Source organism: Pelecanus crispus, chromosome 10 (assembly GCF_030463565.1).
Source record: "Pelecanus crispus isolate bPelCri1 chromosome 10, bPelCri1.pri, whole genome shotgun sequence".
NCBI classification, from domain to species: Eukaryota; Metazoa; Chordata; class Aves; order Pelecaniformes; family Pelecanidae; genus Pelecanus; species Pelecanus crispus.
This window is the reverse complement of record NC_134652.1, coordinates 10,222,060-10,333,548: the sequence shown is the minus strand read 5'-3', so window position 1 is coordinate 10,333,548 and position 111,489 is coordinate 10,222,060. Positions and strand designations below refer to the sequence as shown.

General features: G+C 42.1%; 3 protein-coding genes across 7 annotated transcripts; 2 read left to right on the top strand and 1 right to left on the bottom strand.

Annotated features, from left to right (window-relative positions):
• Nucleotides 1-476: 476 nt before the first annotated feature.
• Nucleotides 477-41,018, bottom strand: CCDC186 (coiled-coil domain containing 186). 4 transcript variants are annotated; one of them, XM_075717597.1, is made up of 16 exons: nt 40,989-41,018; nt 24,573-25,263; nt 22,011-22,137; nt 19,453-19,581; nt 18,297-18,509; nt 16,706-16,825; nt 16,053-16,157; nt 15,603-15,701; nt 14,511-14,597; nt 13,567-13,709; nt 9,747-10,002; nt 8,910-9,099; nt 7,720-7,800; nt 6,461-6,671; nt 5,189-5,408; nt 477-4,475 (listed from the first exon to the last, which is right to left on the bottom strand). In XM_075717597.1, exons 2-16 carry the CDS (start codon nt 25,247-25,249, stop codon nt 4,392-4,394), a joined length of 2,742 nt encoding a protein of 913 aa, XP_075573712.1. In that variant the 5' UTR covers nt 25,250-25,263; nt 40,989-41,018; the 3' UTR covers nt 477-4,391. The 4 variants fall into 4 exon arrangements, with proteins under 4 accessions (XP_075573712.1, XP_075573711.1, XP_075573713.1 ...); XM_075717596.1 differs by lacking the exon at nt 40,989-41,018 and adding an exon at nt 29,066-29,108; XM_075717598.1 differs by lacking the exon at nt 40,989-41,018 and adding an exon at nt 27,740-27,771.
• A 4,380-nt stretch (nt 41,019-45,398) lies between these two features.
• TDRD1 (tudor domain containing 1) lies at nt 45,399-73,870 on the top strand. The gene is made up of 25 exons (XM_075717904.1): nt 45,399-45,448; nt 48,178-48,260; nt 49,678-49,748; nt 49,945-50,092; nt 50,492-50,597; nt 51,774-51,834; nt 54,199-54,303; nt 54,667-54,849; nt 55,496-55,642; nt 56,524-56,695; nt 57,983-58,066; nt 58,563-58,739; nt 59,939-60,046; nt 61,496-61,666; nt 63,102-63,350; nt 66,053-66,175; nt 67,322-67,432; nt 67,629-67,799; nt 68,869-69,114; nt 69,620-69,736; nt 69,957-70,067; nt 71,235-71,402; nt 71,752-71,973; nt 72,155-72,201; nt 73,778-73,870. Exons 1-25 carry the CDS (start codon nt 45,399-45,401, stop codon nt 73,868-73,870), a joined length of 3,324 nt encoding a protein of 1,107 aa, XP_075574019.1.
• A 10,391-nt stretch (nt 73,871-84,261) lies between these two features.
• On the top strand, nt 84,262-106,477 carry VWA2 (von Willebrand factor A domain containing 2). 2 transcript variants are annotated; one of them, XM_075717875.1, is made up of 13 exons: nt 84,262-84,310; nt 84,958-85,032; nt 87,041-87,174; nt 90,595-90,704; nt 95,477-95,671; nt 96,044-96,174; nt 96,879-97,011; nt 98,760-98,815; nt 99,866-99,973; nt 100,819-101,400; nt 101,724-102,290; nt 105,507-105,629; nt 106,344-106,477. In XM_075717875.1, the coding sequence occupies exons 1-13, from the start codon at nt 84,262-84,264 to the stop codon at nt 106,475-106,477; spliced, it is 2,397 nt and encodes a 798-aa protein (XP_075573990.1). The 2 variants fall into 2 exon arrangements, with proteins under 2 accessions (XP_075573990.1, XP_075573989.1); XM_075717874.1 differs by having other exon boundaries at nt 105,507-105,633; nt 106,342-106,477.
• Nucleotides 106,478-111,489: the final 5,012 nt, after the last annotated feature.

Below are 111,489 nucleotides of genomic sequence, written 5' to 3'. Positions count from 1 at the left end.
AAAGGTGCGCAGCCCTATTTTCCCTGGCTTTGCTGTTAAAACTGACCCGCAGTACCAGAGGTACGCGGCAAAGATGCGCTGCCACCTCTTGTTTAGACGGTGCAATAGAAAAGCACAGGCTGGCGGCAAGCATCGCCTCTGGCCGCAGACCCTGTCACACAGTTATATATAGCTATAGCCACTTGAGGGGAAACAAGAAGGGGCCTTTATGGTGCCCTGCCGGCATCCATGCTGGCAAAACCAGTTTGCTGGCAATGAAGCTGCTTTTAGCCCAGAGTACTTGCTCACAAGCACCACGAGGACATTCCTGCGCTGCGAGAAGGGGAGGCTCCCGCTCGCTGAAGACGAGCGCCCAAGATGGAGCTCCCTGCCGCCGCCACCGCAGGCCTTCACCGAGAACGGCCAGCGCAGGCCCCAGTGAGAAGCAGGAAATCAGCAACGGTACAAACCACAGACGCAAACCAGACTTTCACACATTTGTATCTTTATCATTTCAAAGTACAATATATACATAATGTTTATCTTCAAAAACTTTATACAGAAACAGGTATCTACAAAATTAAATCAATAGACATTCTGTGTATATTCAGACAACACATATATTGGAAGATTCAACGTAGTTTCAGTTAGAACACAAAAATGGGAAGGAAACCCCCATCCATCTTGGAAAAGGTCTAAGTACCACCCAGCTCCCTCTGCAACGCAGCCGTCTGCCCTTCGACAGGTTTCAGGGCGTTGTGGAGACACAGCAAATCTGATTTCTAGTGCCACCTACTGCTGATATTTACCATCACAGTCGTTCCCATTGACAGCGGGAGGGGTGAAGGCCCATTTGGACAGGCCCTGTTCTCTGAACCCCTTCCTAAATTCGGGTCTCTGCAGCATGCGGGCACTCAGCCTTACACTCGATTCAGTGGAAGCCAGAGATCTGATTTTTTTTTTTTTTAAAGTTATGAACCAAAATACTGTAATGAAAATTATTTCGAGTGTAGCTTCAGGTTTAGTAGCTAGAGATAGTGCAGGTGTTGCCAGCAACAAGCAAAGATGATAAGAACATATCTGAGGAACAAATCAATCTCCACTGTTTTCTGGAGACTAAAACTAAAAATATTGCACAAGTCTATGTGGCAGAAAGCCAGTGATTTCTATAGCATAAAATGGTATTCTTCAGTTCAGAGGGTCTGGCTTTAGACAATGACAGTGCTGGATTTTACAGAGGGTGGAAAAGCATAGGCAGCTTTCCTGTAGGGCCTCTAACAACATCTGGATGTGCAATGTTTGAATTAAAAGACCACCCTGAGTATTTAAGAAACAGAAGTTTAAGCCTATAGGACACAACTAACTACAAGCTTGGAATCTTCAAAAGCAGCCTGTGGCAATTACATGTCTAAATGGACAGTGAATTTCAATGATAGGTACGTAGCTAACTGCTCCAGGCTGCCGTCAAAATTAGTTTATCAGTTTCTCTCTAAAATTCAGTTTATCTGAGGACAGTTTTCAAACTCAGGTTCATAGCATAAGAAGTTTCCAAAACAAGGGTAAGTGAAATGCGATTGCTACACAAGCCTTGCACCCCCTCTGCACCAGCTGGTGCTCACCTGTGCGAACACCCCACAGAAACACACCTTTTCACAGAAGTGTTCTTACGTGCACCAACAGTACTACACTCCTGACAATCTACCCCATGGAAACAACAGGCAGGTGGCTTGCCAGCAACATTTTTATGGCTACTACACCACTGCCTCTCAGGAATGAGCAACATCATCAAGAAAAGTTGCTGGCTGACCCTGTCATGTATTCATCACATTCTGGGCGTACTGGATAGAGAGTCGCTTGCCAATGTGTGAGCTAGAATGAAATTTCCATCTCTACCAGGTATGTTTAAATTAACATGTGTAGAAGATTACTTTGGTCCATGAAAATACCATGCACAATAAACAATGTGATATTTTGGCTGCTTTGTCTCCATCACCAAGGGAAAAAAAAAGTCTGAAAAGTTACTAGTGCTACAGAGAGGAAGCAGGATTTCCAGCAGGGCAGGAGAACAGCTAACTAGGTTTCTCAAATAACTTAAAAGGAGAAACAACCATGCAAAAAAGAAGTAAGAATTTCCACAATGTCATTGCACTTATTCCATCTGCACCACGCCTCTCCTTCATTCACATTGTACACCTGGAGAACATACATTAAATGATTACAATATTAACATGGTATCTAAAATACTGGAGTCATTCAGCTGAATGCCTGAAAATATCCAGAAATCTGGTACATTAAAGCATGAAAACACAAACATACAAGAGCTAAGCTATGTTTTGACATGCAGATTGTTCCAAATACTTTCTTTCAGCAGACGGTCTAGTTCAGTCATGAACAACTGCCTGTTCACTTCCTGGAAGCTGGTGACAAATCTGTTTCAGCAGAGCCAGGTATTTTCCTCTTCACATCACTTAACAGTAAAGCAGAGGTAGTCCCATGACTGGACTGGTCCAAATTCCCTAACACTTCAGATAACCATTGCTCTCAGGAATTAGAAAAATATATGTATAAAAACCCACCCAGATTAAAGGCTCACAGTTTCTACAATGCTTGGTCAGGTTTTAAATAATTTGTTTCCACCCCCCCGCCTTTCTAAAGAAATACTTAATCCTTTGACACTGAAAGGACCTGCCATCCAAGACTCCTGAAGCTCTCTGAACCACAGATCAGGTCTTGATCCCACAAGGACTTTCAGAGATGCCTATCTTTAAAGTAAAGAGGAAGTCTCACTGTCTTGAATCAAACTACTCAAACCAAATCAGGCCCTTTTGCTCAATTTGGTTCATTGCAAAGCTCAAGTGACTCAGTGGCACCTGAAAATGGAGTACACATCCCTAAGTCACCTAGAGGCTTTGATAAATTATCCCCCTGTGTGCTGCCAGATTCAGGCCTCTTGTTTTGTGTATGATGCAAACAGCGCCTGCGGTAAGATAGACTCCTCCCCTCCCCCCCAAATATCCTTTCTGATTAAAATAGCTAAAGCATTGCTATTGTAAATGTACATTGAATCTTTTTCATGATAATAGGAAGTTCAAGTATTTAATAAAAACCTGAAGTATATATTTACACTGTGATCTGGTCAATTCATTTTGGTCAAAAGGCAATAATAAATACAGAAATCTATGCATTTACTGCTGGAATAGATATTTCAGATCCTGTAAATTACTTATCCTGAAATTAGAATGTGAACATGACATTGTGACTAACCAGAATCTTGTCACCTTGATACTCTCCTCCATCACCCTCTCAGCCACTGAAGGACTAAGTAACAGTTCTCAGTTCATGCCATTTTGACCAACTAATTCTTCACAACAGTAAAATTAAGGAGTCGCACAGATTTCTGTGCCACTTTCACAGTCCAACCAACAGATTAAAATCCCATTTAGATATGTTCCCCTTTTCTTACCATTGCTTTCACTGGCTGGTCTAGCCACAGTTAATGAAAAAACTTAGTTTGCTTCCATTTGTTTCTGAAAACAGATTTTCTGATCATCTGAAAATAGATGCAATCACAATGACTACCTGTACATAGGTAACAATGGGCAGCTAGAACTCCTACTTTTTAAATGCTGTTATTTATGAGAAGGCTGGAGAACTTTTTTAACCAACTATCTGATACTAGACTTCTTTAGATCTGTATGTCTAAAGATCAAGGGTTTACAGGATTTGTTGAATTGACATTTGTTTCAATTACACATACTCAATAACTGAATCAGAAAGCTTCTTAATCCCTTAGTTTTACTGTTGTTTCACTTCTTTTGAACAATGACAATGACCAGTTGGATGTTAACCTAAAGCAGAAAATATGCAATATCATGGCCACCACTTAAAAACCAAGATTTTGTGACAAAGCATTTTTCCATACCTATGTCAAAAATGCTTAATCAACCTAAGTATCAGAAATAATATGCAAGAAAGGAAATAACGTCTGAAAGCCCTTAAAGCTCAGTAACACTGGATATGTTCAACAGCAACTAAGACATAATTGGTTTTATTTTTTCAAGCTCCATCATTAAGAGACTGATTAATCATACAGTGCAGTAATTCAAGTCTCACTGCAACTCACTCAAAACATAGTATGCACTGCAAAGCATCTGTATGTCATTTCAAATATAAGTTTTAGATAAATGTAGTGTGTAGTAAAATTCAGCAACACCTCAGGCTGGTATTGTGTAGACAGAACCACGCTGATGCCAAACCCTGTAGATCTCTCACACGAGTAAGCCTCTATATGCAAAATACCAGATGCTTGTGCTGGCAGGCAATCTGATTTCAGGAAAAAAATGTAAAAAACAGTGGTCTGTAGCACCTGCCTTTTTTGCATCTTCATGTTGGTTATTCCATAAAAGTTTTAGTTACGTCTGCTTTATTCTCTGTTCCAGTTCATGCTTGTGTTTAATAAGCCGTTCTATTTCTGTTCCTAGAGTTTGAAGGTTTTCCTTTGGAGGGGAAAAAAAAAGATAGGGTAAGTTATACAGGGAAAATGAGTCAATCAGCACAAAATGCACTAATAAGTTAAAATTACTGTTTATGTCAGCAGGTTGATACTACCAAGTATCCACAACAAGTGCAAATTATTAGACAGAGTTGTAGAAACGAAACTCATTTCAATAAAGGATGCAAAAAACTTTTTTTGCAGTTACTAATATTCTACAGGCTGTCTAGAAAGTGTAGCATTCATGGGGAATGATAGTTACAGGAAGAGATCTCCGACTTGTGCAGGACACTGCAGTCTAGCTGGCAGCCTACACAGTGTTTTCCAGTCTGCCATCTTTCCCTTGCAGCAGACATGCGGCCCCAGTATCTCAACAGGGTACCCAGCTACTGGTACAGGGCCAGGCATGTGGAGCCCATGCCCCTGGCTCCACGTGACTGGGGGAGAGCATGGGAACACCATTCCCCACTGAATGCACATGCAGCCCAGAATTTATTTCAAGCAGCAGCCCACTAGTGCAGCATACAATGAGGGTCCCAGAACAGAGGTTCAGTGTGGATCATGTTACAGAACTCTGATTAACCCAATGCTATCAGCGTCACCGATTCGCAACAAGCGGACTTCTGAAAAGCCTCCTCCTTTTAACAGCATGCATCTCTTTGAAGGCAGTATCTCAGAACCACAAGAACGAGCTGAAGAACTGGCATAGTTACTCACTTTCAATGTAATATTTTTCAGTAATGTATCTTCTAACACAGCCTGCAGCTTCCTGTTTATCTCTAAGGAGAGTTCCAATGTGAGACCACTATCTGCAGGATGAGATGTATACAGAGATGCCATAATCCCGCCCCGTCTACTCAAGTGTACTTTGTTGAAGTCGGAGGCCTCTGATGATAGTGTTCCAGCTTCTTCCCGCAAAATGTAACTCTGAATAATTCTGGCGGGGGGGGAATTTTAAAAACATTATAGCATTACAACACAGTGAAAAGTCAGACATTGAAGTAACTTCAGATTCCTGACATAAGAGTAATTTTATTTTCAAGCAGTACTGTATTACTGAAAAGGCAGTAAAAATCAACTCCTGCAATTTTCTAGGTCAGAGGAAAACCTGGGATACCACAAGTGCTGAAGGAGATACTGGTAAGCTGAGTCACTACGATGTGCAAGGTTTACCTATTTAGAAGTATTTTAGGAAAGTAATATGGCTACTGAAGCAAAAAAGGCACTTAAAAAATGCCTCTCTACTTTTCTTTGCTGAAAGACTCCAGACTAGGAACCTTAAGCTTTCTACAGATGAGACAAAAATTACAAAGCCTCTGCTCAAGAGTCTTCACAATCTGTGATCATGTTTTATGAAATGGTACCAGATGGGCATAAATGTATAGGCTCGTTAAGCGAGGGCTATACTTAACAGATGACTGTACTTTCCAGAGGAAAGTATATGCCACAATTTCTTCCCCTCCTAACTGAAGTTCCAGACATCACCCTGTAAGATGAGACTTCCACGTAAGTGGAATCTTGTCTCACACGTTAAATACCAACCACCTTTGGCTCAGATACGTTGTTTGATACGCATGCCAGACTACCATCTGGAATTATGCAGATTCTCCTTCCAAAACAAACAATTACAATCAGCACTCTTTTAAGCACATGAAGAGAAGGGACTGTTCTGTTAGCCAGTGGCAGCAGTCCACCTCAAATCAGCCACCTGGTCACCATTTTGCTACCAAAAACCACTTGCACCACGCTATTCCTCCTGAAAAATTTTAGTAGTAAAAAACTCAGCAATTACTGTAACTGCTGGGGAAAGATAAGGAGGGAAAAAACCCCAACAATAATCCTACCTTTGAGATCTACTGTCACTGCAATGTTTTTATTGTTTTAAACATTTTCATTTAGACAAGCAATTGTTTTACATAAAATCCACAATACTTGTGTAGTGCATCAGCTCAACACTGAAAAACTGCATGAACAGAACTCAGAACATACTTTGTTTTTTTCCTGATTTCCTCCACCAGTTGTTTAATGTGATCCTCCATAAACTCCATCTTTTCATTTTTTCGAGCATGTGCCTTCTGTAGCCTTAGTATTCTTTCAACCAAGACAGACTTGTCCACCTCTGGGAAGCTATCCACAGCTACTGAAGATCCAGTATTCTCAGGCGACCGATCCTCATTGCTGCTGCGTGCATTAAGGGACCCTGCCAATACATCCGTATTTGTAAAAACTCTTTTTGCTTTTATACCAGGTAAAACATCTCCACTAGTGCAGTGCATGCATTTATTACATTTCAGGGTAAAATACTTAGGGTATTTTCTTCAGAATGTCAGTTTCCCTTATATGCTAGTGGGCTTTTACAGAAACAATCGTTATACCATTTAAATGACACATGCTGAAACAGCAGCGTAGTCCCCTAGCATGGGCATAGTTCCCTTAGCATAAGTATGCTTGCTTCAGTAATGCTTATTCCTGCATAAGTACCTTCATATTCATTAATATTACCTTGTATAAGAATGAGCCGATTTTAAACATATGTGTTTTGGAGTCCACCAAAATTACAACACTATGAAAACTGTGTACAGACTGACCAAAGCCCTTTGTATAAACGCTCCGCAGCACTGATCACTTAGAGCTTGAAATATTTTCTTTTCTTTCTGTTCTTCTAAGTATTTATCTCTCTCACACAGTGAAATTACAGGACACTGACAGAACTAACCAAACTTAAAACCCAAATATATTGAGGAAAAAAACAGATGTTGTTTTCAGTGCTAAAGATAACTGCTTTACCTCTAACCAGACAGAAAGTAATGAATTTTACACAAATACACTGATGCCTCTGAACATACCAATTGATTTATCATTTACACAGTTGCAACTGTCAATAGTACAATTAAACAACACTGGAAGCCACTGCTCATTTTTGTTTTGCCTCTGGCAGCATTTAAGAGGGTCCTCTATAAACTGGAGTCCTCTGAGCTTCCTCCAAACATAAAAGCAAAAGGTAGGCGTTTAAAAAGAACCAAAATATATAAACATTAAACTTCAATCTCGTAATAAGAATAAGCACCTACAACTGCATTCAGCCAAGTGCATTTTGGTGCTTAAAGGCTATTTTGTCAGCTTTAATGGGAGGCTGCCCACACACTGCATATGCACAAACAACAAGAGCAAGGCTCACGGCAGCACACCATGGCAACCTTATTAAGATCGAAGGATTGTTTTGGCAGCCCTGCTATGTGCTATGTTACCTGATGAGCTGGAACGGCTCCCCATGCTGCTGACTTCTTTGTCATAATTACCATTTTCCATCTGATCCAATTTCCTCCGTGCTAAAAGTATAATAAAATTATGGTTACCAACAGGAGATTAAGACCCCAAAAAATCATAGTGTTACACAACATACAAAAACTCTAATCCTCTCTGACCTGCACTAATTTAACATGGCTTGACAACTGAAAGATAATGGTAGCAAATAAAAAATCTTAGGGGAAAGAACCCCAAAACCCCCTCCTCTCCCTGCCGCCAACCCTGAAGCACTTGGATGCACATCCACCAAGATCCCTACACCCTGCAGCAGTTGCCAGCTGAAGGGGGTAATGCCATACATAGGATTAACTGGGAACAATAAGACTTAAATTTGATTTTACTTTTGATTAGGACTGCCATGTAAATAACTACTGAATGACAGAATGGCAACTCTATTCCAGGATCTCATAACTGTATCACTACTGGGAGCTGAGTGTAGTACTTGTGCCAGAAGCACCATTCAGTAGGGATCAAGAGGGAAAGTGCACAGCTGTTCATATATATACAAAGACAGACGTGGAACTTGTCTTGCACAATGCCAACAGGATGTCTTCTTTCAAGTACATTTCAAACAGATTTGAATATAATCAAATCTGTTTGCATTCAGAGCATATGCATTCTTGACTATTTAATGATTTCTATTTGTTGACAAAATTAGTCATCAGTCTCTCTATATCCATCTTTAAAAACTGAAGCACTCTGTTTAGTATACTAAAAAAAGTAACTATCACCAGCAATTCCTGATACAGTCAGAAACTAGGAAACTTCTAGCAACCTTTGAATATACTCCTACGCAGACGAGGATCCATATTTACCCACAGTGACATTTCAGTAGTCACATACATGATAACAAAGACCAAGCTCTTTTGACATAAAACTTTCATTTTATATCTAAGCCTAATTCAAAAGTTATATTTAAGACTGAAAATTGACATTAAAGCCTGTTTCCTGTAACCGCAGCTTCCCCAAGATCTAACTTGCTCGCTCACTCTCATTGTCATTAGGGACAGGGAGAGCTTGAAGGGCTACACTCAAACAGTGGGCATATGCAGACAGGACCCTAGTCTCTACCAGACACTGTGAAGGGGCTCGCAGGTGGGGCTGACTCGTTGTATCTGAAAATAATTTCAACCTAGCTGAAGTTGTTTCGTGAGATCTTTCAGGTTTGCCGCATGCTTGCGCTTCTGGGTAGCCAGTTCGTCTTTCAGTTCATCCACACGGGTCTTCAGCGCTGTTAGTTCTTTCTGCTCTGAAGCAAGCTGAGCCTGTAGTGTCTCAACCTCTAGCTTTCGCTGATCCTCCTCCTTCTGCAACCTGGTGGCCTGAAATTGTAGTTTTATTTTCAGTCATATACAAAAAAATTCCAGCCTAACCATACCATATGCTCAACACCCCTAACTCTGCACTTTACTTTTCACCTGTGAATCATTCACATTTTACAATTATTACTTAGGCTAAACACTACCACTGCAAAATGAACATGCAGCACAGTGCAACACTGCAGTAAGACTCCTGAACTATCTCCAAAACATCTACATGATACAGTAGAGAGCCATGCAGAGGTGTACAGTGCAGTCACATTACCTTCCATGACACATTAAGTTTACTAAAAATTACATTTATCTCATAGTACAAACAGGACCTAAGAAACAGTTTACAGTAATAAATTTCACAGACAAATTGCAACCTTTTGATTGTTTCAATGACAGCTGCACAGAGAACAAGTCTGTACTTCCAGAAAGAGCAATACAATAACACCCCCTCATTCCACTGCAGTGTGCCTCAGGATTTCTTTCCCCTTAGAAACATGAGGTGTTCATATCCTGCTGCTGTTATTCTATCAAACTGGCAAACTCAATGAGAAATCACAGTCAGGTAAGTAAAGACACAAGGTGGAATTCATGTGCCACATCTTTACCAGCATCAGACACCTTACCAGTGCAAAAACCAAGCTGCACACTGTACTCACCAGATCATCTTTAGTCTGTTGAACACATTCCAGCTGATTCTGCAGCTCTCTTTCACTGTAAGAAAGCTTATCCAACTGGCTCTGTAAGGAATTGTTTTCAGACTGAAGCTGTGCATTCTTACTGGTTAATTTTTCAGTGAATATCAATAGCTCCGATTCTCTTTTCCGACTACCTTCAATGTCCTTCTGGAGATCAGCAATCAGAGAATTGAAACCATCTACTTCTTCCTTTAAAGCACTGATTTCTTGTTCATCTCTGTCAAAACAATTGTTATCTTATCAGGGATAAGCTGAACTTAAAGATACGAAACCTTATTGAAATAAAAGCATTCAAGTCAAATAAGGCAGAGGAACATATTAATGACCCCGGGGCATCTGTTAGTCACTAGATGGTTTTAAATGCCAAGGGAATTTGCAGATTCTATTTCATGACATGTTGCAGTGCTGAAGTGACAGGTATCTGTATCACTGTCCTGGTTTTGGCTGGGATAGAGTTAATTTTCTTCCTCGTAGCTGGCATAGTGCTGTGTTCCGGATTTAGTAGGAGAAGAATGTTGATAACACACTGATGGTTTAGTTGTTGCTAAGTACTGCTTACACCAGTCAAGGACTTTTTCAGCTTCCCATGCTCTGCCAGGTGCACAAGAAACTGGGAGGGGGCACAGCCAAGATAGTTGATCCAAACTCGCCAAAGGGCTATTCCATACTATATGATGTTGTGCTCAGTATAGAAACTGGGGGGAGTTGGCTGGGGGACAGCGATTGCTGCTCAGGGACTGGCTGGGCATCAGTCAGGTGGTGAGCAGTTACATCACTTGTTTTTTCCCCCCAGGTTTTGTTCCTCTACTTGCTGTTTTCCTTTTCACCATTTATTATTATTATTTAATTTATTAAACTGTTCTTATCTCAACCCACGAGTTTTCTTACTTTTACCCTTCCGATTCTCTCCCCCATCCCACCGGGGGGGAGGGTGAGCGAGCAGCTGTGTGGCGCTTAGTTGCCAGCTGGGGTTAAACCATGAGTCCCACAGAAGGACATGCAGTCATTAGCTTCCTCAAGGAAGACCATCTCTCTGTATTCAACTTCATAAGCTTCAGTATAGGTTATAAACAAACCCCTCAAAAACGGATCCTGTACATAAGAGGAAGGTCTGCAAATCCAATGAAGGCGGTCATTCTGTATGAGGACTTGTCTTTAAGACATGGGGAAATACTCCAGTTTTGAGCTTCTCCAGGACAGCAGTACAGTGACTTCTGAAACATCCTTACCAAGTGGTGCAGCTCTGATTCAAAGGACCTGTCTTACTCCACTATCCCTCCCCCCAGTCCTCTATAAAACAAGTTCTTGTTTCTACTGAAGCACTCCCATTAGGAGACTTTTAGTCTATCACTTGCAAACCATTTGAGTGAGAAAGGCCGTATCTTCAGTTACGATCAACATTTTAAAGAAAGGGATTGACATTAATTCCAAAATTAAACAGCTGTTAGACAAGCTACAGACTAAAAATGTCCTCCTCTCATCTACTCTTACAATATTATTTCGTTAGTTCTTCAATCATAGGATTTTCTACACCTTTCTAAAACCTTACATTCCAACATCAGCAGAAAAACCCTCACCTCCTTCTCACAGAGAGTACATATCTTCAAATTTAAAAATAAAATTAAAGTTATACAAAGCAAGGGCACACATCTCATTTAATTCCCTGTCAGACGGTGTAATTACCAGGAGCCTCAATTCACTTTAAACCAACAACCCCATATCAACATGTTTCTTCAAGTAGAGGTGAGGTGCAGACAATCCAAATCGTTAAGCATTCTGAAAATGAACTATAATTTTGTAAAACTAAGTAACTGAATTCTACTAGAACTCCATTACTATAAATTATATGCTTCCAGTTACCAAAATGAGGAGTTCATGTGGTTAATGACAAAAGAAGTTAGCTAACGTTGCACTACCAAAGGATAACATCAAATGTATTGCACCCTGCCTTTACAGTCTTTTTTAGGCTAATTCCACCTTTCAGAAGACTTAAGACTGAACAACTACAGCATTGATCTTTTTCAGCCATTTATGCCGCAAAATATCTCACCTATAGCTCCCATTTAAAAACCTATGCCAGAAGGCTATGCTCATATTTTACATTTCCAAGTATCTTGTTTCATTATGACAGGAGAAATCTCTAGTTAACAGTCAGGGTTGAACCAGCCAAAATTAAATACTTAGACCATCCTAAAAGAGATCTCTAGCTTATCCTTAAAGTTCTCCAATGAAGGACACCAGGCAACACTGGAGGTAGTCAGTATCCAGCTCAGCCATAAAATTCTTCCCAGCATTCAACCAAAAATCATCTTTTCCTGCAAAACTGTTTATTTTTATCCTTCCTCCAGTGACCAAGGATAGCTGAACATTCCCTTTGTAATAGCCTTTATACATTTAAGAACATGTCCCTTCCATCTTCTCTTCCCTAGGCTAAAGAAACCTGCCTCCTCTATTCTTTTCTCATCAAGAAAGCAGGTAAGATTTTGTGTGAATTAAGATGAAATTCCTTCCATTTGCTTCAAAGAAAATGAAAAGCAGTAAGTTTATTTGTTCTACACAACAATAGGAAAAACAGAGGTCAAGATTCCAGGATTTCTCTTTCACAGGAGATAATGGGGATTTACTGGTCCAAGTTTTAAATCTCTGGTTGAGATTCCACAACATTATCAAAGATTCTAAGGAGTACTGGAAACATGTTAAAGTCAGAGAAGTAAAAGACAATATGAATCTTGATGTAGGGATAGTAAGTGTTGTATGGGAAGGATACTTAAAAAAAAAATTTGATCCAAATTGAATAGGAATGCGAGACATTTAAGCATGTCTCAATTACTGAGAGGAAAAACTGGAGAAAATATATGAATAACTGGAAAAACACATTTGTAGTTTCACACTGTGATCACACTCATTTTAATTAATGTGGCAAGATGGCAAGTGAAAAGTAACTGTTATTAAGCGTAAGCTTCGGTTGTCTCTAACAGATTGCAGTTTCCCTAGAAAGGCTGACGACACTACCAATACAGCCAACCAGCACACAGCAAATGGAAAATGCTTAATTCTCTAAACCTTGAGGAAGGCATATAATCACTGAAATATTTTTCAATGATAAATAAGAACTGCTTAAAAGTACAGGAGGGGCACACGGGTGGTTCTGCTTATCTGCCATTTGTCTATCTCCATTTATGCAACACCATTAGAATTGGTGAAGAGGACAGCATTTGCATATTCTAGTCCTTATGTACCATACAGAAACATGACCATGCTCAGACACTTCAGAAGTGCTGATAAACCCAACTCTTCTCTGGGATTATTTCCCTCACGTTCTTCAGTGAACTAACTTTCACACAGCAGAATGAATTCCAGTCCATTAGAAATACAAGTGCTCCCTACTGTCTAAATATAGCATCTGTCAAATATATTAAATTGTTTTTGTTAAATACTTTCATTCATCCATCACAATTTTGAAGCAATCTATCTTTCCCCAATCTTTCAATACAACGAGAACTGGGCAGACACCTAGAAGACATAACTTCCTACAGAGTATGCCAGAAAGCAAGCACTTCTTATTCCAATAATGAAAAACGTAAGAATTAGACTTAGAGGCCACCAAGGTTGTCTCCAGTACTGGCAATATTGATTTAGATTAGAAAAACACTTAAATTAGGACAAGGATTCTTCAAATTACAATACATTTTAAAGCATCAATAATTTCAGCTAAAAAAAACCCCAACTTTCCACATCCCAGACAATCTTTTAAATCATTCCTCAAAGTGCATAGCTGTACCTCTGATGTTGATCCTGCAGATGATCTACAGTTTTGACTCTGTCCAGCAAATTCTGAATTTCAGTTTTCTGTCTATTAATTATTTCTTTATACTTTGATAACTCATCTTCTGTTCTTAAACGCTCATCCTCCAGACACTTTACCTAAATAGAAAAGGAAAAAAAAAGAAACTATTTATTCTCCCAAACTTCAGAGCTGAATTATTCTGATCAAATGTCTAGATTGTTGTGCAAAGCTCCTGTGTCATCTGTGTCATTTTTTGGTGATTCCAAGCAGCTTAGAACAATATTCCAAATATTTCAGATCAGATACAGTCAGAAAAATAAACAGACAAAAAATGCAAAAAAAATAAAATTAAACAGGTGTGATTAACATTAGTTTTGTCCAAATACTCAAACTTATCAGTCTAATGGACCAGGATCCAAAGACGTAATCTTTCCCCAGTTACCAAGCCAATCCCTTTTTATGTCTTCCTCCCTTTTTCTAAGGTCCTATTGAGCTAAAACCCTGCTCTGGACAGAGGGACTGGCACGCTAATCTAGACTGCTCAGAAGTTATGGATAGCATATACTCCTTACCAGAGGTTACATGTATGACCTCTACTAAACTAGCTTCACAGGTAGGAAAAGTTTACAAGTATTTTTCATTTTCCAAAGTTACTAAATTTACAAGATGTTTAGTAAAATGTTTCTCACAACTTTTCAGTCAAAGGACATGCATACCATGAAAGAAAACATTGTTGTGCTATGGATCAACTGATACTCCCCAAGAAAGGCTACCCAGAGTCCCAGTTACGTATCCCTTCTAGTCTCATGCCAGCCAGTCTCTAATCACACTGTTTATTCCGAAAGAAGTAAAAATACAATTAGCAGATTGAATATAGTCTTGTTCCAAAACCCAACACTGCCTTTAGCCCCACTGCAATCCAACACAGCACACCTTACCTTTGTTCTCAGTGTTCGAAGCTCATCCATGCCTTCTTTAAACGTTCTCTTCAAGTCTTCCAGTTCTTTTATTTTTGCATGATGTACCTTTTTAAAGAGTGAGAAACTCCTTGAGAAATCTAAGTGGACAGTGGCATCTCCCAGGATGTCAAAAAAATCTAGGCCAACGCAGGCCACCACAACAGCTGAGAGGGCTTAAGGCAGAACAGGTACCCTAAAGGTTTGTTTTACTTATTCAAAAAGCAAAGCCTAAAAGCTTCTTTATTCTCAGAACTGAGAACAAAAATGAGATTCCACACTCTGGGTTTAGGTGTACAAATCCAAGCCACAACAGCCCGTGAGAACACAGGGTAAGTTCTAGGCAAACTGAGGATGGCATATGCACATACGAGCTGTGAGCAGGTACTAAATCATTAGAGCATTTAGCTTTTGGCCTAGCAAATCTCTATACAGAACAGAGGCTGTTCCCTGTCTCTCCTTGCCATATAGCTTGGCAAAATACCCGTCAGAGAAAGGCCTGCCTATCATCTGAATTTGTGCTCTAAATTACAGCAACATTCATAGAATCATAGAATGCTTTGGGTTGGAAGGGCCCTTTAGAGCTCATCCAGCCCAACCCCCTGCTGTGAGCAGGGACAGCTTTAACCAGATCAGGCTGCTCAGAGCCCCGTCCAGCCTGGCCTGGGATGTTTCCAGGGATGGGGCATCTACCACCTCTCTGGGCAACCTGTTCCAGTACTTGACCACCCTCATTGTAAAAAATTTCTTCCTTATGTCTAGTCTAAATCTATTCTTCTTTAGTTTAAATCCATTACTCCATTCATGTTTATAATGAAAGAGCACTTATTTCATCGTCATTGTATTCTTTTCACATAACTTTGATTTTAAAAAGTGCATCTAAGGTAATAGCTAAAAATATCCTCCAAAAAGCAGGGCTGGACACAGACACCTGGGCTGTAGTATTAGGCCAAAAAGAAAAATGTTTGGCAAAAATTGTAGGCAGCTTAAAGTAAGATTCTCAAAATTAGAAACTCATGGCATTCTTAACTACTAAGTTGCCAACTGTGTTGTCTCCACACACCACATATTTACCTCCAGGTGATCAGACTTCTCCTGAATTTGTTTCTCTAGTTCTCCTTTAGTTACTCGGAGTTTTGCATCCAATTCATTTGATTTAATTTCTTCTGACTCCTAAAAGGATTGAAGACATGTAAGTACAGTTTTAGAGTTTTATATTCCCCCGTTCCCCTTTCTGGTTTTATGAGCATACAAACAGCTTTTCACATCACCGAGTCTCTTTTCTGTAGGTACATATCTAATAATTCTGAGCATGCCAAGAAAGACCCACACACTGCATGCCTATCAAGACAAACATTGTCCCTTTTATTTAAAAGCTTTCCAAGTAAAGAAATTAGCGACTAGTGATCTCAGCTTTGTAGCTCGCAGGATAATTCTTTCCTGCTGCAGCTTAAGATAGAAAGGGAGGACAAAGATGACTCCGATGCTAAACACTAATTTCACCTCCTGAGAAAATGTGCCTACTTGATAGGTTTTTATCATTTCTTGACAGTTTTTCCTTATCTGGTCTGCTTCTTCTTTTGCTTCAGTTAATTTTGTTGTTGCATCTTTGAGGCGTTCTTTGGTTTCCTACAAAACCAGTAATAAAGAAAGGGTTAAACCTATTTATCTAACTTAATCTGGGAAAAGCATTTCTCATAATAAAAGTTTCTTATTTCAGTCTGGAAAGAATTAGCAACAACAACAAAAAAATATGTCCAGCATTATTTTTCCTCTTACTTCCATTCAACTATTACTTTATACAATTTTGTTTGTTCCAACACTGAAAGCACAACAAAAGGACCTCTTGGTTATATGCCATGCACATTTTCAGATGATAGACTTAACTCTATCACATAAAAACTAAACTGAGATGACAGTTAGTTCATACAAAACACAAATTAAAAGTTGATCACCAGATTAAACAGAGTCCCCCCCATACATCCTCCCCTCACATCCTTTCAACATTTCTGTATCAGTATCTTTAGGAGCACTATTCTGACTTTTGCTGCAGGTATTCAAATTAAACAAAAACCACTTCAGAAACAGATTTTAGTACTATATAAAAGTAAACAGTGTAGCAACTAGATCCCTCTGACTGTATTTTCATGTCAAGGTACCCGTACCAATTCACTAACCTTGTGTGAATCCATTTCTGTTTTCAATTTGTTCTGAGCCCATTTTACTTTGATAACATGAGAATTGATTTCTTCTTTCAATTTTTCTATTTCTCTGTTGAGTCGAGTGGCTTCACCATCCTAAGAAGATTTCATAGATTTTATTTTATGGATTCAAATCATCCAGTGTTTCTACAACAAGACTCAAGTGTCAAGTCCTGCTCAACTGCCAAATATCTTTTTTTTTGGTTTTCCTTAGTGTCAGGATTTTGCAAAAGCATGCACAGACTTGAGAGTGCTCAATAATGCTTTAGCCCATAATCCAGTGAAAAAAACATCAGTGTTCTGGTTTGAATAGCAAGGTAAGACTGCATTACTGTTAATATACATTAACGTTACATACCTGTTAAAAGGCAAAGCACAGACTAGAGTTCTGATCTAAAATAACTATCTCCTGGGTAAAGCTGCATGGTCCTCTCTGTTCTTTCTCGGCAAAAGGACGAGGAAACACAGGTTCAAGTGGTAAGGTCACATAGTATACAAGGCTACAGACAAAAATTGTGACACCAATGGAATGGTATTACCAACTGTACAGGTGCAGACTAGTGTGAGCACTGACAGCAGAATGTATGCAAGTCAAATCACTAACCTGTAAGTCAGTGCCAAGAAAGGATGTTAACAGAAGTAACAGAGTAACCTTCTATATCACTATCCACAAACCACTGCATTAAGCCAAATTTCCAAACTGTGTTTCTGAAGTGATAGGTTCATCTTACCAAAAAAAGTTTAAAGCAGCACCATACGAGGGCTGTACAATTTCTGTAAGGCTGTAGTGTAATCCTCAGGAGTTACGTAGATAGATAGGTTTCCTAAACAAAACTTAACATACAAAGTCATGCTTCCACTTCCTGTTCATGTGAAAGAGGACACCAAGGTGACTGTTTCAGAAGCATAATTTTTAGGACTTCTATTAAGACGTACTTTTCTGATTGTTTTGTGTATAGTACAATTGCTCAGAAGAGGCCCAAATCAAAGTCTGAACCCCATTAATTTATCAGTTTTGGGGTCTTTCACATGAAATAGAATTGTGAAGCACAATACAAAAAGACCTGCATAATTTTAAGAAGCTGGTGGGAATCTCTTCCTGGCTTCTAAAAAATGGCAAATTTTTGGAATTGGGCCTGAAAATTCCTATTGCTTTATTACCAATTTTTAGTAGTACAAAAGAGAAAATGCAGAGTGAAAACACAGAAAAGTAGCAAAAAAGACTGCAATAATTTAATGCCATTACAGCCTTTTAAAAAAGAATCCAAACAAGCTAGAAATTCCCTCAAAATCCAGGCATCTGTAACAAGCAGTCTTTTCAATTTTGTCAAAAAAACCCTAACTTTTCACAAACATTCAGGGAAATATTAAAAGGAACTTTAAATAGATGACAATGAGAACCCAGTAACTTCTTCCCCCTCCCTTGGAGGAAAGGTTTTCACAGCTATACAGCAAAACCAAATGAAAACAGGTTTGTTTCACCAAGTACAGTAGCAAACAAGTGATAAGGTTGTTCTGTTACTACTTTTAATCATTCACTCAAGTAATACAGCAATACTTAGAGCACCTTAGTTTCATAGAGCTGGTGCAATCTTCCTTTTTCTTGAGAAAGTTGTTTGATTTTATTAGTATGCTTTTCAATTTCTTTGTTTGCATCTCTCACTCTTCTCTCAAGTATTTCCTTTTCCTTTCGGAGGTCAAGTGACTCCTTCTCCCCTCGGACATATTTCATAACCATTGTTTCCTTTTCATGGCGTGCTTCTTCACATTTCTTGTTTGCCTTGAAAAATATCAAAATAGAATGAATCAACTTTTTATTTCATAATCAGCTTTTATAACACACTACTGGATATTTTCAGCATTGCACTGTAGTAGCATAACCAAGTAGAACTCAAAAGCTCCAGTTTTGCAAAGACTAACATTAGATCCCACTTAAGTACTGGAATTATACATCTAAGCAGCTGCAGCTTCACAGCTAGACATCTCAAATGAGTTATCAATACATTAGTAATTTGGAATGTAATTTGTCATTTCAGAAGGACAGAAGTGTATTTGGTAAGTCTGAGTAACAAAATAATTTTGCAAATACCCAGTACCAGTTCTTTGTCTTCTCTTGTCCACATGCCAACTGCTCAATCATCATTCAGTGGCTTATTTTTCACATGGCTTATTTTCGGTGGCTTATTTTTACAGATTCCCCCCACCCCAGCACTAACAAATTCTGCTTCAAATAAAAAAAGAATCAAACACTGAGCTTTAGAATTCATACACTAGAGAAAATACTTGGCAAAATATGATATTAAGGGGAAAAAAAAAGTCATCTCAGCTCTCAGTAATACATAAGACAAAATAAGAGCTTTGTGTCGGAGTTGAGAAAAATACTAATTTTGTGATAGCCTGTCTGAAGAAAGCCACTGCCAGCTTTTACCTCCTTTTGAACCAAGATCAGATCACAGGCAATGAAAATGAGATTTCGTCGAGGGCTGAATTCCATACATATAAATATACACATTAAAAAGAGTTATCAGGCACTCTAGAATATTAACAGCTATTTAGAAATTCACTGATGCCAGTTATCAAAAATGATATATAACAGCATGCTAGTAGTTCCCGTTTTGGAAAATTTTGCCTTACCTAGTGATCTAACAACCTAGGCTCCATGTTTCCTACAAGAACCAAGTTTGTTCATAAGATGTTCAATAATTAAAGGTTTTCCATATTACCTGTTCCATTCGAAAGGCCATCTCTTTATGCAACTGCTGAATAGCATTTTTGGCTGCTGCATCTTGAGTTAGAAGTCTGTCTTTACTGGCTTTCACTTCTTTATTAAGCTCTTCCATTCTTGCTTCCAGCTAAAAGACAACATTATGATATAATTATAGGGAAAACAAGACTTTGATCATGTTTTGTACAGGCAGGAACATTTCACACAAAATTAGATGCTTCAACAGATATATACCTGTGTCTTACACTTGTCAAGCTGCAACTATCCACATCAACATCTAGCTTTGCATTACAGTACGAGCATGAAAGATGTCAATTCTCATCTTCAGTGAAACTGAAGATACATCAAATCAAGTAAAACACAAGGCATAGTAATTTACTACACAAAAAAATTAGATTGACAGCAAATGCTAAGATGCCAGAGCAGAGCTGGCTGCTCTCTGAAGTTGTTTCGCCTTCCACCCTTTTGTTGCTATCCCTGTGCCGCATCCTCCACCATGCCAGCAAAGCAGTTACGTATTTATACTGAACTGGACCGGGAATTAATTAATTGAAAAATAACTCAGCAAATAAAGAGGTGCTTAGTCATTGTGCTGGCACTTTTTTAGCCACCTAGTGAACCAAGTCAGAGACCTGATCCAGCTGAAGAATAATTACCAATATTCAACTGAAACACTTCCCAGAGAGTATTCACTGCAGAGTCATGCAAGTTCAGTAGAAGCAGCAGCAGCAGCACTAGCACAAGAGCAAGTGGTGGCTACATAAGCTGTAATGCTGCCCAAAGGTTGTTCAAATTGTGCCATAATGACCAGCCTCTTGTTCCAGGAGAAAGCCAGTTCACCAATGTTAGTTTGGTTTGGTTTGGGGGGGGTGGGGGTGGTGGTAGGTGTAAAAAAGTACAAGATCCCAGGGTCAGTGTCTTATATTTTTGTGCAATTCCAAACTGCTACACAAAAGGCAAGAACAACCTAAAATATTTCTGTTACCACATAATGAATCAATGACACCCTCTTCAGCTTTGCAAATGAATCATTGTCCATACAAAATAAAAGTTTTACACATACAAGCATGCATGTACAGTTTGCTTGCAGCTGTGAGTGCAGCCAAGCTTTCACTGACTTGAAAGCTACCAGAAAACACTAATTTAGAAATTGTAACATTAAAACACATCACAAACAAAAAAAAACCTCAGGCGTTTCACTGCAATGTATCTTTCTTACAACTCCAGGTGCTATCCAACTACAATATAAAAGTATTACACTACAAACCAGTACTTTCTGATATCACCTGTAAGCATGTAATATCACAGATCCTTCCTATCTGACCAGAAAGCAAAAGAAACTCCCTCACAAATATTTCTTTTTTTCAGAATGGGATAAAGCAACTGCTGCATAATATAGCTTCATGAAATCATACAGTGCTATCATGGAAATACAGACAAGAGAGAACGAGTAAGCTGCTCATACTGATTTATTCAGGCATATACAACTCCAATTTGTAGCTTAAAAAGTAAGACTTTTCAATTCCATTTTTAATCACATCAAGGACAAAGTTTCTACCTACATCAATACATTCCTCTGGAACACCCCAAGCCTGACACACTGCTTTGAGAACAGATTTCTGCATGATGCAGACATTAACAGAGAAACCTGACAACTAGGGTAGTATCACCAGTACTTTGACAAACAGAAATTAGTAATTTAAATGCTACCTCTTGCCAGATTTCTAAGCTGTAATCAGTTTATAAAGCTAGGCCAACCAACTGTAGGAACATTAGCAGATAACTTTGTTACAGACAAGCAATGACACCTGATGTGATACTTTTTCTTCCCACACTAAAACCACCCTGCACCAACGCATGCTCTGTGTTCCTCTCTGGCCTGTCACTGTTCTAACAGTTCACTGGGGAAATGCCAGTATATTGTAACCGCTAATACCAAAATAATGTGCAAGACCACAGTTGATATGCTCTACTCTTTATACACATTCCACACACTGTTAACGTTTACAACTAACCACACACCCACCCACTTCTATTAGCAGATGTAGTAGTTAACAACAGAAGATAAAGATGACAAATTAAGAAGAAATTGGGCTTGATAAAATACTCGCATAAGATCTCCTTTATGTCTACATACAAGAAATAAATCGTCCTATCAAGATGAAAGACTAACTTCTCGTTTTTTCTAAAAAGGCCTAACAGGCCTTCAACATACACCGTTTCCCGCAGGAAGCCAAGGTACACATAACCTACCCACCAAGGCAACCCACAAAACGGGAACTCTCTTGACTTTAAGAGAGACTTCCAGATATGGAACACTTAAGCAATCTGAATCTAGGAAGTCAGTTTATCCAAAGACACTAAATGCTTTTAGCCAATGAATAGTATTTCTTAGAATGGAAAAGCAGATCTATCCTCTTAAAAAGCTTAGGATAACAAGCACAGGTATTCCTTCCTTCTCCTCTATGTTACCAAGGACATCTTGTTAAACAGTGGCAATAGTGACATCGTATACAGCTGAGACACTAAGCAGCACTTCTGTTTTGTTATCTGTACCTGTTTAATAATGTTGAGGTGCTGCTTTTCTGTTTCTGTTCGTTTTTTCAATTCATCTTTTAAGTTGTCCTTTTCAGAGCAAATTTCCAAAATCAGTTCCTGATGTTTTCTATTTTCTTTAATCAATCTGTAAAGAAAAAAAAATGAAATTAAGCACAAGATACTTCAGTACTGGGTTTTTTTGTTTGTTTGTTTTTAATTTTGAGATATATGGTTTTTCCTCTTTGATCTGCAAATTTTACTGGGAGTTACAGCCAGAAACACTAATGAAATCCACAAAAGCCTTACAAAAACAAAACATGTTAGGCATGTGAAACTTAACTCCAAACTCTTCCTTGTGAGCAAACTGCCTGCTTCCAGCATTTTGGGGTTGTTATTGTCCATAATGAAATGAGACATTTGGTACCTCTATGCAACTACAGAACTGTAAGTGTTAACAATTTTAAGGTACTTGTAAGACGAGTAACTTCCAGTCAGATTGCTCCACCAGTCAAATGTCCAAAAACACAAGTACTATACTCATTTCATGTATTGCTCAGAGCAGCCCTTGAAGTTTACAACCTGGTAAGAAATGGAACCCTCATTTTCTAAGTCCTAAGCAGGTATGTTAACTACAACAGCGTCCATGCTCATACTCCTTACAAAGTTCAAATTTTAGCAACGGTTTGTTCCTTTGCAGCTCAGCTGTTTGAAGCCTGAGTTGAAGCTGACATACTTAGTTTGACCTTCTAGCACTGCAACAGAAGATAGTTATACATAAAACTCAGAAGTTACATTGTTAGAACTGCTGAATAAACAGTCTAATGTATTTAATGTTTAAGTGTATTTAAATGTTTAAAGATACAGTTAGATGGGGGATATTTTATGCCACAAATTGCATGAATTTATGGGAGGCATGCACTTACCTGAACAAGATACTTAAATAACCCTTTACACATATTCTTTCATCTTTAGCTCCCCCCCCCTTGAAAATAAATAAATAAATCTCTAAACAAACTAGGCTTCTAAATTACAAGAAATTCAAAACCATCAGCGAAAGAGAGTTTAGCACTTCTGAACTGTTTTTTAACCTATTAATGAATATTCTGGGATTACAAATTCTTAATTCACACAACTGCTGTTCACTGATACATCTGAGCACAGGGGACTCCTGTGCTATTGCCAGAGCAATGTTACAAGGCATTCTGCTGGTCATAAACTAAGGAACAAAATCAACCCAACCCAGAATGCCCTTTGGACCAAACACAGAATGTTCCACAGCAGTTTTACACTCTTGAGGTCAGTCCCCAAGAGTCAACGGGGTGAAACTGGGATAGCAGCTAGCAAAAAAGAGGCTGAAGAAAAAACTTTTATTTATAGAAAAAACTTTCTGTGTGTATACATAATATATACACATATTTATAGAAACATTTGTCTCCGAGAAAGTAATTGGCCCATGGCTGAACACACTGACCTGCTTTTGAGTTTACCATAAACAAGTAAAACCCAAATAACTTGCTCACTGAGGATGTCCTGGAATTACAACTATCTACACACCCACTACTTCAGATTCCCACTCCTCCGTAATTACTGAATGTCTAACTATGCATTCCCAAGCCTTCCTGCCATCAACTGACTTTCCTCACATTTATGACTTCTGTCAGAGGTTAACTGGTGAGGTGCAAGAGAATACTTTCCCTACTCTGCTTTTTGGGCATCCCTTCTCCCTCTGTTTTCCCCTCCCTTTGACATCGTCCCATACCATGGTATCAGAGAGCCTTATATGAAGGGTGGGACACTCATTTCCAGCTCTGCAAGTGGGAATAAATCTGAAGCTAGAGGCTACATTTTGTCAGCAATAAAATATTTCTGAAATGGTAACAGAATATGAAACACGAAGTGGGGAATCAAGAAATCAAGCAATGAACTGGCTTTTCATGAATATAATATTCTTCATGTAGGGTACTGCCTGGTAGAACAATTAAGCCCAGTTTATTACAGCAAAGTTTATAAGCCATGCATTTCAAAAGACCCCCTATAAAATGTGGTAAGACAGTAGTTTATCTATATATGACATTTCCAACTCGAAGGATAGCTCTTGACTAATTAGCAACTTTGCTAGATTATAACAGGAGACTGAATAGTACTCGAAATAAGCAATTTCAAACTCATAAATGAAACGCACATAGTGGGAGTTAGTAATTACAAAGGTTCATTTCTCTAAAGACATACATGAACTGAATGAATCCTGGACTATTTTTATCTCACCATTACTTTTACAGTATTTAATTCTAGACATTGGCAGGCTATTCAAGTGAGCTGTTGGTAATTTAGTTCTTGCCAAAATTCCACAGGAATTCAGAGATCTAAGCATACATTTTTATTTATAATTACATACCACAAGTAAAAAAAATAATTCCTCACTTAAAGAACATAATTTAAAAAGCTCGTTAACTGTCCTTACAACAACTCACAAGACACTACTTGTTTCATACCAAAATGTTGTATGCAGCTGCATACAACATGCAAGCAAAGTTGTTCAGTACACACCTCTAGTTGTGATGAGCATACTCAAATACTCACTTTTTTATAGTTTGTTCTTGCTCCAGGTACTTATCTTGCACACATTTTTCAAATATGGCCAAGGCACGTTCACCCTTCCGCACACCATTTGGGAATTTTCGTTCCTTTGAAAAATCAGTAGATAAGAGCTCAGACTCTATTTCCTTTAGCAAATCCTCCTGTGAGGAAGTCTGATGTATTGTGGAAATAAGCTTCTTTGTGCAGTCTGTGTCGTAAGGGCTTTCTGAGTAGATTTTATCGCTAGATTTTTTCACAAAGTCAGTCTCCTCCCTTAGCTCCTGCAATATTTCCATTAATGATTGTTCTGCCTGGTTAGTTTTTGGATCTTGTGGTTCAAATTCTTCACTAGATATATGTTCTCTTTTTGTGGAGCCTTCTACCTTTCTTTCAGAGCAGGTATTGGCACAGCAGTCTGCCCCTCCACACTGCTGCTCCTGTCTTTCTGCCAGGGCCCTATTGTCGCTCATGCCAATAACTGAATCCTGGTCCGAGGGCAACAACCTCGACTCTCTTTCCAAGACACCAGCATCATCTCCAGTATAACTGATGCTTGAGCAGTCCTTCATTTCAGACGTTTTATCAGACTTCTCGTTATCCAGGGATCTGGAAGAGTCATCATCTGACAGATTGACTGGCTCCAGCGTGCTTTGCATTTCTGGTAAATATTCCTCCATCATTTCCCTTTGGAAATCTAGAAGCAGAATTCACATTACGCAACATATTATATTCAAAATCAAAATTAAAAGAGATTGAGAGAGGGGAAAGAAAGGCTACTGGAAAGTAAAACACAAAGGGCAAAAATATAGGTATCTAAGTGTTATGCAGAGTTTGTTGATTTTCCAGCTTAACTTTTAAGTAAATGCTCCAGTACAAGTTTTTCTAAAAGAAGGTGAGAAATCAAGGATAGCAAACACGAAGCAGTGGGATAAATGCCAAGACAATATAAAAAAGCAGAGCTTTTTAGAACTAATAATTTTATTATTTAAATCCACAAAAAGTCCAAGTCATCATCTCTGAAAACCACTCAGACATAAAAGAACAATTAAAAAAAAAATCTAGACCCTTACAGCCTTCATTTTCCTATACACTCTTTGCAAGCAGTAATATGCCTTGACCTACTCATGTTTACAACATAGGGTGACTCCCTCACACAGCCAGAACATACAACTTCCTTACTGTCACGTCCTCACCACCCATACAGCAAAATATATCTGCACCCAGCAACCTAAAGGAAGGAAGGGGCTGGGGGAGGATGGGGGTGAGATTCTCGTTTCCCATCTGCTTTCAAGCAGCCAAAATCCCTTGCTGGAAGAGCACAGATGGCCTGTGGCAGATTCGCTCTCTCAAAAAGTAGCTTGCAGAGCAAACATTTGAGGAGTTGAAAAGCTATGTAGAAAGTGTTCTTCCAGAAGACACTATATTGAGATTCAAATAGCCAGAATACTTATGGAAGAACCTGGGTATAATGCTGTTATCTCCTTTTTCAGGAATCCCAGATGGTCAGGTGTCTGGAAAGACTGCTGGCATTTTTAGCAAGCACAAGAAGCCCTTAGGATATCATTTCCATTAGGAGAAATTCATTACAGCAGTTACAACTTTTAGCTGCAACCTTATCCCCTGATGCTGGATAAATTAGACTATTTAATAACAAGGCAAATTTTTCATTTATAAATTCAACTCTGCTATTCCAACTATTATCTCAATGGAAGCAGTAACCTTGCCATCTTGCAACACCAACCTTGTTTTCATGCTTGCTGTCTCATTTGTTTAGCTTTCTCTTACACAGTCAGACAGTCCGAGTCATTCAGCTATATGCTCCAGGCCCTGCACTTTGACTCAGTCTGAAAGGAAACCCTTTGTGCTGCTGGGCTCCACTCCTCCAGAGTCCTGCCTTATTAACCTAGCACTTAGTACTGAGGCTTACATTTTTAGAACAGAGGGATACATGAATCCCATTAGGTCTGTGACTAATTGCTACTATCACCTTTCACTCTTAGGTATAAAAATCAGATAAGGAAAAAAAGCAGCCGCCTCAGCCCAGCTGCTTCTACCAGGAAATACCATCCAACAAAAAACCTACCACTAGAATCTGGAACCAAGAGGTGGGCTACAACTACCAGTTAATCAACAAGAGGAAAGCAGAAGGAAAACTGAGCATAAGACTCAAAGTACACAAGGGAACACATCACGACTGGACAACAGTCACAAATCATCAAATGACAATTATAAGTAACAAGCAAACCACTACTTTTTGGTTTCAAAGCAAAAAGACTCAATGCTACAGCCCCCCCTAAACCAGTACAAATCAATAGGAACAAGAAAGCTACAAATAAGAATAGAGAAGGTGAATATGAGAACTTATACACAACATGAAACTTTTACAATGACTCCCCATTTTACAAACAGATCTCCTCTGAGATTAATAAAATCTCCGATTCCCCTTTGCATCAAAGGATTTATGCTTAGGTAAACACTGGAGCCAACAAATCCATCCACTTGGTTTGTGCAGCCAAAACAATTGCTCTTTTGGTACCTATCTACTTTTTGATAACTTCTGCTAGTAAGGATAGTTCACAATGTACTATTGTTATTCTCAAATAAAACAAACAAAAGAAACAACCCCCACTGATGATCTCAATCTGCAAGCAAAGAGAATGAACATAACTGCAAGAAAAAGCATTCAGTTTGATAGTAGCAGAACACACTAGTTCCTACTTAAATAAACAGCTGCTAAAAACCCAGTGTTTTGAGACCAGTGCATTTAACACAGTCAATAACCATAAGGTAATTTGCAAATGATACACTTAAGAGGGAAGAGAAATTCACCTTCTAGTATCTGTTCCCTCTTCTCACAGGTAGCTTATAACCCAAACAGCTGTAGAAAAAGACACTATTAGTATAAATCTGAAGTACAATTTTTTTCTATAGCAGTTACTCTAAGTTCTTGCTGACACTTCCTCTGCAACAATCAGAGGGGGTTTTTTGACTCATTTTAAGCCTTTTCTAAAGTACTTTCTAAAGTGTTATAAAACCTGAAAATGTGCAGTTGTTTGATGTATTACTGCCTCAAAGCTGCTCATCACTGCCCAGCTGCCTGCGGTTCACCACTCCCACAAGAAATGAAGCAGTAAAATCAGATATGCAAACTTTCATGTTGGTTACCATACCTAAAATGTCCAGTCCAGTCAGCAAACTGGATGGTATTTATCTTCATATGAAAGCAGCAGTTGAAAAATACAGCCCTGTTAAGACAGTACAGTGGGAAGGATAGTAAGTTTTCATCTTACTGTGTTACTCCCTTTTGTAAATAATACTGTGAATTAGTATTAGAAAGATTAATCTATGGGGAAGCAGAAATACAATTATTTGCATATCTCAGTTGCAGAGCAATAAAATGCCACCAACTCCATATCCATAATATCTTACACTTAATATCAATCATAAATAAAGCATCGGTTTTGTATCAAATGCATGGGGAATTTGAATAGTGACTACACAAATCGGTTAAAGCATGAAAAGTAAATTATGATGATTCAGTGTTTCCTGCAGACCTACTCTAATTTTCCATGGTACCCAGAATATAATTTACCACATTAAGAATGTTCACAGCCTTTCCAATTCCAATACATTGGATTTTAGCTCTATCTGCCAAAATCTATCTGAATCTGTTCACAACCTGAGCAGATTTTTTCTTCCCTACTGCCACTGGATAGTACTAGTTTTCACGTTCTAAGTGCTAACTCTTAAACAGATAAAACTTAACAATTCATCATAGGATCACCATTTATCTTCACATCAGAAATATCCAGACAAAGAAATCATCTGAAGCAGCTGTCAACGCAATTTCATCTTGACATTCAAATGTCTCTTGAATACCCAAAGGTTGTGCCTACCCCAGGCAACTGAATACAGCAGATGCCTCCTTTATAAGGCCAGAGACAAAAAGCTAAAGAAAATGCTCCTGCTTTGTAAGCAAAAGGTTTTGTGTGAAAGTAGCTTAAAATTATCAACACTGCCAGCCTAGCAGTAGCTAGTTGAAAGAAAATATGCTAGTATTTGACTGTTTCACATCAAACTTACAAATACAGCAAGTCCCAGATAATATTTGGACACTGGATACATATTTTATAGCAGCTCCATGTCTTTCCAGGTTTTATATCCTTCTCCTATTATCCTACCCATCCTTATAAGTGACTCTCCCCAAATCAGGGAACTAATAAGGTTATGGTAGCACTCTCTTATAAAATCCTGCACTAAGAAAACAAAATAGCTTAGTGTCTTTTATGACGTCTTCTGAAAGCATCAAAAGCAACCATAAAAGGCAAATCCTGACTCAAGCAGAGCAACTGTTTTATGTAATGATATCTTGTTAATGCATCAGACAAGCAAATCATGGTAGGTCAGCATACAGTACCTTGAGTGGTAGCAAAGTGGTAGCAAAGTGCCAGGTGAGCACTGGCCAACCTTCTTGCACTGTTTTGCTAAGCTTCTACCTTCAACCATTTGCTCTGCTCCTTCCTCAGGGCCGATCGTCATCTGAACAGTGTGGCAAAAGTGTCTTGCTCCTCAGTCCCCTCCATGTGATGTTTGTCTCACCCTCACAGTGTACGTCCTTTCTGCTGCCTATGCCACAGGAGAATGTAATCACTACCCAGTCAACTTAAAACGCCCTGGGTAGGAACTTCTCAAAGTACCACTCTGAGATCAGCCCAGCCCAAGCCTGCCTGCATACCTTGAATAACAAGCCATCTCGTGAAACTGCCACACATCTAGTGTGGCATACGGAAAGCTTTCTGTCCCTGGCTTACAACACTTTCTGCTGCTGTGACAGGACTCTTGGCACTCTCACAACTGGTTTGACCAGCTCTCCTCCTTCTCTGTTTCACAGCTCACAATTATTTTGACACTCTAACACACCTTCCCCGCATTCCTGCCCCTGTTCTAAAGCTAAGGAGACAGCCGTCTGTGCTTCCCCACAATGCAGTAAGACAAAGCAAAGCAAGTGGAAATGCATCAACTCAAAATCTGGTGGTGTGAGTAGCAGAGAACGAGGAACAGGAACACAGCTCAGCCACGCTTCCTTTACTGCAATAAGGGGCCCACAGGCCCAGTTCACACAAGCAAATGAAACACCTCTCTGCATATATACACCAGAATATGGACAAGTTGTACCCTTCAAAAACAAAACTTTGCTTTTTTTTTTTTAAAAAACAGACACTTTTTCTCATCATAGATGTGCTCTTCAAAGAAGCAAGGAGCATGCATCCTTTTCCTCATTATCTCATGGCATTCAGCGCATATTATGTCCATTTTAAATATTACATTAGTACTTGGAGAAGTAGTTAAACTGCAGCCACAGGACACACAACATTAAAGGCTAGTACTGGCAAGGGTTGCAACCATTTCTCATCCTACTGCAACTGAGATGTGCTTATTTGCTAAACTGCTGATAGCTCAACTGACTGGAATCAAAAGCAGGGAGCAGAAAGCCTGCTGATACAATGAGTGGACAGCATACCAACTTTTTAAGGCAGAAATGTCTCACAGGTATTGAAGGGAAAGCAAAGACTCAGAAATAGCATCTTTTTCATTCACTTCGTTACACAATGGAAACATCCTCTATTAACTGCTAATTGAATGACAAAAATAAGAACAAATGTGACAATCATTCCTTTAAACTCTTCAGTTAAGTATCTGATACAACATACGTATTGATTATCTAGGGAGAACATCAAAAACCTTGATACGTGGTCCTGTAACATGCCAAGAAAAAAAGAAAACACTATTTCTTCTAGCTACCTTCAGTAGCAGTCATCCTAAGCGTTTGTTTAGCCCTGGCCTGGGGGCTGTTCATAGATAGGAAGTTACAAACATATAAAAAAAATCTCACAGAATCATTGCATATAAAAAGGTAAAACCTGCAGATGAATAAAATGTACAAGCTACTGGAACTTAGCTGGGTATTTGCATTTACATTCTATTGTCTGCAAGTACTGTATCTCAAGGTTTAAAATTACTTAAAAATTAAGTCAAATAATGTTTAATACTTTGCTATTTTAACAGCATAGACCTGCTCTGCAAACTACCAGTATGTAAGACAAAGGTCTTAACTTGTTCTATTAAATCAATCTGCTAAGTGGACAAGGTAAGTAACTTTTTCTTACGTAAGATTTGGTCTCACTCTTGCAAGCTGAGTATGTACTATGCTACATCGTGTTAGTTGGATTTCTGGAATAAAAAAACCCCTAATAATGGTACTACATTTTTTCTATGATAATTGTGGTAATTAGGTACTTGTTTATAATTTAATTTTTACAGTGAAATGAAAATAGAATTTCCAGAAGAGCTATTGATATAATGTTTGAACACTAATTTGACTGTTTATTAATCAAGGATTTATTAAACTCATGAAATAACTGTATAAGAAAGTATGTGATCAGACATTAATATTTAGTTCCTGGACTAAAACCATAGCGATTACCTGCAGAAATAAGAAGCCAATTAACAGCTAGAAGATACATGCCACTAATTTTAAAAGCTCCTCCAATTTAAATTCTGATTACAACTATATATTCTGATAAATTACGTTATGAGAATTAATTTTCACATGCACTAACAAAGTAAGTTTAATTATTCTTGTTTTAGCATCCTCTTCCAAGTATACCGTCAGACATGACATCAAACACACAGACGCCAGAACACAAGCCAGCAATGGATAGCTTCTACAGGTACAACTCTAGAAACAAGATTACAAATAAAAAATATTTCAAGCAATACCTACAACTGAACCACCATACTAACTCCTCTATTCAACTTCACTGGAAGAACACTTTGTCTGAAAATTTAAGAACTCTGTATTTTTCTGTATTAGCAAACAGCTAAGACCTATCATTTTAACACCAAAATTTAAGCCCTCTCTCTCTCCCTCTCTCTTCTTGTCTTCCCTGTCTTTCTGCCCATTACCCACTATGAAGTGAAAGAAAATGCTGCAATAAAGACGGAAGATGGGGGGGGAAGGAGCAGTCATTCCTTTTCATACGTGCTTTAACAGTAAACTCTCAGTTCAGAGTCCACTCACTGGCATGCAGAAAAGCATTTTCTCTAACAGTCAATCCTCCTCTTTCCTCTGCTGAGAAGTACATACACTCTTACTTTTTAAAGAAGCTGTTGACACCCTCATCCCTCGGCTGTCCATCGGGTTATCCACTATACCAGTTGAAATTCTTCCCCCCTATTCCAGTACTGCTAATTCCCAGCCACTAGAAGGTAATTCATGATGAAAGCAATTCCCTATATGCTTCCTACTGTCTGCACAGATCTAATTAGGAACAGAACCCTTCCCAGCTATAGCCTGCTGCTCTGTTATTACAGGCATGCACTGAGAATCTGGTACATTTTAATTCAATATTATGCCATTTTGAACTGCTTGTCTTTTCAATCTTCTTATGGAGCACAAATGTGATTCTTTTAAATCCCCGACTACAAAGGGCTTTCCTAAGCAGATGCACTATTAATGCTAGCATTTAATTTCATAAAATAGATAGCCTGACCCAAGCTATCAACACTTAGGTTGTAAATAGTCAAGAAGGAGGAAATGACTTTGTTTCAGCGAACTTCAAAATACATGTGAGGTGACATCTAAAGAAACATATCACATGACAACTATAGAAAGCATTTTCTGAGGTGTGGCTGCATAGAAAAATTCACTAACAAGGGAAAAAAAGAAAGCGTGCACCTTGTCACCTAGTAACTATCACAATGGGGCTCTTTTACAACAAACAGATTAAAGAATGACAGAAGTGTGTGCCCGGGGTGATTCTATAAGCAAACAGATTGACGGTCAAGGTCCCAAGAAATAAAAATCACTGCTGTAAGAGGAAAAAATATATTTAAGCTACAAAGCTTAAACATACTGTAGAGAAAGGGGCAAAAAAGGGAAGGCAGGACTAATGCTTCAGAGGTGCGTGCATATACAAAAACTTGTTCAAACCAGGGTGGATTTTGAAAGAAAGTGAAGAGCACTGAGATAAGTGACTCTGAGGCACAAAACCTTCTGAAAGGGGAGCAATAACAAGAAGTTAATAGAGTAAATGCAGTTCACTGGACACCAGGCATATTCAACCATGCATTACATAATATAATGGCCAGTAGCAGTCAGTTATGTCGGTTCCTTTCAACAAGAAAGGGTTTTACATGGTCTTTGGGAAGATGATTTTCACTCATAGCTGTGCTCCTAAGAGAGACCTTGTAGCAGAGTCACTGATGAAGAGGGAATCATCTACTCTCCCAACAAGTATACATGCAATCCATAAAAGAGTGAAAACACAGTTCTCACATCATCAGCTAAGACCATGTATGCTCTTCACCTCTGGATATGTAAAAAGCATCCAGGCAGGTTTTATAGGATATGAAACAAGCTCATTTTTAAATAGAAGGAAGTACAATGTAAATTGACAAAGCCATCCTTTTTCCCCTTCTATTTCATATCTGTCACAGCAGAGTACTCAAGCTTCCTTTAAGTAATAGACTAAAGTCTCAAAATGACCCAAAGCTGCAATACAGATACAATGCTTTTCAGAGTAGGTGGGGGACAAGGAAAGGAGCGAGGAAGTGCTCCATGGCTCATGGGCAGATGACCCCAACAGTCAGCAAAGTCCCAAGTACCATGACCAGGCCAGGCAAGCAGCTAAGTGACAGAAAAATCTGGTGACACCAACACAAGCAGCCTGAGGTCCCAAAAGTCCCTACGACTCATACATGGATGCCACCTCGGCGCTCATATAGTTGCATTGCCATTGTAGTCTGTGCTGTAAACTTGCTAGGGAAACACTGCATACCTCGAAACAAAGTCCACATGTTTACAGGAAAAAACCCCTACCTAGAAAACAAAAGCCGCTTGAAATTGCTTCAGAGTAACTCTCTTTACATTGTAATTTGAGATCCTTATTTCCTGGTTCTTTCTCAAACTGCACTGGATCAATAACTCATAAAATTGCTGCTGTTACTCTTTATTTTGCTTTTCAAGATGGCACCTTCTCAAGATAAGCTCCACTGGAAACTCATCATAAAAATCTAAGCAAACACCTTCAAGCAGCAGTCTCTCCAAATGCTCTGTAATACTCACTAACCTTCCTTATTGGTTCTGGTTTCTGAACTCATAGTAAACTAGAGTAAATTAAACCTCATTTGTCTCCTTCACTACGCAATTCATGTTTAGCATGCAGCTTGCCCTGTCAGTTACTGGGATAATGGATAATGCATGTCCTTTAGCCAGCTGCTTATGAAGATAGCTAGAAAAGGGGTTTACTCTTAACATCCTCAACCTGCCCAGAGAAAGCAAATCACTACTTCTTTTCCCTAGTACTAGGCCAGGAGACTTGGGCAGCACTACATAACTCAAATAACCAGCTGTCTATCCCAGGTGCTGCGTTACTATTCTCTGTACCAGGTTGCAACTTATTTCACAAACATCTCTGCCCCTCTGTATCCTCCTCTCCAACCAAAAGATGCTCATTTGATCTATGGGTTTACACAGATTTTTTTTTTTTTTTCCCCCTAGCAGATCCTAATGTTGCAGAAGCAAGTGAGGAAAGAATAGCTTTATTTTGATACTGGAGGTGCCAGATGCAGACACTTATGAATCATTCCAGTTCTGGCAAAGTTGAATTTAGGAAAGCTGACATACAGCTTGCCTACACATTTAGAAAGTTGTGAGTTTTCTCTCTGTATAACCCAGGTGCTAGATGAACAGGAAATTCTATACCCCAGTTAAACCAGTTAGAAATGTAATACTTTCATGATAACTGCCCTGTTTGTTCACCTGCAATTCTCCACACAGCCAAGTGAGCACTGAAACACCTGAAACTGTACCTGATCTAAACAGATACCAGAAACTGTTTCCTCTGTTTTCATTACTCTAGCTGTCTAATAGCTCTCCAAACATCAAGAGGTTTGTTCATGGATATGTTATATCTGAAGGCAGAAACACTATCAACTTAGTTGTGTAACCTTTCAAAGCTGGTCCAGTAATAAAAATAATTAAAAAACCAAGACACACACACAGAGGCTACTAAAAAAATCCAAACTAACAGCTAAATCTAGAATTGGGGGGGGGGGGGGGGGGGGGGAGGCGGGTGTCTGGAAGATAGACTTTTTTAGAAAAATTAAAATCATTACCCTCATGGAATTATAGCTGCCATAGAAAACACTGATTTTTTTTTTTTTCTGACTCACCCAATAGTAAATTAAAATGCAGTCATGTGATTTTCCATGAGGAAGTCGCATGCAATTTACAGCTATTTTGAAGATTCACACTTACACCTCAAGTCACATTGTAATACCCTTTCCCATTACTCCAGCCCTCGAACTACCAATTAAAGCTCTCAGCAACACGCCAACCCACACCTACCACCATACACTGCTCTCCTGGACTCAACTACAAATGAAACTTCCATTGCATGTCGTTACACTGTTCCGTGTCTTGACCTGAAAAGCACTGAGCACTAGAAGCTGCCCTTCCGTAGCAAATATGCAACTTGGAGATGAGCTGGAACTTCAGCTCTTTTTGCTAGGGCAGAATCTAGCATTTACTTTGCATGCAACTGAGGGCTGAATTCTAATTCAGTAATACTGAGCAGTATGTTTCAAAACGTGCCTTTTTTCTGACATGATTTTCAAAAACTCGTATAAAGAAAGATCAGCAATGTCCTAAATCTATCCTGAGACACCAGGTTCACACTCATCCCTTGGAAATTGTGATGCAACAGTAATTGTTATTTTAAAAAGGAATAATATGACACTATAGTGTACATGCAAATGCGTAATCAGTATGTACTCCACCATTTAAACAACTCTGCCCCCTATTCACTCATATTAAGCCCATGTAAATTCCAATTCAGACTGATTCATTACACTCAAGCAGAACACCAACTCAGAAGCACCTATCTTCATGTAAGCAGCTGCTATGTAACTTTAACAAGACTACATTTATCATTTATACTTCAATAATGTATTGGCTCTTTCCCCAATCACTGCAGTCTAGACTAAACGCTCTGGTAGAGATTTTTTTTTATATTGCCTTACTTTTCAACTCATGCATCTATGAAATGAAGTGACACATTGCTGAAGTTTCAACAGTCAAAAGGCTTTTCTCGATGAAGCTCTGATATTCATCAGAAAACCCCAGCAAAAGCAAAAACTGCGCATCAGCACCATTTGAACAGTTCAGTTACAGACCCACTTCCCTCTTGCAGGTTCCTGGGCAACAAAAAGACCAAGTCCAAGTGATTTAGCCAGTCTTCAATTGCAAATTCAAGCGTTAACATGAGATGCAATATAATCCAGTGTAACACTGGAGATGGACTTTATTTCAAAGCGTTAATTAAGATTTATTGGCTGAAGAACAGTGAAGAGAAGGATAATGATTTTTAGTTTTCTTGACAAGTCCCACACATATGAAGCAACCAGCAACCGAAGTAAGACTTAAAGAAGTTACATGCAAAAAAAAGCTTCACAAATGCCATAGCATTTATTAGGAAGACCATAATTTAATTGTCTGAACAGTTTGTTCCACAAAGGACTATTCCTCTCCTTTAAATATCATGCTACAAAATATTCTATTAGAAACATATTATTCTATTATGATTCATCTAAGATTAAGTACTTTCTATTATCTTTAAACAGATTATCCTAAGACAGAGACATTACAGTAACCATTAACAACCAGACAACCATTGGAATCACAGGAACTGCCAACTTCATTTCAATTCAGGTTGACAACAGACAACCTATTACACCTGGGTAACAGACAAAGCCATAGGATGGCTTACATGCTGTCATACATACAATGACATTCCAGCAAGACTGCTAAGGAAATAATTGATTTGGGGGTATGACAACGCTGTTTTCTTCTTATAGTTGTGTTGTTCATTGTAAAACCCAAGATGCATTTCTTCAAGAACTTTTCACGTATTTACTAGACAATAATCATTATTTGAGCAAACGAAAATGCTTTTCCAAGTCAGTGCCAACCTGTCATTGCACCAGAACGCTTGCTAAAAGTTTTACATGACAGTGAGGCTAAAAATAAAATGGAAGAGAAATCTTGCAGTTTGTGTTAGCAGCTAGCTGTAGTGTAATCCTAATACTACTTTCACCTAAACTAATCTGAACAGACTGAACACACCTTTCTATTTCACTTGTTGGGTGAGGTTTTTTCTTTTTCTAAAGCAAAATATCCTCCACTACTATCTACTGCTCATCACAACAACTAGCAAAACAAACTTTCCTGTTGTTTCCAATTAATACCCAACTTACCTGTATTTTGCATGACATCTTTCATAAGATCTCCATCACAAATAGCTCTCCCAGACTAAGCATTACACCACCAGATAACACTGCAAAAGAGGGAAACTCAAATCCTAGAGATAATTCTATTTTCAACTGAAGTTTTAAAGAAATGAGGATTTAGATGAAGAAGTTCTGTTCTACATGACAAGATATGAAAAGCAGCTCTACTGTATACCAGCCATGTAGAAAGACAAATCAAAGATTTCGACTACATTGAAAGGTCCACAAAGCCAGATATTGTACATAATCTAGCGTGAGATGTATAAACATGAAGCCAGAAGGACTGTTTGAAATACATTTGGTTACATCTCCATGCATAAAGGTAATCAGAGCAGCAAAGCCACCCAAGTTTAGAAGTGATGAAACACAATAAAAGGAGATTAACTGGATTGAAAAGCATCACAACACCTAAGAAAGAGTCAGAAAAAGAACAGCTTAAGAAGAGATGAAGTTGATCACCACTGCCTGTATTCCATACAAAACAGATGCAGCGTGGCCATGAGGTCTCATACACTGATGGCCTTCCTATATTTACAGATCACACATATAGGAAACAAAAGAAACACACTTGAGTCCCACCTACACTAGGTGTCTCAACATTACTTCACTTTTGCCCAAGACCGAACACAAGATACTACTCTAATTTAGAGAAGAGATTATTGGGATGTCACCTAGTATCGCTGAGAGCGAAGATGTAACTTAATGTGGTCCCATCTACACAGAAAAGTTAGACAGGACAACTGTGACTCACAGCACAAGCGGTAGAGCTGGCTGTGTCCTGGGACACCGAGTCCTCCAGCCCAGGCAGAACTTGACACAGCTCCCTGATTCAGCTCACACAAAGACTTGATTTGACACACATGCTTGAAGGGAGGGGAGTGGAAGGGTGCATATACACAGTGGGTACTCTCAGGATTTCCTGGCTTTTATCAGTTTAATCCTTAATGCCAATTATTTTTCTCTTTCTTAATCTGACTTTTATGTAAACACAGACTGCATACAGTGCCAAGGTACAAAACTCAGCATTACTATCAATTCTTTTAACATGAGTCAAGTACTTTAGAAGACAAGGTTTACTCAAACTTTATCTTTGCTTTTCTTTGCTTATGTCACAAGTTAGACAGTTGAGCAATATTGTATGAATTCCTTCAAGGCATCACTAGGTTTTCTACCAATCACATGCAAGTGGTTAATATTATGCTCATATTAACTCCACATATGGAGCCAAGTAACAGCACAACTCCCAAATAAAGTTCATCAGTTAAGGTTTAACAAGTGGGACTGCATTTGCTCCCATCACAACACAAGTCATGGGGTACACCTTGAGTGTGTTATTTTTTGTCATACTAGTCCCAAGGTTAGAAGCTCATGTCTCAGTGGAAAACAGCATACTAGCAACAGCGTCCTTTTACTGCGAACTTCAAATGAGACTTGGATACTTCAGGGTTTACGCACAGACTTGTAATCTTCCATTAGCAGAATGTCTTCAGCACAGAACAACTCTTACTATTCTAAGTAAGGAAAACCGGTCTCACCTACACCACTCAGCATCCGATGCAGTATCAGCAACAGCACTACTGTAACCTTTCAGGATTGTGAAGGCATGCCTTCAACTCTGCTTACAACAAGGCTAGTACCAGCCAGTTAGTCACCACCGCTACCCTGTTTGCATTCATATTCTGACGCTGATAACATCACCTGTGCAAAGAAGAATGTTTTAAGGGAGGGGAAGAAATCAAATTTATGACCGAGTTCACAACTTGGACAAAGCATACATTCTATGACGGGTCTTCTCCACCTATAACTGAGTCATAATTCTCGTTCACACTATAAAAGTTAGAGCACTGGCAGACCTTCTTACAAAACTGTAGTGTCATGGTATTGGTAAGATATGGGTCTTAGCATACTTGGCATTGAAGACGCCAGCATATTTGCTATCAATGGCTGTTTTCAAATGCTGTTTCCAAAAGACGCAACAGGGTTGTAAAATTCCAACCATGGCATTACTGTCTGCATGACCACTGCTTACTGAAAAACACCATTCATGAGGATGGTAAGGCTCTACTGTTTTCAAACCTGATTTTCCTACAGAGTTTCTCCAGTATCCCTGGAAACAAACAAGCAAAAAAGCTCAGTCCTTAAAGGATCTGAATGAGTCAACTGTAAGCTCTACAGAAGACTGACTTCTGCTAATTAATATAAGAGGTAGTATTATATACAATATTATTACATGAAAAAAAAAATCAGTATTCCGTGTATTTCTTGAAATTAGGGTCATGAACATCTTCTTCTGACACCAATTTGTTTCTGATGAGATTTTTTTTTTTCCCCACCCTCAATTTCAGGCAACAGGGTCTTGGTCTATGACTTGAAGATAAGAATTATCCAAAAGGCTTTCCAATATTGTTTTTGGCAACAGGAAAATAAGTTCAGAACAAGCCAACCGAGAACTAAGTACCTACTGGAGCCCACACGTTAACAAAAGTTGCAGACTACTGATTTAACGTACTTCTCCTGCCTAATAACACTACTAAATCCAGAAAAACACTTGCTTTTTTCCATAGCTCTTTAAAAGCCAGCTTCAGGAAATTCAATATTAGGCTTGCGTAGCGATAAGCAATGTACCTGCTAATTAGGACCAAAAAAACACTCTCTATATTTGGTTCTTCAGTCCTTTTCTCAACACTTTGAAATAGCGAGCCTCACAATACCAACAAACATCTGTCAACAACCTCAAATCAAATCTTAAAAGACAATAGAAAATACTGGTTTATAGCCAAGTCAAGAAGGGATGATTGAAGAATTTCAGAAAAAGACGAGAAAGACTCAAACATACAGAACAAGTTTACTTTTTTTTTCCCCCCATAAAGTGGATGACATTTCAAATTGACAATCTCTTGAAACATCTTCAGACTTTCGGTTTCTCATACTTCTAGAACTTAACCATCTCCTCCTAAAGTCAATGGCAACATAAGCATTCACAGCAGCCAGTCATTACATTTCCTTGTTAATATAAAAATGCAGCCGTGGCTCATTGCTGTTTCAACAATTTTCTTATACAACAAAACATACTGGGACACTGGTGACGTGTTTTTTTAGTGTATTCTGCTGGCAACATTTTATCTTCTGAAAAGCAGCTTTACAAGAAGATAAAGCAAACCAACAATAAAGCCAGACTACCATATTTCTAATCTCACACACAGATTTCAATTCTGCAAGAGATCCTCTCCTGGTCTGCACAGAGTCTCAGTGGAAGTATACACGTTTCAGACTCACCTGTGCAGACTATTTTCCAGGACAAGAGCCAAAATCCGCAAGCCTACATCATAATCATCTCACCGAAGTTGCAGTAAAGCTTCCTGCTTTCAAGCCTAGAAGGGCAAGCAGCTTTTGCGAATACCATCTGCAAAAACAAGGACGCGTACGCTACCGCAACACCGCAGCCGGGTCTGAAAAATAACCATGCTAGTGTAACTGTTGCTGGGTTTTGTCATCTCATTATTTAACCATACAGTGAAATCAACACACAACCAACGAAACAGGACGAGCTAATTAATAACGTGAAGAAAGCTGTCAAGAAACAAAGAGACCACGAGCCAGCAGAGCAGCCAGAGCTACCCGCTCGGGAGGTCCTGGCTCCGAAGGCGCTGCTGAGGCAGGACTTCACCCCCCGGCCCTCCTGTCACCTCGCCCCAATGCTCCCGCGGGCCCGAGCCTCACCCACAGGCCTGGCGCCACCGCTGCCAGCCAAGTGCCGACCCCCCCGCACACGCAGCCCCCTCGCAGCGGCCGCCGCGGCAGCCGGGGGAAGCCTCCCTCCGCTCCCTGCGCGGCCGCCGCGGCCACGTCCCCCGCCCCGTCCCCGGGGTTCATCGCCCGCTGACGCCGGCACGCCGCGGGAGGCGGCCGAAGCGGCCCGCCGGCACCGCCGCCCCCTCCCCGGGCAGCGCCGAGCCTCCCCGCCTCGCCCCGGCCCCTCGGCCGCGGCTGCCCCCGCGCCGCCCGCTCAGGGAACCCGGCGGCAGCCGCCGCCGCCCCCCCCGCCCGCCCCGCGGCGTGGCCCCTCACCCGCTCGCTACGAGGCCGGCGGGGAGGGCGGCAGCTCCCCCATGGCGGCGGCCCAGCCCCGCACCGCGGCCGCCCCGGCCGGCTGACACATCAACAAAGATGGCGGCGGCGGGCGGCGCTCCAGCCCGGCGCGGGGGGCGGGGCCGGCCGGGCGGCCTGCCCGCAGTGGGCGGGGCCGCGGGCAGCGCGCGGCGCCGCGGGCTGCCGGTACGGCGCGGGCTGCCGGGGACGGCGCTGCCGCTCCCAACGTCGGGCACCCGGGCGGGCACGGGCGTTCTCCAGGTCTCGCCCTTGCCGGCTCTGCCGAGCACATCCCCCCGACGCCTTCACAGCGAGGGCGGCCGGGCCCGGAGCGGCCGGGACACCGCCGGGACACCGCCGAGACACCGCCGAGAGGGGCCGGGACACCCCCGGGAGCCGCCGGGACATCCCCGGGAGCGGCCGGGAGCCGCCGGGACACCCCCGGGACACGGCGTGACCCTTCCGGACGCCTCCTCGCCCCCCGCTCCCTTTTACCGCCGCTGCGCTCCCGCCCCGGCTGCCAGCAGCCGGCAGATGGGAGGGAGCAAAGCGCGGCGTGAGCTGAAGGTGCTAACAGCTCCAGGAGCCCAAGCTGCTGAATTTCACACATTAGCTAATTTAAGAGCATGTGTATAAATATTTCAGTCAGGAGGCTGGGTCTTTTCCTCCTCGTCAAGCATACAGTACAGCCCTTCTGGGCGAGGATCTCGCCTCAGGCATCTCAGGTGCCACCAGACCGTGGCCCCGAGAAGCTGCCACGCAGGAGGACTTCTGCACCCCAACAGTTTTTAGCGAGATGGTCACATAGATACCTCCTCCCCTTTTTGCAAGGTCGGTGTGCAAGTAATGACTAACAGAGTCGCTTCTTCCCTAAGGAAACAGCATCTCGTTTTCCAGAACCAGCCCCTACACGCGACGTCAAAAGCCTCTGCACCTGCATGCCACGTAAGAGTAAATCCAGTGATGCCAATAAACAGAGTCTGGCTTCGGTTAACGCCTGCTGGTACTTCACTCCTTATTCTGACAGGATTGAAAAAAAAAGTGAAAAATTTGCTGGGCATCAAAAATACGGAGCACATTTCAGTGCTGGGAGCAGCATATTTCCCTGTGGAACACAAAGCTTTCTGGAATCCAGAGCACTACATAAATGGCATTTTATTTAATAAAAAATAAATTGAAAAAAATACCTTAGCGGACAATCTGTTACGTGGAAACAGTTGCATTTACTATAGCAGATCAGGTAAAGGAAGTAATGGCATCTTTCCTGCAGGAACTTTCAAACGTAAAAATAGAAAAGCCAGCTGAAATAATTGAATAATTTGGGTTGGAAGGGACCTCAGGAGCGTATCTAGTCCGATCCCCCGCTCATGGCAGGGCTAACTGATGTTAGATCAGATCGCTCCTTTACTTTGGCTAATGTACTTTTACATACCTATAAAAGTATACACGTGCCTATATGCTTTATACCTATAAAACCCAGCGATGATTTCTTCAGTTCGTACCTTGGACGACTTTGAAAATAGAATGTGCTGCATAAGTTTACTTACAAATGTGATTGGGAGTGTTATTTCAGAGCAAGTTATTTTTCTCCTTATTCTTTCCAGGTAATTGGAATTTCAAAAATCACAAATGCGTATTTTGGGGTCCTAGAAAATGCTCATTTGAACCCTTTTTACAGATCCTTAAAAACAACACTGGGATTTTAGAGAAAATCAATCTGCAAACCATTCAGAGCTCATAACCATAAACCTTTGCATTTTCATTATTTTGGGAGAGATAATACTGCTTCCGATAATTAAACATTAATATCCTAAGCATCACCTCTAAAGCAGTGGAGGAGTCAGGTGAAAGCATATGTTTTTAAAAATATTATTTAGGTGAGAGCATAAACTGGAGTAGGCCGTGGAGAGAACTCGTGGCCTCAGCTTTAACCTCCAAATAATATTTTGAAGGCAAAAATTTAGCCATTGCTTTGCACATGATATGCTGTGCATTCCATATTGCTAAAAATACATTAAAAAAAACCAGGTGTGGAATAGAGACAAGGAAAAATTGTCCGTTTTTAGAAAGCAGCGCCACGCAACACTCACTTGCTAACTGCCATGCAGCCCAAGTCTAAGCTTTGCTTTCAGCAATGCTTCTTTGCCACTCCTACTCCTGTTCTGCAGCTGAGCGGCAAAGTTCATACAGCCTGGCTGCTCTGTATACAGTCATTTCAGTGCCCAAATGCTTCTTATTTGCTCTTCTTTTCTAGTTACTCAAAGGCAACTGCAGAGATACCAGTGTACTCTGACCCCAGTCCTTCTAAGGTTTATGCTTCTGCTTTGCCGTACGCTTTGTCTGCAGTCCCACTGACTTTAATCATGTGCAGCTTAGTGCGTCCCACCAGACCTGGCAGAATTTCAGCCGATTTTCACCTTTTATTCTAGATATTTTTTTTCAGCAGGACTGAAATCAGTTTAAGAAAATTGAACCTGATTAGCAGATTTCTTCCTGAAAGGCAGGTGAAAAGGATTTTTTTGTACTCAGCTAGGACTCCCCACGGCTCTAGTCCCAGCGCTGATGCTCAGACAGTTCTGACTCTTACAGTACCTGTGCTTAGGCCAAATTTTCATCTAAACAGTATCTTATCCCCAGGAGGCAGCCACAGATACTTAGGGAATGATAATGACAGGACATAGAGCAAGCCCCTTCCCCAAACTGCCTGCATTCATATTAAATACGAATGACTGAATTACTGTAACTCTTAGCCAGCCATAGCTCTCATTTGCCATGTACAAATGCTGAGGAAGACAATTTCTGAGTGAGAGAACTTATCATCTGAAATACCGACAGTCACCCACAGCAGCCTTCTCCTCTGCTGCAGGCATGAGTTCTGCATTGCAGAGGCAGAAGCAGAACTGTGCCCGTATTTTCAAAAGGTTGTCATTCTGGCTTTTGGCTCATGCTTTGTTATCTAAGAAAAAGAAAAGTAAGTGTTCATATAATTGCTCAATTTCCAGGTGACGTTTGTTAATTATACACAGCATTTTTATAGCTTTGCCCACTGGAGGGGCTTACAATCCTGTGCTTTCTCCTTCAACAAAAAAAGCGTTAGCAGCTCCACTTTAAGGGAGGGACGACGAGGTGGCTGGAGCCACAGGTGTGCTGAACACCCTACGCCCTGGGAGCACTGGCGCTGCAGTGCCGTGGCTGGCACTGCCCAGGAGGAGCTGGGAGCAGAGTCCAGGCTTCCTGACTCCCATCCTCCGTGTCGTCAGAAAGCTGGTCTGTCATAATGCAATTACTGCGGGCTGATTTGGTTCCTGCATTTCACATCATGGCAAGGTTACATGAAGAGTTATTATTTTCTTCATTAGGAACCGCTTTCACTGTCTAACTATTTTATTCCAAGCAAGCGTGGTTTGCCAGGTGTCTTCAGGGAGCACCATCCACAGAGCCCGGGGAGCCTCATCTTCCCTCCCCGTGTCAGGTAGGGACAGCAGCGCTGCTGAAGCTGCAGTCCCACTGCTAAGGCCTTGCCGCCGTCGTATCTCATCTACGCGCAGTATAGTTAAATCCTAACTGTGACTGTGATTATGCAAGTGCTCTGAGTAAGTTACACCTGGAAAAAACTATTTTCATTACACATTGTTTGGACTGTCCTTTGTTCAGCATGTAGCGCAGCGGTGTCCCAGCTAGTTCCTAGGCGCTTAGATCCTACAAATTAGAGCTAATGACACACTGGTACAGTTATTATAGAACCTACATGTAGGCAAGCCCAAAGCTCTCACTAAAAAATTGCAGGCAAGCCACATCAACCTCCTGCAGCTCCTGTGATGCTGCTCCTGATCAGCCTCCGTGCTAACAGCACTCTCCCCGGTTACCTGACACTCCTTTGCATTTATCTTTTTCCACTGCTGCTGCCAGACCTGCTATTTTTCCTTTTTAGAATTAATTCTACTGCTGTCATTTCCTGCCCTTTCTTGTTGCGGTATCCTGAGGCATGGAAAGTCCCAAATGACTGACATTTAAAAAACAAAAACAATGAAAACAACATTTGCCCTGGCTCAATCATTCTTTGCAACTTCGAACCACAAGAAAAATTTGTGCCAGTTCACATGCTAAAAAAGTTCTGTCTCCAGTGGGATAATGGGCTTTCCTTTTCATCGCATCCTGTCAATATACTTCCAGCGCAGTCTACAGTATGTGTCATTTCAAAAGACTGTTCAGACTGGCAGCGTTGTTTTGATTCAGCAAGCCTTAGGGATCAAAATGGCTAGCCAGCTAAAGGTACTAGAAGCGTGCGTACTTTAAGTCACAAAGATAGTAAAAAAAAATTTTTTTTGAGAGGTTTGAATGACAGAGAAGCATTTCTTAATGCCTCACTGGTATTAGTGCTTCTTAGGCATGAGGATTTTTGGACTAATCTTGCGGACAGAGGAACAAGGTGCAGGGAGGTAATGGAGGCTGTATGATCATAATTGTCCCATCTCCCCGCAGCTTCCCGTGTGCAACTGTGCCTCCTCTGACCTGCAACGCTGGGCAATTTGGCAGATGCATTTCCTGAAATCCCACCTAAGTTCACCTCCTGTCTTCAGAGCAGCCTCCGATACAGTCAGCTTCTACCCACATTGCCGATGAGGGCTGGAGGAGGTTCAATGGAGCCAGGAAGAGTCTTTACTCTGAATTTGGTAGGTAGTTTATCTGAACCACCTACAAAAAATTCAGCAAACCTTTGATGTGTTGTTCCCTTTTCTTTTGAGAATGCTTAGCAGGGAACAATAGTTTGGCAGACAGGATCCTGGGCTTAAACACAGAAGATTTAGACTGAAATGCCGTCACAGCCAGACTCCAAATGACTTTAAAGCAAAGTAGCTGTGCTTCAGTTTCTTCTGTGTAGAGATATAATTTTCCCTGCCCCACAAAACTTACAAGAATAAAATCCATCACTGATCTTATACACTTTAATAAGAAGTGCAAGAGTGTCAGCACTAAAATAGACGAGATTAATTTATTTTTGGTGGAAGTTTAATTGCACAGCACTGGGAACACCCGAGAGCATGTCTAAGTAGTAGCATAACCACAGCAGTGTTGAGGATGAAGTATGTTTTCCAGTGTAGACAGAGACATGAGGATGAGAAACAAAAGTTAAATGAAGAGAAGGGGAAAACACCCTGTATAGAAAAGAAAGAGGAGAAAGGACAAATGAAAGCAGAGAATAGGTTGGAAATGGGTGACGAAGGGATGTATTTTCTAGGCTGCCGGGCAAAATTCAAATATTGTAAGATACAAATGCATCAATGTGATGTATTAAATTTCATCATTCTTGCATACATCTTACAGCCACCTTCTGAATTTGTATGAGACAAGGTTGTCTAACTGATGTCCTGAAAGAATTTTAAAACTTATAGAGAAATTACAGAAAGCAGCTATACACCTTTCCTGCTGCTGAACTCCGAGCACTCGGCCCGAGTTGCGGGTATGGCTGCTGCTGCGAAGCACTGACAGGCCAAGTCAGGAGCCCAAGGCTCCTCAGGCACAGCCCGAGTTGCGAGTGTAACCTGTAGGTTTTTCTGAAATGAAGAGCTAAGGACAGCGCAACTCCTTGCTCTCTGTAGCTAGTATTTCGTAACTCTTAAGTTATTCTTTCATCGTGTTGCGTCACTGAGAGCAGTACAGTACACAGATCCCCAAGGAATGCGTGGGATTACTAGTGCCACCACGGATGTTTCACTGTCCCTCACGGAATTTTGCTGAAGACAAGAGTGAGAAAATCAGCGGTACTTTGAGTAATAAAATAAAAGCAGTCCCTTGCAACATGCTGGGCGTAAAACAGTTTATGACTAGCACGTTTTTGGCCAGGGCTCCGACAACTATGCCACAGCTCGAGTGAGAACCCCACAGCCTCAGCTCTCAGGCCCAGGGGCGGGCGACGGGACCGGGGCGGCACCGCTGAGGCGGTGCCAGTCACGGTGCCCACCCACCCACCCCGCCGGGGCCGGGGGTCTCCTCATTCCCCGTCCCCGCCGTTCAGGCGCGGGTAGGCGCTAGGCGCCTCGCTGCAAGGCAACGCCGTGCCCGGGCCGCCGGCTCCCCGCGGGGGAAGATGGCGGGGCCGCCGGGGGGCAGCGCGCGCCGGATCCCGCCGCCGGGGGCCGGGCGGGCAGCACGTGCCCCCGCCCCGCCCACCTGCGGGCCGCCGCGCGGAGCGGGCTCCCTCTGGGCGGGGCGGCGGCGGCGGCGGCGGCGGCGGGAGCGGGAGCTGCCGGGAGCCGCCTCTGCCCTCCGGGGGTCGGGGCTTCCTCTCCAGCCGCCCTTGCCCTCGAGTGAGTGTGTGAGCGGGCGGCCCGGGGGCGAGCGCTGCCCTGAGGGAGGGAGAGGGGCTGGGGGCAGCGGGGTCCGGCGCCGCGGCCTGCCCCGCGGCCTGCCCCGGCCGAGCCTTGGCTGGAGGCTGTGGGGTGGGGATGTTTAATTTTATTGTGAGTTCATTGAAGTAGCACGTACCGGTACTACGCAGCTGGAGTTGCGAAAGCTCGTTTCTGGTTGAGTTGATTGCAGTGTCAATTAATGTGCGCAAAGACTGCTCTGCTTTATTTGCAAGCTCGGTTTAATTTGATTTCTCCCATATAACGTACTAGAGGAGTATTTTTAAATTGAAAATAACTATATTGCATGTGAACATTGGGATGGCAGGTGCCAAAAGTTGGTTTTGGCAGAACCTGGTGCAGTAGCTTCCCCTCAGGCAGCGGCTCTGCGCGCTCAGAGATGGCGGCTGTCCAGGGCTTCGGGCCTTCACCGTGCCTGCGCTCCCAGTCCTCAGGAACCGATGAGTGCACCTTATGCTTCGGTGGAGGGGCAACTTACCGAAACTAGAGTGGGGTCCCCTGCAGAGAGACGGGTCCCTCACCAGCCCAGCAGGCTTAACGTGCAGGTTGTGACAGCCGCTGCTGCTCCTCGGTGCTTTCATAAAGGACTTCTAATCGTTTATTTTTAATCTGGAGTGTTTGTTGTTTATATCTTTAATGCAGAAAGTATTTTACTCTTTACTGTGCAAATTACAGAAATAGCGGAGAATTAGCCTTCCAACACTGATGCTTAAATATAACTTCAGAACGTGACTTAAAAACACTAAAATACTTAATTTATGTGCCTGCCTGAGTTAATCTTTAAATCTGTGCTTTTGTAGTTACTTGGCCTACAGCCACCTTTCGTCATACTCTGATGTGAACATTTATGCGATGGCAGAACCACTTCACATGAAGAGCAAAGGTAATAAAGTTGTAGGTGGAGGTTAAAGCAACGGAATCAAAGGTGCCAAATTCCTGTTGAAAAGCTCTCAGTTTTGAGGCTGAATTTCTGAAATAGCTAACAAAAATTAGCATTTTGTGAACAAACAATACAGGGTATTTTTTGCCAAGTGTAGAAACAGTATAGAAAGTTTTAACTGCAGCCCAAGTGCAGTAAAAGACTTTGTCCAAAGCTTGACAAAGATATCTTGACTTAGTTCTTCTGTAGTTGTGTATAGGCTTGATTATTGATAAACATCATAGGTATGAGTATGGCTTACAAATAAGCTAACTCCTAATTATCCAAACTTGTGTGGGCTGGAATGTCTTAGGTAATTGAAAAAACAGGATAATGGGAGTGCTGGGGAATTTGGTGCAGATACGTGCGGTGGGAGTTGGAGTTGCTTCAGCAACGTTTCTTGTCTTTATGGATGCTTCAGTACTGTCTGATCCATGTTCTCTTTTACTCCAAATTTGGAGGGGGAAGACTTGATTCTGGGAGATCTGAGATAGCTTGGTATGCAGCTGTCTTGGGTCTGGAGTGTTGATGAAATTTGATTTCATTTTAGGCAGGAGTTTTAGTTTAGGCAAAGTTTACAAGATTAATGTGCTTCCAGGTGGGGAAAAGAGGCCATGTAAGCTTTATGTTGGCTCAGTGGAGAACTTGGGCTAATAAGCATGCCAGACTGGAACAAGCTCAGAATGGCCTGTGTAGTCTACAACTGAAATGAATTTTTTGTAGGTAAATGAGTTGCCCACTTAAAAAAACACAGTTCCTAGTATGTTGCTCTGCAGACTTAGGTGAATGTTTGTCTTTTAAGAGTTGTTTGATAAAGAATAAACTCACTGGAAAGACCACAAGGCTTATAAGGCACTCACTGGAAAGTAAAAATCTCGTTTCAGAGTATTTTGTTTCTGAATACTTCATGGCGTGACAAAACTAGGCATAAGTATAAACTTAACCTAGACCATGTGTTCAACAGTATTGAAGGAAATTTGTACTGTTTCAGCTACTGTAAAATTGCCTATTCTGAATTTTTGCCCTATGGATACTGGAAATTATGTAATTTTTTTTTTTTCTTGTTCCTGCTGAACAACTTTAATTGAAACAAATTTATGGATGGAGGACGTTAAGACCTCTGTCGAGTCATAAGCACAGAGCTGCAAAACTGTTGCTTTAATAATACTGCTGATGGTAGGTTTGCATAAATGTAGTATCAGAGTGATAAAAAAAGTGACTTCCAGAGTGTGTCATGGTCCTAGCACCTCCATTTGCTCAAGTGTCCTAGCAGAATAGTAGGAGTAGGTAAGAGCCTTGTGTCTTCCTGCAAATATTCCGTAACACAGGTGTGCATTAGCATTGTTAAATCGGATCCCTTTGCAAATACTTCTGCTCCTAGGAAGTTCCATGGAAGGCATAACTGGTGGAGGGAAGTTGCTGTTGACAGCTGCAACTGATAAAGGAAATACGGTGAGTTATTGCACTTTATAATTGCCCCAAATATTCTGAGCATTTTTAGATAGCAGAAGCGATCAGCGTATCTTGCTCTTTCTAGAACTTTGAAATTTTCACTCTTTTTCTTGTCATATTTTAGCATATTAGAATATTTCTACCCTAATGGGTAGCTTTTTTCTGGTAAGAATCACCTAAAATTTTTCTTCCACAGGTGTCACATTCTGATTTGAGTTGTGAGAAGCCGAAGAAATTGCAATATTCCTCTGAAAATGTTTTCTCTATCGGCTATGATAAGAGTCTCTTTAGTTCATTAATATCACCACTTCAAAAGAAGACTTGCCATCATTGTGGTTTGTTTGGTAAGTGCCTATTGTCCTGTAGTCTGTGATGTATAGTACAGTTACCAGTGAAACCGTATCAGAAGGTTTGCTTAGAAATATCTTTAAATGGGTGCATATGTTTATCTCTCAGATGGAAGTATAGTGACTATTCAGAACACAGTTGGAGTTGCAGAACTGATAAACAGAGCATTTCCTTAATCAATTTTTTTTCCTTTCTTAAGTATAGAAGGAATTTGGGACATCTGGGGTAGTAATGTCTGATAGCTGTATGTGAATACAAATACCTACTTGTATGTGCTTAGAACGGTAGTGGAACAGTCTTGTAAAGCAGTTATTAAATAATACATGGAGTCTGTATTTTAACAGCTGTTTTTTTCTTGTGATATAGGTGTTTCTCTCTGACTTTTTTTTTCTTAGGATCCCTCAGATGTTCACAATGCAAGCAAATATACTATTGCTCTGCAGATTGTCAGAAGAAAGATTGGCCAGCACATAGTGTTGTATGTGAGCCAGTTAAACAGAAGTAAGTTTGTTAAAAGTTCTGCCAAATAATCTTTACAGAAAGATGATACCACTCCCAATACAGCCTAAATGACCATGTAACGGCACTATTACAGTAGAATATGTTGCTTATTCTTAGGCTAGTACTGCATTATCTCATACTTGTCAGAAAACTCAGCTCTGCTGCTTTAGAAGGGTGACTTGAAAGATATTGTTGGGAGTTCTTAAGGTGTTCTGTAGTGTGAATTAAAGCAAAAGCGTTATTACTTGCATCAGAACTATGTGAGCATGCAGTAAGAATACCAGCTTATCGTATGACTTCATTAGTGCTGTTGATGAGGTAGGGAAGGGAGGAGGAATGAGACTGCTTTTCAGCAGTGGCATGGTTAATGGATTGCATTTAACAGAGTCTGAAGGCGCACCCTTTGAATCTAACTGTAGCCTCAGTGAATTTCATGGATATTTTGTCTATGAGCACAGCTGCAATTGGAAGAAGTTGTCTCAGCCAGGCCATTCTCTAGCTACTCATTATTGATCTTTGACATGACAGTTTAGATGCTCAAGAGATCACTCCCTAGTCTGTTTCAATTAAAGTAAGGACCATTAGGTTATGATATGGTACAAATTGACTGGCTGGCTTTGGAACAGTTTAGGGGAGTGATCTGAGTGTTTAAGCTGACAACCTCTAACAGGAGTGATGATTGCAGTTCAGTGAATCTGCAACCAGGTGTCCATAATCAAAGTTTACAAGAGAGATTTTTTTTTTCCCGCAAGTTTTGCTACAGTGACTGAATGGGCAGGGACATGGGGACAATCTGGCATATGTGTTATCTGGATATTACTTATGTATTCAAGTGAAATAGCAACCTTTTTTTTTTTTTGTGATTTTATAGTTCTTAAGGTTGACTTGGGATTACAGTGTTAGCAGAACTCCACAACAACAGTATAAGATTTCTTCTTCATTTTAATCAGAAATTAATTTATTTTTTGTTGATGGCATCAGGAAAAACACACCAGATGTTGCATGACAGGAAACTAACAAATTAGCCATTCTACATTTTCTTGGAGGAGGAATAAGGGTTGACAAAAACAACATCCTGTGAACACAGCCTTTTTGTTCTATTTGCAAGTAGGTGCTGTGAATGCTACTTGTCTGTATTTGGTACTTCAAAATTAACATCTTTTTCTCTGATTACAGTGTAAGTAATAAGGATGGAGGCAAGTTACCTGCTAAAACCAAGAAGGGAGTTTATCTTAAGGTATACAATAAAATTTTCACTGTATCTTGAATGGATCTGCTGCGAGCTAGTTGCAATGTGTTTAATTTAACCTGTACAGGAAAGGAACAAGTTCCAAATATTATAATCTACTCCTTTTAGAAAGATCAGTGCTTCAAATCAAAAGTTACTGGGAGAAGCATTCAAAAATATGTTACTTCTAGAGCCCTTAGGAACACTATCAGACAACTCGGTTTTTGTTTGAAAAACAATTTGTGAAAAAGTTAAAATCAAGATATGTATGATGGTTGCTAGAGAAATATTTTAGGAAGGAGACAGATGTAGCTTGTCCAATTCAGAAAAAGTCTGGTGTCTTGTTTTCTGTGTAGATCATGAGCTGATGCTTGGAGCCTTGTAACTTAACTAGAAATACATTTAATGTAGTATTGTATAGTAACAGATGCAGATAAGCATTTGTTTCTTTGCTGCAGCAGGAATTAAACATAATGCGGTTCTCCTTTGTAATATTTTGAAGCCTCTCTTGATCTTACTTTCAGCCAAACGTTTCCTGTAGTCTTCCTGTGAACTCTTCTGCAGGAGATCATTTTGCTGTCTTTGTGGTTTCTTGGGATGATATTTATGAAAGCGAGTAAATGTGCATACCTCCAACTAGCCTCGTGTTTGCGCTGTACAAGAAAACTCCTTCGTCATGTGCTTCTTTGAAGTAGCTCATTCATCTGTTTAACTTTTTGAAGGAATTTAGAAAGGAGGCTTCATTTTGGGTCCTGTGACTTCTGTTAGTTCATCCTGATAAGTTTCTGCTGTGTGTGTACTTGCGACTGTGTTCTAATAAAACTGATCAACTGATAGTGAGGGACCTTTATATCAAGAGGAAGTACAACATGAATAAAAAATTTGTAGCCAATTTATTTTGAAATACCAGAAGGTTTTTTTATTCTGTGGTTCATCTTCTGAAACTCAGGATCTGCAGAAGCAAGAGAGCTTATATTGCATATTGAACAATATTTAACGTATTTTGCTATTGTACTGTGAGATGTGTTTTTATGGAAAATCTGGAAGGATCTTTGTTGCAAGTAAACAGCTCATTTGGCAGTTGCAACAGTAATCTCGGTGTCCTGGTTTCAGCTAGGATAGAGTTAATTTTCTTCCTAGTAGCAGCTATAGTGCTGTGTTTTGGATTTAGGATGAGAATAATGCTGATAACACACTGATGTTTTAGTTGTCGCTAAGTAGTGCTGACACCAGTCAAGGACTTCTCAGCTTCCTGTGCTCTGCCAGGTGCACAAGAAGCTGGGAGGGGGCACAGCCAGGACAGCTGACCCAAACTGCCTGAAGGAATCGTAGAATTGTTTAGGTTGGAAAAGACCTTTAAGATCATCCAGTCCAACCATTAACCTACACTACCAAGTCCACACTAAACCAATCAAGGGTAGACTAGACTAAACCATGTCCCAGAGTGCCACGTCTACATCTGTTTCCTTCCTAATAGCCAAAGGGCTATTCCATACCATACGTCATCATGCTCAGTATAGAAACTGGGGGGAGCTGGCCAGGGGGCAGCGATTGCTGCTCCGGGACTGGCTGGGCATCGGTCAGCAGGTGGTGAGCAATTGCATTGTGCATCACTTGGTGTGTGTATTCTTTTATCATTGTTGTTGTTGTTACTACTTTCTCTTCCTCTGCTGTCCTATTGAACTGCCTTTACCTCAACCCACAGGTTTTACTTTCTTTTTTTTTTTGATTCTCTCCCCCATCCCACCACAGGGAGGGGGGTGGGAGGCTGAGTGAGCAGCTGTGTGGTGCTTAGTTGCCAGCTGGGGTTAAACCATGACACTTGGTCATTGTGCATTGTCTGTGGTATGTTGGTCCAAATGTGAAAGAGCTTTTCCCTAAGGATGTGTATGAGGTTATTTTTTCTAATGTTTTTAGGATGTCGCAGACACAGATGGTGTGCATTAGGCAGGTTACACTAAATGTTTAGCCTTTTTTAAAAAATGGATGCCAGCAGTTAAAGCAGTAGCTATAATCTACTCTGTGGTGTTCAGGCTACAAGGAAGCAGGTGGAATTCAATTCTTCTTACTTATGAGAGCATCATAAGCAGGAAATGTAGCTGAGTTGTCCTGTAAAACAGGTGTGAAAGGAAAAGGTGGATCTCTGAGACTTTGGCACTTGTTTTTCATTGCCTGTTCAGTGTATCTCTGTGATAATGTTCTGTTATTTTCAAGAGTAATACAAAGTCTGTAAGACTTCTTATTGAAAGTCAGCAAAAGCACTTTTTTACATGTTTCTTGAAAAGATTAAAACGTTTTTTTTTCGTTTGTTACTACAAGGAGCTACAGCTGAACAACTCCAGTTTAAACATAACTTGTAGCTGTTTTGAATAGGGTAATTCAACTTCTGTGGATTCTCTCAAGACAGAAGAGCACATCAGGAAAACAATGTTTTCAGATCTCCAGGCTCTAGGGATCAAAAAAGCTACGGAAGTACAGGTACTTTATTTTGGAAGAATCCTACAATGTTTTATTAGTTTGCATTTGAAGCTTTGTTAAGCATATATAGCTGCATGTCACCTCAGCTCTTTGTCTCATTTTGCTCACATGGAAAATTCCTTTATTTTTATAAAGATGCATAAATGCAAGTGGGGCTGGCGGGGGAGTAAGTGAGGAAGATTATTTCTGTGAAGGTGAACATCACTGGTTTTGTTCCCTGCAGTTAATTACTGCTAGATTCAAAACAAAAGAACAAAATCAGGTACAGGGTGAAATGCATTTATTGAAATGAACACTGGTCCTGAATAACACACTGTAGGTTGCTCTTGCATAATTATCATCTACTGTGGCTTTTCTCTTTAGGGCACAGTAACAGAGTTCAAGAGTCCAAGTGAATTTTATATACAGATGAGTTCTCCAGAAGTTTTAGACCAGATCAGTAAACTTTCTGTGAAACTGCAAGACTGTTATGCTAACACAGTTATTCAAGAGCAATATATTGCCATCAAAGGGGAAGTCTGCGTTGCAAGGTGTTCTTTGGATCAGGTAACATCTGGTTGTCCATAAAATAACCATTCTATGTTGAGCTCATCATGTTTTGCTTTTATGCCTCTACCAGTGAAGGCTGCTAATTAGAGATCAGTTTATTGTGGTGGAATTGTGGTAGTAACTAGCTTTATAACATCTGGAACTAAAATTTAAGGTAGTGTATTTTTTTTGCCCACCTCTAAAAAGTTTACTTCTATATGTTTATGTACTTGAGCCCTGTAGGCACTGTTTGTACCACTGTTGCTTGAAGGCTGTGTGTGTTCTGAGCAAATTTAAACTACTGTAGTTAGAACAGTTTGGAATATGACTCTGCTTAATTAAGGAAGTTAGTCTTACTTCATTTTTTTACCTGACTTTTCTGGTTGCATTTCTATAGCCACATCTGGTTCCCATTTCCCTTCCCACCCCTTTTTTGTATTTCTTCCCCTTTTTCTCCTCCATCGTTAGTAGATTCTTGATTTACGGTACGGTAGCTAATATCCATAGGAGTAGAATTTTATCTTCACAGCAGTCAACACTACAGTGAGTTGTGTTCATGTGAGTTGCTTCAGAATTGGTCAGTGCCTTTGCTGATAAACAAACCTGATGAAGTAAAGCAAAATATGTTGTGTTCTTACTAAGATTATTGTTTATTCTTACGCAGACCTGGAACAGAGCACTGGTAAAAGATGTGGATATATTGCAAAAGAAAGCACAAGTATTCTATATAGATTATGGAAATGAAGAAAATATTCCACTCTCCTGCATTAAAGCTCTGCACAAAGACATTGAACTGTTGTTTCCTCCATGTGTGAGTTCTATTTTCCTAACAGTAGCTGAGGTATCTTAAATTAATAGCTCTGAAGTGAGTGTAACTCGTGTTTCAGTGTAACTGTCATTATCACAGTATTTTGTGTTCAGTGAAAGTGATGCATAAAACCTGCCATACTACACTAAGTTCACCTCCTGAAATGTTCCCTAGCTATTCCACAGGAGTGAGGAAGGCCACCTGGCTTTTTTTCTTCCTAGTCCTAGAAAAAAACCCCTGCAGGGTGGTTGGGTCCACATGTCCCTCATACACTAGAGGACAGCAGGGGAAACATTCTACCTGCATATTCTAATCTGGTCTCATGCAGTAGTTGAAAATCAGTTGTAGTTTGGGCAAACTTTGTTTGGAGTAAAGAGAGCTGTTGGTCTGAGTTCATTGCCATACTGTGTGAATGTGAATATGAATTTAACTATGCACAAAGAATAGAGAAGCATTCTTTCAAACGGTGACAACTATAACTAGCAACTATTTGAATAGTCTTCCATAGGTTGTTCACATGACTTTCTGCTGGGTCCATAAAAGGTTGAGAACTGTTTGAATCTTGGCTTAAAGCCCTCAGTGTCTGCTGAGGGCGAGTCAGGACATGCACCTGTGGTCAGATGTGATGTGTGATACAGCCATGCCTTTCACAGGACAGCATAAATAGTGGAAGAATCGGAGGAAATGTAGTTTACAGTTTGAATTTCCTAATTCTTAACTCTCTTGTAAAGAAGTTAGTTGAGTTGATAGCGCTTCATATTCCAACAGCAGTTTTAACTTCTATATGCCAGACGATATTTCTGAGGGCCTTAATTATTTAGTCACTTTTTCTACAGGGCAAACAACTCCCTACCCCGTCTTGTTCTAATTTTAATTCTTTCCAGGCCATTAAGTGTTCCTTTGCTAATTATGATCCAAAAGAAAAAGGGCGGAATGAAGGCACCACCAGCTTTTCTTCCCAACTCATGGGAAAGCACTGTTCAGTAACTGTTGTTGACATATTACAGGAGGAAATTATGTTGAGTTTTGCTGTAGATGTTGCTCTTCCAGATTTTGGTGAGTATTGGTAGTGCAGGGGAAAAAACCCAACACAATTGATAAATCTTTAATGTTCACTTTCCCTCCCCCTTCCCCTGCCCAATACCTTTGAAAGAGGGGTTTTTTCTTTTGCTCTCTGCCCTCTTGTCACTCTCCCAACCTGCCCCTTGATTTTTTTTTTTAATTTTATTTATTTATAGTTTTCTTTTATTTCACCTTTCCCTGTAGAGGTCATCTTAAAATGTCTGTACCTGAAATATCTTGTTAGCTTAATAACCTTAAATTTTATTAAGGTTACTTTTCCAGTAGAATTGTAATAAATTCAGTGTTTTCTGGATTATCTTACTTATTTTTCTGTTTTAATAGATGCATGCAAATTTGGAACCATGTTGTTCCTTTTATCTCATGCATTTTTAACTCTTTAAAAATGGTAGTATCAGTTTCTAGTTCCACTAAGGATATTACCAGCTTTTGTTATATTTTGTACATGCTCGCTAAAAAAGTATCCCAAAGAAAGTGCAACCACTGGATATTGTTTTATTTAGTTGGAGAACTCTAAGCATGTTTATATTTCTAACTTAGCAAGCCTCAGTGGATAGAGACAAGCAGAGCACCTGACCTTTGAGGCATCTGAATTCAGATTTTCGGTTGAGCTGAGGGGGTGGCTTTGATGTGCTTTACCGCACATTAATGGCAAAACAATATAACTTGCAAACCTCTTGGAGAGAAGATCACAAAAATATCATTGCATTCATGAAATGTTGCATGCATCTATTCCATGACTTTACAAGCAACTTACACACCTGTATGCAGGTTTTCAGTTGAAAATAATTATATTGAAAGCTTGGAATACTGCTTCATGCATTGGAAATGGAATATGTAATAGCTAAGCAACTCAAGATTTCTTTGTGAATCTTGGTAACTCATTGCATACTCAGTATTGTAAATATGGAGGTAAGTTATGGATGTTTGTGTCTGAAAAGCTATAATCAGTTTTTCAGCTAACAGTCTTTAGTGACTACGAGTAAATGTTGATTGTTACTGCTTTGCTCATTTTATTTAGTTGAACAGTCTTGGAGCTGTGAATCTCTTCAGAAAACTCAAGTAGTTGAGTTACCCTGAAACTACTTTTATTTTGCATTCTAACCATATTAAGTGCTCAACAAATAAGTAAACGTGCTTACGTTCTGATAGGGATATAGGTCAGGCTCAGAAGATGGTTCTGAAATGAAACTAAATTATGACTATCTTGTATGGTAACTAACTTTGTTTCTTACGTCTGTATTTAATCTGTATCTTACCTAGAAGACTGTCTAGATAAAGTGCCTTCAGAAATTAAGTCTGATTTAACTCTAGGAAGTAATGACAAAGGAGGAGACTCTCTAAGAGGTAAGCAAGCAAATCAGACTTATTAGTAAGAGACAGAAAATCATAGAATCATTTAGGTTGGAAAAGACCTTTAAGATCATCCAGTCCAACCATTAACAATAGAATACTTGGGCAATTTTAGGTCCTCCCATGTTGCATGATACTCTGAACGTAGTAAATACACTAGCTGTTCATTAGCATCATCTCCTACTTAAAAACATTGGCTAGTGCAGCTTCCTTCAGTTCACTAGTGACAGTAGCACATATGCTTTTTAATAGTATGAAGTACTTGTTTAGTGATGATTATGTGAGCATTAACTTCATGGATAATATGACACGAGCCTTCAAAGTCCAAAGAGTCAGCAAAAAGAATAAACCTCTTCGGCATGTTTAAATTTTCAAAGTCATCTAGCTTTTGATGAGCAACCTCCTTTTTTTTTTTTTTTTTTTTTTTTTTTTTTTTTTTTTTTTGTTGTGGCTTTTTTTTGGGTTGGTTTTTTTTTTTTTTAATGTACAGAGTCAGAAAACCATTCTAAGGGAAGTAAAGAAAAAATACCTGAAGATGAAGAATTTCTTCACTGTGCTAATTCAGTTGCAGAGTGTGTCTCCGTATGTATCGGAGATGCATTTTCTGGCGTGGTTTCCTGTGTTCAAAATCCAGAAAACTTCTTCTGTCAGCAGATGCACAGTGCCCGTAAGTGACGCATTGAAAAAGGGATGTAAGATACCTAGTATGCTATCTTTCTCTTCAGTAGAGAGTGGCTGGAGGGAGTTGTTGCTGGTCTTGTAGTTTGACCTGAAATGGTGATGCCCTGTAGCTTTAGGCCATGCCTCAGTTAAAAGCCATGCTGCTGTAGAGGATATTTTTGGCAGCATTATGTCAGTATTGCTTACTAACCCGTAAGGTGATAATTTGTTGGCAGTCTGAGTAATGCAAAGTACAAAGATGGTGTGGCGTGGATTTTAGCAATCTGAAGTCAATTTGTATCACAAATATTTAATGCTAAATATGTTCTCTCACATGTTCCAGAAATGCGTGAGTTTCTAATTACTTTGCTTATTCCTATAATGCCTTGTTGCTTTACCACTGGAGGGAAGTGTTCCCTTACAGGCTGCGTGTGTGGACTGAACTTCTCTGTTACGTAGTATGGGGAGAATATTTGAGCATGAGAAAGCCAGATAATAGTGCCCAAACCTTGCTTTGGTGTCTTCTGATAGAGGAAAACATAACACCTAAGTAACGCTAGAGTGCTAGGCTGCGGAGACTTTTGGTGCATCTCTCACAGAGCCAATAAACAGATCTCTGAGTGAGAATAAGAGCAGAGTAAGTTTATGGGATGTTTCCTCCTAGTGCTGTCTGAGACAACTGCCCCGCCCCCCCCCCCCCCCCCCAGCTAAAAGGGCTTTTGCAGCTGGATGTGGGCTGGCATATCTCCTAACCCTCAGAAGGTTTCTCTTCTGTGTACTTGTGTAGCCTTTGAATTCTGGGTAGACTCATAGCATAGGGTGTTCTTCGGCAAGAAATGACACTTGCCATCTGCCTGTTGTTTGAAGAGCTGTCTTCCTTGGTTTCTTTCTAGCATGCCTCTGCTAGCTTGGTTTCAATTCCTACTGGCTTCAGTTTTGTTCCGGTGTTGAAAAAGCCTGTGACTGGTTTTCCCTGTCTGTTCTCTTTACCACTGTGATTCCTCAGACTCGCATGAGGACTCTCTTCGATCTTACTGATTGAAGAGTCCTAGTCTCATCGCTATTTTGGTATTATGTTAAACATTATGTGAAATAATCACCATTATACTACAAAATGTTCTTCCAGGCTTTGAACTTAAGATTTGTGTACTTTTGTAGTAATTACAAGACAGTGTATGTTCCAAACCCTATGTATTTTAACATCAGGTCAACTTGCTGAGCTTCAAGTGTCTCTTAATGAACATTGTGATGAATTTCCCAGTAGTCCAGCTTTCCATCCTGCTGCTGGAAATGTATGCTGTGCCCAGTTCACAGGTAAAAATGGGGTGAAAATATGGCTCTTCATACATGTCGCTTTAATTTATTACAAAAATAAACACATTTTATAATTACGTTTCATATAGAGTTTGTTTTATTTGTGTCTGGTTTTAGCTGTGGATAGCATTTGGTAGTGATTTTAAAAAATTATTATTGATAGAAAATGATGACATCTGTAAAATACTAGTTTAAAAAAAGACCATAAAATGGTCCCTTTGTTGAGCAAACTCTTAACACTGGGTTCATTTTTGTATAAAGGAACTTTTTAAGAGACGATGAAAAGAAATTTTTTTTTTAATGTTGGTGAGCACTATTTCCTGTGGCTGGAAATAAATATAGACTTGGAATTGTAGACCCCAAAAAGGGGACAGAAGAAATGGGATTGTATGTAAAGATGCTGCTCTGACAGACGACTTCGAAAAATGTTATTTAGCCAAGACCTAGTAGTCCTGAATTGTATGTTCGTAACTTAGTTTCCACCTGACAGTCATCACTGATGTCAAGTTTCTACAAGTCTCATGACAAAATTGAATCTTGCCTAATCCTAGGCTAGTATTCCGCATAAAGCGGTGTTTTGTGCTAGGAATTGGTAAGTCTATATGAAAGAAATACCTTTTTATTAGAATCTGAAGTCCTGTTTGCCTGAGTGCAGTAGGATGCAGATGAATCTCTTTTCACAGATTATTGTCCTTTTCATCCAGCTTTTAACAAGAAAAGAACCTCCATACATTGCTGCTGTTATGCCTTCTTTCTGGTCAGAAATGTTGCTGCTGTAATTTCTTTGTGATTGATAAACATTCCTGGTCATGTATTTCTTTCCATATCCTGTGGTTTTGCTGCTTTGAGTAAATTAGCTGTAGGACTGAACAGATAAGCTGAAATAAATGGGGTTTTTTGCACATTCAGAAAAAGCTAGTACTACCAGTAAGCTGTCTTGGCATATGAATGGGCACTGGTTTCAGGTGCCTAGCTAGGGAAAGCTATCAGTTCAGTACCTCAGATGTCTTGATAAACTTGAGTAAGCTTGTATTTCTATTTCTCAAATATTGAATTAAAATACTTACATTATTAGATCTGTTGTGTGGCCTTTGAATTGCATGTCATTGTGGTCAGCTGAGATACTGTTTGCTGTTTGTTTAAATGTATTGAACTTAAGCACTACATCCACATAATGTAGTCGATTCTTTGTTGCAATATGTATGTTGGGGTGGGGGGAAGGGGAGGTGTCTTTATGGAAAGAATGAGTTTGCAACACTCAACTCATAGGCGGATGATGGTGGTAGATATTGCATCCACAAGGGTTTTGTGAAGGTTTGTGTGAACTGTAATGCTGCTGTTTTATGCTGAGACTGATGTCATATTTTTATATTGGTCTGCCCAAAAAAATAATTCTGTTCTCAGAAGTTAAAAGTGAAGTATAATGAATACCTGTATCTTCCGTTTTAGAAGACAATCTTTGGTATCGTGCTGCTGTTATAGCATATGTTTCTGAAGATACTGTTTTGGTGGGCTATATAGATTATGGTAATTTTGAAGTTCTTCCGCTGACTAGACTTCGTCCTATGATTCCAAGATTAACGGAATTTCCAGCTCAAGCCATAAGATGTACCTTGGCAGGTATGAAATAAATGATAAGCTGTTTCAAGCTGCGTAGAGGCAAAATAAGTGGGATTAGATAATGACTGCACCTGTAGCTTTTTATATTGAAATATGGGGAAGGATGGAGATAACTGTAGGTGTTATTTTCAGAATTCTTAATAGTTGTGGCATATCTATGAAACATGACAAATCCTTCCTAATGTACCTGGTGACCTGCAGTTTGTATGTTTGGAAAACTGTGTTATATTAACATACCTGTTAGGTTTTGCATGGGCTTTTGTTCTAAGCAAAACTCAGTCACCTACTGGTTTTGTGGAATTCTTAAATCTGTTGCGGTTCTAACACTGCAGGGGAAGGTAAAATTTCATTTCATGTCTTGAAATTCAGAACTGTATCTGTCCTCTTCCCCTGGGGCAAATCTAGCAATACTACTGGTAGATTCTTCTCCGTAGGCTTGTGAAATCTGTCAAGTTGGAAAGGACATTGACGCTTCCTAGTTCATCCTTCTACCTCAAGCCAGGATCATAATCTGGTTTTTTTGACATACTTGTTTAGCCTGCTGTTGGAAATTCTTTATTTTCTCTGTTTGTTCCCATCACTATGTAAGATCGTCCACCCCACTGCTTCAAAATACCCTTCCTTTAGGATACTTTATATCTATCCTTCCTTTACAATACTTTATATTTAACCTGCTTTTCAAATTTTTGATAAAGTTAAGAGCAGCATTCTAGCTTCTTACTTTGGAGGAAAACATGAAACAATGCTTCCCTTGTATGTAGAGGTGGAACTGATGCATATGGAATGTGACCTAAAGAAATCTCTTTTCTGGGGCAAATCACGATGCCTATAGCTGATAATGAGTGTTCTAAGACTAAGAAAGGTCCTAAACACAACATGGACACAAAAGAAGTGATCAGATAAGATGTTTCCTGATAAGAGTCAAGGATTACTGGTACATAAAATACATCTTTCTGGAAGGCAACTTCTGCCAATCTGTTACTGTAAAGTTCAGGTTATAACTTGCATTTTAGAAATAAATTGAGCAGCATAAAGAGTAAACATTTAAGGAGGAAGAAGCTTACGGTAGCAGATAGCGTGGCTGAGCGATGGTTAATGTTGCTCAAAGCTATAGGTTGTATTCATGAGACCCAAAGACTGAAACTTCTTACAGACATTCATACTAAAGGAAGTATTAAATCTGAATTTACGCTTCTCTTTATGTAATAGACTAGTTGTACATGATCTTTGTCAGATTTTCATTAAATCCAAGTACTACAGAAGTTCAGAATCTAAATAACTGGGTTTGGAATCTTGTTACAGGCAAGAGGAGTGGGGTTGAGTTACTTGGTATATCTGCTGCTTAATCTATTGTTTTAAACAGTGTTGTTGTACCTCTCATATTGTTGAGACTTGGATTGTCCTCAGAACTTTTCCATACTATGTGACTTTTTAGGTATAAAGCCACCATTAGGAGCCTGGACCTCAAAAGCTATTTCTTTTATGAAACAACTGGTGAAAGACAAAGTGTTCACAGTAAAAGTAGTGGATAAAGAGAGCTACAGATCTGTGGTGGAGCTTGTAGATGCATCAGTTACTCCAGTAATAAATATATCGAGCCATCTCATAGAGAAAGGCTGTGCAGCTGATGAATCGAGGATGTCCTTACCAGCAATCGGAATGAGTGATGTTAAGCAAGCAAATGGTGAGCACGAGCACATGCTCCTGAACTGGCGTTATTTAACCTCCTACTAGAGCGGGTACAAAGAATGCGAGTTCTTAACTGGTAAGAACTTTCTAGTCTGGCTCATGAAGTCTAGCCTTCACACCTCTGAAGTTGAGCCATGGCAACTTTGCCATGAAAAAATTGTGTTTGCTTGTGTGTCCGTGTGTGTATGCATATATGTGTGCATATGTAAAAAAGTTGCAATTGCTTGCTTTTGGAAGACCATACTAGTATTTCACTTTCTCTTGTCAGAGGTCTTAAAATTTCCAGTTGAAGTAGGATATAACTACTTAGTAACTGCTTGTTCTTATGCCCTTGTCCTTTAGCTCAAATGGTATTTCATCTTCATTGTCCTGTATTTTACAGCTAAACCCACATATTTAGTCCTAGAAAAGTTGTTTGACTGCAGTAGCCTACACAACTTCAAGGCTATGCCTAAATTGCCTTTTTTGCATTTCATGAGCAAAGCTTCAGTTTGAGAGATTGGCAAATTCTGTGTCAGATTTCTTTGTATTTTGGGAAGATTCCTAGCTTCTCTCATATGAAGTGTGTTAAGCCCCTCTTTTCCATCCTGTGTCTGGTAACCTGATCCATCTGTGCTGAAAACTGGGGGAAGTCTTTTTGTCAAGGCTATGTCCAAATCCCTTCATTTTGATCTTCCTCACTAGATGCCTCATGGCCAGGACATGGGGTTGTCACCCTGGAGAAGCGAAGGCTCCGGGGAGACCATATTGCAGTCTTTCAGTACTTGAAGGGGGCTTATAAGAAAGGGGGGGGACAAACTTCTTAGTAGGGCCTGTTGCGATAGGACAAGGGGTAATGGTTTTAAACTAAAAGAGGGTAGATTTAGATTAGATATAAGGAAGACATTTTTTACGATGAGTTGGTGAAACACTGGCACAGGTTGCCCAGAAAGGTGGTAGGTTGCCCCATCCTTGGAAACATTCAAGGTCAGGCTGGACAGGGCTCTGAGCAACCTCATCGAGTTGAAGATGTCCTGCTCACTGCAGGGGGGTTGGGCTAGGGGATCTTTAAAGGTCCCTTCTAACCCAAACCATTCTATGATTCTGTCATCTTTGTTCAGCAGGGTAAGGCATCTTGTACAAAATTCAAATGAACAGTAACTTTCATCGTTATATCCAAACACATTTTGTTCTATGGCCATCGTCCTGGACCTGTTTTGTACTACTTGTGTTTCTTGGTTACTTCTCACCTTTCTTTAATTTCTTGCACTGAGTGGGAGCTTTTGAATGCAGGTTCTAAACAGATCATCCACTTTTGTCTTAAGTGTTTTAAAACATGTGCTTTTTATATTGGAATTTGAACAGATACATTCCTCTGCCAACTTGCAAAATAATTTTTCATTAACTTGTTTGCTTTATTTAAACTTAGTGACTAAATCTGTGATTGCTGGATCCACCATCATATAAGAGGAGATTTTAATTAACTTGCCAAAATTAAGAAACAATGTATTTTTTGGTTTAGAGGACTATTTAGAAGAAATCTCACAATCACATGAAAAAACAAACAACTATATTTCACAGTTGCTAAGCTTCCTAAAGCTTTCTCTAAACTTTGAGCCATTTGTTAATTTTTATTTTTCTTGTCAACCTTTCCTCCTCCTGGAGTGGAAAATTCAACCAGCTTCTATTTCTTTGAGCATATTTCTCCAAATATGCCAACTGTGCTTTGTCCCTTCCGGTAGGGATCTGGCAGTTGCTTATAGTGTGAAGGACAGTCTTGTATTCCACTGAAAATAAAGAAGATTTGAGAGCCTGTTTTGATTTTTTTTTTTTTTGGGGTGGCGTGGTGGCTTAGTTTTGTGTGTTGGTTTTTGTTTTTTTTTTTTTTTCCCTTTGCCTGTTGGCAATATGACTTTCTAAAGTAATCTACTGTCAGACACAGTACTGGGCAGACGGAACAGCATCTCAGCATGGCCATCCTTGAAATGCAAAACTTTCTTGAGCTTCATTTTCAGAAAAAAACCCCAAACACTTAAACTGGAAAGGTCTACCAAAGTCGGAGGCCAGCTGTTTGTACTCAACTCTTTAAAAGGCTGATGGTATTTCTGCATGCCATTGCCTACCACAAGTTGTAACAAACTTAACAGCTATGAAAAATACAGGAAGATTTAATAATATGCTAATGGAGGAAATGATGGCTTCTCCAATGTGCCATAATTTAGTTTTGACATGATCTATTCTACAACTTGTGTTAAATAATAAACTTCTTTCAGGTACTTGAGTATAATATACAGTGCAAACTTCTGCAACCAGTCTTTCTATTAATCTTTTTGTTCTCCTCCTTAGACCATTTCCAGTACTTTTGGTGACAGCTGTTTCCTCCTTCTATGCCCCCTAGCCTGTTGCCCAAGAACCAAGGTTCCCCAGGGTCCCTCTTGTGCAGGTTGTTGCCACCTGGTCTGTACCTCTTTGTGGGATTACTCTTCCCTGCTCATCTATGGCTTGCCCTTCTCAGTAGTGATCAAATACATTAAGCAACTGGCACATTTCTCTTACTTGCTTTTATTCTGCAAATAGGCTCTCACTTGTAGTTAGTTTGTTGGATTACTTATAACAAGAAATTTGAGGACATGAATGAGCATTCAGGGTATGTAATTTTTTTTCCCCTGTAAAAGTTATTTTAATTTCTCTTCCTCTGTGTCTCTCTTTTCTTTCTAGAGGACACAAAGAAAAAAAGAATTTGCAAGTGGAGTAAACTAACTCTTAAACAAACAGTAGATGTTGTAGTGTGTACGCTGTACAATCCTGGAGAATTCTACTGTCAGATTTCAAATAACAGTGGTAAGTTTATTCAGCTTTTTTTCTTTCTGCTAGTTTCTTTGCTTCCTGATTTGTCATTTATTACAGTTCTAGTTCATTACTGTTTCAAGTGAGCTTATAGCACCAAGGCTTACCTCTGAGTTTTTGTATCTAAGAATACAAGTGGAATGATGAAGAAATTGGATCATGGTATGTAGTGACTCTGAGATTGAAATCTGAAAATGTTGAAGGTAAGCAGTTGAATAAAATTTAACCTAAGACTGTAGAGAAAAGTGACAAGAGCTCCCACAACCTAGGCAAAGGATATCTAAACAGAAGATAGTGAATAAGAGACGTGTTCCTTGTGCCCATACAGTGTTTACTGGAGCTGTCTTCTAGTACTCTGTCCTGTTCTAATTATAGAAACTTAAAGAGATTCAAAAGAGATAACATGAAAATTAGAAACTACAGCTTTTGAGACTTGAGTTGTTCTTGGATAAGCTCAAAAAAAAATGTTGTTCATCTATGTGCATGTATAAAGACTTCAGATAGCCACTGGCTTTTTAACTTACTAGAAAAAGAGCATGATGAAATTCAGTGGCTGGAAGTGGAAGCTAAATGCGTTCAAACCAAAAATACAGGGCAGATCTTAAAAAGTGAGGGAAGTTTATTCCTTGACTTATCTAGGGATAGTATAGGTTGTTTGTGGCTTACCGCCTTTGAAACATGACTGAATTCCTCCCTAGAAGTGATGTTATAGAGCAGGCTTAATGACTTGATATAAAAAATAAATACACAAGCAGGATGAGATCTCATAATCTGTCATATGCACTGGCTGAACTAGATCATTCCCACAGTGTTACCTGGCTGTAAAATAATGCTTCGGATTTTGGAGTGAAGGGTGCTTGTTGGATTAGTAGGAAGAATTACTGGTCATTTTGCTGTCATACTGAACTAATTTGTCAGTAAATATCAGCTATCTCACCTCTTCCTTCTAATAAGTCTGTCTAGTAAGTTAAATAGCTAACTCTGTGTCAAAAGTTCTTTTTATATGAAATCCTAAAATTCACAGAAATCTGCTATGAAATTTTTTTATAAGCAATCTATACAGTGAACAGTATTGATAAAGTTCAAGTTGGCTTATTTTGTTGATCTCATCTTTGGGGTTTTTTTCTTTCTAATTTTCAGAGTTACTTGCTCTAAACTTACTTAACAAGTCATTGTCTGAATACTGTCAGAAAACTCCACCAAATGTCTTTAAGCCTGAGAATGGAGAACCTTGCTGTGCTTTTTTCTCTGGTAAGTAACAAACTAAAATATTTTTGTTTTCAAAGGGGGAACATAAATCAAAAAAATGGATATCTGATAGTTTGCATTGGTACAAGATAGCAAAGAATTGGATTTATGTACTAAAAAATAAATGATGGTAAACTTACTAAACATGTGAATTTAATTTTTATTTATTTATTTATTTATTTTAAATTTTTAAAATTAGATGATGGTAACTGGTACCGTGCTTTGGTGAAAAACATTACTTCAGATGAAACTGTTAAAGTATGCTTTGTGGACTACGGAAATGTTGAGGAAGTACCACTGGATAAAATACGGCATATCTCATCCTCATTCCTAAAACTTCCATTTCAAGGAATTAAATGCTGGCTCTCAGGTGGATCTTCTTATTGATTCTTTCTCTTGTAAGAGCTATTGCATTTAGAGAGTTGCTGCTTTGGGTGAATGAGGTGATGACAGGGTATAATGCACAGAACTCTGGGGTTTTGGGTTTTTTTTGGGGGGGGGGTGGTGGTTTTTGTTTTGTTTTTATAATAAATGTCTGTGTTGTTTTCAGCCTCTGGAAATTGTGGGAGCCATTGTTTTACCCTTACTACACAGTAGACTGGCATTTAACAGAAAGATGGTGGCTCTTCCCTGAGCTCCTGACAGTGCTGTGGAGTGATCTGCATGGAGGTTTACTTACTGATGTAGCAGTCAAAGGGAACTTGTTTAGTTCTGTTTCATCTGTAGCTCTTACTAGCTTTTGCTTGCTGCCTTGCTAGGAGTAAATGTGCTTTTGGGCAACTTAATTATTTCTCAGAATTTTTGCAGGCAAAGGAGCTCATCTGTTTTTATGAAGCAAGCTGGCCTTTCAGTTCTCTGTAGGGGTGTTTCATTTGATTCCTGCAGAGTTTGGCACTGTACTGCTGTTTCTCAGTCTTCTACCAATTCTCTGCCTCTTCCTTTTCCACACCAAATCACTCAAAATTCTGCAGAATTATTCTTCCCCTCTAATCTAGTCTACTTGGTTTAAAAATAAAAAATGTGGAAACAGGAAAAAGCTCAAAAACATATTTCTTCAAGGTGTCTTCTGCTGGGGTTTTGTGTGTCTTAAAACACTTTGTTTTTGTGCTTCTTTGATAAAAAGGCTATATTTGACTGATCATAAACAGTCTTAACTGTGTTGTTTGTACTAAGGCACAAGGATTTACTTGGTAGAATATCGTAAAACGTAGAAAACAAAACTTGGGAGTTCTGAGGAAATGTGTTCTTTTAGAAGAAAGGAGGAAGAGGGAGACCAGTTAACAGGATGAAGTACAATGTGTATCCCTAAGGCAATAAAAGTAGCCATGGTATTTTGAGTTGTGCTTTAAAAAAAAAAAAGGAATTTTTTTTTAAGGAGAATACAATGTTGACAAAAGTTACTTAATGGAGATATTTTGAACAGTTCTCCTATTTCCTAGGTATAAAGCCTGGTAATAGCAAATGGATTCCAGAAGCTACAGCAAGATTTCATATGTACACTGCAGGGATAAAGCTTCAAGCCAGAGTAACTTCCCTTTCCAAAGATGGGGCAGGTGTAGAGCTTATTGACTATTCTTCAGGTCATCCAAAAGTGATCAATGAGATACTAACTTCTGAAAAATTGGCTGTAAAGGAAGTTCTACAAGATAAAAATAACTTTCCAAACAAGTCTGTTGACAAAAAAGGTAATTAAGTGAATGTTAACTTTTAGATTGAACAAGAATTTTCAGTATTCCAGTCTTTAACGGTGATCTTGGGGTTTAACTATGGTTAATATCAGTAATAAACATGCATAGTTTTGATTATATTGTCAGTTTTTACAGTTAAAACACAAGCTGCCCTGCAGGTGGCATTATAGACAAAAAGATAAAAATTGCTGGGTTTGTCTTAAATTAATGCTATTTGAATATTTGATAGTAGAGTGTTACAAATTTGCTATGACTGAAACTTTCCCCGTGTTTACTTTCCAATATGTTATTTTTCTGAGGTGTTTTTTTACTTTAGATACTTTTATATTGTAATACTTTTATGAACAGCAAATCAAGAATTGTCTTGCTTTAGATTTCTGTTCTTGAAGGGGAAATGTGCAGTTGTCTCTAAAATTCAAAATGATACTCTGTAACAGTTACTTATAATATGTATGTGCTCAGAGGAAAGTGGTACGCTGCATTTTCTTACTATTTCTATTAGAAACCTCACTTGGCAACTGGAAGGTGATTGAATTGGCTATAGATGAAACCGTAGCTGTCTGTGTAACAGAGGTTGTAAGCCCAGACTTGTTCTATGCTGTACCAATTCAAACTAAAGGTAAGAAAAAGTATTCACTGTTCCTAATACCAGTAAGAAGTCACTGTTGCAAGCTAGTTAATAAAATGAATGCCTATAGTGAACTGAACCACATGGAAATGTAGCTCGGACAGTAGAAAAAATATAAAAAATGTCAAGGGTGGGAGCAGGGGAGCTTAAAAATAAGTATGCTCTTCATTATATCCAAATGTGGTTAGTTATCAAATGTTGTTTTCTGTAGATCAAGAGAAGCTACATAGGCAGTTGATGGAACTAGAAGGCTATTGTAAATCTTGTAAGAACCAGCCCTTCAAACCAAAACTGGGTGAAGCCTGTTGTGCCAGGTTTTCAGGTGAGGCAATCATTCATTCATTTTCTTGACCAGTGTAAACCACAACTTTCATTTTTGCTTTAGAAAAAGGAAAACCGCCAACTTTAAAGTGCTTACAGATCTCTTAATTCTGTTACAAAGGATAGCCTGGCTGCATCTTTAGGGCAAAGAAACCGTGTGACAGCCCAGGAGAGAAAATAAGGAATAGGCTGTGCCCGGAAAAATATATGGAGCTTTAAGAGGAAAGAACAGCTAGTTACTGTTTAAACTGAAATTCGTCTGTGCTGCCCTGAGTCACAGGGGCATGAAATTCATGGCAGAGCAATAGTGCGCTTGCATCTATAGAGACCTACTTCTGGTTTGGGGGTGCCTGGGTGTTGTTTTTGTTGTTGCTTTGTGCAAGCGTGCAGTGGTGACACTGGCTATGACTGATCGTTCAGCCTTGTTAGCCTAACAAGCTGTCCATGCTCAGTGAACTGTTAGTTCAAGTCAAAAGTATTCTTGACAGTGAGGGAACTTCATTGTCTTAATCTTTTAGAAGAGGTGATACTCCGTTGATATATTTGCTCGATATGAAAAAAAATAAAGTACTGTTGACGCATAAATATTAAATGTTGACTGCATGTGGATTGCTACAGGAGAGCTGGCGAAGTGCTGAAAATGAATTTGAGTGTTAGATCAGACAACAGCTCATGGAAAACAGGATAGGTGAATTAAAAAATATACTAGGCAGACCACAAGAGTATACCTAAATGTTTGACGGTTGTTTTTAACTTCCAGTGATGGTTTTTTAAATTTTTTTTTTATGGCTCTTTAGGATAATTGAGGAAAAAGGATTTTTTTTTTTTTCTTTTTAATTTTGGTTAAGTTTTGAGAGGGAATAGGTGTTGGAAAACAAAGGTAAGGAGCTAGAAATACAGTGTGCAGACATCCTTAAAACAGTATTGTAGTAAAAATCTTATCTGTGTAATTGGAGCAAAATGCTGAAAGCGACACTTAAATCTTCATGAAGACAGCAGTCAGAACCTACTCCCTTGTTCTGTGGGCTTGCTTCTTGTCAAGTGGCCTTTTTTATATACCAGCATATTTTAAAATTCCTGGAAAACCATGCAGATTCTTGTTCTTGGGATAAGCTGTGTTTATAAGATGGTACTTCACAGGTGATTCTTCTTGTCCCAATCTTTTCAGGTGATGGTCGTTGGTACAGAGCTGTTGTTCTAAAAGCTTCTCAGTCTGCAGTGAAAGTACTATATGCAGACTATGGGAACACAGAAACTTTACCACTTTCAAACGTGCTGCCAATCACTGATTCCTACTTAAAGCTGCCTTTTCAGACAATTACATGTTCACTTGCAGGTAAAAAAAACCCAAAAAACTAAAAACAACCAAAAAAACCACCCCTGCAAACCCCTGACTGGTTGTTATCTTGAACATTACAAATCTGTATCTATCCTGATGATAGTGCTCATTCCTTAATACTGACAAACAACATGACGATCTGCTGAAATATTATAATGGTTAACACTGTGGAAACTGTTTGAGAAAGTATGTTTTTAGTTAATTATCTGTAGAGTCTAAGCTATTTATATTAGGAAAATTTAGCATCATATTTTCAAAAACAGTGATAACATTATTTGTAAGACTCAAGTCATATCATAAAGGAATTCTTTATAGAACAAACTTGATTGTACTATTTTTTTGGCAGGAATAGAGAAAGCTGAGTGGTCTCCATTATTACTTGACAAGTTGAAAGAAATGTTATTGAATAAATACGTCACAATTACAGTGAAAGGGATTAATGGAAACGTTAATGTAGTAACGGTGGAGAAACTTTCTGAAAATGGTAGTCTGAATGTAGCTGACAAACTGGTAATGGAAGGTTTGGTCAAATCCTGCAGGGCTGAAAACTTACATACTGAACATCAAGGTACTTACTTTCACTTAATTGCTTCTTAATTTAAACTTAATTTGAAGAACTGTGGGCACATGGGATGTCTAAGTGACTTTTCCTTCCAAAAATCTTAGCGAATTCCACACGTCACCTCTTAAATTAGGGAAGCAGTGCCCATGTGTATTTTGCTCATTCACTTGCTTTGTTTTTTCTGTAGGCAATGGAGGTGAGACCAAATGCTGCTGCACAGAATTAAAAATGCAAGTAAGATTCAGTCCAAGCTAAACTCACTTTTTTACATTTCCAGAATTTAAAATAAACCCTATGCGGGAAGCAAATGAGAGTAGGGAGATAATAGCGAACCGAAACATCAAAGATACGCAAAGTGAATATCCTGACACTTCTTCTCAGTTTGTTTTATACATGGTAATAATTAGAGCACCCTGAAACTGAGGGAGGATAGTGTACAGATCACACAGACTTCGTTAGTCTATGTTTTCCCACACATACATCTAGTTCTTTTTTTTTTTTTTTTTTCCCTCTAGAGTATGAAGGCTCAGGGGTGTTACTTTGTTGTGTAAAGGTAGTTGTGATGTTTTGCATAAACTGTGTCATTTGGAGAAAGGGAAGCTGGATTTTTTTCAGTAATATGGCTGTGTTTTGCTGTGGATACCATTTGGCAGACAGCTGCCCATGTAAGAAAATTCTTAGAATGTGTATTTCAGGTAGCAGAGATTAATAGTAATATGTGCCACAGTTTTAGTCATGAAACTAGGGCTGAGAATCTGAGTTCAGCAGAATATTCAGTATTCAGCAGAATACTGGAATTTGTAACAGTGTTTGCCAGTTGCAAGATTTTTTTTTTTCTTTTGAAAAAAAAATGAAGTGTCTCTTACAGATACTGCATATTCCTGTAACTTTTGAAAGCTTTCTGGTTTTAAGCATTCCAATTTTTTATTTTAACTTAGGCTATGTATGAAAAATTAGAACTTTAGATTACTAAAAGTAACTTAAAGTATACCAGAAAAGATACATGGGCCTTTCTCAAAGTGAGGATGCCTGTTGGAGGAATGAGCAAAATTTTGAATTTTAAAGACAGAAACCGCTTTCAAGGGTGGTTTGAACTTCCTCCCTCTCCCCCCAGCCAGAGGCAGCAAGGTCAAAAGCAAAAATATGCACGATGATATTTTGGAGGTAGGAAAAGAGCATTTCTGTTCAAGGTCACTTAGACTTTTACTGCTTGAGAGTAAGCATAGTTACCAGCAGTTTAGTGGCAGAAAGGCAGTAAAACGGCTGTTCCTGAATGTAGTTGGCTTCTCTGTCCCGCTGCAGGCTGTTGAACCTCCGTTTCCCTTCCCCCTCTGTGCCTCTCTGATCTTCCAGCTTGATCTAGCTAATGTCTCTTCTGACTTCAGTTTGGTCACTTTCTGTTTTCTGTCATCCTTCCTTACTTGGGTAAGTTTGTCTCAAAGTCTCATGACAGATGAAGACAAGACAGAAGATTCCAATATAACTGAAAACATCAGGAAACAGGCGTGTGAATAACCAAATTTAAGATCCTGATCCCAGTCCTAATTTGAGTATTTAATCAATTTGGTTCAAGGAAGTTTCTTTAGGGGAAGTGGGGGTGGAAAGGAGGGGGGCTGAGGGAAGGCAGCCACAATTCTACAGGCTTTCCCTGCCCCCTTTCCAGAAGCTTTTACAGCAGAAAGGAACTATATATTCATTGAACTAATATGGGACTTCACTGAGTTTGTAGTTTTAGGATCTACCCTAATCTGAAATCAGCAATTTAAAAAAAAAAATCATATATTTCTAATTCTTTCTGCTTATTCCACAGCTTAAAAAGCATGAACAGATCCTACTGTTCCTTTTAAACAAGTATGAAAATCCAGATGGATTCACTGAAATGAAAAAACTGTTGGACCACTGAGTCTCTGACACGTGCTGTTTCATTTGTATGTATACCAGGTTGCTGCAGTTCCTTTTTTGGAAGAGCAAGTGTATTCATCAGCTTAAAAATGAGAATTGCTTAGTAGAAAGTCTGCTGTTTAAGTACCTGTATTTATCTGTATGCTTGGATTGTTACTGTGAAATAAGTATGTAACTTGAAGGATTTCAAAGCTGCAAGCTAAATTTTCTGTTCTGTTTTTGTTTCATACCACCGTGTGCTGCTAAGCATTTTTGCTTTTATTTTTGCTGTTGAATGCACATAACTTTATGGAATGGCCATTGCATTGTGACTCTATTCTGCAAACTTAAATTTGAAATTATTGTAATCGTAAAGCTGACTTCAACTTTGGTACCATTAATTTTACTTGAAAAACTGTATCTTATCTTGATTAGTCTTCTTTCAGCTTAATTTCCGGTCTGAAGTTAGACTGAAAATTGTTCTTCATAAACTTGGTTTCAGTATCATTAAAGGCTGAATCTTGTCTTGGACTGCATATAGGTAGTTCTCTCTAAAATCAGTAAACACTTAGATGCGCACAGTTCTTTATTTACACTTAAGCTGTGTAATATGCATCTGTCAATATTGTTTTGAAGTAAATTGTATTAGAGATGTTTTGTCTATAGCTATGTTGTCAGGATTTCTACCCCATCAAGTTTTTTCACATCATAATAGAAAAGTCCCATTCTGAGATATGATAAAAATACTGAACCAAACTATTAACAAATTTTCAGTATTTCTCTAAAATGTAGGTGGTACCTAGTTGTCATTTCTGACTAATCCAGTGGCGATGTTACTAACGAATGCTAAATTATTGTTCATGGAGCACAGTAGACATTTGCTTATTGAAACTACAGGGTCAGCTTTTTTTGTCCACTTGAGGTATATATTTTAAGTTTGGGCTTTGTGCAAATGGGAAGGAAGGATCTTGAGATGAAACTTGTTGTGCAAGTGAAATATTTTTGTTTGACTTAATGTTTTATTACACTTAAAGTGCCTCAGATTGTTATTCCTGCCTCTTAGGTTTTGTTGCATCATATTCTTGCAATATCTAATAATTAGACAAACTCTTGCACTTGAGTTTCCAGAGTTCTTTTTGTGCTCCCATTTCTGAACCAAGACTGTGGCCGTCTCAAGTGTGCTCTGACTTCTGGGATAAGCGTGACTTTCACAAGCATTTGCCCACATGCAAAGCAACTCAACTGATGCTTTTGTTCACTTTTCCACACACCACCTCTCCTAACAACTAGTCATTGCATTTCAGAAGATGACTTTGACTGCAGTAGTCAAAAGTAGTCTCTTTGTCTATACTTCCTAAGCAGAAGAAAGGCAAAGTGAATCTTTGCTTGTTCTACGCAGGCAAAAACCCCTGGAAAGCAGTGGTTGGTGGTTCACTTGGAGATGTATGTATGGTGCAGCACAAAAGTATCTGGCAGTAATCCTTCTAGACAGTGGAAGGAAAGGAGAAGTAAGAGACTTCATATGGGTCAGAGACTTAGTTCACTCCTTAACTTCAGGTGAAGTCTTTGGAAACATTGATGCAGGGATAAATGAAGCAAGAAATGTGGAAACCTCTTGGACTTCTTGACGTAGCCTTGGGTTCCTCGTGCTTTGTTTTTTCTCTGCTACTTTTAATCTGTAATTGAAATCTGTTCTTGAAGTGATGAACTATCAGCTATGGATTACAGTTACCTAAATGCTAGTATAGAATCTAACTTTCAAAGTAAATTTTCATGTGTGATTATGTTGAACAAAGGTTATTATATAATAACACATTTAAACTATAACATCCATGCTTTTGGTAAATAAAATTTATTAATTCCTCTCCACCCACTCTGGAGAAGAAAAACAAAAATGAACTGGAACTCTAGAATAACATAGCACTTCTGAAAGGGAAGTAGTATAAATTTAATAAAAATTATATAGCACTGAAAAACAACAGGTTTTTTTAATCCTTAAAATATCATTTTCATTTATGAATTACTGTTGGAGAAAGAGTTTACTTTGTTCATTGGCTTTGATGGAAATTATTTATTTATTATTATAATATTATTTATTTACACTTGGTGTTGCATTCCATTCCTAACCGTACATACTGTGAGGTAGACACAAGGGAGTGTTTTGCCTGTGCAGATTACAAAATTACCGACCTGTGTTTAGTTTTGTGTGGGAAGAGATGTGCAAGGTAGCACAGTCTTTCGTGATTACTAGTACTTGCACATGTTAATGCTGGTTAAGCCTGTTGGGTTAAGGCGATGCAATGCTTTTGAAAGGCAGTGTTGTCTTGAGGCTTGGACTCTTGAGGTCTTGCTGTCTACTTTCAAACTCTTAACTACAAGTGGGTCTGACACCTTCTCCCCTCCTAAATATATGTTACATGTTTACTCTTTCTGAAGGTGCTTTCTTATTTACAAGGGCGTTGCATCGCAGTGGTCGGCTGCCCCTTCTGCCTGCAGTACGGCCGACCCTTGGGACGGGTCAGGGGGAACTTCCGTGTGGGATTTGGCACCCACCTGGCTATGCCAGACCCTGTTTGGCAGCTCCAGCCAGGTTACTGTAACCTTCTGAGAACTGCATTACCCTCTAAAAGGAAATTCAAGATAACAGCTAGGGATTGATTTGGATTAGTTAGTACCCTAATCTCAAATTTACGTGGTAGGGAAGGGCTGAAAGTACAGTAACAGTGATCCTCTCAATGTTTTAGAATTACAGGTTTTTAACAGCTATGTTGTTGTAACCCTATCGTGTAAGACAGAAATGTTCTCTCCAAAGCTGGGCCATCCTGTAGTGCCAGTGTATCTAAAATTAATTGCTCTGGTGCTGCTTTCTTCCTTGGCTTTTATTGTGGGAGATGCTTTTCGGTGGTGGGCGTGTGGTGGGCTAGAATCTAGCCCGATTACCTCTCCTTTCACTCCGAGTCAGACCTTTGCAGGAAGGGGAACAGCTGAACGCTGAGCAAGGTCCAGGTGCTGCATGCACCTCAGCACAAGAAGGACATGGACCTGTTGGAGCGGGTCCAGAGGAGGCCACAAAAATGATCCGAGGGCTGGAGCACCTCTGCTACGAGGGCAGGCTGAGAGAGTTGGGGTTGTTCAGCCTGGAGAAGAGAAGGCTGCGGGGGGACCTTATTGCGGCCTTTCAGTGCTTAAAGGGGGCCTACAGGAAAGATGGGGGCAATCTTTTTAGCAAGGCCTGTTGTGACAGGACAAGGAATAATGGATTTAAACGAAGAAGAATAGATTTAGACCAGACATAAGGAAGAAATTTTTTACAATGAGGGTGGTGAAGCACTGGCACAGGTTGCCCAGAGAGGCGGTGGAGGCCCCATCCCTGGAAACATCCCAGGCCAGGTTGGACGGGGCTCTGAGCACCCTGGGCTGGTTAAAGCTGTCCCTGCTCACTGCAGGGGTTGGGCTGGATGGGCTCTAAAGGGCCCTTCCAACCCAAAGCATTCTGTGATTCTATTCCTGTGGTGCAGCTCATCTTGTGCCCTTACTCTTGCTGTGGAGCTCTTGCACTGCTCAGCTTTCATGAGTAAGGAGTGTTTACAGGGTGAGTATGGTAGGCACGCACGTCCTGTTGGAGAAAAGTAAAAAGCAGAATAAGGAAAGCTGCTTTAGGAATGGGATCTGCTACTTTAGTATAGCTTCTGTTAGGGAATAAGATTATTACATACTTAAATTCCAGTTTATTCGTAGAAAATGTAGCTACTTATAACTCCAAAATATATGAATTTAAGAATTCATTAAGAATTCAATTTAATATATGAATTTAACACTATTCAAAGGACATGAACTTGTAGAGTTCTTTACTGCTCCTGCAGTTGCGCATCTTCAGTTGTAAAAAAAAAAAAAAACAAAAAAACCAAAAAAAACCAAAAAACCCGACCAACCAAACAAACCCAAAAAACTAACCAAACAAAACCCTACCAGCAAACCAAAAATCAAAACAAAATGCCAAAAACCCCCTAATTTTTAAAATGGGCCACCTAAATCTACCTCCAGGTGCAGTAGGTGTGAATATGGTACTTTCCCTCACAGATGGAGAATGGTTTAATGTGGAAAAACAAGCATTAGGGAAAACATTCTCCAAAGAGGCTGACTCCTAAATGAAGCTACTTGATGGCTGCTGGTGGTGCAAAGGAACCTCACAGTCTGCGGTTTGACTTCGGCTCTGCGTCGCTGCCGGGCCGGTTAGCTGTGCTCCGGGGAGAGCGCTGCGGGGCTGCTGACATTTTCAGCTGTACTTGGTCTCTCGGGCGAGCGGATAGAACAGTGTGACTCTTAAATGGAACCTAGAGCCATGGGCGTGTTCGTGGGTTTGGTTTTTTTTTCCCAATCCTAGTCGTGAATGGGAGGGTGTGATGGATGCGGAGGAGAGGCTGTCGCAGCTGAACGCCATATAAATGCAAGGGTGGAGGAGGCTGCTCGCAGCCCCATCAGGTGTGCAAGCGCTACAGAGTCTTGCAGAGAACAGGTAACATGCAACTCAAACCGCTTTTCTCTTTTTTTTTTTTTTTCTCCACTCCTCCTTTAGTCGATAACATCTTAAACCTCTGACTGAGGGGTTCGGGACCCTGCGGGCAAGCAGAGGTGCTGGGGGTAAGAGCCTTCCCGTGCGGCGGGGGCGGCCCGCGGCGGGAGGGGGGGGCTCGGGGAGGGCCGCCGCCGCTCCCCCTCCGGCCGCCGCCGCCGCTCCCCCTCCGGCCCCCGCTCCGCCTCCGGCCGCCCCCGCTCCCCCTCCGGCCGCCGCCGCCGCCTCCCCGCCCGGCAGCCGCGGGGTGCGGAGCCTGGGGCAGCTCACGCCGGGCCGGGGCGGCCGCTGCCGCCGAGCGGGAGGAGCCGGTGATGGCGCCCGGGCGAGTGCCCCGGGCCGGGGGGCTCTCAGCATCTGGGCTGGGCCTCGGGAGCGGTGGAGCCTCCCCGGCCCTTCGGCGGGGTGCGGCGGGCCGGCGGTCCTGCGGCGGGCGTCCCGGGGCCCGTGTGCCAGCCGGGACCGGGGAGGTGGCGGTGGAGGGCGCCCAAAAGCCCCGTTGCCCAGCCGAGGTCCCGTCCCGGGTCGGGAGAAGCCCTGGCAACGGGGCAGGTCGAGCCCCGGCCGCTGCGTGTTTTGCCTCTGGTCCCGTTGCGGGCTGCCCCTGAGAGCGTCGGCTTTGCTCCTGTACTCAGTAAAGGGCATTTGGTTGCTATAATAACAAAAAGCCCACCGCCCAGGAAACCAGACCTAGCCCATGCTGTAATGCTTTAATTGACTTGTTTCTGGCACTTTTGGGGTGCAGCCAGGGGAGAGCGCTGAACTTGCCAGGGCAGGCTTTCAGACATGTCGTGTCTCATCCTTAGTGAAAACCTTTCTGCAGAAGACAAAGACAACTTGATCAAGTCTTGATCAAGCAAGAACCGAATGATATCTGACCCAGACACTTGGAGTTCATTAAAGAAATTAGAGTAGCTCCTGTCTTTGAGTACATGGCAACAGCGGCTTTTCCTGACGTGGTCTAATGGCTAGAGCAGGACTCCCTGTCTGTTTCCCAGTTGTGCTACAAATTCATGCATCTCTGAGCAAGTCACTGTCTCTCTGTATCTTGGTTTCCATGTATGTTAAAGAGGGATGAAGATGCTTCCCCAATGGCCTGGAGTGGAAAAGAAACAGGGAGGCAGCAGGACCCTGTTTCCAGGTTATCTGGCAAGATGCAAACAGACATCAAAATGTGACCTGGAAATTGTGAAAATGACTTCCTGGGGGCTTCTACTAAGTTGACTTCTATTTTGTTTGTTAATTTTGCATAGTGAAGGTGAAGCATCACCAGCAGATAACGTCCCACATATAACTTCCCTCTGGGAAGCTTTTGGACAGAGGCATCTGTGTGGCATGGTGGTACATCTAAGGAATAAAGCAGAGAGATGTTGTCTTGCTAATATGCACAAGAAAGCCACCTGCTGCAAGGGTGCAGGGATTGTGATCCTCTCCCACCTCGTTCTTTGGGAACCATCCACACCTGCTCGTGGTGCAGGGAGATCAGTTGTTGATCCGCCTCAGGTGTGGATGTTTTGGGCTGGTGCGAGGCAATGCAGGGCAGATTTGCACAGCTCGGGGCAGGGGTGGCAGGGGACAGTTACGGTAACCGCACCGGAACCCATAGCCTTGAATTCGTAGTTCCCACCAGGGTATGTGACCAAGTTATCTGCATTCTTTTGTAACCTCAATTATATTGTTTGCATATTTATTTTCTTATGCTGCCATTTGTTTGTCCTAAGGCACCAAGTTCCCACAGATCTCTGTACCCCTTTTCTCAGTTGCTGCACAAAGCATTTCTTCCCAGCACCCACACTAGCTGCCCGCTGCTGCGAGCAAGTGCTGAGCGCTTGCGATGGTGAGGCAGGCTCTGGCTCCCTTGGGTGGTCTTGCATGTGGCATCCAGCAAAGGATAAAAAAGAGGAGGCATTCATGGAAACATTCCCACTGTTCTAGTCACAGGCAAAGTCAGTAGTATGAGCGCTTCTGTCAAAACAAATTACACAACAAATTTAGCACAAGCTCTTGGGTCAGGAAAATGTCTCTTATTCCATAGCTGGTGGGTCGTACGGGACCTGATCTGCAGTATGTTGGTTTTGACAGTACCCCATGTGAGCAGGGCTGCAAGATTAAGGTCACTTTATGTACGGGAGCCCTTATTGCATGGGGGAGAAGAGCCTGTCAAAACTGTTCCTCGCTGCAGAACCAGGGGGGTTGAATAAACAAGCTGGTTTTGCAGAGTATCTTACAGAAATTTAAACGTTTATCACTTAGAGAAAAGAGTTGTCAGAAGTTTTAGACTGAAATTTGTGATGTTTAAGGAGAAGTTAAATGTTTCTGCATCATCTTCCTCCTCCCACTGCTAGCTGCCCTCAGTCGGGGCAGTGCCTATGGCCAGGCAGAGGGGACACCTGGAGTTCCCAATAGAGGTGGCCCACTGCCTCCAAACTTGGGCAAGAAGAAAAAAGTAAAATTTACTTCTGGAAAACAAGCTGAGGGAGACTGAAAGAGGGGCCAGCAAAACTGGCCTCCTCTCTTCGCTCCCTACATTTACATGTCAGACGAGCTCCTCACAGCGGGCTCCTCAGCAGGCAGAGCAGCGCTGGAGGGAACCATAGAGAACTACAGTGATGGGGGTTGCTTGGCTTGCTAAGAATGTGCTTTAATCAATAAGCAGCATAATCTTTTCTGCTTTCTCCCTTACCATTAAATAAAAGGGGGACAGTTTGAAAAATGAGCTGGAGATACCTTTTGTTGCAAGCCAGGTCTCCGAGATGAGAAGAGGTGGTAATTAATTAAAGCAGCTGACTGGTACTTTTAAGTATCTTCTACTTGGCCCAGTAGAAGAGTAACATTTGCCCCACAGTAGTGTACGTGCTATCAACTGTTCTGGTTACAGCCTGTAGAAATGGAGTGTGTTCATATGGATATACGCAGGATAGCATCTCATGGTGGTGTTGCGTGCCAGGCAAGTGCAGCAAGGTGCGTGACACCAGCTGCAAGCCTTTTCCCTTCTTACAGAGACACCAGCCCACAGTAGTTTTTGGATCCCTTCTCAGCCAGGTGCTTGCCCCGTTGTAGGTGCAGTTGTGCTGTTGGACCTGGTTCCACATCCAGGTGACCACAGTGGCCGGTGATGCTGGGTTCACTGTGTTTTCAGGTCACGGGTTGGTTCTGTCTCATTAGTAAGAATAAGCAAGCTCAGGTATTTTGCAGGTGGTGAAAGACACGTTGAGAAGATACTTGTGAAGAAGAGCTTTTCCCTCCCTCTACCTCTCTCCCCCCTCTCCTGTCTCGCTCCTGCAAATAAGGTACACAGAGTTTTAGCTTTGCCTAAGTTGTCGTCATATTTATGTGGCTAGGTGAGAATCTGGGTACAAAAAAAATGAGTTTTGACTGAGTGTGGTTAAAAAAAAAGACAATTTTTGACTCAGTACTAATGCAGACGTTTTTGAAATTCCCTTTCGTAATGGCCAGGAAAATAAAATGAAAAGGCCCTTCACCCACCACCCCATCCCCCAGCAGAGCTGCTGTCTAAAGTTCCTGGACTGCTGCTAATCCTGGGCTAAAGCTGATGAGCAGTGGGTGACGATGAAGCTTTCTTTCAGTTCCTGATGCTGAGAGTCTAGCTGGGCTGAAAGGCATTAAGAATTCATCCTGTAAATTAGTTGATTTAAGCCCAAGATAAGACCCAGTTGTAGAAACATCTTGACCTGATGTTTTGTATGAAAACAACCTGAAATCCCCCCACGCTTGTTGCACCTGGCTGCAAGCAGAGGCTTGACCTCCTTTGGGTGTTGTGTGCTGTGAAATTGGCTCCTAGAAAGAGTGTCCTCGGGGCATGGTAAAAGGATGACCTTACCTCTGTGGCATGTGCTAGGGCTTGAAGCTGCTGACGGACACAAGGGCTTCCTTGATGAAGTCGTGTTTTGTGTTTACCTCCCTTTACTTAAGCAAGCTTGAGATCTGTTGGGTGTTGGGAGGATGCGTTGAAGGGTGATTCTTGTAAAGCACCTGGTACTGGGTAAAGAACTGCAAGACCCAGAGCGTAATTGTGTCTATAATCCCTGTGACACTTAATCCCCTCTCTGTTGTGGACCCGTGCAGGTAACTGAGCATGGCGTGCTACAGGGATCTTGCCTTGTCTGATGTGAGGGCTGTGAGGTGCAGGCAGCTGCGTGGGCTTAGTGGGCCCTTGCTCTGTCCAGATGTGTCTGGGATGGATGCTAGAAGTTGCCCTGGCAGAGGGAAGAGTCGGAAACTGATGCTGTGCTACAAGTCAAACCCGTTGCTTCAGGTGTCTCACCCACTCTTCTGAAGAGAAGAGCCTGCCCAAAGGAGAAGTTTCTGTTGCTTGAAGCTTGGGGTTCAAAGTCCAGGGGTTTAAAGTGTTACATACCCCTGGACTCCTGGGAGTACCCATAGGAGGGTCTTCCCACCTATGGAAACACAGGGATGCTGGCACATGATTTAAAAAATCAGGGAAGCTGAGGAAGCAAGACACCATCGCTGAACATGAAATCCAAGGTCGAACAGTAAGACAGAGAGAGGAACCACTGCTTGCTTGCTCCTTCCTCTGACTAAATGAGCTCCTTCCTGGGAGCTAGTGTAGAGACGTGTGAGGGCGATAGCAGTGGAAGGTTGGACTGGGACAGGCAGCGTGGGGGCCCCGTGGGACACCCCGGGAAGCCATTTCCTGCCCCCCTCTGCCCTGACGCATGAGGTTTGCCAGATCACCCTTTCAAAGAATTGGCACCTGGCGTGATGGGAATGAGCCTGTTTTGGCGATTTCACTAACAAGCATCAGTTCTTCCTGGCTGCTTATTAAATACACAATTTGCTGCAGAGCAAATTCTTTCCTGAGAAAAACTCTTCTCTATTTGCTTGGGAAAACAATAGTTTAATAGAACTGGTTATCAAGAAATGCGCTTACTCATCTTTAACTGCCTGATGAAAATCTGTTTTTGCAATGAGAGAGGCAGAGACCCAGCCTGAAATCTGGTCAGATTTGCTCTAGAGAGTGCATCCAGCACTTTTAATCTGGAGGAAAAATAAACATACGTGACTTAAACAGAAAGCCAAGGCGTCTACCAGACATGCTTGGTTTAAATCTGGGCATGCTTGAAAGTGTCACTGGAGTCCTCCTACAATGTGATGGCAGCCTTTCTGATTTCAAAGGAAAAGTGAGCAGAAAATTTACTTTGCTGGACGCTTATACATAGAAAACATCTCCCCAGAAAGCCGGTCCTCAGAAAAGGCATGAAAGAGCCTGTGGTTGAGTGTTGCTGAAGCCATGAGGACGGGCGGCAGCGCTGGCCGCGGCTGGCCCTGTGGGACAGGTCCCCCTCCGCTTGGCTCCACAGCAGGGGTGTCTCGAGGGACCCCCAAGCGATGGTGGGGTCGGGGAGACGTGGCTCTGCCCTGTGCTCGCTGAAGCCCCGGAGGAGCCGTGCTCCCCGGGGGCAGCGGGGGCTCTGGTGGGACCCAGCTTTGAGAGGGAGGGGCAGTGAAGAGGGAGGGCAGTAGAGGTCCGGGGGGCGAGGAGGGGAGGGGAGGGGAGGCTGGGCAGTCCCTCCCTCACCCGCAAAGCCTGCTTTCTCCGGTTTTGATAGGAAAGCCGATGAGTGTGTAGGGAGACTTTCTTTTCTATCATTCCCTCGTTTTCATGTTTTTTTCCTTCTGTACGTTTCCTACCCCTCTCCCCCTGGTAGGAGTTGCTTTTGCCCCTCAGACCATACGTTTCTGAACTCACCACATGAGACAAACAGCAAGGAGATGATTAACTGCAGGTAAAGAAACCAGCTTTAGGAAGTGGACTAATATTCCTCTCCTTTTTTCTTTTTCCTTTCAGATTTGTTGCCATGAGTTTGTTGTTGTTTGAGTCCATCTGTGTTTTCCTACTTCCCCAAGGTACGTATAAAGTCATTTTGCATCAGCAGTTTCTGTCTTGGATGCTTCTCCGTCTCTGGCTGGAGTTCTTCGTTCCCAGGAACGAGAACCGAATCAGTGCCTCTCCAGGAGGTTTATGGGTAAACCTCTGAAACATGGTTTCACACAGAAGGGGAGAAAATAATACCTGGAGAAACAGCTTTTCTGAGAATTCACACACACGTGACTGATTTGTATGTGAAGAATCTCTTTGATAAAAGTCTCTTTGAAAAGCTGATGTTACTATTATGATATTAAAAGTTCGTAGATTTCTCCAGTGCAATTATTTGGTGTCTGCCATGTTTATGACTGTAATCTTTGGAGCCTAAGCCTGGCCTAGCTTTTGTTCTCATGCTGCATCCTTGCATGTGGTGAGCAGAGGGACTGTCCTCCCGTGCGCTGGAGCCAGGTCCTTGGCGTTTCTCATGCTCTCTGTGTCCCGCCTAGAAGGAATTTCCTCCTGTAGATACACTGCTGTGCTGTGTCACCGAATTATTTTTTGCAAGTGTGAAATATATGCAGCAAAACAGCATTTTTGCTGCTATAGATTAAAGCCTGCATGTCTTTTTGTTTTTTTTTCTTAAGGCAGTTCCTAGTGTCGATGGGTAATTATCTGTTTGATCCCACAGTTTTGCTGGTGATGGGTATACAAGAAATTCATGCTGACCAGGAGGTGATCAGCAAGATCTCAGCTGCTGGCCAGTGTAAGTTTGTTTTTAAAAGCAAGTCTTTTCTATTTTCTGAATTCTTTATTTGTTTTTCTTGGGGTTTTTTTTTTTTATTTTTTTGTTTGGTTGGTTTTTATTTATTGGACCCCATTCAGTCCATAAAGTCCCCAGCAATGCTCTGGCAAGCACAGCATTGTGGCTGCTTCTGCCCTAGCCCAGCTTCTCCCCTCATTGGTATTAGCTCTCCTGGGATGCCAGCCTACCCCGTTTTTCCCAAACTGGCTATTTGCCAACTGGCTGGTGTTTCCATCAGTTCCTTCAGAGCCTGTTTCAAGCAATCCTGATTTAAGGAGCTGTGTTTAATTACAGACCTCTCGTGTGGCTGATTTGTTCAGGCTGTAAAGCTGGCACCAGCCACGATGCTGTGAGTAGGGACAACTGGGCTCTGGCTGGCTGGCAGACCATGTTCACCTACAGCTCCCTTGACGTACGTGCAGTCAGTTACTTATAAACTGTATCATGCATTCTCCTGCTAGCTTTTATTTTCTACTGTCTGTCTGCCAAGTGATAAATCATGTTTTTTCCTATGCCAGGCATGCCCTCCAGCCCCATCCCATAGCACCATGTGTTCAGCTCAGACTTCCCATCCTGATGTGCTATATTTGGACGTTTCTCACTGTTGCACATCACCAAGAGCCCTTTGGTGGGCTGCAGACATCCTGCTTGCAAGTCTCTTCTGTGGCTGTGCACCAGTGCAGCTGCAATACAGAGATCCCCGCTCCTCGTACTGCTGAACTCCAGAGCAACCTGAAGACCATTTCTCCATGCCAAGCCCATGCTGGGATGGGGGCACAGCAGTTTTCTCTGGGCATGCTTGGGCAGGCAGCCGGGGTCAGCGACTGTGGGCGAGCACCCAGGTTGCTGCATCTCCGCATTCAGATCAGTTGTGAGGGCAAGGCTGACAAGCCGGGAGGGCGCTGGCAAGGAGGCCGTGCTCCAGCTCGTCCCCATGCAGTGCTCCAGGGCAAGGCTGGTTGCCCTATTAGAAGAACCGGTGACCTAGAAGGGAATGCTTTACAGCTTTCAATCCCTCATAATCTGGTATTAGAAAACCCTAATTATAAATTCAGGGTTTTGCTAGCAGGAATGATTTGGAAAAAAGTAGTCATAATGAAAAGGTGATGATAATAATGGGGATAGAGGAAGGGTATGGGCCAAAAGGGCTCTTAAAAGGTTGGTGTGCTTCCTCCCGTATTGAGCTTCTGGATTCAGTTTCCCTGAAGTTGGTTCTGGTAAATGCTGCAGAGGTGCCTTTAAAATTTCTGTGTAAATGCTTTCAAAATGTCTCTTCAGAGTCTGCAGACTGCTTTATTTTTATCGGTGAAATTATGGACTTCCACTGCAGCAATAAGCACCTCAGGAACTTGTACTTGGGATTACTCATGTTCATGCAGGCAGGGGTGCCCACATAAAGATGGGATAAAAGGCAGATTTTTGTGAAACGTGTTTGTGTCGGTGCCTCGGAGCTGTTCAGAAAGCTTGTGTGGAGAAAAATAAGAGTGTTTTTGAAAAACGTGCTGCAGATGAAATGCATCTGGCTCTGTGGAACTCTGTACACTTTGCAAACACTTCCTGGATTCGTGTCCGTGCCTTGGGCTGGGAGAGGCTGCCAGTCCCACCGGGCACGGCCACCTCTCCCCGCTGCTCACCCCTCCACGTCCTCACCAGGGCAGCAGCTCTCTCTGCAGTTAATGATACCACTGCATCGGCTCATTGGAGTTGTTGCTCTCGTGCTTCCACTGAACTGCTAAAGCCAGGCTGGGGAGCTGAAATCTAAGGTGAAAGTCTTGCAGACTCTGAGGGCTGAACTGGCGATGCTGCAGGCCAGAGCAGGAGTGCATGTGGGCTTTGGGCTGTGAACACCGGGCTGCCCCAGTCCGTCCTTGGCGAGTCCATTTGTCTGGGCTTTCTGCTGTTGGCTGGCTGCTTCCAGAGAGAGAGACTAAGAAAGTGCAGTTTCACGGTGTGTATCTTTTTCTCCTAGTGATGCAGTGCTCAGCTTCGTTAGATGTCCTTTTCCTCTTGGACGGCTCCTACAGCATTGGCAAAGGAAGCTTTGAAAGGTCTAAGCTCTTCGCAGGCCAGCTCTGTGATGCCTTGGACATCCATCCAGACAGGGTGAGTGTCAGGAATGTCTAATTTTAGTTTCGAGCAGGTTGGCAATGTGTGGAATGGCCAGTGATAACGTGCTGAGTGAAATTGCAAAATTCAACCTAGCAGCTATCATGGGGCCAGAGTATTTATTCAGAAAGATGCAATGGAATTTTGTGAAGCAGTGGGGTTGGAGGACGTTTCTTGATTCTTCACAGGTCTTAAGGTGTTCCATTTGCTCTTGAGAAAAGACAGAATATATGTAGAACAGAATATATATATAGAATAGAATATTCTATAATCTTTCAGGATAAGGATATTATGATTTGGGTTTTTTTACTGATTTTTATTTTGGTTTGGATGCTCACAGTTTAAAATGGTTGGATCTTTTTGTTGTTTTTCCCTGGAAAGTTGCAGAATTAGTCTCTGGGAAGTCAATCGCCTTTCTGTACAGGTGTAAATGATATAGTCTGCTTCCCCTGCTTCTCCTAGAAGGTCTCTATTCCAAAATAAGCCAAAAGGGCTGGAGGGAAGGAGTTCATTGCAAGGCACCAGCTGCATACCAAGGCATTTGGGGATCTGTATGCTGCCATAGGTCTCCAAGATGTCATTGCACTCCCCACCTGCTAGTGGTGCAGTGCACTTTAGTGCTGGTGCTCACCAGAGAAGAGCAGAGGGCTGGCCAGCTGGGACTGCCAGCTAGACTCCAGGCAGCTGTTTTTTACAGATACCCAGTATAAACCACACTAAAATAAACAGACAGGTGTGGCTATGCCAAGTTCTTTCTTGTCCATTCCTGTTCCAGACCTTGGCTCAAACCAAAGTCTAATTTTGGGTGCTGTGTGTCTGAAAGGAGGGATGGGAGCTGCACTGCTACAGTCCAGGCTTCCCCAGGTCTTACCTGCTCCCTGGAGCCATGCTTGAGGCACCTCTGAGTAACACATCACTGGGCTTGTCTGAGGGGATGTCGTGGTTTAACCCCAGCCAGCAGCTAAGCACCACGCAGCCGCTCACTCACTCCCCCTACCCCGATGGGATGGGGGAGAGAATCGGAGGAGTAACAGTGAGAAACACTCCTGGGTTGAGATAAGAACAGTTTAATAATTGAAATAAAGTAAAACAGTAATGATAATAACAACAATATAATAATAGTAATAATAATATACAAAGCAAGTGATGCACAATGCAATTGCTCACCACCTGCCAACCGATGCCCAGCCAGTTCCCGAGCAGCGATCACTCCCCCTGGCCAATTCCCTGCAGCTTATATACTGAGCATGACATCATATGGTATGGAATAGCCCTTCAGTCAGTTTGGATCAACTGTCCTGGCTGTGCCTCCTCCCAGTTTCTTGTGCACCTGGCAGAGCATGGGAAGCTGAAAAAATCCTTGACTGGTGTAAGCAGTACTTAGCAACAACTAAAACATCAGTGTGTATCGGCATTCTTCTCCTACTAAATCCAAAACACAGCACTATGCCAGCTACTAGGAAGAAAATTAACTCTATCCCAGCTGAAACCAGGACAGGGGATTTGAAGCCAGACCCAGCTGCAGTTCCAGCTGTGTGCCTGGTCCCACATCGCACTATCCCTAGCCTGGGGCCTTGGAGCAGGCTGGGGTGGTTGCTGTACTTCATTCCCGGCCAGAGCCAGGTCTTTGGGAAGGATGTGGCTGGGATGCAAGGTCCCTGTGTAGCAGGAAGAGGAGCCTTAGGCAGGACAGAGAGTGGGTCTGGGCCTGCTGCAACTTTGGGGGCCCCTGGTTCACCTCTGTTTCTCCAGAGAGGTCTGGGAGCAGAGGAGCAGGGGCAGGTCTGGTGTTTGCTCCTGGTTCCCATGACGGGGATGCTTAGACTTGTACCTAAAAACCTCCTCCAGACCAACTACCACCACTGCTCCACGTCCTAAAATCGAAAGCTGCTGCTCTGCCCCTGTTGCAGGGTCCTTTGGAAGCTGAAATCATGTTGTGGTTTAGCCCCAGCCAGCAGCTAAGCACCACGCAGCCGCTCGCTCACTGCCCCTGCCCCGGTGGGATGGGGGAGAGAATTGGAGGAGTAAGAGTGAGAAACACTCCTGGGTTGAGATAAGAACAGTTTAATAATTGAAATAAAATAAAGTAAAATAATAATAATAATATAATAATAACAGTAATAATAATATACAAAGCAAGTGATGAACAATGCAATTGCTCACCACCCGCTGACTGATACCCAGCCAGTTCCTGAGCAGCGATCGCTGCTCCCCGGCCAACCCCCCCAGTTTCTATACTGAGCATGATGTCATGTGGTATGGAATAGCCCTTTGGTCAGTTTGGATCAACTATTCTGGCTGTGCCCCCTCCCAGTTTCTTGTGCACCTGGCAGAGCATGGGAAGCTGAAAAGTCCTTGACCAGCATAAGCAGTACTGAGCAACAACTAAACACATCAGCGTGTTATCAACATTCTCCTCCTAAATCCAAAACACAGCACTATGCCTGCTACTAGGAAGAAAATTAACTCTATCCCAGCCGAAACCAGGACAAATCACCATTCCCCTCCCTCATTTTCTCATAAGAAATCTTTCACCCTTCAGATCTCAGCTTACAGCCACAGCACAGGAAGCTTCCCGCAGCCTGGGCAGTGGTGGTAAGGAGTCACAGTGCATGTGCGAGGCTTTGAGAAATGCGAGGTGGCTCAGGTTAAGTGGGCATTCCCTTTTCATGGCTCGTACTAAATTGATTGAAGATAGAGACTTGCATCTAGGAACCAATGTAGGCTTAGGCAAAAGAATTTGAACATTTAATATTTGCGGATTTGGTGGGTTGGTTTTTTTTAAATACCGTCCTTCCCCTAGTCTTTCTCTTAATCCTTACATAGACTGGACTGAAAATCAGTAGCCTTTTCACCTTCAAAGCTGTCACATTCTATAAAACTTCCTGTAAGGTTTCAGTGAAATATTCTGGATGTATTGCCCAATACAGACAATTTAGTCTGTTTGCATTTTCAGGCATTTTCCACTATAGAAAATGATTTTGGAGGAAGTAGTAGAAAAATAATTGGTTTGTGTTGCCTACTGTGCTCAATGCCAGAGGGAACTGCTTTTAGGAATGGAGAGATTGCCTGCACAGTGTATAAATGGCTTGGTATAAAAGGTGTTATTTATGAACTTACCGTCCTTGAGGCTACTAGCTGCTCTGAGGGGATAAATGCAGATCTTGAGCTGCCTGTACCTGCAGCAGAGGCTCCCGTTGTTTGCAGATGAACTTTTTTGCCTTGTTTATAGTCTCTATAGGTAATGTTGTGGTTTATGCCCTTTTTTTCTTTTTTGAAGTTCATTAAGATTGCCAGTGGCTCAAAATGCAAAACAGTGCTTGTCTCGATACAATATAGTGCTCCCAAATCTGTAAATTGATCAAAAGTGTAAAACTGTCAGAGGTACCTTTCATAATCTTTAACCTTTTCTTTTAGGTCCGTGTGGGAATGATACAGTTTAGCTCAACTCCCCACCTTGAATTCCCACTGGATTCTTATCTGACCAAACGAGAAGTGAAAGAGAGAATCAAGGGGATTGTGTTCAGGTCAGCTTATTTTACAGCTCTTCTCTTTTTCTGGGCCATGAATGATCTCTGGACTGAGAGTTTTTTGAGATCCAGACATCTCTGCCTCTGCTGTGCAGACACCAACGTGATGCCCCCAGGGAGGGGGGTGGATGAACACTGTCTGTGGTCCATAATCGACAGTCCGCCAAAAATGTGAAACCTGGTCTGTCTTTGTCAGTGGAAGTTGATAGGGGAGAAAGTTTTCAGCGTCCACTATAACGTGGTAAATAGGGGAGTTTCCCATGACCCTCCTAGCTGTTTTTTCTGGCCATTTAGGCCAGGCAGTGGGTTACTTCCTTCCAGGGAAAAGCCAGTGTGGCATTCCCGCAAGGCTGAGCAGAGGCAGGACAGTGTGCATCTTCATTTTTTGGTGGTTACAATTTCCTTTGTCCTACGAGGTAGTGATGAATTGCTGGTCCCTAGATATCTGCGCATGTGTGTCTGCTGAATTCAAGAGGATCAGGTTTTCAGACAGAAACCTTTTTTCTTCATGAATGTTAAGATTTGGATGTCTTCCCACAACCTCAGGAAATGGAGCCAGAAGCCCAAAGAAACATTCTCCTTAGAGCCTCTCAAAATCCAAACTTTTCATCTCTGAGAAATACATTTAGATCTACAAAGGACCTGACAACCACCCCAAAATAACACTTGTTTTGATGATAGATAAGGTACTGGTATGGCCTGCGGGTGTCTGCTCTTTCTTTAGTTGATCTGCATTAGGGCTAAAGATTAGTTTAGCACTTCTCTTGGATGTCTACTGCTCTCCGCATGATGTACGTATTGCAAGCAAACGTGATCACATTTGACTTTTGCTAGCAAGATCAATTGTCTGGGTTTTGTTTTACTGCTATCAAATCAAGAAAACATCTCGTGTAATGTTACAGGAAAAACTTACCAGAAAACAAGATACACTCGTCCTCTTTGGCTGTTACTTAGAAGTCTGTAAGAGCAGAGAAGGTGAAGCACTGTTTGGTGTCTGGCACTGAAATTCCTTGATGACGACACATGGATGCTGACAGATCGAACAGAAATAATTACTTTTGTGCTCGGCTGTTTCATCTAGTTTAAATGGAAAGCTGACATTTCAAAGTAAATAAAATAGTTACGGATAGATTCCAGTTGGCTTCCGAAAAAACAGGGTGTTTGATGTCTCGGTTCAGAGGCTCCTTGCTGTGCTTCTGATGAGCCTTTGGGCAGCAAGGTGTTTTCTGACTTTGGACCTGTGCTCCGGGCGTGGAGCTGAGAGCACTTGGAAGGAGGCAGCACCAGACTCAAGTAAAGCTTTTCTGATTTATTTGGAGACTGCCCGTCTCTCTCTGTGAATCTCGTCCAAATAGCTTTTGAGTTCATTGGCTAATTCCAACCAAATTTGGTGGTGATCTCCAAAGCTAAATTTCTTACCAATTTCTTTCATACAAGTCCATGGCTGGTTACAGGAAAGAAACCTTCATAATGCTGTTTTTGAGGAAAGGCAGCAGGTAAAGTCCACATCTCCTCCGGCTTCAGAAAATCCTTGCTGGAGTAATGCCTTAAACACACATCCACTATGTCAAAACCCAGTGAACCTCCAAGTGCAAATCAATAAGAAACCAAATTTAATGAGCTTTGGTGCAGAGACTCTCTATTAACTGTTTCTAATCTTCAGGGCTCACATGGGCACAGCTTACTGAGTCCATCAAGATTTAGTCATCAACCTGACTACGCACAATATATTTTCCTTCATGCACTGCACTTCTCACTGAAGCATCTGACAGCTACTGACATCTGGTCAGGAAAAGGCAGATTTGGACATGCTGTGAACACACGGTCATTGAGTATGCTTTGAAATGGTGGAGTGCAGAGGAGGAAGTAGCTAAAGAAAGAAGTTCAAAGCGAAAGGGCCTGCCTGGCAGGTACTGAATTAGGAAGTTTCTGTGCAAACTAGAGAGTAGACAGAAAAGAATGAACTTGGGCATGATCAAATGCTTTTCTAGAATAAGAAAATCGGGTGCTAAAGCACAGGAGGGATGTTCAGAAAGCAAATGGGGTGTGTTTGTATCAAGGAGAACATGATGCCTCCAAGAAAGGAGTATCAGTTGTGGTTTGGTTCCCCTTGGTTGCTCTGGATGGCAATAAAAGCAACCCTAAAAAGCAATCATAGGAAGTGGTTTATAGCACAGCTTCTAGGACAGAATTAGAAGACAGCTGGAAATGTCTCCTCTGATCTAGTGGCTTAATTATCAACAGGTCTGGAGCATGTTCCCAGTGAGCTGGGTGCTCTCTGGTATCAAATGTCTGGTCGGGCTCAGTACATTACAGACCTCTCATGTTGTGCAGATGGAGAACTACCAAAAAAGGAAGAGGGAGACTCATGTCCATACAGTATTTACCCCTTTGAGATGGGCAAATGTCTAGCCCTCCAACAACAAAAAGAGTTAATGTGCTGTTCACAGGAATCAAAGCTGGTAACGAGCTGAAGAACTTGCAGTGCAGCTTACCCTCCATTTTTGCAGGGGATGAAAGGCTTTTGCCCAGTGTGTTGTGTTGTAGCAAGGTCTTAGCCTCGTGATGAATGGGTGGGGAATGTAGGTGGCTAACGTGAGGCTTGAGTTGGTTGTGTCAGGTGGCCAGCAGCAGGGGTTGGGCTGTCTGGGTAGCCTAAGTCTCTGCGTGTGGGATAGGGAGTTGGGGCAGCTGGGGCTGATCCAGCTGCACAGTCCACCAAACCTCACCCTGCAAGACAAAGGTGAGACCATCTCCTACCTCCTCTCCAAGGTCTCTGTTAATGTTATCCATGGCTTTTACTTAAATAAAACTTCAGTGTTTGGTTCACAATGTAACCGTTCCTGCCTCAGCCTGACAGAGGTGGTCATTTTATATGCAATTTCGATGACATTTCATGGTACATAGAACATGGAGCCCAGTCTTGAGTAGGCATCTCTAACAGTCATTTAAAGTTAAGTCTTGAAAGCAGAGGGGGACAGTCCCTGCCCCACGGAGCTCACTAGCAAGGAATAACAACTAGAGTAAATGTGTAGCCCCTAAAAAAAGCCACACCTTGTCCTTCCCCTCGTAGACCTCTGTATAAGTATAGCACTCCCATTTTTTATTCCCTTGTGCTTTATTTTTGGCACCCTCTGCAATGAGGGGCTCCTTCCCAGTTCACATCCAGTGTGCCATAACCAAAGAGATCCTAGTGCTGTGCAGACACTGGCCATAACCCTGTGGGCCTGCCACAAGCGGCTCTTCTCTTGGGTGCCAGAGGGACCTCTCTTTTCCCTTCCCAGGCTTTGTGCTGATGTGCACCGTACCTCTCAAGCAGACAGCTCCAGTATCTATGGGCTCAGCAGGGCAGTCAGGTTCTTAGGTGAAGGAGGCATCCAGCAGTCAGCAAATCTCATTCTTTAATAATCTCACAAGAAATGAGTCTCAGGATTTCTAAAGCATCTTTGAAGCTGTTCTCTGGCAAGCTGTAGCTTATTTTCTACTAAAATTGCATTCAAGTTTGCTTTTGCTTGGGAGTTATTGCATAGCTGCAAGGCTTGATGTCTGCCATTCCCTAATGCTTAGCAGCAGCCCATTTTACCTGCTGATTTATGTCACCACTGGAATGTGCCCCCCTTGGCATCCAAGTCCTTGTGTGGATTTAGTACTTTGCTACTGGGAGGATTGCTGAATATTGAACTAATTGCTTTCTACCTCAGAAATGTTTCCTTCTCTAGGGCAGAATTCAAGGGCTGTCAAAATATTGAGGTAGCTGGCTCCCGTCTCCAAAACAAGAAGTGCGGGGTACAGCTTGTGGGAATGTCAGTGGCTGGTGCACCTTCCCTGTCATACCAGCACTGCTGGCAAGCAACCTAGCGGATGAGGGTATTGCCTTTATTTGAGTTTAGCATGGGTTTAGACAACTGGAGCATCAAGTGGCTTTTCTTAATGTTTACTTTCCTAGTGTAAAAGGTACTGGTGAAGCCCTGAAAAAAGCGTGCCTTGTGTTCAGTCCTGAGTTTCCAGGGATACGCTAAGAAGCTTTTGGCATTTGTATTTTCAGAAGCTTTACTACAGGATGGACAAACGAATTTTTGTAGAAAATCAAATGAACCTGCAGATCAACCAGGGAGAAAAAGGCAAGGACTCTGCACCCTGCTGGACTGCAGGCCCTCGGTTACAAGCTGGGACACATACCTCCCTGCCTTAGCTCTTGGTCCAAGAGTGGCAGAAGGTCCCATGGAGGGAAAGGGAAGATACGTGGCAAGAATTTATAGCACATTTATGCATCAAGAGAAAGGAAAACACTTTGAGATGCTAGTCTTCATTCATTTTGCCCGATTATACTGTGTTTCTGACTGGAATGCAAGAGGTTGTCGTAAAACAGCTTTTCCGCACAACTCTTAAAGAAGCGACTGCAATATTCAGATGGAAAAAACAGAAGTAGTTAAGCCATTTGTTGAAGCTGGAAATAAAACTCAAATATTCAAGAGCTCTGGTTCCTCCTCCGATTGCAGGAATGCTCTGCTGTGTGTTAAAAGTCTTCTGGAGACTACTCTGGGTTGGAGAGGAGGGAGGTCAGGGTGGGAAGGTGGGACCTATGGGTAGGAAGATGACAAGAGTGGCAGGCTTAGACATCTCTGTGGATGTGTTCTGTGGCAACAGGCAGAAATATGCTAATTTCCCCACTACCAGAGGGTGGAAATTTGGAAATCAAGTGGTAAATTCAGTATCAAGAAAAGAGCTTTGATTTCTGGTTTTTTCAATTTTATCTTCCTTCTTTCTAGAGGTGGGAGCACAGAGACAGGTCGGGCTCTGAAGTACATTCTCCGCAAGGGATTCCCTGGTGGCAGAAACTCGAGTGTCCCTGAAGTCGTGATCATCATTTCGGATGGAAAGTCTCAGGGCAGCACTGCAATGCCTGCAATGCAGATGAGAGAGAGACATGTCACGGTTTTTGCAGTAGGAATCAAGTTTCCAAGGTAGGAAACTTTCCACAGAGTTGGAAATGGAGGCCCAGCTTGCCAAATGGCAAGTCCTAGTGAGTGAGGGATGGTCTTGTGCTAGATATGAGTTTTGGAAAGAGACAAGGGGAATTTGTAGGGTAGCATAGGTATGGAGGAAACACTAATTTGGTGGCTGGTGTAGAAGGAGGACCACAGTTGGTGAAGAAAGCTCTTCCACTGCTATGCTCCTGCCTGAGACTAAACACACCAGGATCTTGAAAACTGTTTGAAGGGTGGCATGGTTCTGCATCAGCTATTTGCCGCACAGGGTTTGTTTTGGTGCTCAGTTCTTTGGGGATGACTGAGGGTTTTGTTACACAAGTGGTTGAACCCCACCTTGCTTGGCAGGTGGGAGGAGCTGCATGTGCTGGCTAGTGAGCCCACCGAGCAGCACGTGCTCTTTGCTGGAAATGCCGACGATGCTGCTAACGGCCTGTACAGCACCCTCACCGGCTCCGTCTGCAGCGCCACTGCTCCAGGTAACCCCTGTCCTGGCTCCTCCTTCGTGCCCATGTTTTGAGCTTGGCCCTTGTCACTGAGTGAGAAAGATGAGGCAGTATCAGAAAGCCTACAGGGGAATTAGCAGGTGTTGCATTTCGAGGTAACCTGCTTCTGGTGCCCAAACTGGATGGCATGCTTGCCAGCTACCTCTCCAAATGCTTGCAAGCTGCAGGATCCTAAATCTTTCTGTGTGTTGGTTCACCTCTGGAAATAGGAATATTGGTCCTTGCTCATGTCATGGAGGATAGAGGGATAAACACAGTTGTGTGAAATCTTCTAATGGACTGGCCTGTGTGTTAAGGGGAGGCCACCAGGGGCTCAGAAGAGATAGAAAAGACGGAACCAGAGTGGTCCAGAAGTAGAAGAAAATCAAATACATGAATGATGAAAGCACCAGAGGGCCTGAAAAATTGTCATTGAACCCTGAACTCAGCAGTGCGAGTTTTATGGCAAAGCAAAGGAAGCTGAATAGTGAGTACTCCAGAAAGTGGGGTAGGCTGGTAAGCTTGTCGACAGAGAATTTCTCTTCTGGTGTCTCATGGAGGCTCTTTGAAGCACTGCCTGGTCTGCTGTTGGCAGGTAGATGAGGAAGACTAACCCATTTCAAAATGGTGCACCACTCCCATACGGCCTTTGTATTTTCAGGCAACTGATCCTAGTTTACGTTTGTTCTTTGCTACAGGCTGCAAAGTTGAATCCCACCCTTGTGAACGCAGGACCCTGGAGACTGTGAAAGAGCTGGCTGGAAACTATGTGTGTTGGAAAGGCTCAAAGCAGCCAAATGCAGTGCGACCATCGCTGTGCCCTTTCTACAGGTGAGTTGGACACCCACATCTCTAAAAGTGAGCGGGGCTGAGAGAAGATGAGAGATACGGTAATGAGCTTTTATCTGACCTTGACTCTTTACTGGGATGAAGATCCCTCAGAAGACTGATGCAAACATGGTCTCTAGACCTAGGAAGAGGCTCTCCCTGCTCTGACCATTGGCTGATCTGAGAAGGTAAGAGGAGGAGCTGAGACAAAGAAGCAGAAGATAATTAGCCCAAGAGCACCATAAATATTATAAATGGAATTGGGATTAGTTTCCTACCTGTTGAACTGAGATGCTTTGAAGTTTGCACCTCTGTACTGACTCTGTGCTGCAGAGGGTTTCTAGGTCTGGCTCCCTGTGTTGGCACTAGGTCTGTTTTCATCCACTCAGGCTTTCTTCCTTTCAGAGAAGCCCCTTTTCCTTTGCTTGGCTGCCCTGGGGGGCTTGGGAAGGACTTTCCTATGGAGAGCGTCAGTCACTGGCAGAAAATACTCCCCAGTCATAGTGCGACAGTGCCAAAACCAGGATGCACGCAAAGGGCTGCATTGTCAGGTCGGTGGCAGTGAGCTGCGTGAGGGAAATGTCCTCTTGCCCAGAGAGAGGAGGCTGGAGCTGAAAACAAACAAAGCATGTCAGGTCCTTCAAATAATATTGTCACTGCAGTCAGTACAGCAGGAGAAATGCTTTAAAAGTGAGCTGTGAAGGGAAAGGCAGCTTCATGCTCTCCTTGCTGATAAAAACAGCTGAGTGAAAGTGGTGTTGTACAGAAATTGGTGGGGGCTTTTTTTTTTTTTTCCTTTGAAGAGGTGTTTCACGTGTTTGTTTTAATACCAGGCAGTCAGATTAATGTTTGAAAATCACCCCAGATCTGTGCTGTGCATTGATGGCCTGCTACATAGATTTGCTGGAGGATGATTGTAGGGACAATTTCAGACATGTGCTAATGGCTGTGAGCGTTTCCAGATACTTGTACCTTGGAGCTAACATGGGAAAGCAGAGCAGCTCATGGCTTGCTTACGGCATCCCAAAAGTGATGGTTTTGGCCACAATTGCCGCGAGTTTGAGCAGCCCTAATGCAGAGCACTGGAAGACTAGTGGCATGATGAAGCTGCAGATATTGGACAAATAGAAAACCGATTAATAGGGATGAAAGTTTAAAGAAGAAATAATCTCATTGTCAGGAACCAATGTTAGCCATCTTCTTACATGTGACAAATATACACTCCTGCTCTAGGGTGGGGTGTTTTTTTCATATTGCCTTAGGGCAGAGAGATGACAGAGGAAGTTGAAAAATCCCACTGGGAGGCACAGCTGAGGACTGAGGATTTCTTCCCGGTCTAAACCTTGCTTGTCCACTAGTTGTTACAGCTGGATAAGTTAGATACTAGAATTAATATTGAATAAGAAATTCTCACTGCTGTAAAATTTTCTTTTCATTCTAATTTAGAGCAAGAAGTTTAACATCTCTTCTGTAGCAACTAAAAAAAAATCATTTGGAGCTTTAAAAATACATCCATAATCTTTAAATGTAAAACGTTAAAGTAGGATTCAAAAACAAAAGAGAAGATTTGATGAAATTATGTTTTTTCTTTTGCCACCCCACTCAGAATGGACATTTTCTTTTGAAATACTTGTTTTGAAAAATTATGTTTTCAAAAGAAAATTTGTTCCATTTAAAACACAGTAAGGTCAACCTTGAAGATACCTCATTAATCTTTAAATTCATGTTAGGTTTTATTCTTCCTGTTTCAGATGGAAGAGAGTCTCGATAAAACACCCATCCAGATGCTTCCGAACTGTATGTCCAGGTAGGAATTAGCCTTTTAAAAAATCTTATTTACAAAGCAGGAAAGGTAATAACTAAAGAATGAAAAGATGGGTTTTTACTCTTAAGTCTAAAAATTTTGTTCCGAGTGAGAAATTGTGATCTTTTGCAAGAAGTTGCTATTATGTCCCCATTTTTTGTCTCATGGGTATCTATGACAGAATTCTTTTGGATTAAAATACCTCCCTGTCATTTCTCCTTCCACTTGAGGAGCCAGTTAATCCTCATCTGCTCGTGTTCCTGGGGTAGAGGCTCGCACTGCTTCCCAACGCCTGTGGGGAGTCACTGCTGCTCTCCAGCTAGGGGGTTATGCAGTGAGATGCCTCCACTCATTCACTTGGTACCATGAACATCATCAGTTTAGCAGGGAACCTGACTCTTGCTGATTGCCAGCCAGTTTCTGTGACTGTGGAAATAGCTATGGTCCTTAAGTTCTACCCTTAACCCCATCCTTTTGCTGGTTCAGATGACAGTGGCTTTATTTTCTTTGTCAGTACAGCATTGTCCAAGCAGCAGGCCAGACTCTGATCCCTTCATTGCTGGTGTAAATCTGGAAGGGCTGCATGAACTTCAGCAATTCTGTATTTACATGAACGTAACTTCATTGGTGTTATTCCAAAACAAATCAAGTGAGGTCACAGTCTGGTTTGTTCTCGTCACTGCTGCCTGTTGTAGAGCCATCCCAAAATGAAATTGCCGTAGAGGTGAGTGAGGGTGCACGTGGCTCTGCATTAGCTCAGACTCTGCAGCAAGACAGATGAAGGTTTGACCCCTTTTCCACCAGTGGTGATGCTCACCCTGGAAGTGTTCAAAAAACAGGTAGATGTGGCACTTTGGGACATGGTTTAGTCCAGTCTACCCTTGATTGGCTTAGAATAGACTTGGTAGTGTAGGTTAATGGTTGGACTGGATGATCTTAAAGGTCTTTTCCAACCTAAATGATTCTATGATTCTATGATTCACACTGGCACAGGATGGGAAGGGGCAGGCTCCCCACTGACTCCCTGTCTTTCCCTTCCCTGGTCCTGTTTAGACCCTTGTGACTCCCAGCCATGCCAGAACGGGGGCACATGTGTCCCAGAGGGACTGGACAAATACCACTGCCTCTGCCCGGTGGGGTACGGAGGAGACATGCACTGCGGTAGGTGTGAACCTGTTCTCTCCCTCCTTCCTTCTCGGCTGTGTCCTGCCTTTGTGGTGCCCATTGCGTGGGCATAGGGACAACTGGGGCTGGGCTGCAGCCTTTGCAGGTTTTTCTCTGGGAGACAGGCTGAGTTTTCTCTCATGCTGGTTGTGACTGTGTCAGGCCCAGTGACTGGGTCTTGCTGCTCAGAAACCTTGTGGGCATGGAGAGCACCAACACCGACAGTCTCACCCTGGTGCGGCTGCCTTTGTTTCTAAATGCAGGTGCCATGTGAGCAGAAGAACAGAGAAAGTGGGAGAGACACTTAAGTATGTCTGTTGGTCCCCTCCCTGGACACATGGGCCCAGGAGGGACTCCTGATTTTGGGGGTTCAATGTAAGAAACCCAAGAAGGTCCTGATCTTCAGAAAATGCTTTGTAATTACTTCCCCCGGAACAAAGACTCACACTTTAAAGTGTCTCAGCATGCTACAGATACGAGTCTGGTGCTTGAACTCTCCTTTCTCCATGTTATACTGAAACTCGGAGTGTTTTCCCCAGAGTACTAAGGAAGTAGAGTTGTCATCATTTCTAATTTGAAGTTTGCCATCCAAAAGTCCAGGAATCCCCCCAGCCTCCCATAAATATTTCCTGTCTCTAAAGGCTTATGTGGCATCCAACCAAAATAAAGTGCACTCATGGCACAGTTGTCCTCCAGCTTACGCCACGTCTGGCAAACCATTTCGGTTACTGGGTGCAACGTCCCTTCTCCACACCGCAGGGCTTCCAGCAGGCCGCAGCTGAGGTACCCGGCGTGCTTGTCTTTTTGCCCTGCGTATGACAAATTGCTGTCTCCCTTTTCAGCACCAAAGCTGAGCCTCGAGTGCAGCGTGGATCTCCTTTTCCTGATGGACAGCTCGGCGGGGGTCACTCTGGAGGAGTTCCTGCGCTACAAGGCGTTCATCAAGAGGTTCCTCCAAGCAGTGATGGGCCGGGACTCACCAATAAATGTGGGGGTGGCCCAGTACAATAATGATGTCAGGATACCCATTGAAGTGGGCCAACACAAGGATGCATTTAGCCTCATGAAGAGCATTGACGCTTTGAATTTCAGTGGAGGAGGAACCCTGACAGGCAGAGCCCTGCAGTACATTGCACAGCACGGTTTTAGGAGCACCCCAGTCTTTGCAGATGTGCAGGATGACCTCCCACGCGTGGTTGTCTTGCTCACTGACTCCAAGTCTCAGGATCCAGTGGCAGAAGCCGCTAAGTACGTGAGGGACCGAGGTCTCTTCTTGATTGGCATAGGCAGCAGCTTCATGAGAGCAGAGCTGACCAAGGTGACTGGCAATACAAAGCAGACAATTGTCTACTCGGACCCCCAGGACCTGTTCAACAGGATCCCAGAGCTGCAGAGAAGAATCTGCAGTGTGGACAATCCTGAAGGTAAGACTGGGATATGGGCATTGCAGGATGAGTTTGTCAGACCGTAAGGAGGTCTTCTGAACTCCACCGGTGAGGAGGGAAGAACAGAAGGATGAATGTCCTTGTTTTGTCTGTGTCAGTCACAGATCCAGGAACTAACTTTCCATCACTGCTTCTTACGATGGTTTTTATTTATTGGTGTGAAAGGGTCATAGATCATCCTTCACAGTCAGTGATCAGCAGTGATGAATTTTGCCCACCATTTCCCCCCTGCTTTTTTTTTTTGGTCAGAAAGGAGTACATATATACTCTGAAAAATACCATGTTTGCACTCTTTTATCCAGGCTGCCAGGTGCAGTCTCTTGATTTGGTGTTTGCGGTGGATGCCTCGGCTGGAGTTGGCATGGAGAAATTTCTGCGGCTGAGGGACTTTGTCAGGAGCAGCTTTTTGCATTTCAGCATCAACCGGGATGTCACCCAAATTGCCCTTGTGGTCTATGGCAGCAAAGCTCACACTGTGTTCGCTTTGGACACCCACACAAGCAATTCAGCTCTCCTCCAAGCCATCGACCAGGTGGCCATTGACCAGGTGCCTTTCCTTGGGGACTCAGCCTCTGCTGGCAGTGCCTTGCTGCATATTTATGGTGACGTGATGACAGTGCAGAAAGGAGCAAGACCTGGCATCAGCAAGGCAGTGGTGGTGCTTACAAACGGAGGTGGCATGGAGGATGCAGCTGCCCCAGCTCAGCAGCTGAGGGACAATGGCGTCTTGGTGTTTGTGGTTATCATTGGGGACGCACAGAGGGACACGCTGCTGAGGGTTGCTGGGTCTCCCAACTACCTGGTCCACATCTCTTCCTATGAAGACCTGCAGCATTACCAAGACCTTATCATTGAAAGAATCTGTGAAGGTGAGATCATCCCATCCTTGTTCTTTATGCTGGTGCCACCAGCTGGTGGTAAACTTTGTAAAATAGGTGTAGTGGCGACTTTCTTCTGTAGCCATTGTTATTGTAGGTTTTCTGATGCTTTACAGAGTGAGCTTGATACTGTCTTTTGCATTTTACAGATGGGGAAACTATGGCATAGATATGTGGTGATTGTCCAAAGTATTCCTACAGGAATAGGAACCAACTTTCTTAAGATGCAGTCCAGCGGGTGAGACCAGGCTTAGTGTGACTGGCTCTTTCCAGCCCTGCCAGGTCTAGGTTCTGCCTTCCATGAAAGAAAAAGAAGTTTGCTCAATTTCTGATGTTGCTTTAAACCTGTAGAATTTGCTGCGCATTACTGTACCCTCTGCAGTGTTGTAGGGGGAACTTAAGGGGACACATTTCCGCAGGCAACAGTGTTGGTCCCCGAGTGGCCCCAGAGTTGGTCCCGTCTGCCGTCTTGTTCAAAAGGTTTATGCCCAGGTGTTTGCAAAGTGGTGGGTCTGAAACCCTGTCACTCCTGTTCCTCCTTAGTGTTCTGCTACTGAAGTTATCATGTAGGGTCTCAAGATTTTATTTGTGTTGCACAGGTTTTAATCCTAAATTCAGAATCTGTCCATTTTGAAGCCTGCAGACTGCTAAATTGAGGCCTTCAGAAAACTCGTGATTAATTTTATTTGCAGGACCAAATCCTTATCTCCAAAGCATTCAAGAGGGAATAATTTTCAAATATTCACGTAAAAGCTCATGTTTGTGCCAAAAAAAAAGTGCACTTTCTTCAAAACTTTGAGTCCTGAGGGCAAGTCCCCAGCTAGGAAAAAGTGACTCTGATACCAAGTTTGAAACACTTGTGTGCTGAGTGTGAGTGCCTGTGTTTGATGGAAATCAGCTTTTCAGAAAGGATAGCAGCCCTGGTTTGCAGACATTAGTGGTGGCAAAAGTGCTTCCAGTTAAAATGCCATGACTTGTTTTTCATTCAAAATAGTCTGAGCTTAACATCTAGCTATTTGCTTTTGTTATGTTTTAGCCCGCTTGTAAAATCAAAAGAAGCAGCATGTTGAGCTTCAGCACAGTCAGAGGTCCTTTTCATCTCTGGGCATGCCTGTTGCTCCTTTGGGGTTAGAAAGAATTACAGCATCGTCTCTTTGGGGTGAGGAGCCGGTCTCCTGGCAGGCTCTACAGATGGTTTCTACCTGGAGCTTTTCAATGTGCTCCTGTTGCGGTGGTATTTTCAGCTGTGTTGCTATAAAAACAATCTACTGTACCATGAAATTAACTACAACCTCATGGATGAAAGGGAAGAGACAGCAAGTTTCAATCAGTCAGGGTAATAACATATCATTTCCTGAGACTGAATTGCTGCTTTCATTTCATGTGCAGGTAATCACTGTTTGTACTAGATAGGCTGGGACCAAGAGCGATGTAAAGATAAGTCCTTCATTCATTCTTCTACTCCAAGTCCAAGACTCAATAACAGAATCATTGTCTGTGAAAGGACTTCAAAAAATTTATGACTCATGATAAAAGTATGTGAAAAACAGACCCTGCCTCTCAACACCTGAAATAGCATATTTATTCCAAGGCTCAACTGAAAAGAGACCAGAAGATCCAGGCCCTAGGAGAAAAGATCCCAAGCATTAAATATATATGAATCTGATTAATGGAAATACAGATTCTTGGGATCATCAAAGGATATAATCCCTGAAGTGCAAGAAGCTTTTTTAGGATGATACTGTGTTGACAGTAGGCTTGAGTTCAGAGAAATGGTGTCTGGGTGGAATAGCATGATTCCCCCAAACAGGGACCACGAGGTTATGCTGTGGGGCAGCTGCAGAGGGAAGTGGGGGATGCATGGCATGTGGAGCAGAGCATCACGGAAAAGGTCTCTGGGGAACAGCCAGCACCTGGAAGATGAATAGGGGGTCCAAGAGGTCCCTCCAGCTTTCATTGCCAGTGGCTCTACCACCCTATGATGAAAGCGAAAACACCCCTTCCTGGGGATACACTGTCAGGCAGGACCCCATCTGGGATGTCTCATAACATCAAAAAATGTTGTTGAACTCAGCTTGGCTTCATACAAAATCAACAGGAACTAAAGATTGAGATCTCTCAGATCTAGGATTTGACTGTCAAGAAAGTGAATTTCAAAGGTAATTTTGCCTATCTTAGGTGTAGGTTGAGAGTTGATGTGTGAACTCAATGTGCAGGAATGAGTACAACGTGTGGTAAGCTGTAGTAACCATGCTGATGGATAGCGATAGAATTTATATTTTTTCCTTCTCCCCCTTTTCCTGTTCTGTCTGTGTGCTTTTTCTACCATGGAGCAAAAGTTAGGGCTAGGAGGTCCAGACTCTACATCACGTAGTTGTCCAGCAGAGGAATTTCACTTAGCAGTGCTGCAATGGAGTTGCCAGCAGACTGGAAGCAAATTCCTCTGGGATGCTGCTACTTAACCTAATGCGTTCACAGCAAGGCAGCACGAAATACTGCCAGCCCTGCTGACAGCTAGGCTCTGCTGTGTTAAGAGGGTTGGGAAAGCTGTCACATACTTCACAAGAACAGGACTAATAACAACTTGGGCCATGGCTGCAGGCTTTTCTCTCAAACCTCCTAGAAAAAAAGCCCATAAGATTTTCTTGTGTTGTTTTCCATTCGTGCCATCCCTGCTTCTCAGCTGACTTCTTGTCCTTGCTCCTCTCCGATGTAAACTCTGGTCCTCTCCAGGACGAAATGGCATTTGAACGCCAGTGGCACTTGGGGTTCTAAACTGCTTGGAGCAGGGCATGTGTCTTGCTCTGCATTGGCAGTGTCTGGATCTGGGGGATTTAGAGGTGCTCCTGTGTTCAGTGCACAGTTCTGAAGATACTCTATTTTGCTTTTCTTTGACATTCAGCCTATGTGATGTCACTCTTTTAAGCTTTATTAGGCATATTAGCCTCCAGATCAGAACATTTAGCAAAGCCATTCTCTTTCTCTAGGTTAAATGCAGAGGAGCTTGTCCTGTATCAAGACGGGGTTGTGAGCTTGCTCCCTCTGCCATGTTAATGTGGTTTTCCAATCCCATTAGCCCTAGATGACATTTTCTGATGTCTGGGATATATAGTTGCTGTTATTTTTGCAGTATTCCTGGTGGATGGGGGTCCTAGCTATTAATATTCTGTAGACGAGCTTGAGCCTTCTGTTCTGCTTGTGTTGCAGAAGCAAAAAGCCCCGTGAACCTGTGCAAACCCAATCCGTGCATGAACCAGGGCGTGTGCATCCTTGGGTCTGGGAGCTACCGGTGCGAATGCCATGGCTGGGAAGGACCCCACTGTGAGAGCAGTAAGGATCAGCAGATGGCAACTGCAGGAGATTGTCAACCATTTTGCCCAGCCCTTCTGAACAGATCCCACATCTTCACCTCTCCCTTGAGCAGAGATGTGGCTGTAACTCTTGGACAGCTGTTTGGTGGCTGGGTCTTGGTGATGACATGGCCTCTGTCACATGGAAAGTGGAGAGGTTTGGGCTGCTGAGGGGAACAAGGGCTTCTCTCAAGAAGCTGTGCCCTGTTCTATGCATTCACTGAGTTGACTGAGGGACCCTAAGAAGGTCTAATTTTGGTTATTTTCTGCTACTCTGTTCCTCTTTTCCCTCTGCCCTGCTAGAAGAAACAAACCCTCCTTGACTCCCAGGGTGGAAAGCTCTGGCTCCCTTCTAATGGGAGGGAGCTGTCTCTGTTGGAGTGTGACACTGGCACTTTCAGTGCTTTCCACAGCACAAAAGCCTCCCCACTGCCTTCCTCCTCTTCAGCAGGGCAGCAATGGCCAGGAGGTGGTGGGCCTGTGCCCATAGTGAGAAGTTCTCAATTAAGTGTTTTCCCCCACCTAGTATTGTGCTCTTCACCTGAGCCCAGGAGTTCTGACTTGCACCCCATGGCCTCTCACATCTGTCAGCTAAGGCCAGGTGGGTGCTTGTTGGGTTGTAATGGGCTGGGTGTGAACTTACCCCTTGGTCCTAAAGCCCTTATCCCCTGTCTGTGTTTCTGTTCTGCAACAGGAGTTCTCCGGGGCGATTCTCCGAGATCCCTGGTCCTTCCTCCGCACTCCCATGTGGAGCAGAGTTCAGGTGGTTTGCAGCCCTTCTCCAGAGCCCCCCGGCACACCAGAAGGCACTTGGATCAGAGGCACTGACACAGATGTGCTGCGTGCTCGAGTTCTCTGACTGGGAACCCTTGCTGCCACTCGCAGGCACGATCCAGCAAGCCAGCCCTGTCCTTGGCAGTGATTGAGTTGCTTCAGCGCAGGGACTGTGCTGAGGCCGTTCCCAGTTCCTGCATTGCACAAACTGGGCTTCCCAGTGTTCTCTTTCTTTTTTAATTGAAGTAAATATTTGTGTTTAAGTATTTATTTATTATTATTCTAGTGCTGTGTGGGTTGGGGTTTTTTTTTGGTTTTTTTCAGCAGACTACTTGGGAGATCTTTGAGGTATTCTGAAACTATGTAGAAGTCTGAGCAATTCTGGAGCTCCTGCTGAAGGGGTATGACATAGGTTATGCATTGGCAGCCAGGTGCTGGAGTGAATGTGTTGTTACAGGCAGGGAGACAAATATGAGGAAGAGGAAGGAGAAGTCATTGTGAGCCTCATTCTGTTTTGTAAGTTCATGCTGCTTTCTCCTCTGAATTTATTTGGAGTGATCCAACATGGTTTAGCTTCATGGGTATTTTGTAGCTGTGTATTTTTGATAAGGAGAGGTTTGAAAAGGATTGGTTTTGCAAGAGCATTCAATGGTTTATGCAACTCCAAGGCAGAGCTGTGTAGTGAGTGTGTTGCTGGTTTTAGTAGGTGTGTTGAGTATTTTTCTCCTAGATTTGACCCAGGTCAAATTCACTTACCTGTGCTGCAAACACACCAGGTAAGGGCAATCTCCCAGTCATTTCCAAACAAATGTCTGGGCTCTTGTCATCTCTGGACAGAGGCATGGTTTGTATCATACTGCTGGTCTTTCGACCTTGGTCTGTCTGCTTTCAGGTTTAACTCCATTCCTCCCCTCCCAGCCTCACTCTTATCTGTCAGTCACAGTCTGACCCAGAGGACACAGGACCAGGAGAACCTCCTGAGCAGCTTGCATGGGTGCTGGGAGCAGAGCATGGCAGGCAACGTGCAGGTCCGAGGAGGAAGAGGCCTGGACCTCTCCTCCCAGATCTCATCCACCCTTTTCTTTCTCTTCCTCTTGGCTAGCTCTTTGCTCTCTCCTTTGCCAGTGCATGTTTTTCTCTTATTCCTTCTTTTTTGCCCATTTCAGGTCAAGTCTCACCTCTTCTTTGGTGCTGTTTCCATGGCTCTGAGCTTTGCCATGTGACTTTGCTCTCCTTTTGGAGCTGGCCGGAGAGAACAGGGCGATTGTCCTGGCCTGAACCCAGATGGATGAGCTGAATGGCATTTCTGCTTCCCCTCATTGTTTTAAGCTGATCTTGTCCTCAGCACAGCATTCGTCTCTGCAGCGCAAGCTGGGCCTCTGGTGAGCTGCAATGGCTCATGTGTCTCCAAAGACAGTTTGGCCACGTGCCTGGATCCTTCAGAGCATCAGCCTCACTGGATCACTAGATCAATTTGCCCATGAAGCTGTAAAATTTATGTAATTGCTCCCCCAGGGCCCTTGGTTCACACTGTCCTTGTTCTCTGCTGCCTTTCCCATGGTGTCCATCACCTTGGGAGAGCAGGAGCAGCTCTGGACAGGGCTGAGGCAGAGACATTAACTGTGACTGCCAGCGCTTGTGAAAATAGCATCTATTGTTCCCAGAAGAAGAAAAATCCCTTCACGCAGATGTCCTGGCCCCGTGTTTGAATAGTAACATTAGACGTACAAAGAGAGACACAAATTACTCCGCAGGTTCGTTGTCAAAAGAAGAATGGTCTAAAGCATCTCAGGGATGAAAGCTGGCACTGAGACAGAAGCAACAGTGTGGTACCTCGTGGGAGAAGGGAGCCAGGCTAGGAGAAAGGAGAATTTCCTCTTTCTTTTCACTGCCACTTTAGTAGATTATCTGTGTCCTTTGGTGCCTAAGGCACAGCAAAATAGAGGCTTAGTTGAAGGGCTGTCATTTGGGATAGAAAGAGAAACTAATCTATTAATGTTACTTAGGCATGGCTGTAGCTAAGCATTGCTTCTAAAACTGTCAGTCGTCTCTTGTTGTAGGGAGAACGGGCTAGATCAGCCTCACAGCTGACATCCAAAGACGTGGTTTGAATTTTATGGTGCAGAAGTGCCCATGGAGGTGGCTGGATTCCAGCCAGACCGCTCTGAAAACTCTTCCCAGCCTCCCTGTGCATCCTGTGTTGTGTGAAGGGTCAGAGAGGCAGCTCCCTCGTGGGCTTCTCTGCTATAGTTTGTCTGACAGCATCGTTAGTTCACTCTTCACAGCTGTTTGTCCTGTGCAGGAGCGGTCTTCCCTCTTAAACGGAAGCATATTTACCTTGTCTGGCATGCAGCTCTGGAGCTGGAACATGTTTTCCTAGTCTCATACAGGTGTTCACATCCTTTGCCCTGTATCTGTTGCCTGCAGGATAGTTTGTACAGTGCTGCTGAGCACTTTGCCTTATGGCAAATGTAGTTTGGATGTAATCTTTAAGTTCTTTTTATTTATAGCTAGTAAGTACATTTTTAGAGTGCATGGGCTTTACTGGGACAAAGAATGCTTGCCTGGGTCCTGAGTTGGGGGAAACCCTGCGTTTGTACCATCCTGCTGTTTTTAAGCACAGATAGACAAACCTCTCTGTGTGATTCAGGAACTGCAGACTGAAATCTTATGCTGGAGACAACATTTTAATGCTGGACGGGATACATCTAGCCCTGTGCATCAGTTTCTCAAGCAGAGACGATACGAAATATTGGAAACTCATGGAGGGGTTTCAGGAAAGCTGGTTCCTAAAACCCAGCCCTTAGCCTCTGGGTGCATCTGGCTGAGGTCTCAGTGCCCGAAATGCCCCAGGGATCCCTGTGTGTCCGGCATCTACGCGTGCTGCAACTGTGACCTTCCTCCTGAATGTGGCTGAACACTGAAGCCTTGGATGGTTGCTCAGATGTGCTCTGGCGGCAGCAGCACCCACCAGCTCCCCTTTTGTAGGGGACAAAGCACTTTGCAAGGTAAGGAGGTGTCGGGGCATTGGGAGGAGATGGGAAAAGCCGAGCTGATAACATGATCAGGATACATGGGATGGTCTTGGAGACACCTGCTGATCCTATGGGCAAGCAGGACATTGCTGAGGATCTGTTGGAGCTGTTTTCTTTTCATTTTGTTTTCCTTTTTAAAAATCTGAGTTTAAGATCTTGGCTAATTTCTAGGCCCTTTCTCCTGCAAATTTTAATTAAAAAAGAGTGAGTGACTTGGGTCTCTGACATGATCCCTTATTAAACTCACTCTCACAGACTTGTTTTGATTCAATCAGAAATACTTAATGAGAACTTACCTGATGGGAGCTCATTCCCTTAAGGCTGGGTTGATGTTTGAGCCTGGCACAGCCACCAAGGAGGTGGGGTCCCTGTGAAGCCAGCACTAATCCTGTCTGGCATCAGGGGAGCGCAGAGGATGCCGTCTGTGCCAGGTCATCGTTAGATGTCTGGGCTGTTACTAATGGAGCTGTGAATTACTCTTGCTCTGTAGGATTGCTGGATGAGCCTTGGCTGGCCGTGGGCCGTGTGCTGACTTCAGGGGAGAGCCTGTTTCTCCTTTAAGAAACTGGGATTTAAGTAAGTGCCATGAATTTCCCCCCCTTTAGTCTTAGCTTCCCTCAGCAAGCAAAATCATGCCTGTTTGTGATGAGTGTTTGGTGCCTGTACTGTGAAGGCTGCAGCAAGGGAGCTGGGCTTCGGACCCTGCTGTGCCACCCTCCCTGGGCACCGACACCCAGGGCCAGCCTGTGAGAGGTACCGCAGCGCTGGCACCAGGTCTGCTGATGCTCTCCTTAAAGCCAGCTGGCTTCTTCAGCTTGCTAAAAGCCCACAATCTTGCTCTCTTCAGTACAAGTACATTAACTTGGTTCATACCCCCAGACAACTTATATAAACATTCAGGCCAACTTCTCCACCAATAAGAGACAGATTTTTTTTTTTTTCCCCCCTTAAAATCTGGCACATTACTTGTGTCTTAGTTGAAAATCAAAGTGTCCACTAGCTCTGTTGTGCTAGGCAGGCTGGTGGGATCTCCCAGTAGCTACTGTAGGGTTGCTGTGTGTATCCAGAGCAAGAACTGAAGGTACTTAGGTGAGAAACATGCTAGGAAAAATGGTTTGTAACAGCAAATTTCCTTCCAGAAGAATACGGGCTCCTGTTTGTGACACACCGTGGGCCCCATGATGGCCCAGCTGCATTGTGCACAGATGAGAATTACAATGGGAATAACTAACAAAGCAATAACAATAAGCATTAAATTGTGTTTTTTCCTTCAGTAGCAGTAGGAGCTCTTCTTCCCTACACAGCTGTGTCTTCGGGTCCAACCTTCAACCTGGTATTTTGTGGGATGGGACTGCATGGGGTCAGGCACGAGGGCTTTGTGATGCTCAGGAGAGCAAGCCCTTCAGTCTGGGTGCAACTGTGACCCTTGGCAGCTGGTTTTGCTCCACAGGGATGAAAAGGCAGAGGTATGCTGGGAACAGCTGGAGCCAATACCGAGGCGTTATCCCAGGACTTTGTGCAGTAGCTACAGTGCCTTCCCAAGCTTTCTGCAGGAGTAGAGCTAGTAGTGGTACAGCCACCAAAAGCTATTTCACAAATGTGTCTGGTTTGGTGTCTGGTTGAGGCTAGTATTTACAGAACACTTTCTTTACTAACTCTTTTCCAGCTAAATCCCATCCTGGTTTTCCCTTCAGTGACGGCAGCAGGCACTAAGCATTGCACACAGTTGCTATCTAGTGGCCAGAGGAAGGCAGTGGATGCATTTTTCTCTGCTGGTTTTGTGCAAGAGGACTGTACTACTGAGATACAGGCAGGAATCTGTTACATGTATTCATGCAAATTGTCAGGGTTATTGCTCTTTTTTTCAGTGGCTTAGCTGTTTGAAAACATTTTGGTTGACGGTGCAGTCACTATAGCGGGATAAATTATTTAAGATGTAGTCCATTGCCGTTGTAGACTGCATAGCTAAGAGACTTTGTAGTAACTAACAGGGGTTTGATGTGCTTGAAATCTACTGGAAAGTAGAGCAGG

Excerpts from the sequence above, each read along its gene's own strand:
- VWA2 (XM_075717874.1), top strand. The coding sequence starts at position 84,262 with ATGAGTTTGTTGTTGTTTGAGTCCATCTGTGTTTTCCTACTTCCCCAA. Across the intron at positions 95,672-96,043 it reads GTAGGAATCAAGTTTCCAAG|GTGGGAGGAGCTGCATGTGC; the intron begins GTAGGAAACTTT and ends CTTGCTTGGCAG. Across the intron at positions 98,816-99,865 it reads CTTCCGAACTGTATGTCCAG|ACCCTTGTGACTCCCAGCCA; the intron begins GTAGGAATTAGC and ends GGTCCTGTTTAG.
- TDRD1 (XM_075717904.1), top strand. The coding sequence starts at position 45,399 with ATGAGGATTTTTGGACTAATCTTGCGGACAGAGGAACAAGGTGCAGGG. Across the intron at positions 45,449-48,177 it reads GAGGAACAAGGTGCAGGGAG|TTACTTGGCCTACAGCCACC; the intron begins GTAATGGAGGCT and ends GTGCTTTTGTAG. Across the intron at positions 49,749-49,944 it reads CAACTGATAAAGGAAATACG|GTGTCACATTCTGATTTGAG; the intron begins GTGAGTTATTGC and ends TTTCTTCCACAG.
- CCDC186 (XM_075717596.1), bottom strand. The coding sequence starts at position 29,108 with ATGACGATCGGCCCTGAGGAAGGAGCAGAGCAAATGGTTGAAG. Across the intron at positions 22,138-24,572 it reads CAAGAACAAACTATAAAAAA|ATTGATTAAAGAAAATAGAA; the intron begins GTGAGTATTTGA and ends TTTTCTTTACAG. Across the intron at positions 13,710-14,510 it reads TTCGAACACTGAGAACAAAG|GTAAAGTGTCTGGAGGATGA; the intron begins GTAAGGTGTGCT and ends TTTTCTATTTAG.